This window comes from Dryobates pubescens, chromosome 15 (assembly GCF_014839835.1).
Source record: "Dryobates pubescens isolate bDryPub1 chromosome 15, bDryPub1.pri, whole genome shotgun sequence".
Lineage (NCBI taxonomy): Eukaryota > Metazoa > Chordata > Aves > Piciformes > Picidae > Dryobates > Dryobates pubescens.
In genome coordinates, this window is record NC_071626.1 from 15,177,788 (window position 1) to 15,286,241 (window position 108,454).

The 108,454-nt window shown below is 44.4% G+C and overlaps 2 protein-coding genes across 3 annotated transcripts; both read left to right on the forward strand.

The window, feature by feature from the left end:
* The first annotated feature begins 3,366 nt into the window (after positions 1–3,366).
* Positions 3,367–21,259, forward strand: LOC104302514 (single-stranded DNA-binding protein, mitochondrial). 2 transcript variants are annotated; one of them, XM_054168084.1, is made up of 16 exons: positions 3,367–3,699; positions 4,407–4,606; positions 5,798–5,846; positions 8,302–8,474; positions 9,123–9,244; positions 10,464–10,610; positions 11,338–11,439; positions 11,774–11,859; positions 12,639–12,809; positions 12,897–13,039; positions 15,579–15,615; positions 17,080–17,140; positions 18,042–18,182; positions 18,831–18,918; positions 19,145–19,233; positions 20,607–21,259. In XM_054168084.1, the coding sequence occupies exons 1-16, from the start codon at positions 3,367–3,369 to the stop codon at positions 20,651–20,653; spliced, it is 1,989 nt and encodes a 662-aa protein (XP_054024059.1). In that variant the 3' UTR covers positions 20,654–21,259. The 2 variants fall into 2 exon arrangements, with proteins under 2 accessions (XP_054024059.1, XP_054024060.1); XM_054168085.1 differs by lacking the exons at positions 3,367–3,699; positions 4,407–4,606; positions 5,798–5,846; ... (5 more) ...; positions 12,639–12,809; positions 12,897–13,039 and adding an exon at positions 15,421–15,480 and having other exon boundaries at positions 20,607–21,241.
* A 6,117-nt stretch (positions 21,260–27,376) lies between these two features.
* Positions 27,377–106,506, forward strand: CREB3L2 (cAMP responsive element binding protein 3 like 2). The gene is made up of 12 exons (XM_054167678.1): positions 27,377–27,690; positions 73,823–74,039; positions 89,037–89,203; positions 90,739–90,826; positions 92,620–92,801; positions 93,490–93,636; positions 94,535–94,593; positions 95,938–96,006; positions 102,912–103,011; positions 103,205–103,331; positions 103,980–104,205; positions 105,139–106,506. The coding sequence occupies exons 1-12, from the start codon at positions 27,583–27,585 to the stop codon at positions 105,212–105,214; spliced, it is 1,566 nt and encodes a 521-aa protein (XP_054023653.1). The 5' UTR covers positions 27,377–27,582; the 3' UTR covers positions 105,215–106,506.
* The last annotated feature ends 1,948 nt before the right edge of the window (positions 106,507–108,454 follow it).

Consider the following 108,454-nt stretch of genomic DNA (forward strand, 5'->3'; position numbering starts at 1 on the left):
CTGGGTGAGCCCTTGTGGTTGAGCAGAGCAGCCTCAGAAACAGGAATGGGGCAATCTCCCTCACCCCTAAACTAGTGCAGTGTAAGCTACAAGCCACAAAATGGAAAGAATCAGTGATATTGATCCAGCATACAGTGGTGTGCTATATGTGCTTCAGAAAGATGTTAAACAGTTTTCAGGCAGAATCAGGCTGAGATTGAAAGATGGAGACACAAGCATGACCAAGGCATCCACAGGCAGCCAACTTTTCTGTAATTACCATCCCTTCTGCTCTACCACTAATGCCATTAAGTGTCATTAGGTTCAGCTCAGTTCCCTGGGACTTTCTGATTAATTCGATTACCCAATTAAGCAGACCACAATTAAAGGGAAGATATTGTCATAAAAGCCTTAATTGTCTAACTTTTCTCCTGTCGAGCAGCTCTGAGTGTTCAATACACCATTAAGAATCTCATCATCCAGTTTCCTCAACAGTGGGATTTGGTGTGGGTTTTTTTCCTCTCTTCCTTTTTGGGTAACATTAGCATCCCTTTGCTGTGAGCTTCATTGCAGACAGCTCCAGCACCGAGTGGGCATTTTGTTTCACAAAACCCATGCACAAGTTTACTTTGCAGAGCTATAAACTGCAATAGGTGGTGTTTAGCAGATGGAGTTTTTCATTGAAGGTGACTGATAGAGAAAAAAGAAACCCAACACAAATCCTGCACAATATTTTGTTACTGTATAAAGAAAAGCCAGATTCTGCAAATTCGTGGCCATATGCTTTGCTTTAACCATGTAGACAGTGGCAAGCTTCACTTTGATGAATATTTTTTTGCATGCTAAAGTGACAGCTCATTTCTCTCCTCTACTTCATTCCTACAGTGGTGCTGGTATGAATGTCAGCCCGTCCCCCAGTAATCCAAGCAGGGGAAACATATCCTGAGTTCCTCCATAACCCACACAGGCTCTTTGTAGTGCAGAGCCACTCCTGGTCCCCCGTGCTGTGTGGTCACGCAAGAGTCATCCCAGCATGAGAGAGGGGACACTATGGAGGGAGCAGCCAGTGACTGGGAACTGAGGCTGCCAGTGCTGACTCTGAGATAGACGAAATGTCATCACCCTTGTGGCTTTTGGGAAAAGCCCTTGTGGGGCAAGAGGGCTGTGTACACTGCTTTGGCCAGCAACCTGGGCCTGCAGAGGGCACGCCATTTGTTGGATACACACAACATGCAAATGCTACACTTTGTACTTCATTATTTCACAAAAACTGCAAAGAGCTAGACCAGGACAGAATATTGCCCTTTTAGGAGAAAAAAACCCATCTTTGAAGGAAGGGGGTAGGAAAACTGTTGTCAGATATTTGAGCAGTTCTCCAGTTAACCAAATATGGTGGCTTTCAGTTAGAAGATGCAACTTGGATAAGTTGAGCCTTCTTTACACAACAAGTGCAACTTTTCTCCTCTACCTTGGTTTAAATGGGATTGAAAACTGGTCTGAAGGACTTTCACTGCTGAGTTATTGGTAAAAATATGAGGATGCAAAGCGCTGTTTCTTCAGACAAAATAAAATATTCCTACCCAAGGCTGCAAGTACTGAACATCTGATTAATACAGTCAGATCATAGCAGTGCTGAACTGGTGCTGTCATAACACCTCAGCTGTCTAGATGCTGCAGAGTCAGCTTTTCATAGCAAAAAGCAGACAGCCCTGGCACTTCTAGGCTTTTGGACCTCACTCAAGGTAAGGGGCAGGGAGCTGCAGCAGCTGCATTGCAGAAGGAAGTCTTGCATGGCAGCATCAGGCTCGATGCCTGGAAGAAATGCTACAACATCTGAACCACATGCAGCAGTAAGAACAATACCAAGTTCCTGTCATGTCCTCCTAATACGGCTTTGGTGGCCTGACAAATTGCTAGTCACAGTCAACAGGCAACTTCAAAGGCTGTGTGGCCATACTTTTCCTCCCAAGAGGGCCAAGTGACCTCAGGTTGACAAGCCACTTTATTTTCTGGTGGGAATTCCTCTTGATGTGTGTGTAGGAAAGCACAGTTCTGACAAACCTCCATCCTGGAGCTGCAGATACTTCAATTTCTGCATGTCCTTCTAGCAGCTTTCCTCAGTGTGGTAGCAGGGCTGCTATAACCTTGTTCCCAGTTAAAAACTCACTCTAGTTCCTCTTTGGAACACTCATAAAGGTACAGAAATATCCTTGGTTTTTACAGAGAACAGTGAAGAGGAGACACTGACCTGCTCCCAGTGAGTGACCTTATCTTTGGGAATGCCTTCACTGATGCAGCCAGCTCCACCTTCCTTTCCCCTCAAACCTCAAGATGGGAGCCTATACAAGGACCTGGGTATGGTTCCTAACTCTCTCCTGAAGTCGAGCAGGTTATAAATTAGGCTGCTAACCTCTCCATGCAGGTTGCAATGCTTGTGCAAGACAATACACATCTAAATGCAGGAAGTGAAACTCAGACTTTAAGGAAGGAAGCACGAGGCCCCATTACCCCAAGACTCATCACTTATAGGAGTAAAGCCCACAAAGACTGCACCTCTGATGACATTAACATGGAGCAGATTGCCTGTCAGCAAACATCACCTCCTCATAGGCTTTGAGGAGCTGGAAGAGAAGAGAGTGTGCAGAAACAAGGAGACGATTCAGAGGGAAGCTGGACTCCCTGCAGAGCTGGTTGCAGGCAAAACAAATGTGCATTCACAGCAAAACCCTTTATCCCCCAGCTTTCCGAGGCACAGGCAATAGTGCACAGGTGATGCTAAGCTTCAGATGTTTCCCATCAGCAATAGCCCACGTGTGGGGTGGTTATAAAATGTGCCATGGCAAGAGAGGAGTTGTCTGTAGGCTCTCTGGTAACTGCTTGGGGCACCCTCTGCTCTTACAGGGTATGTACTGTGGGCTCTTTTTCTCTGCTTGAGAAATTTGAGGTAGAAAAGGGTAAGGGGAGAGCTGCTTTGTGTTTGGTTGGGTTTTTTTTTTTCTTTAGGATGTGATTGTTCTGTTTCTGTGTGTGATGAGGGTAATATGTGGAGCACTGGTGGGTGGAGAAGCTGCCTTAAAGGTTTATTAGGTGAGGCAATGGTTTCTGTGTTTTATCTGACTTGAACTAACAAAGTGAAAAGCAAAATCTGTTGCTGTTACATGAACAGTAAGTGAATGTATTTATGTTTGCTAATTACATGCCGTCAGATAATGCCTATGGTCAGTGGTTCTGAGATTGGGATGGGGAGAGTATGAGGTGAGCAGAACTAATGCCTTGGAAAGGATGGTTAATCTGCCTGTGTAAATAATGCTAGCTTCCTCTCTCTCTCCCCTTCTTCCAATAATGCAGGCCAGTATCAGCTCTACCTGGCCTGTTTCATATGGTGAAATGGATGACTGGGACAACAGTGATGAACTCATTCAGCGACTGGATTTTTCTAGTTGTGGTGAAGAGAGTGAGGGTAGAAGTGTGGATGAGGAGGATGCCCAGAGCTCAAGCCCTGCCAGGAGCTGTGAGTTCCGGCCTTGGCAAGGCAGCAGTCCTCTGCCACCAACCCCTCAGGGCAAGCTTAATGAGATTTTCCTGAAGAGTACAAAAGCCTGGATGAGTCCTACCCTGAGTGCTTCCCCAGCTATGAGCAAGAGACCAAGTAATGCTGAGACGCCACTACACATCACCTGGAAAAAGCTGCAGCTGTGTGACACTCCGCACACCCCCAAGGTAATGGCATGTATCAACTTTCTGTGAGCAGGAAAGGTCTGTGGACTCGCTGGGTAGCCTTTAGATCAAGACTGAGTGCTTCTCTGAATTTATGCTTCACTCAGGCCAAGGTTTTGAACAAGCAGGTAAAACCTAGTGGCCTGTTCCCTCTGGGAAGTGGAACTCTAGAATATCCAAAGGTTCCTTTGGGACTTCAGTTTCTGAAATGCTGGGGTTTGCTCTCAAGAACTGTTTTCTGGTCAATTTGTCAGTGGCCAAATAACTTCTGATTCAGAAGTTGAAAGAAATTTGTAACTTGGATGATGTTCTATCTCATTTCCTGACAAACCTGTCCTGACAGAAGTGATGCAACAGTCCATGGTTGGTGGAACTGGGTCTTCCATGTTAATGTAGTGTGGTGCAATTTCTGTGGCTCTGTAGGTGGGAAAGATGAGCAGCTGTTTCCTCTTAAAGACTATGCTTGTGAAATGGCTCTGCAGGCTTCACTCAGGTGAGCAGGGAATAGTCAGAAAGGGCTTAGTGAGGAAAATAGTTTTGTTCTCTTTCCACAAAGTATTAAGAGGACTAAACTGGAGATTCTTCCCCTGAGGAAGGAGCTGAACTCTTTGATTTGCAGGAGAGTAGAGATTTTATTCTGGCATTCCAGCAACAGAAACACTCTTCTGGATTATCTGCCACTTGTTTGTTTTTTCCCCTTCTCAATGCAGAGCCTGTTGTCAAAGGCAACTTCTTCTTCATCCGAGACAAAGGTCCCACCCAAAGGCTTCCGACATCTGAGATTTACTCCTGGTGCTGACTCTGATGACTCTGCCCAAGCTCCTCATGTCAACATTAATCCCTTTACCCCAGAGTCATATCGACAAATGCTCTTCCTTCCTAATGCCAAGGGGAAGACCGGAGGACAGCTGTAAGTGAGCTACACTTAGATAACAGGCTGGAACTAGACTGTTTAAAGGAGATAAGTAATGATGGAGATGTTTAGTACCTGGACTTACTTGCTAACAATGAATCATTTGCTTCTATAGTACTCATGGGTGCAGAGCAAACATTAGCAGGCATATGAGAGTAATAGAAATCTAAATATCTTTTCATTGGTTTGGAAATGTGAGACATCAGCAGGTCACCTCAGTGTTATGGCTGTCTGAAAAGATTGTACTTCTCTTTTTTGCAACCATGGGTAAGGTGGAGCTTGATTGTCATGCACACACCCACAACTTGCGAGAGATTTTGTACACGCTTGCATGTAATGCAGCTTTTAAGATGGATACAGGCTGTTGCTAACCTGTAGAAGTTCTGTGTTAGCCCAGACACAAACTTAGAATAGAACAGAATAAACCAGGTTGGAAGAGACCTTCAAGATCATCACATCCAACCTATCATCCAACACCACCTAATCAACTAAACCATGCAACCAAGCACCCCATCAAGTCTCCTCCTAAACACCTCCAATGATGGTGACTCCACCTCCATGGGCAGCACATTCCAATGGGCAATCACTCTCTGTGTAGAATTTCTTCCTAACATCCAGTCCAAACCTCCCCTGGTGCAGTTTGAGACTGTGTCCTCTTGTTCTGGTGCTGGTTGCCTGGGAGAAAAGACCAGCTCCTGCCTGGCTACAACCTCCCTTCAGGTAGTTTTAGAGAGCAATAAGGTCTCCCCTGAGTGTGCTGCGATGATGTACAGCTTTGTTCGTTGCCAAGCTGTAATAGATACTTAGCTGGGTATTCCCCTTGAAGGCACAGTGGGGCAGATGTGTCCTTCACTGGGAGCTTGCTGTGCAAGGTCATCTCCCACACAGTCTTGCCAGTGATAATGTGTCCAAGAGAGTGATGCCCCTGAAAACTGGTACTCTGTCCTTTGGGTGCTAATAAAGCTGGTACAGAGAAGCTTTCTAAATGGAAACAGAATTCCTAGCCTGGGCCTGAGTCTTTAAGGCTTTAACTAGGAACTCTTTTATTTATTTTAATTAAAGATGGATTTGGCAGAGTGCTAATACAGAAAAGTTTGGAGATTTGCTTTGAAAAGAGTTCATTTTAAGTCTCCGTTGGATTGTTGTACTGAAATGATACATCCAGAGTTTCTTAAACTTCTGTTACAGGAGGAATTCTGATCCAGGAAGCCAGAAGGAGCAGGAGCTTTCTGTAAAGGTGAGTGTCTGAGTATCCATGGGGAGGATAAGATGCTTGCAAATGTTTGGTAAAACTTATTCTGCTGTTGGAGTATATTTCATGGCATTGAGACAGAGGATGAATACCTATCACAGAGTAATTCCAAGATGAATATTTTATTGTTAACATTTGTTTGAGGCAACAAATTCTGAAACTATTCCAATCTCTAAATGAAACTTGTATTCATGCAGCTCTGACAAGTAAACCTAGGACTTGTTGATTTTAGTCAGGAGACTCTTTCTTTCTGGAAAATCTAATTTGGGTTCCTCAGGAGGAACTATATTACTATAGTATTAGTGTAAATATTGACTGTACCTTTGTGGGTTGGAAAAGCAGGTGTATTGCTCTTCCTACAAGTCAATGTTCTGACCATTACTGGATGTGAATGGATTCTCTATTGCAATAATAGATGGACCTGCACTTCAAAACCACAAAGCCTAAGCTGAAAGGCTTTGATGTGGTGAAGCACTCAGGGCAAAGTTTCAGTTGCAGCAGGCACAATGAAAAGCCTCTGAAGAAAATTCTGTGCTATCCTTTAGTAGGAAAATATCCATCTGGGGGTGCTCTGGGGTCCAAGGGAGGACCTTACCACAGCTTATAGCCCCAGGACAGCAAACACCATGGTGCAACAAGCAACCATGTTCTCTTGCTGTTGCCAATGTCTGTGCTTTGATGGCAAACCTTAGTGGCAGAGTGTTGGCCTGGCTGCATCAGGCAGGGTTCAAGGTCTTGTATGCCCCCAGCTGTGCTGGCAGAACTGGGCATTCTGTGTGGGAACCTGTGTTCCACAGCTTTCCTCCTCCATCCCAGCTGTATCTGGAGGAAACTACTCATCCAGATGGCTTCTGGAAAGCAAGCCAAGCCTGAATTAAATATCCACGTTCAGATGAGGTTAAAAAAAAAAAAGCTCAATTTTCCTGAGCAGCTCTTGTAGGGAATTACCTTATCTTGTGCAAGAGGCTGAATTGTTCATTGTCATGGATTTAATTAGTCTTATTGGAAGAGCAATGGCACCCTCTAGCCGAAGAGTCTGGTATTGCAGGAAAACTGCAGCTGCAGAGCCGAACTGCTGCCGGCTGACATCCGGGGCTATCACAGTTCCTGTTGTGCTTAGCCTCAAATAACTCGTGGCTCACAGAAATATTATTCTGCTCGAGTGCTGATTGAGTATGTAATATCGATATAAAATTATGTACTAGGAGGTATCATTATTCCCTGAGCTTTTTAAGGTACTGAAAAATATAGCTGCCATATGAAACCTGTTGTGAAGAGTTGCTGTTTCATAAGAGCCATACTGCTCTGACTGTGAGGACCATCTCTTTACCCTCAACCCTTTAAGGTCATATATCATACATAATAGCAATCACAGCAGTGGTTTCAGTGGAAACCATTGTGCAGCATGAGCCACTGCCCTTGTAAGGGAGGCAGGAGGGGAAAGAAAAATCATCTTGTTCACTTCATGCTCCACTGCCTACCTTTTTATAACTTCTCTTCCCTGCAAGCAGACATCGCTTTACAAGCACTGTCAGCAGCTCCTATTTCCCTAGTGGCCATTACTGTAGCAATAATGATGTTCCAGCTGTTCTGCAGGCTTTTAGTCCTTTGTGGAAAAAGGCTCCTTGTGAGAAATCATCAGGAAGACAAACAGATACACTGAGACCTGCTAACCTGCCCATTAGTCTACAGCTGATGCTTCAAACTTGGTGACAGCCTGAACTTATGCAGAATGTCTTAGCTGCAGGCAACCTCAGATGTTAGAGTAAAGCAGCTCTTATAGAGCTGAGGCCACATCATGCCAATGCACCAACCTTTTCTCCTGAGCTCAAAATCGCGATAGCTCTTCCTTTAAACACAAGTTCAGTACATGAGTGTGGCTAATTGAGGTACTAGACTTCTATCAAGAGTGGGAACAGGTTTTCTCAAGCTTGCAGTAGCAGGGCAAAAGGCAAGTGTTGCTTGCTGTTCATCCCCAACTCCATCAGCCATGGGTTGAGGAGCTGAGCAAGGGTGCAAAAGAGGAGGTGTGATGGTAGTAAACCAAGGAGGCTGAAGCACATACAGTTAACTAGACTACAGTTCCCCTTAGCTACAACTTCCACCTCTGTTGCTAGTAAGTCAGGTGTGAGGTTTTAATTTTTTTGGTTTTTTTAAGGCAAAGCAACCCCCCAGAATAACCTCTTGGTCAAACAAGGTTAAGATGACCTTCCTTAGGTGGTCAAGAAAACCCAACAAACCAACCACAATGTGCCTAAGCAAAATGTAGTATTTCAAGAATAACTGGTAGCACACCTGCATACATGCCTGGGTGAACATCCAGAATGGGAGTGGGAGAAGCATGGGTGCTCTGACAGCAAGTGCTAAATAGCTGTAGAAACAGGACAGATGTTATCTAGGTCTTTCAACTCATACTTGTCTTTGGTTTGTGACCTTGTAGAGATACCATCTGAAAGAGAGCAATATGGTTTCCCGCTACAAGAAGGAGTTCCTGGAACTGGAAAAAATTGGTGTGGGGGAATTTGGCTCTGTCTACAAGTGCATCAAACGCCTTGATGGATGTGTTTATGCCATCAAACGCTCCAAAAGGCCTCTGGCAGGATCCTCAGATGAGTGAGTGTGCTAACTGACAGCTGAAATGATGGACATGTTCTTGGGAGGGTGTGATAAGGAAGGAGGAAGTGTGGATCCAAAGGTATCTGAGGGGTGGCGTAAGCAAGAACTGGCTGCTGTTGCACTCCCAAGTAACAGTTGGGAGTGTGGGGGAAGCTGCTGCTTTAGGACTGTTGGATATAAATGCCTGAGAAAGGGAAGATGCTACATGCCTTGTAAAGTGAGACAACAGCTTACCTGAACTCCTCATGTTCATCTAGACATCCTCTTGAATAACTGTCAGATAAACAATTTGTGATGTCTCTGCCCTGCGGTTTGGCCAGCACTGCTTGAATGTGTACTGAACAGCTAGAATTGTCCTGCATGCTGAAGCAAAATTCTTGAAGCTGCCTTTGCTCCTTTAACAAAAAACTTTCTCAGTAATTTTCTTTCTTTAACTTTGTAAACAACTGCTCATCATGTTTGAGCAAGGACAGATTTTGCTGCAGCAGCTGTGAAAGCCAGTCTGTCTGCCAAAATCCAAGAGAAGATCTAAGCACCTTTGCTTTCCTCCTCTCAAGCTAGGCTGCAAACCAGGGTTCCTCTCATGGTCCCAAGCAGGACCCCAGCACTTTGTCATCTCTGCTTTTTCTGTGCACTCTTCTCTAGGCAGCTGGCACTGCGTGAGGTCTATGCCCACGCTGTCCTCGGACACCACCCCCATGTTGTGCGCTACTACTCGGCATGGGCAGAGGATGACCACATGATCATCCAAAATGAACACTGCAATGGTAAGAGCTGTGACATTGCTCAAGGCTGAGACCTTAGGATGGGTGCAGTTACCTTCTTTTGTACTTACAGATAAGATCCTTTGGCTTATGACAAAGCAAACCACAGTTCCATGAAGAATACAGTGAGGGCCCAATATTTAGACAAATCTCTGAATATTGCCAGTGTGTTACATGTAGCAAACAGCCTTTGATTTGAGAGGCTTTAAAACTGCTCAGCTGTGTTGGCTGCTTAGGAGCTGCATCGGGGACTGCCTAGGTAGAACTTTATATGAGTGACCCAAAAGCAGCTAACTTCAATGCCATATATCTTGGAAACAACTGTTCTCAATAAAGGCATAATGATTTGAAGAGTGGCTACCTGGTTGAGAAGGTGGCACCTTGTATCTTGGTTAGAAGAAAAGGCTCAACAGCTGCAGAGGAATGGTACTAAATAATGATGTAAACAGTACATAGGGTGCTGCAGGCTGGGTGGTGTGGTCTTATTTGAGTTTGCCCTTGGCCATGTCACTGTTTGGAAGAGACTCTTCTGGCTACAGGAGGATCTGAAGGCAAATAAGTAGTTCTCATCTTTTAACTGTTCCTGAGGTCTTGGGGCTTGATGAGTGATGACAGCTATTTGGAGTAGAATAGAATCAACCAGGTTGGAAAAGACCTTTGAGAGTAATGGTGGAAGTAAGTGAAATGTAGTGGTGGTTGCTGCAGCATTGATGCATTTCTTGCATTCTAGTGGATGAACGCCTGAGACTAAAGGAAAAATTAGTGAAAAGCAGGCTGGTGGAGAGAGAGACCATGGTGCTAGCTAGCCCTGAAATGAAGTGCTCTAATGGACACTCACAACTGTGTCAAATGTTTCATTCTTCAATCAAAAACCCCTTAATTTTCTTGCTCACCAAGAGCTTTTTGCCTGCTACCATGGCAAAGATATTTATTTTTCCACTGGTCTTTTGCAACAGCATCACTACCAAGTCAGGTCTTCTGGTGCTGTAGAACTGCAGGTGCTCAGCCATAGGCAAGCAGGAGGCAAGGATGCTTTCAGGCAATGGAGAGGCTGAAGCCAAATGGTGATGTCCAAGTTTGATTACTAAAACACATATTGCCAGTCTGCTTGGGATTTGTGACTAGCAAGCTTGCAGGTTCTCTAGGCAATGGTTTCAACTAAGTGATTTCAAACATGTAACTCCACAAAGTCTTTGTCAGATCTCTGACTGTTTTCACTTAGGTGGGAGTCTCCAAGATGCACTTCTGGAAAATGCAAAGCTTGGTCAGTATTTCCCAGAAGCAAAACTGAAAGAAATATTGCTGCAAGTCTCCATGGGGCTAAAATACATCCACAACTCTGGTCTTGTGCACCTGGATATCAAACCTAGTAAGTATAGTCTTCTCAGTCTTTGTGGGCCCTCCAGGGCACCTGTAATAAGACTTTGATGGAACTTGTTGCAGTGCTTCAGAGAAAGGAGGCTTGTGCCCTAAAATGTGAATGGCTTGTGGTTTGTGTGGCTTGTTTTTTCAATCTTGCCACTAAAGATGCTCCAAAGTGGGGCCTTCTCAGATAGTTGGCAGCATTTTACTTCTGTTCCGTGATCTTCATAATTCTGGCTCATGAGATTCGCTTTCATAGTGGTGGAGCAAGTAGGACTGCTAATGAAGATGAGGACTTCCTTATTTCCTGCTGTCTTATTGCCCAACACTTGACCTTTGTGTGGGAGAAATGGAGTGAGAAGTGAATGTTTATTATACTTACCCTGAGGGATTAAGTTCAGGCAAAAAATAGTAACAAGCTTTCATCTGTGCAGCTGAGGATGGGTAGCTCCAGGGCAATGCTCCCCTCCCCAGCTACATAGTTATGTCTTACAGTGGAGCAACTCTTCCCTGCTAAGACTATGCTTCTAGCTTGGGAGCAGAAAGAGAGGAAAAGCTGATTTCACTAGGGTATTTCATGAACAACATACAGTTGTATTGAGCTGGGCAGAATGCAGGTGGGAAGCATGTGCATAGCTCCTCTGGCTGCAGACCTTAAATAGCCTGACAGGTAGGATTTTTATGAAGTTGTCTGGCTACTGATAGCACCATTGATAAACTTCACTGCCTTGCAGGTAATATCTTCATCTGTCACAAACTGGCAGTCGAGAGCCCTGCTGGGCAGGAAGAGAGTGACAGTGAAGATGAACTCACACCTGGTGTGGTGTATAAAATTGGTAGGTTTCAGTGCACTTTACGACTGCCTTAAGATTAGAGTTGCTCATTACTGCTTGATTTTGTTCTGGCCTGCTGGCTGAGGACACTTGCATATAAAACTGATAGCATCATCCTGAAGGCCTCTGCTACTTGCCATAGCCAGTTCCTCTAAGGAGACAAGTCTTAAACTCATGCTTGTTTTCTAAGCCCAGATTCCTGAGTAGGAGCAAACTTGTTCTCTTATTCAGTATTTCCTGATTGCTCTGTTGCTGCCTATAAAATGCAGGGTTTATTTTTGTTGCTGGAGGAGTTCTACATCAGTTAACTCCATTAGTTGCTTATTCTTTGTTTCAGGTGACCTTGGCCATGTGACATCAATATCAAACCCCCAGGTGGAGGAAGGAGATAGAAGGTTCTTGGCCAACGAGATTTTGCAAGAGGTACAGCTGCTGGCAGGGTGGTGGGAAGAGGTCAACTGTTGTGGAATCATTAGCATATTCCTTGCCTTATCTTCCTGTGTCTGGTCTGGTCGTGAAAACAGCCAAATTAACAGCTTGTTAATGGGTCTTGACATGTAAACATTTAAAATACATACTTAGGATTGCAGCTATTCCACCTGTGAGGAGCAAACCCTTTATCACTTACCCAGCTGAGACTGAACTACTAGATGTGATTACTGAGGAACATATGCCCCCAAACAAGTGCCTTGTACAACAAGAACTGATCAGGTAACATGGAGAAGTGGGTCTTAGCTGACTGCAGTTTTGACACTGGCCAATCGAACAAAAAAGGGTATCGGTATGTAACAAGCAGCTTGGATGTGCTCATGGGCTCTGGTATTCAAGGACTGTATCTTTTTGTGCTGCAAGTGGATTTAGGAACTGAGGTCCACATTTTGCATGCAGTTGGTCATTTGAGTTGGGTATAGTTAGCTTTTTGCCTTTGAAAACTGGAGGTGTGCACTTGTTAGGATCTGCACAGAAAATCCCTAATGTGGAGTGCAAGCTTCTCATTACTGGGTAAAAGCTAGTGTGCTGTTTGACACCAGGTAGGACTGGTAAGTATGTCCTTATCCTAAAGAGGAGAAAACAGCTAACTGGGATGGTGAAGTGTCATATACACTTATTCAGCTGGTTGTTTTATTGAATTGGTATCTCAGCCCACCTTTGTTCAGCATAGCAAGAAATTCTCTTTCTAAAACTGCTTATCTTCTTCACAGGATTATTGCTATTTGCCAAAAGCAGACATCTTTGCCTTGGCACTCACAGTAGCTCTAGCAGCTGGCGCAGAACCACTGCCTCATAACGGGGATATGTGGCATCACATCCGCAAAGGCTATCTCCCACCAATCCCCCAGAAGCTTCCTCATCCCTTTTTTGAACTCCTTGAGGTGAGAAAGCAGCTTTGACAGAATGGAGGCTTTTCCAGTTGGAATGTGACAGAGCTTGTTAAAACCCTGAAATTCTTTGCCTTTTAGCTCATGATCCATCCTGACCCAGTGGAAAGACCTTCTGCCACAGCTCTTACTAAACATCCAGTGCTCTGTCCTTCACGTGGAAAAGCTGCAGAGCTCCAGAAGCAGCTAAATGTGGAGAAGTGCAAGATTGCCATGTTGGAAAGGTAGGGCTGGCCTGGGCACAAAAGGGATAAGACATGGGTGCATCAACTGCTGGCCTTCAATGTAGGGTGGTAGAGCTATGAGAGCCAACATGAAGAAATACCCAGTTGGCTCCTGTGCCTGAAGCTAGGAGACTGAGGGGGCTCTAACAGGGAGTTGTAGTACCCAAGGAGCTGGGGATCAATTCTGGGTTTGAGGAACTGGCTGAACTAGAGCAGTGAACTTGCACACTTACTACAACTGCTGGTGACAGAAAATACTGATACAGGATGCAGCCAGTGGGCAGATGAGGAATTGATGCTGCACTGAGAGAAAGTGGTCCAGGACAGAAGGAAGAAAGTGGTAGCAGGCATCTGCTTTCCCTTTTCTCCATCTTGCTGCTTTTGGAAATGATTTTATGTGGTGCTAGTATGTAAGAACTATGTGACCACCCCTTTTAGTGTACTAGTCAGCTAGGGAATACCTTTCTGTGTGGACAGGAAGGCATATGCCCTGGCTGCATACAAGCATTGGTGGATGGATGGTGACAGAAAAGAAGCATGTGCTTTCATTAGGGTGTTTGTGCTGTACAAGATGGCACTGATCTAAGCAGCAGCAGTCAAAATGACTGCAACAATGGGAGAAAAACCAAGCTAGGGACTCTAGATGCTAGTGCCAGTGTGTCTGACCTGATACAGAGTTTTCTTTGGTGTGGCTTCAAAGCTGTTCTGTTCTGAAGGAGAAACTCTGGAGTTACTCACAGGAATCTGTCACCCTCTCGGGTGAAAAGTTGCTGCTCTCCAGCAGTGCTGGAGTACTGCAGCAACCCTGCTGTGCAGGATTGGTCGTAGCTTTTTTTTCTGTAGCTAATGGGGATTCATGCATGACATGGTTTTCTTCCTCTCCTCTTCCTCCCATCTTCCCCATGCAGGGAACTTAAAGCAGCTCGCCTTGCCCAGACTCTCATGAAGGACCAGCCCTTAGGAAGTGCCAAGTTGCAAGACTTTGAAACTTCTAAGCAGAACAGCAAGCGTCTGGTGGGAGGGAAGAGTTGTCGCTCATTTAGCTTCACTTTGGGTTACTGAACTTTTTTGTGTTGTCCTAAAATGCTCTGGCTGCTGAATGGCCCTGTGAAAGCAGAGGGTCCCCACAGACCAATGCCCCGTATTAGCTCCCCCTGTTGTGTTTTTTTGGTTCCCTTGTTACTTATGAGATGTTGGCTGAGGCAAAAACGATTGTCTTGTAAATGTCAGATTGTGGGAATTAAGATTATTGTCCTCAGTTTTACCTGTTTAATTCCTTGTGTAACTGGTCTTGTCCTAAATTAGGAATGGTTTTGCCATGCAAGGGAAAGGATGGTGACTCTCTTACTTGTTTCCCTCTCTGTTTAGTTGGGCCTATTATTGATGTTTTTGTGGGTTTTAAAATTCTAGGCACCTGCATATCTTGAGAGGGGAGATTGATGCCATCTGCATACAGACTACAGCTGATCCTCAAAGTGAGGTGGTGAGGATCATGGTAGACTGTTCTAACTAAACTTCAGGAGAGAGAGACATACTAGTCTTGGATTCAGGATGCAATGGAGGGGCATTTCATTGAGGGGTACAAAGAGTAAAAGGGGGCTTTACTGGTGCAAGCTGAAGGAAAGCTTCCCCCCCTCAACTTTCTGGAACAAGCACAGTATCATGTGACTGGTTAAGCTGTTGTAGACTAGTCTGATGCCCGGCTTATTTAATGTCAATCGGCAAGGACTTTGCTTTAAGTGGGGGGAGTGACCGTGGTGTGCTGGTAGGTGGCTGCATTACTCATGTCCCTCAGTTTCCCATGTGGTGCAACTGTCTGCCTGCAAACGGCAGCCTTTCAGGAAAGCCTCTTCAGGCCTCCCGAGTTTCCTTGGAGTTGCCCATGTGTTTAATGTTTGCTACACCTCACCCCCGGCTTACTGCAGTGGAGTCCTTGTCGGCTGTATGTCTGGCATGTGAATTGTACTGTTACTAGGGAGAGCCTTACCTCGGGAACTCGGTTGTTTTACCCAAGTTTGTTCTCAAGTGTGGGCCAGTGTTGGCTTTTAAACTGATAGATTTATCCTTTAAGAAGCGAAACGTGCAAATAAAGATTTTAATCTTTTTACCTACGACGGAGTGATTGGTATTTTTTCTTTCACCTTTGGTATCCCCTCTATGGCGAGGGAAGGAGGCTCAAATCACCCATGACCGTGGGTGGCTGGGGACTGGGGCCGGTCCCTGCCGGCGGCGGGAGACCTCTGCTGCCCCGCAGGAGGACCCTCCGCGGCCGCCCCTTCCCGCGCGCGGCAAGACCTCGGCCCCCCCGCGGCGCGCTCTCCGCAGCGGGCCCACCCAGCCTGTGCCGGCGACGGGGTCGCGTTTCCACCCGGACTCTTTTTGGACAAGGCTTTGCGCTCCCTTTCCGTTTCCGGCTGTGTGCTGGTCCTGCGGCGGGAGAGGTGCAGGGGACGGAGGGGGCGGGCGGCGAGGGCAGGGGCATTTGCAGTGGGACGGGGCTGCCCCTGGTGCTTCATTAGCCGTGCTTTTCCCTCCGCAGGAGCGACGGCAGCATGCTGCGGCGACCGGCGTGGCAGGTAGGGCCGGGCGGAGGTGGGGTGGTGGGTTGGGGGCCTTTGAGCGAGCGACGCTCGGGACTGGCTCCCTTCAGGCCGTGGGGCCGGGCTGCGGCCCCCGGGGGAGTTCGGATCTGACCTTGGTGGCCGCAGCGCGGCGCCGCCTGGTGAGAGCCGCTCGCGGGCCGCGGCGGAAAGCGAGGGGAGGAGAAGCAGCTCCTGCCCCTTCTCAGCCCGCCGTGGGGCTCGTGATTTCCTCGTCACGGAAACGCGTTTTCAGTGCCGCCCCTTCGTTGCAGCATGGTAACGTGTGAGGACAGCGGAGGGGCCCGGAGCCGCGCCTCCAGCCAGGGAAGTCGCTCGCCTCCGCAGAGCGGGCTACGAGGGCTGAAGGAGTGCTCTGCAGCCGGGCCGGGCGTTCGCAGAGCCCCGGCTCGGCCCTGCGAGCCGCCTGCCTACGAGGACCGGCCGTTGCTGCTGGTGCTTTTACCGTAGCACTGAATATGCCCTTAATAAATAAATGTGAATCGTCCCATGGGCCTGTCAGTTCACAGGTGTTCTGTCATTTCTCAAAGTACGAGGAGAGAAGTTCTCTGTGTACTCCACAGGAATACAAATGCTGGACTTGAGTTACTCAACTATTAGAAGAGATGCATTAAAAGATCCTGCTTGTGCATGGGATGACTCTTCTGTGATTTGTGTACACATCAATGAGCCATACCAAAGAACTTCTGTCTTGCAAGTTGCATTTCCCCTGGTACAGCTCCTCTGTTCAACACAGGACTGTTAATCTTGCTTTCCTTTAAGTTGTGGGGGTTTTTTTTAAGCACTTGTTAAAGAGATGAACTTTTCTGCAGTTCTTGTTCACGAGCCTCTTACAGGGGCATTCTGGGCTTTTTTCCTCTCTTTTATTTTCTCTTTTTTCCAGGGTGTTATTTGCCAACAAGTAATTTCTTTTGCTACAGTTTAACCCAAGGAAGAACTACTGAGGTTTTTGTGGTCTTGATTTACTGTTTGCTTGGGAGTGAGGGGTTATCAGCATCATACTACTATGGCAATGGGTAGATGTACATTTTAGATGCATCTTGTTAGTCTCTGAAGTGAAACAGGAAGTTGTTGAAACCATCAAAACTCTTTTTTTTTTTCCAAAAACTGAAGTTAAGCTAATTAAACAACCCTTCCCTGTCCCCTGATGTGTTACAGAAAAATAGCAGTTGCTGTGTGTCCCCAAAACAATTGCTGCAGGTGTATTATCAGGCCATGATTTTTCTTAGGCGGTGTTTTTAACACCAGTTTAACTAGATACTCTTGGAATAATCCTGTTGGCTTTTTAGCTTAATGGATTTCTTCCCTCAGTTGCCACGTAAATCTCTGGAAAAGAATGTGCTTGCAAAACCTCTAAGTGTTCAGAAAACAAGGTTTAAAAGCCTGTGAATACTGTTTGTACCTTGTGTCTTGGAAACTAATGTGTGTCTGTTCCTTCAGGTGCTTCGTCAGTTTGTAAGGCATGATTCTGATACAGTTGGCTCATTGGTGCTTGAAAGATGTAAGTAGCTCCTGAGGTGAAACTTAGCCCTTGCTTTGAGTTTTAGTGTGTTTTAGAATGGCTGCAATATGTCATGAGAGAAATAGAATGGTAGCTCATGTTGTTTCAAACAGACTCTAGAGTAGCTTCTTATCTAGTCTTTGTCAAGTCTAGCTGCCTTTAAGGAGGGAAAGAGAAAAGCTCTGGTATGGACTACAGCTGTAAAAGGCAGGTGGTTGTGCTTTATCAATGGCAGTGCATCAGACATGCTGTTGTCACCATTGCTAATACTTGCTTTCAGGTGTCTCACATATTTGTTCCTCACACTCACATGTGCCTGGGGGACTTGTTTGGCTGCTATTGCCCCAGCTTGATTTGCTCCAGGTGTGCACTTCAGACTTCACCATTAAGTACACATGCTTCTTGTGCAAGAGTGATGCTTTCCTGATCTCCAGTTTTTCATGGAAAAGGAGAAGCAATTACTTGTGTCCAGCTAGTCCTGGTATCTGTGTAAAAGCTAGTAACCATCCAATTCAGAGGATGAGGTGTGATAATGCAGCTTTATTGTTTTAAAGACATTGCTTTAAGGACAAAACAATGTAATGCCATGGTTTTTAACATAATGAGAAAGTGCAAGTTGAGGCAAGTAGATGAAAACTAGTTTCAAGTGGTATATGCATGCATCTGTGAAAAATGCTAAAGTAAGAGAATAAAGAACCTTTAGCTTTCTAGATGAGTTTACTTAGCAGTGAATATGATATTACAGGCACAGTCAGCCAGCTGCAGGACCTAAAGCTAAAAGTCACAAGAACTTGAGAAATGTAGGAAGTCATTATTCCAGCCCTTTGCAAAAGCTGCCAGGTTATGACTTGCTGTGAGGCATCATAATTCATCTATATGTGTTTGCTTTCTGGTGTTTCAGCCATGAATCGTGTTCAGTTACTTGGTCGGGTTGGGCAGGACCCTATCATGAGGCAAGTGGATGGAAAGAATCCTGTTACCATATTTTCTCTTGCAACCAATGAGATGTGGCGAACAGGGGAAAGTGAGGTAAACCAGGGAGGTGAGTCTGCAATGAGCAGCATGCTTCTGCTGTGGTCTGAGCTCTTGTGTGCATGTTTGTAGCACCCTGCTGTGTCTTCAGGCTGCCATGTAAATCTGTTGGGTTCAGGGGAGCTCCTTTTGAGGTCAGCAGAGATACTGGTGCACTTGTGTGACTTAACTGATCCCCAGCAGTGTGTACTGAGTAGAGATCTTCATGTCAGCCTTCCTCTGGAGAAGGAGTGTTGAGTTGGCAGTTCTTACTGTTGGGGTTGCCAGAGGTGTATAGCAGGCTCCATATTCTTATTTGTGATTTAAGAAGGCAGGGGTTGGGTGGGATAGAAAAGATACACCATCAGTCTGCAGTTGCAGATGTTTTTTCTCTCTAATTTTTGTTCTATGCAGAGTATGTGAGGCAAAAAGGCTTCTAGTATGAGCACTGGCTTCCAGGAAAAGTGATCTCAGGGTTTGAACTGTACTGATACTTTAATTTGGATGCAGATGAGTAGAACGTTGAGTTCTAATGTGGAGTGGGAGATGAGCGCTACTAGAAGTCCATTTTCAGACCACTTCTCATAATTCAAGAACACCAGCATGTTGAAACTAATGTTTAAGGTTTGCCTCAGACAGCAGATTTGGCTTCTATCATTGTTATTTTCATGTACTATAGGTGATATCAGTCAGAAGACGACATGGCACAGGATCTCTGTCTTCAGGCCGGGCCTCAGGGATGTTACGTATCAGTATGTGAAGAAGGGGTAAGTGAATAACACGCGTGGCTGTGGATTTAATGCCTTACAAGCTGGTTGGTGTAATAGATATGGTGCTGAGGAGCTATGCTAAAACAGGAGTGCTGGGAAATAAGCCATCAGATCTGCTACAAACAGCTGATGCAAAAGACTGTACTCAGAATCAGGTATGGAGGAGAAAGCAGTAGTACAGGTCTCTGACCAGAACCAACTTCCTGTCTTGTTTGTCTTTCAGTTCTCGAATCTACGTTGAAGGGAAGATAGACTACGGTGAATACACAGATAAAAACAACGTGAGGCGGCAGGCCACAACCATTATAGCAGGTAAGGAGCGGCACACCGAGGCCTCTCTTGTGCTTCTAAAATGGAGAGGGGTTGGAAGACTTTTGGTTTGTCTTCATTCTCAATACCCATACTTGATGATTTTGAGAGAATCAGTAGGCTGGCCACTAGATGTCCTGCTTGTGAAGACACAGATGAGAGCATGTAATTGCAAACCGTTGCATCATTTGCTCACAAATCATTTGGTGCAGGAGGTTGAGACTCTGTTCCCTTGGTGTTGTCAGGGAATTTTTGCTTCCTGTTACAGACTAGAGGCTTCACCAACTTTAAGGATCTCTGTGAAGGATGCCTTATGTTGGGATAGCTTGATGGAGAATTTAGAAGGACCTGATTGGTAACCAGTAGTGATAAGAGCAGCACAGAATGGATAGGGAATAACTTAGCCCTTGGGTAGATGCAAAGAAGAGAACTGGGAAACTCAGCTTTTCACTTGAGCTTAAAGTACCCCGAGCATTCTGTATCTTTACTGTAAGTAGAGCCACTATCTTGTGGCTTTTGGGGAAGGGCTAGACCAGTTGGGTAGTAGAGGGAGGAAGCATATCTTAAAAGTAGCCAGAGAGGGAAAACAAAACCAGCCAACAAAACCCCACAACCCCCCCAAATAAACAAAACCCACAAACCCAACAACAAAAAAGGCAAAAACCCTTCCCAAACCAGCCAACAAAAACACAACCACCAAACAAAAAAACAGAAGCAGAAAAACAAACCAGAGCAAAACACCAACCACAAAAAACAAATTAGAAAAAGCCAATGAACAACCAAACCCAAAACAAAAGAACAAGCCAGCCACAGTTCTGGATGTTGCTGCTGTCCTGCCTCTTTAAGACAATAGTAATCCAGCTGTCACACTAACAGTTCAGCCTGCAGTACTGTTTATAAATAGCTGGAGGGGGGAAGCAAGACTTCAAAATTAGTATTAATCCTGAAGGTTTCCATTGTGCTCAGTGTCCCCATACTCAATTAGTGAGACTTGATGAGGTAGGAGCTTTGTATAGTCCTCCAGGCTGATGACGTGGTGGTGTATGCTAAGAATGACAAAAGGAAAAATCATCTCTAGCTGATACAGATCACAGCAAAGAATGAAACCATCCTTTTAAAATGTTTCAGGTGTCTGGCTGCTCAGCAACTCTTCATCAGGTTTAGCAGACTTGTTACACTGTGTATATGGCTGCTTTGAATTGGCAGCTTTCAGGGAACACAGGCCCAGAACCCTCTATCAGGCACCTTATTTTATGAACAGTTCTGCTCTGAAATACATATCTTTGCAGCTTCTTTTAACACCAGTGGGCTGTCTTTGTGGGTGCACAGGCTTGCAGCAGGGAAAAACAATCTAAATTTTCATTATTTCTTTGCAGATAATGTAATTTTTCTGAGTGATGGTGGTGTGAAAGAAAAGGTGTGAGGTCATTAGTGCTTGGATCCAGGCCATTTCATTCCTTTTGTTTTACAGTGCTTCATAATTCTGTGATCATGTATATTGCTGTAGCTTCTTCAAAGACCAAATAAAACGTTTGGTACCTATAGGGTATCTGTGTGTTTTGTTTTCTTAGTGCTTAGGGCATCATTATTACATGGATTGACACGATGGCTATGACACTTCTCGTCTCAGTACCTTGTCAGTGTGATGCCTATCGTTTGCCATCAGGAGGAGCTGGAGGAATTACTGCCTTGGCTTTCCTTCTGAGAGGCCTGCGATTGTGTGTGGAAAAACATTCCTGCTCCAGGCTTTTCACTGGATGTGGGAGTGGTGTGTTTTGCTGTACCATTGTTTTATTGTCAGATTGAGAATTACTAGTGTGGTTAGTAAAAGAATGCACAAGCGAAAGGTGTACCTTTGTTACGTGGAGAAGTGGTTAATTACTCACTAATGCGGTGTGAAGAGGGAAAGAAAATGTTAGAGGTGAGAATTTCCTGCATTCCAGGCTTGTGGGGTTCTGTATCTTCACTCTCTGAGCCCAGCAGGGAGCATCCTTAGCTTCTGCTCTTCTTCCCCTTACTGAATTATAATCTTGCTTATAATTCTCTATGACTACTCAGTGCTACCAAAAACTCCAGTTATTTCAGTGTTCACTTCTGATCGAGGTTAATGCTTTAACTAGTAGCCTAGCTCCTGGTCCTGGCTTAACAAGGTGTTAGATGGGCTAGAGATGCCTAGCTACTTAAATGGGTTGTCATCCACAGGAGGTTGTGATACATTCTTGAATAGGGAGTTCTGACTTTAATTCCTTTTACTACTTGTTCTATCTGAGCCTGTTGTAGTGTTGGAGAACTTTTAGGCTGGTGCACTTCCATAGTAGTGATTCAGTTTCCATTTTGGTCAACACACACTTCTCAGCTGGAAACTGGGGTTTGTCTTAAGGGTTGTTTGTTTTGTGTTTTTTATATCAAGAAGGCTTGTACTTAATGTCCTAAGCCTTTGTTCTTTCAGCAGATACCTCCTTTTTTGTGCTCTGCTGTGGTGGTCAAGTCCAACAGTTTATGGCAGTGTCTGCTTTGGAGCTTGGGAACTGGCTTCCTACTGCAAATTCAGAGCAGAAGTGGCAATGATGATTCACTTCACTGTTGCATGTGGAGTGGCTGGAACTCCATCTGGCAGTTGCTGAAGGACTTAGGCTAATCTCTGCCCCAGGCTCAGGATGGAGACAGAGCTAAGCTAGCACAAGGTGTAGGATTAGGTGCCAAGAGAAGAAAAATATTTGCTCAAGAACTCCAGCTTTACTTGCTTTTCCGGTTGTTCTATTTAAGGTTGCTAGTACACTTTAAAAGGTTGACCTGCTACAAAGGCAGCACAGACCAACCTTGAGAACACACTGGGAAGTGGTGCAGTACCTTGAGTCTTCATCACAATATTGCCTTGGGGTAGATTTTCACACATTGTTCTACCTTGGCAATAGACATAGTTACAGCAAACATGACCAGTGGCAAAGGTAGGCTGTGTGTTCGCTGCTTTGCTTTGCATGTCTGCTTTGCTGCCATGGGGTGAAGTTAATCTATAACCAAGTCATTGTGGTTCTGAGAAAACCAGGTGTGAAATGAGCATTCCTAGAGCTGGGTTGGGGGTTTTGTATGACTAGGTGGTACTTCTGTGAGAAAACTGAGTAAAACACAGGGATACTTGTTTATAACTGAAAAATGAGTGTTTTTCCATGTTGTCTCTTGGTAAATGGCATTCAGCTTTTGCTTCTTCATGTTAGCCTCTTGTGTAAACTGGATTAGGCAAACCCTGATTGCTTGCATCAACCCAGGACATCTAGAAGTGTTTGACCTGAACAAGGAATTTATTTTAGGAATTTATGGAGACAGATGGGAAAAGATAGAGATGATTTCTTTTTGAAATGACAGAGCCTTTTAACCAAGAATTTAGATCACTTCTTAAGAGCCCTGAGACAGCTCTTCTGGTTGGCAATGCAGCTCAGTGCCACTCAGTTATTTCTGTGAGTTTAGTGTAAGCTGTAGGAAACCCTTTTCTCGTGTTTGTTGCTGTGACTAGTGCTCTGGTTTGAGGAAGGCATCATTGGCATTGTGCCTGTGTCACCCAGCAAGTAATGTTTCAACTTTAAGTGAGGTGTGACTTGTATTTGGGAACACAGACAGAATTTTCCCTAACCCTGTGGGATGTGGAGGGTAATGAGAAGGCTGTTTCAATGGAGTGGGACACTGGCTGAAGCATCTTTTGTTTCTGTTTCAAGACCCACGATTTCTGCAGATGGACTAATAGGATGGACAAGGAATGGCTGAGGGCTTGGACTTGTATAGGATTACTAGAGCTATCTAAGCAGGTACCTGGCTTAGATTCTAACCCAGCCAAAAGACTTGCACCCAGGTGACTGCCCAATGTCCTGCATGTAGAGGATAGATGTTTGAACCCTGTCCTAGCTTTGCTGTGAAGACCAGCAGTGTCTGGGAGCCTGATAAAAGCCCATGTGGATAGGCCATGAGTTGCAAAGGCAAGAAAGCTGAATTAGTGCTTTGCAAAGTCCTTGGGTACAAGAGGTGGGTAAAAGGAACTGGGATATCTGTGGGTGTACCAATTATGTGGGCTCTCTCCAGTACTGGCAATCCCACTTCTTTCACAAGTAGTCATGTCAGAAAAAGAATATAATGCCAGGATTGTGGGAAGAAAACTTCAGTGTCTCAAACACTCCTGCTATTTATAACAAATTTCTGTGTTGGTAGCCTTTTTGCTAAGTAGTTGAGCATGTCTGTATGTACCTACATGGTGGCTGTTTTGTCTTGCTTCTCCATACAGCAATGTACACAAGACATTTGCTTTGTTAGTGTGTTACCAGGTACAGGGTAGTACAAGTACTGTTTGCACATGGCACACAAATCAACTTTCATGGGGTTTCTAGAGACATCCTCCTGTGGGAAATGCATGTTAATGTGTGACTTGGTTTCTTTCTTGTTGCTTTGTCCTGGATGAAGCTTGTTATCAGAACAATCTCCAGCAATCACTGTGATTATAAGTTGATCACTTGGTCATTCTTTGTGTTCTTAGTCCTGAAGTCTGTTTGCTGTACTCTTTAAGTAGTACAAAGTTTGTGGAAGAAGCCTTCTCTAACTATGACCATTTTCTATGGCTTTCAAGGGGTAAGATGTTTCATTTGTAGTTGATCAAAAAAACCTAGCAATTGTTATCCTACAGGCTTTGCTGATGTTTGTTCTGTTCTTGCTGGCTGACTTTTCAAACTTACTTGAACAGAATGTCTGTAGAAAACAGATGGCTATCTTGATCCTGGTTGCCATAAGTCAGAAAAATGTCACCTGTAAATATTTAATGAGCCTTTGTGCAACTGACCTGATCTAGGACTGAGTAATGATGCACTTGCAGGAGTTGCAGCTTTGGTAACCTGGATCTGCAAGGAAAGCTGAGCACCCTTCCTTTGCCAGGCTTTCTGTGACTTATTTGACTTCTGTTATTAATAGCTTTTTTTTTCTTTGATATTTAAAGTGGTGTTTGTTTGGAGCTTTGCCTTAATGTTCTCCTCTTTCTTAGTTTCTCTTTCTGTGTGGGTTTTCTGTTTGTTTGGGGGAGGATGTTTGGTTTTTTTTCCCTGTGGACTTTCTGTTCCTCACAGAAGGGGTCAGAATAGTCAGTAAAAGAAAACTGACCTCTCCTCAGCCTTATCTCCAGACAAACCCCCACCTTTTTATCTTGGAGATTAGTCTGTTTTATCACTGTACCCCTGTGCTGGAGAGTGACTACAAACACAGTTCAGAAGTCTGTGGTGAGGAAATGACCTTAAACAAAAGAAGAAATCAAAATGCTCTCAGATGTATTGGAACTTAAAAATGATACTACAACTGCTCTGAGTGGAAAGCTATGAAACAGAAAAAGAGCTTTTATTTTTAGCATTCCTTTATTGAAACCTATGGTTTAAAATCCTCCATGTAATACAGACAACTATCCTCCTTTTTCCTGTATCATGCTGTGGGTTTTGTGGTGCTCTCCGCAATGCCTGATTTCTGGTGTAGTGTCAGTTTGTGAGCAGCAATGCAGGAGATGTTAGACTGCTCTCCCATGTATTGTATCACACCACTGAATAATTAATATTCTTTGGAAAGTATTAATTTCCTCTACTTTTCTCTTCTTGGTGCTTTGTATGTGCTTGCTAATACAGGTCTCAGGAACCTGTGCTGCAGCACAGAAGTTTGTGTGTTCTGTATGCTGTTAGTTGCCACAGTACAGAGCAAACTATTTCCTTACAAAATCTCAAGGAATTGTTTTAGGAACATCAAAGCTCAAAAATGAGATGCAGCCTTGATCACTAATAGGGCAGGATCTGCTTAGGATGCCCAGTTACCAATATCATGTTTTATTTTGGTGAATAAGCCTGGAAGTTGATTATTTTGATACACAAAATTAATGAGTGGACAAAAAAGTCTTCTCAGATGCTTATGGATACTCAACAGTAGTGTGTGCCATAGGAACAGCTGTGCCTCAGTACCAATGTTGCAAGAGACCTGCTAGGCAAGTGCATAGGAGAGAGGGACACAATTTTATGAGATGCAGGAAGTGAGAAGCATTGGCAAAAGCAGTGCATTCTTTACCCAGGGTGCCTGATTTCCCATGAGCGCTTTACCCAAGGGGGAACTCCAGCAGTATACCCTGTGCAACTAGGTTCCTAAAGAAGTATTTCTTCAGAAATGTGCTGGGATAAGAAGGTTCATCTTGGTCAGATACCTGTCCTGAGGAGAACCTCATCCTCGGCATGTTCAGCAAATGAAGTTGCAGCCACCCAGTCACTGACATCTTTAAAGTGGCTTTTATTTTGTTGGCTTATGAGGCAAACATGGGTCACCCTCTGTTTTCTGCATGTGAGAAGCGGAATTTACTGCCCCAACCCAAAGACATTCTCTAGTCAGCAGTAATTGTAGAAGGATCTAATGTCCACCAACAGAACAGAGTGATGGAGAGCCTTTTGTTAAATGGATTATCACAAGCCATAAAGGCTTTGAAAGTAAGAACACAGCTAATGAAAATAGAGGTTTCTGGATAAGGAACTGACCTTTACAGGTTTCACCATCTGCATCTCTGGACCGGCACAATGCAATTGCTTTGACAACAGGGGCAGTGCCAGAACACGAGTTTGTACCTCCGGCTGGGCTTGACAAAGTGGTAGGTAACAATTTGGCCTCCAGTAACTTGGCTTTAGGTGTTTTCTGTGCTGCTGAGGGCATATATACTGAACTGGCTTGTTTCACAGTGACTTAGAATGGCTCCTCTTTGCAGGAGATCTGTGGTTGGGGCAGTTACAGATTGTCATATTTGCCTAACAATGTACTTTTTGTTCCACTCCATGATTTTTTTTCTTTAAAGATTGATTGCAGACAATTGTGACTCAATCACCATTAGTTTTTCTTTTCGTATTGTGACCGAGTGCTGGGAAGTCCTTACGAGTGTTTTCCTAGGAGGGCTAATCTGGGCTCTCCTTCAGTGAGGACTACATAGCTTAATGCTGCACCAGCATTTGCTCTGAGTGGAAGTGGTGTGCCACAAGAAATGAAGTCTGAGCAGGATGTTTAGAAGAGAGCAACTGTCTCAGGCAATGCTGTGATGACTCATGCACAACACGGTGTGGAGATGCCAATTAGTGCTGAACTGACCCACAGCAAAATGCCTTGACTGAGTTCCAGGAGCCGAAATGAAGCACCAAGAATGCCCAGTTCCTTGAATTGTGAGGATTGGACATCTTTCATTTCTAGGGAATTATTAAATGGCAGAGGTGTTTTGGCTCGGCATAAAAGCAACTCTTAAAAATATCAGAATTTCCTACTGCCTGGAATTATTTTTACTGCTGCGGGCTTTGCACTGGGTGAGAGCCACAGCAGTGCCTGCTAATCAAAGTGCAGTTCAGTGCAAAACTACTGCTTTTTACAAGGTACGTTCTGGCACAACTTTAATAAACAAGCACTACCATTGTCTCGGCGCTTTGTGATTTTCGTGTCGTCTTTCTAACGAAGCCGAAATATGAAGGGGCTGGTGCCTTCCTCCTTCCCCCTTGATGTTTATTTCGACTGCCAAGCACGGAAGGAGCAAGCCCGAGTGGGGCTGTCCATTGCTACTGCCGTCTGCCCGAACTCTCTTTCCCTGTGAGCGCTCCTCCGGTCACTGATGCAAGGCGGGCCTCATCCGCTTCTTCCTGCTCGCTCCCGCTGCCAGCGAACCGTTCGATCTGGCTTCAACCCCTTGCCTTGACCGTGGCAGGGGAGGTCGCTGGAGGCTCCGGCGAGGGTCACGCCGTCCCGGGCGGGCACGGCGGAGCCCCCTAGCTACGCCACCCCCTCCTCCCCCCCCGAAGGCCGCCAGGTGGCGCTGTGCTCCCGGTTCCCTGCCCCTCCGCCCTCACGCACCGGGGCGGGACGGCTGGCGGCGGCTGCAGTCTTGTCGCTGCCGCGTTGGCTGGCGCGCCCGTCGCTCCCGCCGCCCCCAGCGCTCGATTGGCCGCGCGGGGCACGGGGGTTTCCCCCCTCCCCGCCGTGACGCTCTGAGGGAGCTCCCGCCCACATTCCCCAGCTGGAGTCGTGCGGGGGCCGGTTGGGGTGCGGTCGCCGGCCGGCCGCTGTCCTCGCTCCAGATTGGTGGCCTCGGGTGCGAGGGCGGGGCGCGACTTGCAGCTGGCGGGGGCGACCCACCCGCCCCGGGACCCGCACAGTCCGAGTGGCGGTGGGGACGCGGCCTCAGCGCGGCGAAGGGCGAGAGAGGGAGCGGGCGGCTTCGCGGCCCATGGGAGCGGGCGGCGCGGCGTGAGCCGGCCGCCGCGAGTGTGCAGGGGCAGACAGGGGTGCGGTAGATCGGGCAGTGGGGGTGCCCCGTTGCTTGTTACCGCTATGGAGGTGTGCGAGAGCGGTGGGGAGCAGCCGCCGCTGCTGCACTGGGACCGCAAGCTGAGCGAGCTGTGCGAGCCCGCCGACCCCGATACCCTGCTGTGCCACACGGTGAGGAGCGGCGGGGGCGCAGCCGTGGAGGGGCTCCGCGGCCGCTGCTCGCCCGGAGCCCCCAAGAAGGCGCGGGGGGATGGGGGCAGGGAACGTATGAGATGCCTCTGTGGGCGGCCGTGTTTCTGGACGTAGTGGCAGGGGTTGTTCTGACACCCTCGGCCTCCCCTTAGGGAAGAGGTCGGTATTAGGGGATTGGAAGTGCCGTGGGCCTTTGGCCAGCAGTTGCTTGCCCATTGCCTTTCCCCGGGAGTCCTGCCTCGCTATCCTGGTCTCCCCGGGGATCCTGCTGCCCCTGGGCAGGCGTGGGGGCCGTGGTTCGCCTCATTTGCGCCGGAGCGTCACAACTTCCTCCCCTCCTCGGGCAGCCCACTTCCCGGCCGGGGTTCCCTATTTCCCTTCAGTGATACCAGCCTCTCCCCGGGGGATCCTAGCGAGACTGTCCCGGCGCCGTCCAGCTGCCCGGTGTACCCCAGCGCAGGAAGGAAGTGACAGAAGGTCCCGGGACGTTGTGAACCGTCACGCTCACCTTGGAGCCTAGTTGTGTATCGTGCCAATGTTGGGAAAGTTAACTGTCCCGGAGGCATGCTATGAGGAGTCTTTTAAAGATGTTGATTAAATTTTTGCTGTTCTTGATTATTTTTGTGGGTTTTGTTCGTTGGGGCTTGCTTTTTGTTTGGGGTGGTTTTTGTTTTAATAATTTCCTAGTTTTGCACAGTTAGGACAACCTCAGGGAAATGCATCTTGTTATCTCTGCTGTGTATTTTATCTGCTATCCTGGAGGCTTTTTGGAAGTGCAGATACACAACTTAATAAAGCTGTTCAGATGTAAATCCAAAGTGGAAGTGAGCTGGAGCATGTCAGGACAGTGTGCATGGAAGACTTCTCTAGTCCTCTTCACACAAAAGCAGAGGGTGGTCAAGTTTGGTGCAGATGTCGAGAATGTGTTCGGATGGAAACCTAGTGTAGCATGATTCTGTGAATCTGTGGTGGTGGTGACTAGCCTGTGCCAGCCCGCCTGCGGAAAGGTGCTTCACAGATGGTGGCCCATGCTCTGCATTTCTTTCTTGTACCTGAGAGAGCGGTGGACGAATACAGGCATCCCAGAGAGGGGCCGTCTCCCTGGGATCCATCAGTACGATGTGCAGCGAGGCAGCATGTTGCCACTGCATGGAGTTCATGGCGTTAGTCTTGAAAGACAAACAAGTCTTGTTTGTTCTATGTGGTACGCGGTGGCCTTTCCGATCCGGGATCGTATCCGTCACAAGCTCCAAACCGCGTTTCAGCAGGAAGCAAGCCTGCTGCAGGCGTGACTGTCCTTAAATACTGTTTGGCTTCTTTGTCTTTGAAAACTCTTGGGCTCTCTTGCGCAATGTGTATCTTCTGGTAGATCCGGGAAAAAGCAATCGTATGTTACGGTGGGTTGGCTTTTTAAAGAGCCAGCAGGAACACTTAACAATAGAAAGCTCTTCCTTCAAACAGCTGGGGTTTTTTGTTTGGTTGGTGTTTTTGTTTGTTTGCTTGTTTTTTCCTTCCTTACCAAGAGGAATGTTGTGAATGAAATGTAATGAAAGACTCTTTGAAAAGTGCTGCTGTTTGGATTTCACGGTTGTGCTGGAATAGTTCCTCCCGCTTTGTTTTGATCTTTGTGCTGAGAATGGAGTTGCCACTCTTTAACTTTTCTTTTCTTATTTAGTGTTCTCATAATTTTTTAATCAGTTCTCTGAAGGAGATCTTGCACTTGGGCTAGATCTTGTGGCTGCAGTGGCAGGGATCTGCTCTAATTCAAGGAACCTAGGATTTCATTTAAAGTGTAGCTTGTCAAACACAAACATCCTTGGCTGTCTGGTGGATAAAAACATGGTGCTTTTTCCTGTACTGTTTTCAAGCTTCATTGAGGATTTTAAGCTTTGAATGCTGTGACATGTGTCTTTTGCAGGAGGTGGTGTATAGCTGGATCTGCAAAAACTTGGGTGGTGACCTGCTTTGTTGAGAGTGACAGCCTACCGTTAATTTGTTTGTGTGGTCTTTTTCTTTGACTGCTTTTTTGTAAGAGTTTAAGATTTCTTGTAAGAGTTTAAGACCATCTTAAAGTCAAATGAAATGTGTAATCAATTTATTGTTTTGGAATTATTCTGAAAGAAGTTGCCAGTTAAATAAAAGCAACCAAATGCTGTGGGTGAAATTGGTGTAATGAAGTATTTGGATCTTTTGAGGGGAAGAAAGATAAACTTTCTGAAGTTAACATGGGGGAAAGCCCGTGTTTCTGCCTGTTGAACTTTTTCTTTTGCAATGTGAATCCTGCTGTGTGGAGCAAAATACTGTGCTTGATATCATGAAACACAAGTCCTCCATTTACCTCTGGCCAAAACTTCATAGAATCATGTGAAACCAAAACAACCAACCAGCCTCTTTAGATAAAACATCTACTCTTCTCCTGGCTTATGCTTAACATCTGGGAGGATGGGTTTGGCCCAGCTGCTTTTGCTGTGTTTGTAAACTTGTTGAAGGGTGTTTCTGAAAAGACTGAGGTGATGAGAAGACCCTCCTGTGCTCTCTTACTGTGAGTACTCACCACCTGGTTCTGTCATCCTCATGGCTGAGGAACGCATGCCTTTTGGTACCTTGTGGTCTTGACGCACTCCCATGGTGTCCCACAGCTGGATGTGCCAGTTAGGAAGACTTCTGAGTGGACTTAGGAAAGGTGCCTGCAATAGTCATGCAGCCTTTGGAGCATGAGCTGAACTGACAAGGCAGAGTAGGCAGAAGATGAGGATGACTGAGCGGAGAGCTCTCGAGCAGGAAGAAGGATCAGTGTCCTTTGGCAGTCAGACCCATGTATGCAGAGAGGTGAGGGTGGTAATTCTGTGCAAGCTTCTTTTTGTGTATTTTAACTTAAAAGTCAACCTTTTTACAACCACGAAGGCTGTTCATGGGTCTGTTGATTTGGAGCTAGTAGACAAGCATGAAAGTATGCATACACTTAAAAACTTGACCTCTGTTTTAAACTCTTCCAGCCTGTCTTAATTGTCAGAGCTGAAATCTAGCCTCCTGGGGATTTACATTTCTCTTTAACAGCTGATGATTTCACCAGTGCCTGAAGCAGTGTGAGGAGCAGTTTCCTCACTCCACCAGTGCTGTTGGTGATACCATCATCAGTGCTGGGAGAAAGTGGGACCTCGAGGAGCTCAGCTCTGGCATTAGAAGGCAGCAGTTCTTGAGGTGCCTCACTCATCAAAGTCTTCACAGTTTGTGCTAATCCCCTGGGTGGCAGATAGCTTTATTTATAGTGGCTCTATTTCTCAATTGGCTTCATTTCCCATCTAAGAGAAGGCTGCAAAGTATCCCAGAGGTGTGTTCATGGCATGTGAGGTGTTGGCACATATTATCTTTGTATGCCCTGTGGCTTGCTATGGTTGTGTGTTGGCAATGCGTACATTGGCATGCCTTTTCTTTTTCCTGGCAGTCAAGCATAAAGAAGCACAAAGTCTGCTGCTACCCAAAGGGAGCAGAAGCATGGCTGAGTTGCAAACTCCTCGCCTCTGTGCCACTGCAGTTACTTCCCCTATCACACAGGCAGGTTTGATCTGGGAGAGCTCTACTTGCAGTCATGGCTCTCTGTTGGGATTGATCTGTAGTGGTACCCAGCCTAGCTGAGATGGCATCTTCAGTGACAGATGCCAGATCTGATGCAGATGGATAAGTCTGTTGACAAACATGCTGTGAAATGCCAACTACCTGTCCCATTGCTGGATGAGAGATGAAAGGCAGATGGTTCTTAGGAGCCTTTGACATGTAAGAAGTCCTTATTTAATACTGAAGAGGCAGTCTTTTTTTGCCCCCCCATTTTCATGGTTATTTTAACACATTAGCTGCTGGCTGCTGCTTCCAGATGGTAGTAAAATACAGTTGAATCTAAGTATGACTGTGATCTTGGCACAACAGATGCAGAACTGCACCTACCCTACAGGTACATGGAGACAGTGGCTAGCTTAAATATTTAGGTCTAAATTCCCAGGTGTCATGTCCTGAGTGGTTAACTGGAAGATCCTTAAAATGTTAAGTAGCCCAAATTGCTTATTCCTTAAAGAGCTTGCCTGTTGAACTTGAAGCTCCTATGAAAAAAACTGAAACGCCTCAAGTGTTGCATTGGTGATGCAAATGTCTGAGTGGGTTTGAGCTCAGCAAGCCTGTTGCCATGTCAGTGGTGATGCTGTGGGCAGCTCGACGCTGGAATGTGGGTGCAATGTATATTACCCTGAGCGGAGGAGGGGGTGTTCCAGGACTTGGCTACCAAATTGCTGTCTCCCTGTGAGAGCAAAACCAAAGGGATCTGCCCCTGATGGTTAGTGTCCAGGGCTGCGATTGTTGTTTATGATGAGATAGGGACACTTTGAGCTGGCCTTCTTCCCTCAGATTAAAATCGCCTATTACAAGCCTCTGAACCTCACCAAGAGCTTGCTGTGATTCGTTTCCTGTGCCACATACATGATGGTTGCTGTTACTTTGTGTTCTGATGACTTCTACAGAAATGCTCCCTCCCAGGGGTTGCTTCTAGGTTTCTGTGTGCAGCAGTGGCAGTGGCTGGTTTAAATGGACGACAGTGCCTGGTTTCTACAATCTGTGTCTATTTAATTGAATGTTGTGGTTACCACAGCAGGTATGGATGTGGAGCTGGCTCTTATTTTGTGGTGGCTGCATGTAACTCTCTGTAAAATCTGGTGTCAATATAGTTTGAGAGGTTTGGTGGGGGTTTTTATTTTGATTTTCCTGGGGAGGAGGGCACTTCACTTGAAAGAGGAGTTTGACTGAAATCTTTCACACTTTCTTCTCTCTACACCTGCCTATGGAGAACCACACAGCTGACTTTAGGCAAAGTATTTGTAATGCCAGAACTTCCCGGGATTTTGCCAAAATCCTCTAGTAAAGAGGGAAAAAGTGAAAGTGGAGGGTTTAAAATGGTTGTATAGAGACTTCATAGTACTGTCAAATTTTGAGAATGACTTTCCATATTAAAATAAAAACCCCCAAGGTCACAGCTGCTGAACAGCTGAACTAGTTGTAGTCAGTGCCTTGCATCGAAAGCCATCAGCCCCCTCCCCTGCAAACACCCCCCTTTGTTTCCCTAACAAATTTACATAAGAAAACCGTTCCTGTTTGCCAAGGGACATGTCAGGTCCTCATAGTTAGTCTAAGAGATCTGCAGTTCCTCTAGAAGCTGATACTTTGAAACTTCACTCTCTGATTTTTCTGACAGTTAAAATTAGCAAAATCAGGGGATTGAGTTGCTGGCTGGTTTGGGCTGTAACTGTATAGTGAAGTGCTTCATCTGCAGGGAGGACGTGAGCTGGAAAAAATGTCAGTCTGTCCTGGGGCTGACTTTGAGGCACGGTAGATAAGAATGAGCCAACGTTTAATGTACAAACCCACTGTTTATTCTTTTCCCTGATGGACGTGACTGGTCTGCACTGTCTTCTGTAAATGTTTCCTTGCTGTGGAAAAGCAGTCGTTAAGCATGGAGCAGGTTCTGTGTTACCAGACAAGGTTTTCCTGTGTCTGGAGTTGTTGAACTTATCTACAGCTATGGGAGGAACCTCTGCTCTGTGCAGGTCTTTGTTTGCACTGTGAAGAGTCCTTTCTTTGGGGTCTTTCATAGCTGGGAATTAAGTAAGTTTTCACGATCCTCTTGGGGGTGACCAGTAATGATTAAAGCAGTTTCACTTTTTAGGCTCCTCTGTGTCTGTGGAGGGGAATGATATTGCTAGGTGCAGATCCCAAGTGGTGATGTGCAGTTTGATTTGATCTTTCTTTGTGTCCCTGTTGTTCTCTGATGCATTGACTTTAGTTGCAGCAGTTCATTTGTGCCTTATTTCTCCTCCCCTGCAAGTCTGCATTCATGCTTTTGCTTGTAGACTGTGAAATCGGATTGTATTCATGCCAGCTGTGACAAAATAAAGTAAAACTAATTTAAAAATAGATACAACACAAAGAGGCCTTTGACTTGTGTGCCACCAGCTCTGACTGTCTCTTAGCTTGTCTCTGCTTCATACCGTGTGGCTGTCTCCTATAGCACCACCTGGCAAAGCCACTTTACCTCCAAGCTGTCTGACAGATGCGAGAGACAAGTAATTACTGCAGAATAAAATTACTTCAGCACCTTAGGAGCCTCTCCAGGCAGCAATACCATCCTGTAGTGACACAAGATGGTGCCCCAGGGCTTGGGGGCTTGTAAGCCTCCTTTAATAGGCTTTTTTTACAGGGCTAAGCTAGAGTGGATGTGCTCAGCTTTGCTACAACAGGAGCAGGGAGATACCTGCCTCACGAGCTAGCACCTTGTTAGCAGTGCAGCTCCCAGGGCCCTGCTTGTACAGGGAATGAAGAGCTGCCTAGGGCTCTGAGGCACCTCACTTGTGCTGTGTCGTGCTAGCTACTCATCTTGTCAAAGACCTTTGCGCTCGGTGTCACTGGGCTCACTTTCTCTTGGTGCTTCAGCTACCAAGGCACTTCTTGTTCTTTGGAAATGAAGAGATGGTCCTTTCAAGTAGTCGTCTCTCTCTGACTGGGCAAGTCTTGTCTTTTCCCTTGCAGATAGGTGCTGCTTTTTTGTACTGTATCCAGTTATCAGGCCCTGCTCTCCTTAGTGCTGTCTGTTGGCCGTCCTCCCTGCAGTCTTTAAAAGCTGTTTTTCAGTCACTTTGTTACAGTTGATTTAAACATCCATCCTCTGTTTCCTCTGACTTGGGCTGTTTCTTTTGCTTCTGGAGAAGGATCATTTTGTGTGTGAGACTTCCAGCAATTATTGCTGGCCAGTCAGGTAGGATGACTAACCTAGCTTGGTGGTGTTTTTCATGGGCTACCTACTCTGAGTTTCTGAGGTCCTCCCTTTAACACCTCTGATTCCCTAGAGCCCTGCATCTGGTTTTTTTTCCAGGAGGGCACATTAATTTCTGCTGTTGCTTCTTATTAATCTCTCTGAATCATGGAGTTGGGAAATCACAACTATCTGGATGCCCTTTGGCTGTGTTTTTTCTGGGTGACAATACCTGGCAGTTCAGTTCTCCACCTGGATGTAACCGCAGGCTGTTGTTGCAGCTGCCTTAGAATTCATCCAGTTGTAAAATGACCTTTTTTGCAAGAAATTAGCTTTTGGGGGTGTCAGTTCCTTGATGCAGCTTACCCTGTGTCAGCCTAGGTGTTGGTACTGATGTGAAAGAACAGGTTTTGCCTGGGGAAGGGGTGGTGGAACTGCATTTTAGGCTAAAGGAATGTGCACTGGGAATAATATGGGTAGCTTTTAGAGTTGTTCTTAGATGTAATCCTGATGTGTGCAAATTTGTTTGATACCAGTGGACTATTATTTGTGTGTCACTGGAAAGAAAGGGGATTATGTGGAGGAAGCAGTTGTTCAAGCACCAGTAGGAAAAAGGGTTGTTTGAGTGTGCATTTGCAGCAGAGAAATGGACAGGTTCAAAGAAGCACTGGTGTTGGATCCAGTTAATTGTACTGCCACCTCTCCATGATGCTCACCCAGTGTTGGTGAACAGTGGAGGCTGTCTTGGGTGCTACATTGTCTTGTATGAAAGTGACCCAAGCAGCACATGAAAAATAAGCTTGGTTCAGGGCCATATTGTTACTGGCAAGTAGGTTACTCTTTCATCTTGCTTATGTGAGTAATAGGCAGTAGAGAAGACAGGTAAAAAAATGGTGAGGTTTGGTAAGATGTAGCAGAGGTGGGCACGGTGTCCAGTGTCTCTGTCCTGAGATGCTGAGCTCTTTACAGCAGGGACTGTCATTCTGTCTGTGAGCTGTCAATTGCAGCCTGCGACCATGGAAAAGAGACACTGAATTGAGTTATATCAGTGCTAAATGTGTGCAGGGAGGATATGAATGCTCTGTCAAATATAGAGTGCTGCCTCTGAGGAGGGTGAGTTGGAAAGCAAAGCAGGTAATGTGAGAAAATAAGGAAAGGCTGGTTAAATGGAATAGAGCTGAATTACTAGAGTTATCCCCTTAGCTGCCATCCATCCAAATGTAGAGCTTAATAGTGTCAGTGACCTCGCTGTGCCTTCACTGTGTCGTGGAAACTACTCACTTCATTTTTATTCCCCCCACCCCCCCATCTGCTGCTAACTTGCTTTCAATCTTCTGGATGTGATCTGGCTCTGCTTGGTGACAAGCAGAAATCTAATGGAAAAATGTGGCACCCACTTCATCTCTTTCCTCTCTGCCAAGGATAAACATTCCTCTGCAGCTGTGCTGGCTTTGTCCTTCCATGCAATCTGTTAGTCATATGGTGTGAGAAATAGAGACCAGGCTGCTCTGATAACCTCTTAAGGAGCTTTGGGAAGGTGCCTTAGGGAGCGTCATGTCTCCTTGCTTGCTAAGTCTGATGTGTCCTGAAAAGAGATGCGGGAGGGAAGTGAACTGGTGTTGGTGGAGGCTTCTTCCCTGTAATGTAGGGGCAAAGAACAATACTGCTGACAGGCTTTAGTGGCTGTACATGCTGGGACATGCCTTTGCTGACACCTGGGAGCATTCATCTCCCAGCTCTTGTTGAAGTTGCCTGCAGAGAGGTAAGATGTGTGCTTCCTTAAGCATGAGGGGCTAATCCCCAACAGAGATGGGGAAGATCACTTGCCCTTGTTCTGTGCTAAAGATGTTGAGTACTGCCCCCAGTTTTGGATGTAAGCAGGGTTTTCAGCTGTGGCTAAATGCTTTTAAGCATCTGATGGCTTGTGAAGGAAGGAAAGCATCTTTAAATTGCTGGTATTTGAATCATCCTGTTTCATTTGGATGCTGTGGTATGAAGAGCTGTGGAAGAAGAGCCAGACTCTTTACACCACTGCATTATGGGAGAATGAGAGAAAATGGACATCAGCTGAAGTGAGGGAGGTTCAGACAAGTAAGAAAGAATGGCTTTGCTGTGGCCATAGCTGACCACTGGAGCAGGCTGCCCAGATCAACTGCACTGTGCTCTTCCTTGGAAGTTTTAAAGACCCAACTGGATAAAACCCTGAGTAACTTAGTCTCAGCTTAGTGCTGACCTTGCTTGGGCTGGAGTCTGGGCTAGAGACCATCTGAGTTGCTTCAAACTGTGTCTCCTTCCACAGCAGTCCTGGACCCAAGGCACTTCCTTGCTCAAGTTTAAGTGTGGTCTTGCTAGGCAGTAGTCTGACCTCTGTGTTTTTCATGTCCCTGTTAAACTACTGAGTCACTACTTGAGGTCACTTTGTTTTGCTGACTTTTGTTAGTTTCTGATAATCACATGGAAGCAGTGATCTGGGGTGTTTTTGGGTTGTGGGGTGTTTGGTTGGTTGTTTTTTTTTTCCCAGTTCTGGTTTGAATTTACTGAAGCAGGGAGAAGGAAAACCAAACTCGAGTTCCAGCCATCCTGAACAAACACTTGTTTCTATGCACGTTTTCCTGCTTGCAGCACACCTGAGGTGCACAGTGGTATGTTGCATTTGTGGTGCATGATTTTGTTTAGAATTTTCCCAAATAAAATTCTGTCTGCCTGAGCTACTTACTCCTGCAATGCGCTACGACCGCAGCAGAACCTACACCATCTGTTTCAAGGCTGTTTGTCTACATGCACCTTCATACCCACAAGGTTTATCTACTACCTGTGTTATTTCCTTTGTATGGCTAACCTTGAAACTGTAGGTGTGGGAAGAGACCATCCTGTGTAGCAGCTTATGTGACTTGCTTGGAGGAGGTGTTGCAGGTTTAAAACCTGAAAAATGGCCAACAAGAAAAAAAACCTAAGCGAGCCCTAAATACCAAACAGATCTTTGTTCTTTCACCCCCGCAGTCCTGCAGCGAATTTTCTGCACAAGGGGAAGCTTATCCCAAGGCTACCTTCTCCCCAGTCTCCTACAGGTTCTTTTGTTGGCTTAAGTAATGTTTCAATCTTTGCAGTTTCAGTCTTTGTGTATGTTCTCATTTATGGAGCTTTTAGTACCCACTCACATACTTGTGTGAGCAGTAAGGAGCTGATCGCTCCTCCAGCCTTTCTTGCAGCAAAAGCAGCCATGTGACTGTTGCATTTGGGGAAGGTTTCTGGTATTACAGACAGGATGAGATTTTCAGGGGGAACCAAGACTTAGAAGGCTATTACTTCTTGCGGCCAGATACCTGTCTTTCTTGGATCTGTCCTGGCTAGCAGAGGATAAAGGCTGAGGAAAATTTGACGTCTACACTGTCTGTTTTCCTACCTCCTAATACGAGCCAGTGGCTGACTTTCTGCAAAACATCTGTCTTTCTCATCACGGGTGTAACTGGACTAGTCATCAGCACTGATGCTATGTCTTGCTTGAGATACTCAGTGCTGCAGCTCCCTTCCCCTCCTCCTCTCCACCATCCCCCTCGACACAGCTGTGTGTGCTATTCAGGGCTGGGGCTGGTGTGGCGTTTGAGGCAGGCTGGTAAGCTGTATTTTTCAGAGAGCAGGCATAAAGCATGAAGGTTTTCTCTAGAAAGGAAGACAAGAAAACCAAACAGACCCTGCCTACATGTGGCTCTCCGATGCCTCTTGTGCACCCTGGTGAAATGCGGCTGAGGGCTCTCTGGGGATCTGATTGTGGGCCATCTGCCCTTCCTCTCATCGGAAAGTGTTTCCCCTCCAGACCAGTGCCTGCATGTCTGTCTGCCTTCTTCCCTCCCAGTGCCTCTGAAGGAGCTGAAGTCGAGACTCCCTGGGAGGCTTCTGCCCACGGTTACCAAATCGATGACAACAGCCCTCCAATGAGACAGGGAGTGCTAAGCTGGTGACTGCAGAAGGGCTCCAAATGTGTGAGGATGGTGGGCTGTAGCCCAGCCCTTAAGGTGCCCAGCCTGACTGGCCCATAGGCAGCTGGAAGGCACTACTCAGGTGCAACTCCCTTGAAGAAACTGACATGGCAGAACTGAGCTGTGGCACTATTTTTAAGGCATGAGCTTTCTGAACCTGAAACTTGTCTCCTCCTTAAGCCTTGGTGCTTTCGCAGTTTTGTTTCTATTCGACTGATTTGCTCCTCCTGGCTTGCAGTGGATGTTGTCACTTATAAGAAGGACTAAAAGAAAGGAAATTCTTGCTTTTGTACTTGCTTGGGGTAATTTGTAGCTTTTCATTTGGGTGTAGTAATTCAGAGCAAAATTTTGGTGAATTCCTCATGACTATTACCAGTTTCTGCTGAAAAAGCAGCAGGGAGTCTGCTCTGGGGCTTGGGAATGTTTCTCTCTTGCTGCTGGTTGGTTGCTGGGTTGTAAGAAATATGTTACAAAACCACAGGGGAAAGATGGACTTAATTTATATTAGTGTTTTTGCTTAACTACAAACATGTCTGCAAGATCAAACCCAAGAAAGAAGTGGCATTGACCTTGAAAACTGTGCAGTTAATGTCTTTGTTTCTAAGACTGAAAACTAAGGCCTATCATGTCCAGAAAGTGTTATTTGGCTTTAATGGAAAAGATCTGGAAGAGAGGCATGCAGGCAGCCCTCTCCTTGGTACCTTTCTTGGAAATAATTTCTAGCAAGATGAGTTGGGGATGGAAAAACCTGCTTGGTTTTAAGATGTGGCTTCAGTGTTTTATAGGGAGTTCATGCGATACGGTACCTGGGATAGAGCTACAGGGAGCCGCTGGACTCGCTTGATTTTGTTCCAGATTTGCAGGTATTTGAAAGGAAAAAGGAGGTTGGAAATACAGCCAAGAAACAAGAATCTGCAAAAACTTGCATTGCTGAAGCAGTTATTAGTGCAGGAAGGTACAAAATCTGTGTGCCAAAGGAGCCAGGGTGGTGACCATGGATGGCAAATTAACTACGCTGCCGCCATGGTGCTGATTAAGGTATTGAAAAGTATGATTTGGGGAGATGCATGAGCCTGGGGGCTTGTGGGTGTCGGTATGCTAGAGTTTGGCTGTGGGCTTTTCAGTTCTTGACACCTGGATATCTGAAAGAGAGGCTAATTTGGGAGATTTTGAAGAACAATGAAAGTAAGGGGTTGGAGTAGCAAGTTTATGAGGAAATATTAAAAACATTGAATGTGTATTGCTTTGACAGGTGTTTCAAAGAGGATGTGGAAGTGATATGATCAGTTTGTTAAGCTGACATTAAAGCTATATATGAAACTTTCTCAGTTTCATATGATGTATTTAGTATAATTTTCAGTATCATCACCAGAATAGAGTCTGCAAGAACTTTGGTTACAGCTGTGGTTCTCGTAACACACAGATAATTAATATCCTTGTACTCACAGCAAGATCCCTTCAGGGCTTTGTGCTTGGAATAAAATTATCATTGTCATGAAGGGGATTGTGAATCTTAAGCTATCATGCCATTCCCTTTTAAAACTGCTTATGGCCTCTGAAAATACCTTTTCTCTTTTTGCCCCAAGTAGTGCTTGCAGGTTAAAGCAGCATGAAAAGAATCAACGTGAAGTAGAAAGGGGAGCTGCTGCTGATCAGCTAAGAATATACAAGGGGAAAAGACAGTGTCGGTAAGTGTAAGGGTAGAAAGAAGACTTCTTCATGGCATAGTATGAAAATGAACCATTAGCAGCAGTTGGGTTAGAAAACTTCTTAGAACCAACAAACGAGGATAACCGAAAATCCAGATGGGTGGAAAGGTCCCAGAGGAAAAGTTTGCCTTGTTGACATGGATTTTCATTGAGTCATGACTTCATGAGGAAATGTCTGAAAACATTAAGTTGACTAATGAAGAGTAAAGTAGAGGAAATAAAAGCTCTGCACTGGAGATCTTGGTACCAAATGTGTTTTAAAATGCAGAAAAGCTCTTGTAGGATTCTGTAGTCAGACAAAGCTGATTTCACTCTTGGAGGTGAAAAATAAATAACTGAAAGTAAATGGAGACAGCTTCTAAGTGATTGGGTGTTTGTTTAATTGTATGAATGAAAAAAATTAGTACTACAAAATGTGTGAAAATTCAAGATTGACTCAAAGCTGTTGCTGATGGACAGTTGGTGTCAGGATGGATTTCTTGGACCCTGCAAAAAGGCTGCTTAGCGATTTCATCCATGATCCAGAAGCAAAGTTATTTGTCTAGGAGCAAAAGATGTGTCTCTACCTATGGGACAGGTGAATGTGGACTGGAAATTGGGACTTGCAAGATGGTCTGGAGTTCAGAGTATACAGGCAATGCCATGTGCTCTGCTAAGGTGATTCTGAAGAACAAAGATTGGTTTATTTTAAATACAAAATCCATGTTTCTCAAAACAGTTTCTCAATTTAACTCCACTATAGAGTGTTGGTGAAACCAGTTCTACCACACAGTGTCCAGTTCCTCAAGTTCAAGTCTTAAGAAGCATACTAAGTAAGTGGAAAATGTAATGAAAAAGGAAAGGGAAAAAAAGCTGAAAATATGCTTGAGCTGGGGAAAAATGACTTATTTCTCAATCTTTGTAGCATACCTATGTTCTTTTCTGGCAGTTATATTTCAACAAGGGACAAAGTATCAGACCCTATTAAAGGGTACCTCAGGGAAGCATGGAGGATTTGGACATGTGAAAAGGTCGGAGTAGGAAGGTTTCGTAGTCCGTTCTAGCTTTAAATGCTGTAAGACTTTATTGCTGCGCTGTTGAGTCTCTGCAAGGCAGAACATAAAGCAGCACCCTATGTGACTCTAAACTGTCCAAATGCATCACAGCTTTTGGTCTTTCTCCTAAACTGCACTGATAGCAGTGGAGTTTAAGTAAATGCCTTCATCTCTTCAAGCTATTTTGAACTGCTTGTGTTTATCATGACAGCTCTCAGTGCGTATAAAAGGGGACAGCATGCAAGGCGTGTGGGAAAGGGTTTGATTTCTGGTAGAAAAAGGCATTTGTCCCAAAATAAAAGGCCACCTTTAAGTATGTTCCTTCTTGGAGTCGAGTACCAAAGGTGGCCTTGTATTCTCTGTCTTGGACAGACTGTCTAAAACATAGCTGAGCAGTGGCAGTTGTCCAGGATCTTCATCACTAGCAGGTGAGAGAAGACAGAGAAAAGGAAAACAAAGCAGTTAGGATGCGGTATGAGTTAAAAAGCAATGGGCTGGACATATGAGGAGGTGGGATGAATGCCTAGGCAAAAAGGAAAGTTTCTTAACTTTCCTTTTAAAGGTAGAGGTAGTTAAAGGTGGCAGCTGGTCTGATTCCAGCTGTACCAATGGTACTAACTTCTACCCTAGATTTTGTCAGTGGTAGGTTGTTGTTAGCTCTCTGCCTTTTCTGTCACAATACCATAAGTATGTGCTTTTCTGCAACCACTAGCTGAAGGAAACTTAAAATTCATTGCCTATGGCAGGCCTTAACTTATTAATGGCTATCCAGAACTTCTGCAGCATTTTAATGAGCCTGGTAGTTTGTACGTGATGCAGGGTCAGTCCCTCATACTTTACAGGAGTCTTGTGGTTAATTTTGGCGCACAAGTGGAGACAGGAGGAGGAGAGTACCTGGGATGTTTGGGAAGGATGAGTAATTTTTCTTCCTTGACGTACTCAGTATTAGGTAGCCAGTAGACAGAAGATGCTGCCTTAAACTGCTTTCATGGTATGGAACCTTCTCTAGTGGTAGTGCTGGTTTGGTTTTTATTTGGAATGTGCTAGAGGGAAAAATATTTTATTCCAGTGTAGCATGGACAGCAGATGTGGCTTGAGAATGTCTACAAGCTGTGTTGCAAACGGAGCAATCGCCACAGAGTGCTCAGCTTCTCTAAAGCAGTGTTGCTGTCCTTTTGGCATGGAGTTCCCAGCATGCCTGGGATACATCTGGTGTGGCAGGGAGCTGCTGTGCTCATGAAACGGCCTCCTTCTGACCTGCTGCTCAGTATTTGGTGTCTCCTGGAGAAGCACTGACAGTGGGTCTTAATGGGAATGAAGCTGCTCAGCTTGATGATCCTGGCAGGCTCTACTGGGTTTGGTAGGAGAGGCTGAGGCTATGTGGGTGGCTGGGAGTCACTATTCACACCTGTCTGAAGACAGAATACGTGAGCAACCCTGCTGGAGCAGAGGACCACCTTTGCCATTCTGCTGTTGAAAGATGACCTGCAGTGGTGGAGCAACAGTGCAAGGTGGACAAGGTCTTAAACTGTTCTAGATGCCTAGGGCCTGGGTACATGCATAGCCTGCTCCTGGGTCTGACACACAGCAGGTTTATCTTCACAAAGCTGCCTTACCTCGTTTCTGCTTGGTGCATGTAGGGAAGCTGAGCTCCTCGCAACAGCAGACACTGCAGCATGCGATTAGCAGGCTAGGAGCAGATCTATGGGACCAGGTATGCCTTGTACAGAAACCACATGGAGGGGTGATTCTATTACTCTAGGCTGCTGCCCTCACCTCTAAAGCAGCCTCTGGGGAGTTGGACACTTGGGTTATAGCCAAGGCACAGAATAGAAAATACATGAATAAAAGCAGAACTGAGGTGTAAAACTCTTTTTTACCTTTTCTCCCACACCCCAGCCTATGAACAGGGAGTGAGATTTTGTGAAAGATCCTGACTTTTCAGAGTACTGCTAGGATGCCTTGGAGGAGACATTCTTAATTGGGCCCTTTTAAGGCACTTTCAGGCAGGTGTCCCAGAAATCTCAGTCCACACTTCTGTGTATATTGCCAACCAGAGGCCTGCTCTTTGAGCTAGGCAGGCTGTGCTCCATCAGTTTAGTCTAGCAGCAGGAAAGGAATGTGAGTCAAAGGCCTGAAGCCAGTGAGCAGATGCTGGAGAAAATCTGAACCAAGTAGGGGTGTGAAGAAACCTAGAAGCAAATGGGGCTAGGAAATGTACTTGTGCACAAACCAAGCCATGACTTCAGTGGTCTGCAGTAAGTACCAATGTCTTTTATGGCTGGGCAGGACTGGTGCCGGGAAGTGGCTGGTTCAAAGGCTTAGTCACCAACAGATGCTGCAGTGTCTGTCGGCTTTAAGGTAGCACTGTGGCTAGCTAAAATGTCTGTGCAATGCTTTGCTTCAGAGATCTTGCATGGAGATACTTGAAACATCTCAGACTGTAGTGAGTATTTGTGTGATAATTTGTACTCATTCAAGGGCTGATCACTTCCTCAAGGTTTTGGAAGGGAGAAGGGCCTCGTGTAGAAATAGCCCTGAGATTAGAAATAGCTTGGTGCAGTGTCTCATAGCAGCAGGGAGGAGATAGCCTTCATGGTTTTCTTGTCTTTAAACAGATGGTCAAGGATTTGTGTAAAGTACAAGGGCACAATCAGTGTAACCAAGGTTTTCAGTCTCCTTACTGCAGCTCTCCACAGTGCTGTATGTGACCCACAGACACCTAAGCCCCAGCCACCAGTAAAAATACAAAACTATGCTGGTCCAAAAAGTGCTGGTCCATACAATGCTACAGGCCTGGGGAAGAGTGGCTGGAAAGCTACCTAGTAGAGAATGACCTGGGGGTGTTAATCAGCACTCATCTGAACATGAACCAGCAATGTGCTCAGGTGGCCAAGAAGGCCAACAGCATCCTGGTCTGCAGCAGGAAAAGCATGACAAGAAGGACCAGGGAAGTGATTGTCCCCCTGTACTCAACACTGGTGAGGCCAGTTGGGGTACTGGAGTGGGTCCAGAGAAGGGCAACGAAGCTGGTGAAGGATCTGGAGAACAGGTCTTACCAGGAGTGGCTGAGGGAACTGGGATTCTTTAGTCTGGAGAAGAGGATGCTGAGGGGAGATCTCATTGATCTCTGCAACTACCTGAAAGGAGGTTGTAGTGAAGTGGGGGTTGGTCTCTGTCTCACTTGTTACTAGGGAGAAAAGAGAGGAAGTGGCCTCAAGTTGCAGAACAGGTGGTTTAGATCGGATATTCGAAGAAGCTCCTTCACTGAAAGGGTTATCAAGCACTGGAATAGGCTTCCCAGGGAGGTGGTTGAATCACCATCCCTGGAGGTGTTTAATCTGCTGCTAAGGGACACAGTTTAGCAGCACCAGACATGGTAGGGCTAGATAATGATTGGACTTGATAATCTTAGAGGTCTTTTTCAACCAAAACAATTCTGTGATTCTGTATTACTTTTCCTAGAGTGTGCTGCCAGTCAATTTAGCTGCAGAACCAGCAAAGACGTGATTCCTTCAGCACTGCCTATTTCTTCATGGCTTGATTGAGGGGAGAGTGCTTATGTTGCATCGCTTCTTCAAGCCTCTTGGAAGCTCTGTGCAACCCTGCCTGTTTCCAGTTAGTGATGCAGCATTTCAGGAGGTTGAGCCAAGCCAAACAGGGATGTTCCCACTTAGGGAGTGAACAGTGGAGCCTCTATACCAAGACCTTACGGGCAGTGTATGGACAGGCACTGTATCTAAGTGCTGAAGATCACTCTTAACTTCTCAGAGTCCCTTTAGCAAATAATCTTTCTGTCCTGGTGGTGTTGGGAGTGAAGGATGGAGAGCTTTTTCATTCTTCTCTGACAGTGGGGGAAAACAAGGTTGCAAAATGTTTTTCTTTATAATTTTATGTGAGGAGCAGCTCTTTTCTCTGCTGTTGTCTAGTGCACAGTCTCTCAAATTAGTGGACAGGCTCATGTGAAAATGCACAAGTTTAACAGCTCTGGGGAATAAAGAGCTTCTAGTATTTATTGGGAAAGGTCTATAGTCATAGGACTTGTTGAGGGAGTCCAGGGAAGGGTAGAAAGAAGTAGGAAAGCAACTGAGAAATGTGTGTTGTTTCAGCCAACTCCTGCCCTAGAAACTATGCAGTGCAGGAGGGTGCTCGGGGCTGCTGCAGAAGGGTGTCATTTATGCATCCTACCTTTCTGGTAGACCATGGCTGTCTTGTGGAGCATATGTTGTTAAGTTTTCATGTATCTGACCCAGGCCTACCTGTAGTTGACAAATAAGTTTAAATATGAGAACCTCCTCCATTTCTGAATTGCAGTGTGGAGTGCTCTTCAAGGGATTCAAACTGAGGGACAGCAGCAGTGCAAAGACTACACAACAGTCAGTTTGCCTGAATTCAGGGGAAAAAATAAGGAGGACTCACTGCTTAAGGAAGAGGTTTAAGAAAGTAGAAACTGTCTGCAATCTCACTTAAAACAGGAATTATCAGTAAAGGAGGCTGGATTTCTCTGATTCCATAGTTCTACTGCATGTGTGTGGAACCTGAGACTTAGAAACAGAATCTGTATGTACAAATGGTGTTTGCTTTTATCTTTCTCTGGCAGACACCATGCATTGGTGTGTATTGATGCCACTTCAGAAAGCTGGGCCTCCTCGTCAGAGGCACCTCTAGGAGGTCTGCATTGCTTGCATTGGTCAAAAGCTGTCTCGTGAAGTATAGAGCAAGCTGATTCAGCCCCTTTAGCTTAGATTCTGGCTGGGTTTATAGGAGTCAAGAGTATTAAAGGAGAGAAGGGAAAAATAAAATAACAGATCAAGTGATGCAAAACCTCAGAAGATCCAAATATGTTTCCCTCTCCACCTGTGGAAGGAGTGTACTCACAATCCTGAAACCCGTTCGTAGTTTTTGTTGGAGGTGTGTAGCATTTTGGAGACAGTTTGTGTCATTTTGTGACAGGGTGGGAGTGCACAGTCCAAAGCAGAATAGATCAGAAGGCTGGTTAATATTGTGGCACTGTGCTAGCTGGAAGTATATGTGAAGAAGAAAACGTGGAAGCATGAAATATTTGGCAATCTACTCCTGTATATGCCCTGCTTAAATGTGACTTAATAACTTTATTTATTAAAATAAAACAATCCATTTTATGATAATTTTGTTGTGGCTGGCCAGCTCTGATCCTGCAGGGTGATCAAACGACACAGGAAGTACACAGGAGAGGCAGATTTGGTATCTTGTGTGAGGGCTGCAGCAGTGGCATCCCAGCTTGTTGTGCTGTGTAAATGGGGAGGGAGTGATTTGTAACTGCTGAGTACATCTGTGGTGTAGGTAGGCAGTTACAGACTCGGCTGGCTACAGGAGGGCAGCTGAGTGAATATTTTACTTCAGTTGTCACAACTATATATGGAAGACTAGAAAAAAAAACCCACTGCAGTGGTCAGGCTGCTTACCAAAAGGACTTCATCTGACTTTTCTTTTCCAAGTGCTTCTGCATGTCTGGAGTGTTTCTGTAGTAAGAAGCAAGTTGAGTACTTTGTGTGTCTGATGGACGGTAATCGTCTGGAGATGAGTAGACACTTAGTTTGAGGCTGCCAATGGTGATCATAAATGATCACAATGTACTTTGCTACCTAGTGTAGGTTTTGTTTGTTTGTTTGTGTTTTGTTCTGTTTTGTTTGTTTTTATTTAGGAACATCATATGCCAGAAACAGATGTTCCTTTCAGTATGAACACTTGAATAGTTGTGTATTTGCATCCCCCAACACACGTGTGCATACTCTGGAGGAAGCAACATTGCCAGTACCCTCCCAGGGCTGACTGTGGCAGTCTTGTAAGCACAGCCTGCAGGATTGATTCAGCTGGTTTATGGTAGTTCAGACAGCTGCACCCATTAGGGATTTCAGGGTTGTGGTAAGTAGCCTGCAAAATCCTACTAGGCAGTTAAATGCTGTTGAAACATTGTGAGAGACAGTATGTCCTGATCAAGATGCGCTGTAGCCTGAGACGAGCTGACCTGTGATCGTTTCATGCTGATCCATGATCTCATAAGAATGTGGAACCAGGCAATCTTCTCTGTGGAAGAGCAGTTAATCCTGGAGGTGTTACAACTGTGCAATGCAGACTCAAATAAGATGCCCAAGTCAGTCTGTGTTCTCTCCTCATATGATCATGGGATGACAGTTTAGTGAAATTGGTCTTCGAAGTGCAATTTCACACACAGAAAAATTGTGAAGTGTTTGACAGAGCTTATTTTTTTCATCCTATGAATGTAAGAAGAATTTATTAATTGCATGGAACCTTTAAAGACATCTATTCTCTGTACTAGTTTTGTTTTTCCTTGGGGCCGAAGATGGAGCATCTGTGTTCCAGCATTATACATACAGATAAACAGATTTACATATCCCAATGCACAGAGAAGTTCTTACATTTCCAGTTCCAGCTGCTGCTTTGTCTTCTTAATGGAAGTGCATTTTCCACTCTGGTTCAGTGAAGTTCTGTGGACTTGACCTCACTGAGAATGAGCTAATTGTTGCAGTTCAATCACAAAGTATGTCATTTATAATACCTGTAACGGGAGCAGTGCTCAGTGCAAGGTAATGCTGTTTGTAGGGAACAGCAGCTACAAGGACATCTATGAAGTTCTTCCTATCCACTGATCTGACTTTTGCTTCAGGAAGAAAACTCCTTTTGATTAATGGTACTTCTGTTAGGAAGGTCTCCTAATTGGTTTGCCTTGGTGACAACCAAAGCCTGAGCAAGACAGAGGCAGCCCCGTGCATGAAATCTGGTCTCTTCTGGTAGCAGCATTGGCACAGAAGTAGGCTCGTGTAGGTGGCAGGTTTGTAAGCAGATGTGAGCAAACATCTCTCTAGGGCAAGCCATGCAGGATTAGACTTAGCCCCAGTGTCCATGTTTGTACTACTTCCCGTGAAGCAGAATGACATCTTCTTTGGCATCTTTTGGATTTGGTGACTTTATAAAGAAGGAATCCTGGAACAATCAGATTTGTTAGAGTGTGGCAGGGGGAAGAAAGACCTTGGATGCAGCACAGTCTAAGATGCAGTTCTCTGTGAGGCAGGCTGCTGCTTTAAGCAATGCAGTTTTGAGAGGTGTCAAGAAAAAAATGCCATCTTCCCTGGGAAAGCCTCTGTTGTTCACAGTTCCATGCTTGGGCTGCTGATGTGCAACTGTTACAAAGCTGTGGAGCCTAGCTGGCCCTTTGGATGAGGGTTATCCTGATTTGCCAGACAAGTCAAAATTAAGATGGGAAAACAAGAAATTAACAAGTGACTTTGGTTTTGGCTAGGTGTGCTCTGATGACAACCCTGTCTGGCCCCTTTAGATCTGCCAGTATAACTGAACCTGATGTAGTTCCCTTGTACTGCCCTGCCAAGGTGTTCTGTGTTATCTTGAACGGCAGACTTAAAATTCATCTTGATAGAACTGAATTGGAGCCAGAGATGTGGAGATAAAACTGTCCTCTCTGAGGGAACAATGACCTCTGGGAAAGATGGTGCCTTCTCTTGAGCATGAGTAATAATCCAGCACAGTTTGTGGCAGAAAGGCAATATTTCTCTGCAGGTTATGCCCGTTAAACATTTCTATCTCAAAATTCTCAATGACCCGGCAGCAGCAGGATCTTCTGGGTGATGGTCTTTTGTGTGGCATACTGATGTGTTGTGGGTTGCTGAGAAGAGGCTGAGACAGCTGAACCACACCTTTTGGTGAAACAGATAGGATGGAAGGGCAGGGTGTAACTCCTTTTGCATTTGCAATCTGGTGTGATGGCTTCAAACTCAATTTTGCAGTTGGAACGTGCTTCTTTGTGGTGCTCAGTCTGATTTTTAATGATAGAGTTGGCAAATCTGTGTGGTTTGCATGTGATTTTGCCAGGACCTGCTCAGCTTTCAAGATGTGCTCTCATCCATTGCAGATGGGCAGCATTTCGCCTCTTGAGCCTTAAAAGAGATTGCCAAAGCATGTTTCATAGTTTGATAAGGTTGTAGCACTCATCCCTGCATGCTGAGTTTTCAGGCGCGTTGGAGTTTTCTGAAATGTGTTCCTTCATTTTGTTCACACTGGTTTGTGTCGTCTGAGAGCCCTACTTTCTCCACCACTGTCACCTGAGAAAACTGATGTCTCAGGGTTTGAGAAAGCCTAGGTGTTAGACAGAACTGAGGGTATGAATAAGGCTGTGGTCATCTGGCCTAGAGGGTTAGGCGGTTGAAGCCTAAGAGTGGACAGGGAAGCTATTTGAATCATAGAATCAATAAGGTTGGAAAAGACCTCAAAGATCATCAAGTCCAACCTGTCACCCAAGACCTCATGACTACTAAACCATGGCACTAAGTGCCATGTCCAGTCCCCTCCTGAACGCCTCCAGGGATGGTGACTCCACCACCTCCCTGGGCAGCACATTCCAATGGCTAACAACTCTGCCTGCGAAGAACTTTCTCCTCGCCCCGAGCCTAAACTTCCCCTGGTGCAGCTTGAGACTGTGTCCTCTAATAAATAACTCCCCTCACTCCTCTCCCCCAGACACTTAAAAGCAGAATGAAGGAAAGAAAACAGACCCGAAAAACCCCAACAAAAAAGAAACAACCTCAAAAAAATCCCCAGCCAGGACAGACTGAGACAGTGGAAACAGAAGCCTGCAATTAAAAAAAGCTGCATGCGCTCAGTCCCAGACATTCCTGCAGCAGCAGGCTCCCAGCACATTATCCAGGCGGGCTGGACCTTCGCCAGCCCCCGCCCCGGACAGGGGCTCTGCCGGGGAGCTGCTGACGGGTTGGGGTGGGCTGAGGTTATTGCTTTTTCTCTGCAGGGCAGTGAAAGGGACTTTGCAAGGTCCTGCTTCTGCTCAGAAATATCTCACTTTCTCTGTCTCTCTGAAGGAAGAGCGAGCCTCATAAACCTGTCTGAAAGGGAAATGGGGCGCAGCTCCCCTCCAGCGGGGATCCCACCACTGCTTCGTGCCCCATCTGCACAGTCCCTGCTCTGTGTGCCTACGGCGCAGCTATTATACAACAAACGCCTCTGTGTTTCATTTTGGGTTGGTGGGGAAGGAGCACCAGCAGTCGGGCTTTTGCGGCCCTGAGACCACTGAGCCTTGCATGTGTGTCTAACTTCTACCCAAAACTCACTGAATCCCTGTGGGTTTATTCTACCAAAGGGATGGTGCAAATCCAGGAGGGGTTTAACACATTGGTTACCCACAGTTAAACATAAAGTGTAACAGCAGGGCTGGGGCTCTGGTGGGGTGAATTGTGTGGATACCCTTGCCTCTTTTTGAGAAGCAACTCTGTGTCTGTGCTTTGGACCTGCAATAGTAGTCCTGAAGTCCCTGTGGGCACATACTTGGTCAGTCTTTAGTTGTTTCCAAAATGCAGGTTTTTCCAAGAGCAGTGTTGGGTAGAGAAAAGCTGTATTTACTTACTTTATTAAAATAAATGGCTTAGCAGCACAGCTGTTGGTGTGGCTCTGATGGCCAAGGAAAGGTGAACAGCTCTATCATCTGGGCACTACGAATTTTTTAATTTGAAATATGTGTTTTAAAGCATGCCCAGTGCCAGCTGTGGCAGGGAAACTGTGGTACAGCATTGCGTTCTCATGCTGCTCCCTCCTATTGTCCTTCTTGCATCTCTACTGGAGGCTGCCATGGGGAGGTACCCAGGCCCTCCAGACCACTGTTTTAGCTTACATCACTGAGGAAAGTGAGTTGGGTACCTTGTCCTCTCCTGTGAACAAAAATGGCTGGTGTGAAGGTCTGCTTCTCTCATCATGAGGCAGCCATAGTCCTGCAGGGAGCCAGAGGGCAATGTCATCTTAAACCAGGGCCATTTTTCTGGATTATTTTTTTTTCCAGAACTTGTTTAACTGAATTTTCAGGCAGAGGCTGAAGGTGCTCTGGCTGGCCCTTGGCAAAATGTCATCCCTTTCCCCACTGTCCCCAGGGCTCTTCCTATTGCAGGCAGCACGCTCGTGTGGCAGCAACAACAGAGTTCTGAATGAGGTGAATTACTGCAGGAATTTTTCCTGCTGTAGATTATTTTGCCAAGGATGAATCTTGGGTATTTCAGCAGAGGTGGCTTGCTTGTGGCTGTTCCTGCACTGGTTACTCCTGCTTTTGGAATAAGGGAAGAGTCATTGCCATGGGAAATTAAGTATTGGAAAGCAAGATAATGACATGTGTATGTTCCTCTCCTGCTCCCTAGTTCCTCTTTCCTGCCTGTCTCATCACTAAAGGCTTCAGCAGGTCAGTACAATGTTTCTTGTAAGGGAGCCTCTCTGTAGTCCTCCTTAGATGCTTGATTTCTTCCCTAAACAAGGCACCACCTTCAGAGCACACCAGGAAAACATCTGAATATGTGCATCCCTTAGCAATGAGAGATTTCACACTGTCTGTCTGGGCATAATGCCTATTTGCTGGTTACTGCTCTGATTGTCCCTCTTGGAGGTCGTGGTGTGTCCGTGTGTGTGGCCTCTTCCTTACCGACAAAACAGTCTTGAATACGAATTTCTACACATCAAAAAAGACTGCTTCTCAACATGCATTTCTATTTACTTCTTGAACTTTTATAAATGGATTTGCATCAGAAACATACAAATTACCTGCTTAAATAAAAATGACTGGAGTGTTAAACCTTTAAAAGCATATCAGATTGTCACTGGTTTTAATAGTTTCATTTTAAGTGGGGAATATGCGGTTTGAATTACTGTTAGCATGGGCATCTGGTCTAAATCAATTTACATGTTCTGTCCTGACCTTTCCTGACTGGCTTAACAAATTGTGTCAAAAGAGGAATAGTTTTAACTGCTGCTACGTGAGCCAGAGATGGGAGCAATGTCGACAGGATGGGGGAACTGGTGATCTGTGCCTTCTCCCCTTTCCCACTTGCCTGGCAACTGACAAAACAGCACATATAGTGGTTATACTGAAAGTTTAAATGGTCCATTTAAATGTCTATTATCTCCATCTGCTTGCAGGCTTTTCTGAGTGTGGTTGGCTGTCCCTATAATGCTCAAACTGGAATCATGTTTAACAGGATCCTTCTGTGGAACAGAGTTTATTAGGCCTTTCTGTACAATGGCGGAGCGGGCTCGTTTTACAAACTGCAGCTCTAGTGGACCTTTTGAAGTTTTATTAGCTGGCTTTTATTGCAATATTGGAAAAATTAAAATGACTGATAGTGAGGAAAAAACTGACAACTGCTCTTTCCAAAAGAAGAGTTGTTTCTCCTTGAAGTCCCAGTGTGTGTGTGCTAGCAACTTGCTGTCGTTACAGGACAGGTAGAATTGAGCTTATGGAAATCCCAGAAATGCTGTGTTCCCATTTGGCATTAGTGCCAACCTTGCTCATTTTATCTCTTGCTGAAGACCAGATCTCCTGAGCTGTCTGGAGCCACAACAGTTGGTAGAATCAGAGCATTATTTTTTTTTCAATCTCTTCTTGTTTTTGCACAGCTAACAATTTTCTGGGAAAGTGTGCAGTCCCTGCAAACAAACTTTCTTCACATTCTTTAGTTACCTTTGTTACCCTTTGCAGAGCTTGCAACCAGAAAACAAAGAAAGAAAGGAAAAGAAGAAAAGAGAGAGTGTGCTAAGCAATTCTGAAGAACTGACAGTTTTAATTTTGTCAAGTCTGAGTCTTTGTATTGGTTCTGCATAGGACAGGATCATTATGAGCCATGACTTACAAGATCTTCATAGAATTTTGATGTAACCTTTGGACAAGAATACAGGCAGTATCTCCATGTGTACATTATGAATATGAAGCCATTTTAGTCAGAAGGATGTCAGACTGCTTTACACATGAGCATTTGTTCTAGAATGCTAATGAATAAAAACTCACTGGGATTTTTATGAGCTTTTATCTGTATTTTTTTTTATGGAAGCTTAAGATATACTCAGTGGTAACCCCTAGAACATCAGGTACCACTTTCAATTCATTGGGGCACCACCAGTCGAAAGCTAGATCTTTTCCCATACTGATGCATGAGAACTTGGTTTTGTTTCTTTAAATGAAGATGAATTTCAGTGGCATGAGGTCAGTATTGTTGCCTGTAGCCAGCTCCAACCCCCACAGGAAGCAGCAGTTTCAGGATTCTTTCTCTTTTTTTGGTACATATATATGTTTTAATTCTTCAGGAGCCTTCCTGCTCTCACACATTTGTTGGTGTACCTTACGCAACAGTTTGCTGCGTAAAATCCACTGCAAGTTTCAAATTCCTCAAGAGTCCCCCAGCGTTTCGCTCTCCCTTCCTCCCAGTCCAGATGGTCTGTAGCAGATGCTCATCCGAACTGTTCTGCAGCCAACAGCACCGTACTAAAAAGCTGATCTATATTTAATACACACAGACACACAAGCATGCTCACACACATATAGATCTCTGTGCATGTATAGCCTTAGCTGGCTCTGGAGTTACGCATTGCTGATAAGCAGTACAAGGTTCCCCGGATTATTTTTCTGCCTGTGTACCTGTGTTTCCCTGGAGCTGCACAGACTCCTTTAGCTCTGGGAGAGTGTTTTTCCTCTCCTCACTGGCTACCTGCTTGCGGTGAGGGGGGACTGTGCTAGCTTGGAGCTTGGCAGCCAGGGTTTCACATGGTTTAGAGGCTGCACAGAAGAGATCAAGACACCTGAAGTATAAATGCAAATTGTGCTCTCTGAAGTCGCTCCTTCTAGGCCTTGGCACAGTGTCCAGCACTGTGCCCTGCAATAAGGGGCTCCCTCTACCTCCAGCTCTGGCGTTTTTATGATCCAAATAATTTTGGCACTGAACGTGACGCAGTCTTCCATGGTGTTGCCCTTGAAATCCCTTGTGACAGGAGGCTGTCACTTCATTACTGCCCTTCAGCACATGGAATGAAGAGGCAAAGGCTACCTTTGTGCCAGAGGCTGAGAGGCCCATGCTCACTTGGGCAGTGTGGGACAGCAGACAACGCCTTCAGCTTCTGACTGGCTCTCCAAAACCACAAAGCCATATTTCTTTCCTTGTTGTGATCTTGACAGCACCTGGAAAAAAACCACTCCCCCCCCACTTGTTTTAAACTCTGGGGTAATAGTTACAAAAGCAGGTCCGAGGGGCCCTCTCAGTGCTCATGCTAGCTAGGTGCTGGGACAGGCACACACCCCCCCACACTGGGCCTCTCCCTCCCTTCTCTGCCTGCTCTCTGGGCACTCTGTTGCCTCAGAATAGCTCTAGTAGATCTTGGCTGCAGCTCGCAGGGTTCTGAGTTAACGCTGGCTGGGGTAGCGCAAATGAGTGATTATGTGTGCTTGTGCTTATGCAATGTCTGAAATGTCCCTTGCCCAGCTCTATCCCCGGGATGCTGGCAAGCTTTTTTGGCAGTCATAGGAGAGTCTTCTGCACTGCACAGCAGTGCTGCTCAATATACCCAATTAATGAAATTGCAGTGCTGCAAGTGAAAGCAGCTTTGTTTGTGTATCGGTGTTGGAGGGATGGGAGCTGGGGAGATGCGCAGGAGTGCGTGTGTGTGCTGGCTGGAGGCATTGGCTAGAGCACCCTTCTGCTTTAGTGCCAGAAACTCACGTTGCCTGGTGGGGTTAATCTTGTAATTAATCTTTAAAATGTGATGAAACTTCTCCTTCCCTTTAAACACTCTCTCTCTTTCCTTTCTATCAGCTGCTTGCTTTTAATGATTTTCTATGTCAAGCTAAAAAAGAAATCAGGGAACTTTTTTTGAACTTAAGAGGCCTAATTACCTTGGTCTCTATGTGTTTGAGTGGGATTTCATGTTACATGTTTGTGTTTATGCTCTTTCTCAGTTTTAAGAATAAAGTAACTTTTTTTGGCATCTGTGCTATGGGCAGTCTTCTGCTGCTGCATACTTGGCATTTGGAAAGGATGATGGGCCATGGAGGAGATGCCCAGACATGTGCAGCTTTGCTAACTAAGAGACATTGTAAGAGACTTGGAAAAGAGCAACTGCTAAACAACTTCTTTTTAAGTCAGTGTCTCCATGTGGAAGCTTCCTTTTAATTCCCCCCCCCCACATGCTGGCATTCCCCTCACTTTGCCTGGGCTTGTGGGGAATCTTCTGTCTCCCATCACCTCTGAAATCAGCCATTTATTGGATGTGGTTTGTTTGGAAATGAAGCACGGACTCTGAAAATTATCACAACACTGTGTGCTTGTGAGGCCTTGCAGTATGTCATTGGGCACTTACTTGTGCTTTGTCATGACTGCAGTTGTCCCTCTATTCTTCAGGAGCAGATTACTATCAAAAGGATAGGGAATAGTTTGTACTCATGGGTGTTGCTGTGTGTCTTTTCAATGTCTTGAGTAAGAAACTCTGAAGTCCAGCGCAAGCCTGCCAAACTTCTCTGTCACCCTCTCCCAGCTCTCTATTGAGGTGCAGCTCTTGGGGTGAAGGCAAGTGGTAAAGGTTTCCTCTCCCAGCCAGTGTTAGCGTATCTGCAGCCTTTGCCAGCCCACCCTGGGCATGGGAGGGGAAGCTGACTCACTTGTGCAGTATGGCTTGAAAGCCCAGCCTTAAAAAAAGAAAAAAAACCATGAGAAAAGGGCAAATCCCAAAATACAAACAGCAAGGGAAGAGGCTTGCAGTGGGCTACTGCTGCAGGATGTGCCAATCACTTGAAGCTGAGAGGGAGCTGTGTTTGGAACTTGCTTGTGAGTGAGTGGGTTGTATCTAATGTGAACAACCTTTGGTCATAAACCTAGATTCTTGAACCATGTGTCCCTGGCTGCTTTCCTGATAAGGATATCTAGTTATCTGCAGTATAGGAATGCAAAGCAGCATCAGCAGGTTTCCCAGCCCTGAGTTTTTATTGAGTTCTCCAGAACATGCTCCTGCTCTAGTAAACAGCTTTGTTTTGCTAAAAGGTCAAAGAAAACAATTATTATCAATTAACTTAGCCTTATGTAAATCATGGACTATAAAGCTTCCCTGCATTGTTTCCTGTTTGAATTCCTGCATAGCTTTGTAGGGAAACCTCCACTTTTCAGGAAGAATGTCTTGGGTTGAAGAATTAATGATGTTCCTTCAATGAATGACTGGGTTTTTTGGGGGGTGTATGGATTTTTTTAAGACATATATATTGTGACCTTTTATAACCACAACGAATGGATTTGGCTTCAGTTTGTAAACTTAGCTGCAAGCTGATAGAGCTGTTCTCTGTCTTATTCCCTGTTTCAGTATTTAAAGAAAGTTCATGTTCTATATTCATTTCCTCTTTGATGAACTGAATACACTGGCTTATCTGCTTTTATTTTGAGGCAGAATTTCCAGCTTCACAGTGATTCTTGTGATTCTCTGAACTTTCTCCAGTTGTTAAATACACTTTTTTTTGAGGAATTTGGTGATACAGAATTGGAACCTGGCTCTGGCCAGTAGTAGCTGAAGAATATTAACTTCTGATTCACACCCTTCAGCTTTCTGAGGTCCTCAAGGCTATGTACTCCGAGGTGTTCAGGGGACACAGAGCTGTGCAGCAGGTTGTGCCATTGGTAAGATGCTGTAGTGCAAAATCTGTACCTGGGGGTTCAGCTTTACAGGGCACCTTTATTTTTTTTAAAATATGAAACCTCAATTAAGAAACAAACAAAACCAGAACATGAGCACACATAGGCAGTTACTGCCTTCCAGGCCATCAGTCACATGCCTAGTGCTTGCAGAACCGGTCACACAGATGCTGCTTCAGCCACTTCTCTCCCAGGGTCCCAAGTCATTTCTAAGATCTCTGCTTCTGATTGTCAGTCACCCGAGAGTTGTGTGGGGACTTCTGCTTGCAGCAGTAAGAATTATTATTTGTTTTGTTAACCTTCAGTCTTATTTAAAATGTGCCCCTTGTTTGTGGCTGTTTATCAGCTGCTCCATGTTTTGGTTTTGTGATCTGAGCTTTTTATTCCTTTGCTTGCTCCTGCTGAGCATGCATTATCTGCAAACTTCAGTGGTGATGACTTTTGTCTTCACAGTCATTGACAAAATAGATTCTGGGGCCAAAACCCCACTGAAAACCTGTGGTACAGTCAGCTGGTTTGTGTTTCACATACAGAGATTTACCTTGTTATCACACTGAATGTGGCTTGTTGACTTGGTATCAGTCTGGCTTTAATTTGTATAGCACCAAGTCAGTTGTTTTGTGAGAGTCAAGGTGTATTAAGCTTGTAATGTGATTAGGAAAAGAGATAAAATTTGAGAAGCTGGCTTGTCAGTTATTGTTCAATTGTACTTTTAACTTTTCTGTTCCCTTCTATGAGGAGAGGCTGAGGGAGCTGGGGTTGCTTAGCCTAGAGAAGAGGAGGCCCAGAGGAGACCTTATTGCTGTCTTCAACTACCTGAAGGGAGGTTGTAGCCGGGTGGGGGTTGGTCTCTTCTCCCAGGCAGCCAGCACCAGAACAAGAAGACTCAGTCTCAAGCTGCACCAGGGGAGGTTTAGGCTGGAATGTTAGGAGGAAGTTCTTCATAGAGAGAGTGATTTGCCATTGGAATGGGCTGCCCAGGGAGGTGGTGGAGTCACCATCACTGGAGGTGTTTAGGAAGAGACTGGATGGGGTGCTTGGTGCCATGGTTTAGTTGATTAGATGATGTTGGGTGATGGGTTGGACTTGATGATCTCAAAGGTCTTTTCCAACCTGGTTAATTCTATTCTATTCTATTCTATTCTATTCTATTCTATTCTATTCTATTCTATTCTATTCTATTCTATTCTATTCTATTCTCCAAACCTTCCTTTATTCAGAATGAACAATGACTAACTTAACTTGTTACTTTGATTGCCTTGTTTACACTTAAATATTTTGCTGTGATTTTTCACAGTCCATCAGTATTGTCTCATACTGAAAACAGTTTGTAGAGCTTCTCAGAAGCTCTGTTTAGTCTTTTCAGATGGAGGGTTTCTAGGTCTGCTGATTAAAATGGCCACCTTCAAGTAGCTGTTGTTTTTATATTCTCTTCTGTTATTGCTGGGATAAAAACCATTTCATTACCATCCTGTGGGATGGCTGTATCATCTGTTCTCATATAAAGAACAGTAATTCAGAACCACCCCCTCCCAGGAATATTCAATTAAACATTTTGATCTTCCTCCTTCTCCCACCAAAGACTGCAGCCAAGTGATGGCTTAATCTATAATTAACATTCTTCTGGGTCCTGACAAACTCAGAGGCAATCTTTTTTCCCTCTGAATTGTATTATCTCTTAACTCTTTCTTGTTTTCTAGGTTCTGATTTATGTTCTCATTAATTTTTCCTTTCTTCCAGCAGCCCAAACATGTAATACTTAGAAGTTTCCATGGTAAGCAGTGTTGTTTGCTCAGTGTGGCTTTCTCTTCAACTGCCATGGTTTAGTTTTTAGGGATGTGCTGAAATGTTCATAAATTATTTACAAGCAACATTAATGGTTTCTTGGTTAAAGGCCTTCTCTTAGGTTGTCTTCATGCTCTGTTTTATGGGGACAGCTCCAAGACCTCTACTCTCTTTCAGACTGCAGAGCATGAGCTAGAGGAAATGTTTGTTGTAGGAGAAGGGTAGGGCTGTCCTGCTTGATGGTGCACTGGCACTGCTCCTGCAGTAGTGTGCCTCCATCTTGCTAACTTGAAGACACAGGAATCTAGTGTGCTGGTTGCTACTGAGCCTCTTTTCCTGGAGTTTGCCTTTTGAGTGGGGAAGAATAAATGAGGATAAATCCATAGCAGCCACGAGAATGACCACAGAATGTTAGGGGTTGGAAGGGATCTCTAGAGATCATTGAATCCAACCCCTCTGATCAAGATCAGCTAGGGCAGGTCACACAGGAACACATTCAGACAGGTCATGAAAGTCTCTAGAGAAGGAACCCCACAATCTCTCTGGGCTGCCTGTTCCAGTGCTCCATCACTCTCACAATAGAGAAGATTCTCCTTGCGTTGAGGTGGGACTTCCTGTGTTATATCTTATACCCATTGTTTCTTGTCCTAACACTGGTCACCACTGAAGAGAAACTGTCACCTTCATGTTGATACCCACCCTTCAGATATTTATAGATATTAATAAGATCCTCTCTCAGTCTTTTTGAGACTAAACAGCCCTAGTTCTCCCAGTCTTTCTTCATAGGAGAGATGTTCAAGTTCCCAAATCATCCTTGCAGCTCCCTGTTGGACTCTTCCAGTAGATCCCTGTGTCTCTTGAACTGGGGAGCTCAAAACTGGATACAGTATTCCAGGTGGAGTCTCACCATGGCAGACTAGAGGGGGAGGAGACCCTCCGTAGACCTAGACTTGATGCACTCCAGGATATCATTTGCCCTGTTGGCCACAAGGGCACATTGCTGTCGCATGGATAACTTACTGTTCACTAGGACTCCAAGGTTTTTCACCATGAGCTGCTTTCCAGCAGGCCAACCCCTAGTCTGTACTGGTGCCTGGTGTTATTCCTCCCCAGATGCATGACACAACACTTGTCCTTATCTGAACTTCATGAGATTCCCCTTCGCCCAGCTCTCCAGCCTGTCCAGATCTCATTGAATGGCAGCAGTGCCAGATGGGCAGTTTTAAATGGCAAGGCATAAAAGCCAGTGACTCTTGGCAAAAATATGCAACTGGTGATGAAGGAAGTTCTTGCACAACCTTAATATGCTGCTTATCTAGCATAGGTTTATTTTATCCTTTCCCAAGCACTGTGACTTTCCCTACTCCTCCCACTGCTTGCTTTCTGCACCCTTGCTCTCTGGCTCTTGCTCCTTCAGGGTCTTCACCTGCAGCTTGTGACTTCCTTCTGAGGTCTGCTGATCTTCTTTATAGTCTGCAAGGTGATGAGTAGCTTAGGTCTCTCTTTCACCTGCTTGGGAACAAAGGCTTGAAAATGGAAGGTGCCGAGGTAGGTACAGATGAAGGATGGGGTGCTTAGTATGGGAGGCTGCTAGCAAAAGAAGCTGAGGTACCTGTTCATAGGCAAATGAAGGCAATACCAGTTTGAAAATTTCCCCTGTTATTACATAGACTCATGAAGGGAGAATGCCAGCACATGTTACTAAGTATGTTGTTCCACTAGTCCCTGTGTCTCTGGAAAGTAACATAGAGAAGAACTAAGCTCTAGTCTTAAGATACAAATGTTTCTATCTACTGCTATTTTGGGTCCTGAACCTTAATCCACTACCACTCCTACTTTATTTTTTGTCTGTAAAGTTGATTCCAGTAATGTTTTCTGACCCTGTGACAGAAGACTTGCCATAGGAAATTGGAATACTGCTTCTCAAGTATGGGGTATCTGAAAATAATTTGTCTAGACAAATGCTTTTCATACTTTTGAGTATGTGTTTGATCTTGTTCACATCCTGTCTCCTTGTTTCCTTTCTCTCTACAGCTTTCAGTAGAGCTTTAAAACAAATTGGTTTGCCTTTGGCATGAGTAACAACCAAGTGACCCCCACTGCTCGTGGTGACATACAATGAAGTGCATCTTTCCTCAGAAGGAGGATGCAAAATCACCAGTGCTGACGGGAGGTACTGGTCCATACAAAATGAGGTGCCAAAAGGATTTCTGTGGGCTCGTGTGTGAATTTCTGCAGAGTTAAGGCTGTACAAGTGCAATGTGGGTGTCTTGGTGTATCCATCTCATGGTATGGAGGACCACTGTAGGTGGCTTTGAAATGGGAGGCTTTTTTTGCTGTGTTTTGTTTGAGCAGGGTTGGCTTATCCAAAGCAGCTCTGTTATCAAGGCTTCAGATACAATGTTGAGACTTTTTTCCTTCTTGTTGTCATTGTCAAGTACTGTTGCTGTTCCTTAACTTCCTGGGCAGTAGCTGGTTTGACATGAAGCATGCTGGAAAGTTGCAGGCTGGAAACATTTTGACAGTTGTGGATGGGAAGTTTCTGATGATAATTACTGTTGGCAAGGTGTTTCTTCAGTATGCATCCAGTGTTTGGGCTTAGTGCAGGTTTTTGGGAAGGATGAAAGATGTGTCAGATCAATCCCCAGGATGTTTCTACTGAAAGCAAGGTATATACCTTATTTACTGCAAAGAGGTTCTTTAATGTACTTGTTTGTTCCACTATCTGCTGAGATCACATGCTGGAACAGGATATGAGATCAAACTGACTTTTCTAGTGCATGATACTTAATGTGTAACACTTAGTGACAACAGTACTGAACACAAAGTCCTGCCAGTATTAGTTGTCTTTCTGCCCTGATAGTAGATATCTGTGTGATAGAGGGGGCAGCAGTTTCTGCTGGGCAGGGTCTAAAACCCGTGGCAGCTAAGCTCATTGCTAGCCAAAGGCTGCTGATCCTTGACCTCTGAATCAGTCAGGGGAGTTATCTCTGAGGCAAGGTGATATGACCTGTGACTTTCTTCACATTTATTTTGCAAAACCACTTTTCTCCCACCCCTCCCCCCTTTATGTTCAAGCACCTGTCTCGGAAGTTCAAAAAAGGGTCATGCTTGTGGTGTTATTTTTTCCTTTGTAACACTTCACGTGGATCTGCAATTGTAACCATTATGTCTGTGAATATTAGACAGTATTTATAAAAGCTAATATTTTCCATAATCCAGTCTGCATTTAGGCACTCGAATAGACAGTCTGAGTCTTTATTAAGAGCACTTAAACATTTAGGAGTTTGTTATGTGTCCTTTCTCTTCAATCCACAGCTTCCATGCTTCTGCACTTAAACCCAAAATCCCAGCAGACGCCTCCTGGTACTAAAACTAAATCTGTAAAACAAAACCCTATTAATTCTGCAGTGAAACAAAATACCAAATCACTCCTTAAGCTGCCAATATTGATGGTAAAGCCTTTCTTATTTTATAATAACCAGACAGCTTTAATTAAAGAGCTGAATTTTGATGGGTGGGATATAGGTTTGCAGCCAGCATTAGGAAAAAAGAAGGAACAACTGCTACTACAAGTTGGAACCCTGCCATTTAAACTTTGCAGCTATTAAAGTGGTAACATTGTTGAAGAAGAGGATAGTAATTTTTATTTGAAATGTCAAGTGTTCAAGTCAGGAGTAACAACCCTAAGCATGTGGTTGTTCCTTGCCCAAACTGCTCAAAATTAATTAAGATCCTCCTTTGAAAGATACTGGTTTGGTCCTCAGGGAGGAGGCTGTTTCAAACCCTGAAAACACAAAACTGGTGAGCCTGAGAGTGTCTGCATTCTGCAGGAGGCCCCCTGCAGTAATGGGAACTTAGATGAGAAATTTCATTTTTTCTGGACTCCCCTAATGACATCCCAGCACAGCGTGCCCACTGGGATGGTTATGGTTCTGGGAGCTTGTGCCTATGGGCTGAGGCTGGCAGCTTCAAGCGTTGCTTAACATGTGGGAACTGTGGTGAGACCTTGCAGGGTGAGCAAAGGAGTGAACTGCAGGGCAGGTTGCAGCATCTCTGTTTTGAGTAAACATCTGTGAATTGGGTGGTGCTAGGAGAGAGGGTTTTGTCTCTCTGTAGGTCAGCTGGGCAATTCCTGTGACTTCTGACTTCTCTCACTGGTTATCCTTTCCTCCATCCTGCTACATCTGTGAAGTCAACTGGGAATTGGACTCGATGATCCTTATGGGTCACCTTCCTTGAGATACTATGTGATCCCTAATATAGATGCAAAAGTAGTGGATTCTGTTTAAAATACAGGAATTGTGCTGGCTGTGACCTTTGCAAATGCTTTATCTGTGCCCTTCAACGAGGGATGCTGTTACATGAGGGCTGAAGTGAATTTGCTTTGCTTTCTTCCCCTCCTATTTCCATGGTGAAGGAAGATGATAAAAGTTGCAAAATGCTGCTGTAAGGTAAAGATCTATCTTCAAGCATTCCAGAAGCAACTGGAATAACTGTTTGCTTTCAGAAGTGGCCCTAAGTCAAACCAGCTGTGCGGCAGCAAAATGTGTTATCCCTTGGGCAGCAAACAAAACCGTAAATGCCCACTGGTGAATTGTACAGTTTATACACAAAGATTTCAGTTTGTCTGAAAGCTTGCTTTCACTGCTTATTTTTTTGGCTAAACACTGGATATTTACCCAGAAGACACTGTCTGTATGTAAAACTTGTGGTAAATGCAGGTTCCTTCCAAAGAGCCCACAGGTGTGTCTGGGGTGCAACCCAGCAAATCAATATTATCTCACAGCAAAACCTTCTGACTGGCATTGCATGCCTGGAGCATAGCTGGGGAAAAAGCTCAAACAACTGCCTTTCTTTCTTCACTAGATAGTTTATAGTAACATAACTGGTCTCTTTAAGTGTCTTGCCTGGGTGCCAAAAATCATTCGAGACACCAATGAGTAAGTTTTGGAAGCTGAGCTACCCTCCTCTGTCTAAGGTGAGTCAGGCTAGCTGGAGGTGGCAGGGAGAGGCTTGCGCCTACTGTTTGTGGTTCATGAAAGGCAGACCTGTCAATCAGGCTTGTCTTGCAGCCTCTACAATCACTGGTGGTAAAGAATTGTGACCTTGCTTCTCATCAGATAAAGAGAAGGAAATGGGGAGAAGTAATGGAGAGTTTCGATTTTCTGTGGTTTTGTCACTCACCTGGCAGCCCAAGACAAATTATGTGCATACCAATGAGCCTGGTGTAAGAGACACACCAAAAAACAGCGGGGGGGGGGGGGGGGGGGGGGAGGAGGGAGAAGGGGAGAAAGTAGCTGAGACAAAGAATGGATGCATCTGACCTGAGACCATAATCCAGACACTTGCTTGCAGCACAGAATTGATAAAGTATTTTGAGGTCTCAGCCAGAGACCCAGATGGGGGGAACGTTGTTAAAGGGTTTCCAGCTCTCTGACTCACTGCTCTGGTGCTCTGGCCCTTGTGACTCATTCCTCTCTGACTTTGGCTCTTTTGGGAAGAGGGTGGGAAATACCAAAACATGAGCCCAGCCTAATGAAAAGTAAGACTACATCCAAGAACTATGCAGTGGGGGAAGGGCAGGGGAATGTGAGAAGGATTTTCCTATTTCGTATGGCTCCCAGGAGGCCTGGGCTAGGAATGAGCAACAGCATCCTTTTCTCTATTCTCAGGCAGTGGCTTAAGAGGCACTGAACTTCAGAGTTGCTTCTTACCCTTGTCTCAGCTGCACAAGGGCTTTGTTTTTTGGTTGTTGGTTTTTTTTCTTTCAACCCATATGTAGTTCTAGTTATTGTAGAATTTAGTTTTGGTTTTAATTCTCTTTTTAACTCCAAAATACTTTTTTTTGTGTTTTATTTTTGGCGGGGGGAAGTGTTATAGAAAGTGAAAGAATGTTTTGTAACTAGGAAAGGAAAAGGAGTAAACATGGCTGTTGAAAAATCCCCCTGATTAGTTAAATACATCTTTGCTGCTTGTGGGTTGGAATTACTTGAGTGTTTGCAGTGGAAGTGTGTGCATACATGTGTGCACAATGGGGTGGATTATAAGATTTACTCAGCATTAACTTCAGCATTTCCAAGGTGTAACCTGAGCAAGTTGGGAAGATGTGCACATTTAATTGCCCTGTAAATCTAGTCACTATGAATTTCCTGGCATTTGTTTTGCTGATGACACAACCTGAATGTTATTTGTATAGTGGATTTTTTTTCACTCTCTCCAATTTTTTATGTTTTTTTTTTTTAATGCTTAAAATGGAATAATTGCTGGTGTGAGACTCACAGTACCACAGTATCACCAAGGTTGGAAGAGACCTCAAAGACCATTGAGTCCAACCTGTCACAGACCTCATGACTAGACCATGGCACCAAGTGCCACATCCAATCCCCTCTTGAACCCCTCCAGGGATGGTGACTCCACCACCTCCCTGGGCAGCACATTCCAATGACGAATGACTCTCTCTGTGAAGAACTTTCTCCTCACCTCGAGCCTAAACTTCCCCTGTTGCAACTTGAGACTGTGTCCCCTTGTTCTGGTGCTGGTTGCTAGAGAGACCAACCCCTTCCTGGCTACAACCACCTTTCAGGTAGTTGTAGAGAGCAATGAGGTCACCCCTGAGCCTCCTCTTCTAAATGATCCTTTCTGCTGTGTTATGGTGGATCTCTCTGCTGTTTTCAAACAAATACAGGTTTCATGTTGCTCTTCATATCCTCCCACAAATGAGCTAATTTCAGTGTGGTTAATAATTAGACAGCAAAGGATTTTACAGTAGAGTAAAATAGTTGAACAACTATTTCTTTGCATCTTGGCTTTGATTAATTTTTAATTTTTACACTGCAGGACATAAACACCTAGAAATCTGAGGTTCCCTCTGTTTGCTCTTGGCAGATACATAAGCCAGGGTAGTATCTCTCTGTTGTGTTATCAACATGTTTGAGGCATGACTTAGGGGACTGTTTACAGTCCTCAGTCTTTCTGAAGTTCTCTGCTGCCTCTAAGACTTTTTTCCTACCATCAGAAAGCTCTTCCAGTTGTTTTGGTCCTTTATCAGGCTGAGAAGGAGGATCTCTGTATCCTAGTTGTGAGTAAGCAGTTGGATGTGGCTGCAGTTTCATGCTCAGTACTGTGGTCTGTCCAAGGGGTCCCTTGGTTAATCAGATTTCAGCTATTTCAGGTTGCAATCATTTTTTAAAATAGTTGCTGCAAAATATAGTTGTGTCCCCCCCTCCCCCCCATCAATGCAGGCTTAAGGTTTAAGTACCTTGGTGTATCAAACTGTATAGGGTGCAGCCTTCTGCACTCTTTCTCCCTGTGGGAATGTGGCCGTTTAGGCTGTGCCTTTAAGGGAGAACTGCAGAATTCTCTAGCTGAACAGTCGGGTGTAAAAAGGAAAACAAAGATTAATTCTAAACAAATTTCATTGGTCAGATGTGAGATGTACCATGGCAAGTATCTCTCACATTCCTTTCTCTCAGAGTCACTCCAGTTTCTGTCTTTCTCTTGGCATGCATGCTGTCCTGGACAGAGAGAAGCCGCTTATCAGCAAACGAGATAAGCAAAACTAACTTTCTTAATAACGCTTTGAGCAACTGAAATTCCCCTAACATCCCTTTTTCTCCTCTTCTCTTCTAATTAACAGAGGAAAAAGGGACGGGAGAGAGAGGTTAGGGGGAAGGGAGGTGGAATCCTCCTCCCAAGGAGGATCTCTGTGTTGTTTCTTTCCTGTAAATTCTTGTATGATATTGGAAATACTGTGTATTTTGTATATATTCATTGCATTCCATTATTGCTTCTCCCACTGGGCTCAGCTGAGCTTTTTGTTGGTGTGGGTGGGCTAAACCATCACACTACAACAGGGAATATTTGTGAATGACTCTTGTGGGGTTGGTCTTGTCTCTTTTTCAATTGCCATCTTTCAAATGGGTCTTATGGAAAAATACTGTATTGCTGCCAGGCTATCCTTCATTTTTCATCCTTGTAAGAGCGATCCATCAGGAGCTTGGATCTGTGCCTCACAACAGTGATCTATCATGATGTGCACCCCATGCCTGCAGTGGAGCTTTTCTGTTCCCTGCAGGGCAAGTGAACTGCAGAGATGAGGCCATAGGCGCTCCATCAGCAGGTCTTCTCACAGCTGACAAAGATGGGCACCAAGTGATGCAAACTGTGACAGAGTTTGGAGAAGAATGAGTCGTGTCCAGCTTCCCGGCTGCAAACATAAAGGATTTCTAGAAAGGAAAGAAACTGAGAGAAGTGATGTACCTAATAAGCTGCAGAATCTCTGTTTGAATCTCTAAAAATTAACTGACACCCAAGTGCCAGTGAGCACTGAGAACAGTTGTCTTGGTTGTTGGAAGCTGGTGCACAAGGACATCTCTTCCAACCTTGGTGATACTGTGATACCGTGATCTCTAGTCTGTCACCAGTGAACTTAAAATAGGAAAGTCAGCAGCACCACCAGCAATATAACTGGGAAGAAAACACTTGCCTTGAGGAAGTTTTCTAACCCCTGCCTTAGGGTTTAACCTTGGGGTTGGGCATGCAGAAGTCAAGAACTTCTCTTCTGCATTGGCATCATTGGTAGGCTTGTGTGTGCAGTCCTCCACAAGCAGTGTGTCTAGACGTGGCTCTTTAGCTAAAAAGGGCAAGGCTCTTGTCTAAGCACTTACATGTAGATGCTGCACTTCCAAACTCAGGTAGAGCTGGTAGCAGGGTGCTCTTCCTGTGCAGTCAAATCTAGAGCTGAACCCATGAAGGCTGAACACCATGTATGTGTCATCTTTAACAGCTGGTGCTTTGCCTAGGTGCCCCAAAGTTTGGCCTTTTGTTAGCAGCTGTGACTCTTGCTCAGATCTCCTCAGCTACCATATAAGTAGCTGCCAGATGTCTGTGAAATGTGTGCTTGGTCCCTTGAAGAAGAGATGGTATCTCCATGTAGCCACGCTTCTTGATCTGTTTGATGCTATTAACTGAAGTGTTGCTATCTTTTGTGATATTTTGCAGTTTGTTTCCAGCACAGCTTTGTTTATGCAAACCACAAAAGAGCAACTGAAGAAATAATTCCCTTTTTTCCCTGTTATCTTAATGTGAGAGGAAACTGAGGGGGGAAGGAGAGGCCAAATTAATGCCTGTGCTGCATGTTTTATCCCCACAATTATGGGTTGCTCTGTGGTCTCTTTCTCCATTCTTTCCTCATCTTCTCCAGGAGCACTGCTTTATACATTACATGCATGCTGATAAAGAAGTCCTTGCCCCACACCTCCCATTATTGCTGCATAAGACTTACAAGAGATAAGTATCAGGCAGTTTTGTACCTACTGGTAAATGTTGGACTTCGTTTTTATCCCATGAGTGCCTGTTGGGTAGAAGGAATGCCCCTGACCAAGCAGTTCCACTTGTGAAGGGGACATTGATCCTTCCAGGATGGGGAGACCTCAGGGCAAGCCAGAAGGGAGCCATTAACTCTTAGGAGGGGAATATCTTGAATTTGTGTATGATTCTCACCCCAGCACATTGCATGCAGGATGGCTTACTCTGGGCTGCTTGGAGAGCAGGGCACCTGCAAGGTGCCAGGGTGCTGCTGTTGCAGCTCCCTCATGGAGTGGCTCTTCCGGAAGGGGTGGATTGTGTTGCTGCAGTTGGTGTGTGGGACTTGCAGCTGACGCAGTGCATTTTCCAGGCTCAGCAAAGCCTGTCACTTCTTTAATAATTTAAATATAGATATGAAGTGTCATTTTGGGCTCCTGAGTTCATTTGTTTTTTAATGAGTTCTTAGAAAGTTAATTTAGTTAATTTTCTCAACATGACTGTTTCATTTTTACTCATAATGTCACATCTTTAGACAGCTAGGGCTGGTGTGACTTGTACGGCTTCTGGTCATCTGGTGGAGAAGTCAGCACAGCCATGCACCTAGCACAACTTGAGTTTTACTTCAGAGATACCATTTTGATCAGACAAGAAAGAAAAAAGCCTTCATTCCTTAAGCAGAGCTGGAGAAAGGGCCTTTGTCTGGCTGGAACAGGCAGATGCCGTGGAGACCTGCAGCCTGTGGCCCAGCTGGTCTGCAGCCAAATACTACTTTCAAAGAGCTATCCGAAACCCAGCACACATCAGGACAGAAGGGTTCTCCTCTGTTTGCATACTGTGGGGTGATGTCTGTAGGTGTGTTGTGTACCCCAGAGGCACCCTGGTCATAGGTGGGAGCCATTGTCCAACTAGATTGGTTATGACACTGTGTGGGGCTGCAGCTTACTTTCTCTCTGTAAGCAGGAGCACTGCTATTTTGTTTGTCTTCTCGAGGTTCTTGGGGAAAGGGAAGCAGAAGATAAGGTTACATCTGTCCTAAATCCATGACATTTTGCAGCGGTTAAAATCCCATCTGAACACATCTCTTTGCTATGTAGAGAGAATAGTTTGATAGTTCAAGCAGACTCCTTGTACCAACATGTCTGTGATTAGTGCTGTGTCTGCCAGTGGCATGTGAGGATAGCCGAATGATGGCGTCAGAGCTGTCTACAGAGGTGTTGAACACACACAAACAAAAGGAAACTAAGAGAAAAGGCACATTTTCAGGTCAAATGTTCTTTGGTTTTTTTAAAAAAGGAAAACTCTGTGGGTGAAAGGTGATGAGTTGAAAAGCACTGGGAGAGAATTTCTTTGGGAAGCAAATCTATTTTACAGTTTACAATGGTAAAATTGTCAGTTTCCTCTCTAAATTGCCTTTTCCTGGTCCTGAGTACAGAGGTGGTTGCTGCTGTATTAGAATTGAGGGTTAATTGAGGGTTCTGTGGCTCTCCAGCTCTTGAAGCAGCTGATGACCACTAAGGTGTGTGCAGAAACAGAGAGGGGAGCACAGAGACGGAGGAGGAGGATTGGCAGTGGGAGAACACACTTTGTAAAGACAGAGACAGCAGCTTAGGTGTAGGTGGAAGATTTGAGGAGCTGGAGGCATGACTGCTCCCAGTGGTTTCTCCTGTAGCTGCTGCTTAGATGGCTTTTTGTTCTTAATTCTCTAGGCAAATGGAGCTGCTCTCAATGGGAACATTTGCTTTCTTACAAAAAACCCAACCAACCAACCAAAAAAACCCCAAACAACCGAAAACCAATAAAAAGAGGCAAGCTAGCTTGAAGTGTTGACTGTAGTGGAGATGTGTATAATATATGAAAGAGTTCTCTAAACCAGCTGGTCATGCTTTTTGTGGCAACAGAGTGAGGAGAATTCCAGTTCCCTAAGTTGCCAGTTCCCTGAGTTCAGTGGCTGTATGGTCTGATCTGTGGCAATTGTTTGAGGCTTCTTTATTGGCTGGTATTCAAAGCTATAGCATAGCCTATTAAAATTAAGATTAAAAATGAGAATGAAATTGGTGACATTTAAAAACTGATTTTCTATTTATTTGCTATCAGATAATTCTGTTGTAAATGCAAAGTCTATTCTTCTTCTTCTTTGTGTGATAGGAGAAATCACAAATGTTGGTGAACCCATTGAACATCCTTCCTCACCCCAAGGTCCTGTTTCCCCCTGGTTTGAGGAAGTTCCATATTTATTTCCTTCTGTGCTTTTTCTGAAGCAGTTTTAGAAGATTCTCCAGTCAGAAAATAAAAATCTAATGTACCTAACTTTAACCAAATGGAAGAAGTAAGATAAGATTTAAAGCAGTGTATCAAAGCAGTAATAGAGAGAAAGCTAATGGAAATTTTTATGTGTGACTTTGCCAAAAATAGCCTGTGGTCATTTTGTCTTTCAGCTGAGTCTATTAAATTAGAATAGAATTAACCAGGTTGGAAGAGACCTGTGAGATCATTGAGTCCCAATCTATCATCCAACACTCTCTAATTAACTAAGCCATGGCACCAAGCACCCCATCCAGTCTCTTCCTAAACACCTCCAGTGATGTTGACTCCACCACCTCCTTGGGCAGCCCATTCCAGTGGGCATTCACTTTCTCTACGAAGAACTTCCTCCTAACATCCAGCCTAAACCTGCTGTGGTGCAGCTTGAAACTGTGTCATTTTGTTCTGGTGCTGGTTGCCTGGGAGAAGAGACCAAACCCCACCTGGCTACAACCTCCCTTCAGGTAGTTGTAGACAGCAATAAGTTCTGTCCTGAGCCTCCTCTTCTCTAGGCTAAGCAACCCCAGCTCCCTCAGCCTTTCCTCATAGGGCTTGTGCTCCAAACTCCTCATGAGCTTTGTTGCCTTTCTCTGGACACGTTCCAGCAGCTCAACATCTTTCCTAAACTGAGAGGCCCAGAACTGGACACAGTACTCAAGGTGTGGCCTAACCAGTGCTAGTGTCAGAGTGTCAACACTTTGATGATATTTTCAAGGATGACGTTGTTAGATTGGCTGGTGCTGGTGGTGCAGTAGCTGTAGGTAGAAGCCAGGATACAGATATTGTATCTTATTTCAGCATCTCCTGGTCATCTGTCAGAATGCAAAAATTAGAAAGAGAGAAATGCTCTATCCAGCTTTGGGAAAATATGCAAACAAATGTAATTGGCTCTCACCATTAGCCTTAATGAAAAAAAAAGTCTGTGGGGAAAAAAACACTTTAATATGGGTGCATCATTGACTTCTGTGCATCATTGACTTCTGTGCATCATTGACTTCTGCCACGGTTGGGAAGCTTTTCTGTCCCTCGTTTACACTTCAAAGGCTGCCTACCGTGTTCTACTCAGTGTCTTTATTGATGCACCAGGCTGTTCAACTAGACTTGACCATTGTTATTCTTTCTTCTTTGTACAGTGGGGAACTGTAGTTTATGCTTTTATCCTTGCAGATGTAAGAAGGTAGCTCTAGATGTGAAGTGCTGGTGAGCCTTTGTGTATCAAAATCAAGATAAACAAGGCTTTCTAAGGTGGTCATGACGCTCTCGCTGAATTATCTGAGTTTGCTTAGTACTGTTACCATTTACAGTAAGCAAATAATGAGGCAATGAATCTGTTTTGCCATTTGTAAAGGCTTTACTTTAGCTAGCTTGCTATTCTGGCACAGCAACTGTGGTCCTGTGTTTATAGCCTTCTGTTTAGCAAATATTTTCTTTTCCTCACAGTTGGTCAGAACTGACTGAATTCTTATTAATTTTGAAAGAAGGCACAGTTAGCATTCTTTAGCATCTTGGAAGAGGTGCTTGAACTTCCAGAGGACTCTGAGAGCTGGCTGTGCTCACTGTTTTCACAGAATCACAGAAACATTCAGGTTGGAAAAGACCCTCAGGATCACCAAGTCCAACCGATAACCCTACTCTGCAAGGTTCACCTCTAAACCATATCCCCAAGCACCACATCCAAACAACCTTTAAACACATCCAGGGTTGGTGACTCAACCACCTCCCTGGGCAGCTTATTCCAATGCCTGACCACTCTTTCCATGAAAATTTTTTTCCTAATGTCCAGTCTAAACCTACCCAGTTGCAGCTTGAGGCAGTTCCCTCTTGTTCTATCACTAATTATCTGGGAGAAGAGACCAGCACCAGCCTCTCTACAATGCCCTTTCAGGTAATTGTAGACAGTGATCAGGTCTCCCCTTAGCCTCCTGTTTGCAAACTAAGCAGCCCCAGCTCCTTCAGTTGCTCTTCATAAGATTTATTCTCCAGGCCCTTCACAGCTTCATTGCTTTCTCTGCACTTGCTCCAGCACCTCGACACCTCTCTTGTATTGAGGTGCCCAAAACTGGACACAATGCTCAAAGCGTGGCCTCACCAGAGCTGAGTACAAGGGAACAATCACCTCCTTACTGTTGGACACAGCATTTCTAATACAAGCCAGGATGCCATTGGCTTTCTTGGCCACCTGGGCACACTGCTTGCTCATATCATTGAGGTCTCTTCCAACCTTAGTTATACTGTGATACTGTGATATTCAGTTGCTTGTCAATTAGAATCCCCAGGTTCCTTTCTGCCAGACAGCTTTCCAGCCATACTTCCCCAGGCCTGTGGCGTTGCTTGGGGTTGTTGTGACCTAAGTGCAGGACCTTTAGCCTTGTTGAAGCTTGTGCCATTTTCCAGCATCAGGCTTCAAGGCCCCAGGTGCTGCTGGGGATGTGAAATATGCATGCATGGGGGTGTGAGCACACCACTTCCAACGTGGGTTTGTCCAATATTGACTTGTTTAAGTCTTAATTTAGCTTACAGGAAGATGGATCTGGAATTTCAGTGTTTGTTTCTGCAGGAGAGAGCAAGATGAAGAGCCAAGATCAATACTGTTTGCAAAAACAGAGCAAGCCAAACAGCCTTAAGACTTTTGTAGGATCATGCCCCAATTGACAATGACTCCTGTATGAGATGATGGATAATGCTTGATTGTTCAGAAAAGCTTGTTACAATTCATTGTACAAACATCTTTGTACAAAATTAGAATTCTTTGTGTGAGTGAGATGAACAGGAATAGTTTCTTGTAGTGTAGTTTCTTGGTCTGTCAAGGATGTAGCCTTGTGATACTGGAATCAAAACCAAGAAGAGATGCAGCATTTTTGGCTATTGATGGGAATCACATAGAAGTGTCAAGGATGATGAGGTTTAGTATGTGCTCATTTTTGAATAAGAAACACAGTTATCCTATGACATACAGGCACAAACTCTGCAGTGTAATGAAGTCACTGCCATAGATAAAGTGGTAGTTAGGTCTGGCTGTCAAGAGCTTTAACCTGGGGATATGAAGCTGGATATGAACTCTAGACTTCAGTAAAATGTGAATTCTAAAATAGATGCATAAATCACCCAGGAAACCTGTTCTGTAGCAAATGTGTTAATTGCTTGGCTGGGGACATGCAAGGACCCATTTTCCTAGAGCACACTGTATGTTCTGCACAGCTAAAGTAGTCATACATGGTGTTGAGTCTGTGTCTGAGTGTGTTTTCTTTTTCTTCTCTGCTTTAGTGAACGTCAAGCCAATATATTCTCTTCCACACAGAGAGTGTTCTGGTGATAAATCTCACAGGATCTTTCGTGCTGTCTGTATGAAATAGGCTTTCCCATTTTTGGTGGCATGCTGTAGTGAGTGCCCTTGCAGGAGGAGGGGAGGAGAGGCTGCTTCAGGACATGACTACCATGCTTCTCTTTCCCATTTTCATTGGAAGTTAGTCAGAGGCTCTTCTGTTGTACTTTATGCCTCCTGAGAGGACTTTTGTTTTAGCTGTGGCTCTTCAGCTTGAAGTAGTGATTGGAGGAGGAGATTGTTAGGCAAGGCTGGCAGATCCTGCTACTTGCTGGCACGGATGCCCAGTGCAGATGCTAGAGTTGTTCTGATCAACACTCACTCTTCTGTTGTTGGCATGACAGGGAAGGAGATAAATTTTTTCCTCCCATTTTATCTCCACAGCACTTCACAGAGTTCCTGGATGAGTTTTCACCTGATGTCCTAGGCCAGCTCTTGAATGATCCCTTCTTGTCTGAGAAGAATGAGATAATGGAGGTGGAATTGTCTCCAGCGTCCCCAGCACCTCTCATCCAGGCAGAACACAGCTACTCCCTCTGTGGGGACTCTCGACCCCAGTCTCCCCTGACTCACATCTCAGCTGAGGACAACTTTAATGAAGGTGGTGTGCACTGTTCATTTGTTGTGATGATGCAGAATGAAGTTTTCCTGTTGGGGTGATGATGCACTAAGGGTGCCTGTGAATGCTCTTTGATAATTGATCTACCTACAACAATTTGTTTCAGTCTGCAGGCATTGTGCATAAAGAAACTTGTCTGTAGACAGCGAAATTCTGCTCAACAGAAGTTACTAACTTTGTACTGTAAACATTTTTAATTATAACTAAAGTACCCATCAACAACAAATGGGTGGAAAGCCAGAAATACACTTGTTGCCATGTACCTGAATCCGTGTTCACTGGGGGTAAATGGAAGCTGTTAAACCGAATGAGTCAAATGAGGATCACCATGTAGTCTGAGTACTGTAGAATATGACATGGAAGGAAAGGGTGAAGTGGATATTTTCTTCTGGAGAAAAAGACATAGGAAAGCTGTCTATCTCTGTCTGGTGGAAGGGTGCAGAGAAGACAAAGCTGGACTCCTCTGGGATATATAGTGATAGCAGAAAAAATGATGGTTGCAAACCGCAGAAATTCTAGCTGGGTGTTAGCAAAATAATGTGACTGTGAGGGTGAGTCAGGCATTTGAGTAGGCATCCAGAGAGGCTGTGAAATCTTTGTGATCCAAATTGGCCTGAGGAGGCTGAATGAGGACTTAGCAAGACAGTCTCCAGAGGTCCCTTCAAAGCTGCATAGCTTCAGGTTTATTATAATCAAACCTTTTAAAATGCTGGTTTTCAGTAATGAGTACCTGGAGATTTCTGGTATCTCTGCATGTGTAGGAATGTAACCTCAGGTGCTGCCTCAGTCTTAAAACTTGTCTTGCTGAAGCCCTTGTTGTTGGGGGTTTTGTTTGGTTGGTTTTGGGTTTGTTTTGGTTTGTTTGTTTGTTGTTTTTTTGGTTTTTTGTTTAAATATTTTTTAGTAAAAAACCCCAAAGAAAACCAAACTGCAGTTTTCTAGATTCTGTGGCTGTGGGAAATGGCAATGCATAGACAATGATTAAAACCAGCAGCATTTTTTTTTAGCAATTATCTGTAATTCAGCAGTTACAGACAGCTGGAGGGGGGAAAAAAAGAAAAATGCAAGAATGGTGGGGAGAGGAGATCCAACCTGCCTGTTCCAGCATGAAGATGCCTGCTAGCGGGAAGGAGAGCTCGAAGTAAAAGCTGCTGATTGCTGGAGGAGCAAGGCCATGAATATCTAGTAACTATTAGGAATAATCACCATGTGTGGTGGGTTGAAGTTTCCCCCCAGCATTAACTTTGCCAGTTAGATGCAAATGAAGCTGTATTTACAAGCAAGAACTACACTCTACAATGGAATGCAATGAATACGTACAAACTGTACAGTATTTACAATATTATACAGATATTTACAATTAGCAAACAACACGACCCCCTTCCTGGTCAGAGACCAGGGAAGCTGTTCCACTGCCCTTCCCTACCTCCCTGTCCCAAGAGAGAAAGGAGTGGAGAGAAAAAGCAGTGAGCTAGACTTAGCCAAGGCCTGCCAACAAGCAGATTATCTCTCCTGAGCAAAGCAAAACCTGCTGGAGATCAGGAGAGAACTGTTATGGTGCAGTCCATCTTATTCTAGATATTTATCCAGTGAATTTGTTTAGAATAATCTTTTGCTTTCCTTTTTACACCCAGTAGTGATTTATTTACATTTTTCTACTTTTCTGCTCAAAATCTGTAACTAAATTTTAAAGGCATAGCCTAAAACCACCACACCACAGCAGACTCCTAATGATTGGTGTTTGTCTTCAACATTAGCTTTGTAGTGAAAAGCAGTACATTACTAAATTGCATCACAATAAAAGGGACACAGATCAGTGCTTATGTACCACAGTATCACCAAGGTTGGAAGAGACCTCAAAGATCATCAAGTCCAACCTGTCATCACAGACCTCATGACTAGACCATGGCACCAAGTGCCACGTCCAATCCCCTCTTGAACCCCTCCAGGGACGGTGACTCCACCACCTCCCTGGGCAGCACATTCCAATGGCAAATGACTCTCTCAGTGAAGAACTTTCTCCTCACCTCGAGGCTAAACTTCTTGTGGTGCAGCTTGAGACTGTGTCCTCATTAATCTAATCTAAGCAGTTTATGAAGATCCACCAGGACCTGAGTTTTCAAAGGCTGACAGTTCTGTAGCGCAAAGTGCTTTTTTAAAGTAAAATGTGATCTGTTGTGAGATTTCACAAGAGGACAAGGAATAACCCTCCCCGACAAGGCTTTTCAATGTAACACAGGGATTTTGGTGATGATCTGAAAACACATCTACATAAAGCCTTCCCATTTCATATTTCCTGGCTGTGTTATGTGAATATTTTTAAATTAATGCATACAGGAGGTATTAATTGTGGCAGGAGTAACAAGCACAAGAAACTCTGAAAATTAAGCTTCTCTGGAAGTTAACAGGGAAAAGCTTCAAACTAGGCTAAAAATGAGGGGTATCCTTTGGAGAAAAACACTGAAGAAATTCATGCTGCTGAGCCCACTGGGTAATTAATAGAGCTGTAGTCAAATGGTGTTTTAAAAAGCCAAGAAACATTAACAAGTGGGTTTAAAAATAGAAAATGAATGAAAAGCATTTAATTTTCTGTTCACTCTTCACTGTTTCATAAGAGAGGAGGAGGAGTTGTTCTTGGTGTTTTGGGATTGTATTTAATCTTAACCCTTGAATCATGCTCACAGACTTTCAATACCTATTGACTTCAGAACAGTGATTTTTTCAGTCCATGAGAGCAGAAGAGGGGGATTTTGTGGGTGACAGCACTGCAGGATTTGACCCTGGAGATCAAAAGCATCTCTGTTCTTAATGGAGGTACACAGTGCTCCTGATGGCTCTGGTGAATACCCTTTGGTGGAGTAAGGGGACAGATACTGAGAGCATCAGTGTCCTTCTGAGGAACAGGAAGTACAGAGTGTGGAGTGGGAGGTCCATTTGCTGCATGCAGCATGATCCCCTGCTGCTGGGGAACTGAGAGTGGTTTTGTGGAGTGGCAGGGGCTGAGAAATGAAGTTTGGCTGAAGGAGTTACATAAAGAACATACAACAGAATTTACATAGTCCATATAACCACCCTGCTGGGAAGATCGGTGAGCTTTTACAGCTGTTGTGTTTATGTGTTTTTTTCCATGGTAAGGCTCATGATTCTGCAGGACTCTGTGCTGCAGGACTGGAAGTAGGAGCTGCTAATGAAGAGGCTGTTGGGATTTAACCCTAGCAATTAAGCACCACACAGCAGCTCACTCCCTGCCCCAACCAGTGGCATGGGGGCAGAGAACTGGAGAGAGAAAAAAGTAAAACTTGTGGGTTGAGATAAAGACAGATTAATAGGATAGAAAATGAAGATAAAACAATAGTAGTAGAATAGGCAAAACAAGTGATGCACAATGCAGTTGCTTACCAGCCACTATGTGATGCTCAGCTAATCATGAAGTCATGGTGCCCCCCAGCCAACTCTCTCTGTTTAGTATACTGGACATGAGGGCATATGGTATGGAATATCCCTTTGGCTCATCTGAGTGAGCTGTCCTTGCTGTGTCCCCACACAGCTGCTTCTGCAGCCTCCAGCTGCATACAGCTGCGTACAGCCTCCAATGCCGGGGCAGTATGAGAATCTAAGAAGTCCTTAACAGTATAAACACTGCTTAGCAACAACTAAAACCACGAGTGTGATAGCAACATTACGCTCATCCAAAATCCAAAACACAGCACTTGACCAGCTGCTATGCAGAAAGTTAACTTTATTCCACCCAAAATCAGAACGGAGGCTCATGGATGACACTCGCATGCATGTGGACATACATACTGTGGCCCTGAGTTCAGCAGCAGTGCGAGGAGGGTAGCAAACAGCAGTTAAGCTGGATCTGGATACTGTTTCAGAACTTCACCTTTGCTATAGAGGACTGGGGACCTGATGTTGTGCCCCAAAAATGCAGCCAACAGGCTTTGCTCTAGCTTTGCAGTGAAGTCAGTAATGCAGTGTTTCTTTGTAAATCTCTCAGCAGTTGTCCTGGCAATGAGAGATGGTGGGTTGTTTCCCAGGGTAAGCAGAAATGCCATCCCCTCCTAGACCCAGGGGTGTTTATGGGCAAGCAGAGACAGGGGAAGAGTGAGGAAGACAAAAACCCAGGACTTTGTAGGGCCAAGTCCCTTAGCCCATATGGCTAGACAATGCGTACTTGGAAATGGCGGCTATTGCAGGCTGTCAAAGCAGCAGTTACTCTGTTGGTGTGACCTGGAGCTGCAAACTCTTTCAGCAAAGGCAACTTTTCAAGCACCTTGTGCTATTGAAATGCAACCTGGTTCCTTGTGTCACTTTAACTTGGTGCATGTTAATTGTGTAACACTAATCAGCTCAGCCCTTGGGTGCCATTCTGTGCCTGGAGTGTGCGGGTGGCTTCCAAGCCGTGTGCCAGCCTGGCCTGCCGATGAGTTGTGTGCTGTCAGGAGTTTGCTTGTGATGAGGGTGAGCAGGAGGTGGCTTGTACCACACAAGTATGGTGTTGGTGTACCTCTCTATTTTTAAAAACAGCCTTAAAAACTGAAGTTTACTTCCATGGTGACAAGCCTGTTGGAGAGGCAGGAGTGACACTTGGGGGCACATCGCCTATCCTGGAGCAGGGTCCTGCTGACCTTGTGTGCTGAGTGCTGCCACCAGGCTGACCCCACATTGTGTTGCTCTACTGCGTGCCTTTCTGTCTTCCTCTTTCAGTCTGTGCCTGCCTGTTGGAGGAGGGAATTGGATTTTAGGAGTCATCTCTGTCTGATTCAATAGCACCCAAATGTCTACAATGGCTTTCATCTACATATTCCCAAGTGTGCGGTCCAAGAGCCCCAGTTTACAGGGAGAGTAAGAAAAGGGCCTGTCTGGTTTGGCACATTGTCTTCAAGACAGGTTCAAGCCATTCAGTGTCTATTTCCATCTTCTTTTCCCTGCCAAAAACTTACTGAAAATGTACTTACTGTTATGGTGGAGCAAATGATCATTCTGACTCCATAAGCACCTTATTGCCAACACTTGCAGGGGAACAATTAAATTCTGCTCTAAACGGTTGTCATTGGCAACTACCTGGCCATTACCATGATTTCTACAACTGCTAAACTGACCTATTCCTGTAATTGTAACTCTTACATCTAAGTTTTTAAAAAATGTCCTTGAAGTGTAAAACCTGGCAAGCTTGTAAGCCTGGGTTAAATTCTCCTGAGGAGTCTTACTGACCTCGAAAGACCAAGGTCCCAGCATCGTATTTCCCCAGTTATCACTATTCTGACTTCACTGTATTAAGGGTATTTGGCCAGCTTTGTGCAGAAGAAGTTTTCTGTATACTTGCATGTTGTTGCTAATATAGGGTCTCTGAAGGTGTCAGTCCCTAAATCTCAAGCCTACAGAAGTGTTGGCAGGAGTACCTATTTTAAAAGCAGATGTAAGAAAGACATCTGGCATTTACTTGTTTGTTTGTTCCGTCACTGAGCATCTATTCTTATATTCAATTTTGCCTAAACTTTAGAGACTAAAGATAGTAGAGGGAGCAATTTACAGATTTGACCTGCTTGCTTTCAGCTGGCTGGCTGATCATGTGCTTTTGTTTGTCTGAACTGATGAATAAGGCACCTGGCCTGGAGAGGGCTCCAGGCTGTCACATGAAAAAGGAGGCTGCATCCTGGGTACTGATGAGCCACATCAGTTGTGTTGCCACTTCTCTCTCAGCAGGTTTTTGAGACAACTGCAGAGTAGCTGTGGAGAAGCGCAGTGCGTAGTTGTGAAGTGGAAAATGCTTCCTGGAAGGAAATGAAGAAGCTGGCAGGGGAGGCTGAGAAACAGGGCAGGTGGATAAAGGAGAGCTCTTGCTGCACATCAGGGCCTTTTGAGGCACAGGTTTGCTCCTGACAGTTGTAAATGGTTAGGGTGAAAAAGCTGTTTTGGGTGGTGCATGTCTGTCTTCAGTTTTCTAGTCTCTGCAGCCTTGTGGAAAGAGAGGACTGTGGGTCAGACAGGAGTGTGGCAAGAATTGAGTTTTAGCAGGGACTATGATTAGCTTCCTGTGTGACTTGAGATGTGAGTGTGGGGTCCTTCCTTGCCCTCTTATGCTTCATCTTGTCTAAAGTAGGCACAAACCTTAAGACAGCAGCTGCCCTTGGTTTGGATGTGTGAGATCTGTAAGTGATACTGGAGTAAAAGTGCAATGGGAATACAAAGGCTGCAGCATCCTCTGGGATCAGCTCAAGTGATAGGGGGTGGTTTGCAGTGGGCATGTGTTTGGGTTTTGTGTGTATTTTTTAGTTCATGAGCCTGTCAGGGCTCAGAGAGTGAAAAGCCAACTAGTCATTTGTATAGTTTCTGTCCTCAAATTATGGCCAGGTGGCTGCTGGCGTTCCTTTCCCAGTCCCCTAAGGGCTCTGCTCTCGAGAGTAGTTTTGGTCCCCACCTGCCCCTCCTGTTCGTGCTTTCCTGCTCAGGAATGCTTTGAAGTTGCTGTTGGATTTGAAGCAGCTTGTCTTGGCTAAAGGTTTGACAGGCTGATTTCAGAAATGGTATGTTTCTATTTTATGCTTAGTTGTGCCAAAACTGATGCTAGCCTCAGAATACAAGCTGTATTATTACTGGATTTTTTACTGCTGAGGATATGTTTTATTGTAATGTGTTTGCAACCCCCAAATTTACCTTTTAAGCTTCAACTCCATGGTTTGAGAAAGAAAAAACCTAACCAGACAAGAACCCCAAAACAAACAAAAGCCTAAAGATCACTGTATGTGGCTCCCACTTCTCTAGGTCAAATAGCCATTTAATAATAAATCTAGCCCTCATCTCAGGCAACATTTTGTACAGGAACATACTTGCTTATGTATGGAGTACATTAGCTGTAATTGGTGCCATGTGCTGTTTCTGTATGAAGACACCTGTGGGCTTGAGGCTCAGGTGGTCTTCATACAGTGTATACATAAGTCATAATATATTTATTTTTTATAGTAGGCTATATTGGATCCAAGCTAGAGGAGGGTAGATTTAGATCAGATGTTAGGAAGAAGTTCTTTACCATAAAGCTGGTGAGACACTGGAACAGGTTGCCCACAGTGGTGGTGGAAGCCACATCCCTGGATGTTTTTAAAGCCAGGCTGAATGTAGCAACCTGATCTAGTGGAGGGTGTCCCTGCCCGTGGCAGGGGGGTTGGAACTAGATGATCCTTGAGGTCCCTTCCAGTCCTGACGATTCTGTGATGCTGCATATGCTAATTTTATTTCTTTTAATATAGGCTCTGCACTGAGGGATGCATTGCCCTGCTTCTGCCTCCAAATCCTGAATCTATGAAATGTGAACAATGAAAAGAAAATCTCCTCTGCCCTAACTTTTAAAGAAATGGAACTGGAACAAAAAAAATTCACTTGTGTTTTGAAAAGATGCTGTCAAAGCCATACTGATATTTTTTGCAGCTTTTTTCCTATGGGTTTTATTTTTTTTTTTCTTTTCATGTATTCAGGAAATGAGGAGAAAGATATTTGGTGCTGATAGCCTGTATTTGGTGATTTAGATGTGGAAGGGTAGCAGTCAGTCCTTATTAGCATCTGCAGTTTTTAAAGGATGAGAAAACTTGTGAACTTCTTATATGTCCAAGGTCTAAATCAGTAGATCACTGTGAATCAATCCTGTAAGTTCTGCTTGGGCAGCAGTGTGTCTTAATATCAGTTTTGGTTTAGAGATGGGCATTTTGGTGCTTACTTACTATTACTGTTAATAATTAACAACTTTATATGCAGCCAGACCTCTTTTAGCTTCTGGTTTCTCACATCCTTATGGCCTTTTTTTCCACCTGGAGTGAAGAGCCACCTGCTCTTGGAAACCTCTTTCCCCAGGTGTTTGTAGGCTGTGGTCAAGTTCCCTCTTGATTCTTGCTTGGATACAGCTTAAAAGAACTGCACTTCCTAGGTGTTTCCCTGTAAGGGGGATCTTCTGAGCATTCAGCTATTGCAGTTCCTTTCTAAACAAAGGGACAGTTGCATTTCCTTTTTAAAACTGTCAAGTATCCACAGGAGCTGATTTCCCAGGAAGAATTTCCCTAAAGATGCATATTAGGGAATATTCCTCCCAGTTCCAGTTCCACTGTTTCTGAAACCAGTGCTCTTACTCTCTCTGTAGTGTTGCACTGGGAATTCATGCTCTCTTAGTTATGCACTGTGAGCATCAACTCCTTTAAATGTGTGTTGAGGCCTGGTTGCTGCCATAGTACATATATGCCTTCCCAACATCTGTGGGGGATGTGGGGATTAAAATTCAGATGGGTGATAGAGAATGGTTTTATTTGAACACAGTGGTTCTGTGGATAATTTTCACATATATTTAAAAAAACATCTGTCATTGACTCATAGAATTAATTGTCAGGGTTGGAAGGGACCTCAAGGATCATCTAGTTACAATTCCCCCTGCCATGGGCAGGGACACCTCACACTAGATCACATTGCTCAGAGCCACATCCAGCCTGGCCTTAAACACCTCCAAGGATGAGGCTTCTATCACCTCCCTGGGCAACCTGTTCCAGTGTCTCACCACTCTCATGGTGAAGAACTTCTTCCTGACAGCCAATCTGAATCTACCCATGTCTATTTTTGTTCCATTCCCCCTAGTCCTATCATTGCCTGACACCCCAGAAAGTCCCTCACCAGCTTTCACCAGGCCCTATTAAGATACTGGAAGGCCACAATTAGGTCACCTCGGAGCCTTCTCTTCTCCAGACTGAAGAGCCCCAACTCTCTCAGTCTGTCCTAGTAGGAGAGGTGCTCCAGCCCTCTGCTCATCCTTGTGGCCCTTCTCTGGGCATGCTCCAGCACATCCACATCCTTCCTGTAATAGGGGCTCCAGAACTGGACACAGTACTTCAGGTGGTGTCTCACCAGCACGGAGGGAGAGAATCACATCCCTCAACCTGCTGGCTGTGCGTCTCTTGATGTAGCCCAGGATGTGATTTGCTTTCTGGGATGCAGGTGCACACTGGTGGCTCATGCTGAGCTTCTCATTCCCCAGCACCCCCATGTCCTTCTCTTCAGGGCTGCTCTCAGGCCAGTCACTGCCCAGCCTGTATAAGTGCTTGGGATTGCCCCGACCCAGATGCAGGACCTGGCATTTGGTGTTGCTGAACCTCATGAGGCTGGCATGGGCTCTCCTCTCCAGCCTGTCAAGGTCATTCTGGATGGATCCCTTCCCTCCAGCATGTCTGCTGCACCACACAGCTTGGTTTTGTCAGCAAACTTGCTGAGGGTGCACTCAATGCCACTGTTCATAGTTCAATAATATCAAGCTTTAAGGCTGCAAGTCAAAGCTGCCACCTTGGTCTGTGCCTCACTCCCATGTATATAAACAGTGATGCTATAAAAAACATTTTTTACATCTAAGTGAGAATAAAAAAATTAAGGACTGTATCCCAGCTGACAGCTACTCTTGGTTAAAGGCTTAGTTTGAAGGGAGGTTGAAGCAGACCCTGTAACCGTCTCCTGGCTGGTCTAATATGACCAGATGATTCTTATTGAAAACTGTCGAATTCTCCACAGGAAAGAGGGTACTGACCCTGACTGTTTAGGTATATAAGGGACAATGTGTCCTTGTTTCTGTCTAAGAAACTTTGATAGCGATACAAATAATCCGTGGGACTTAGATGCACTCTGTGACTGCTCAGAGGTGAGATGCCAGTATGACTGGTGATCCTTTGTTAGGAGAAAGGCTGCTTCTGCTGTGTGTTGTGATTACTATGTATTGCTGCCATTCATCTTTGCCCATTTATTTAATTTTCTCTTCCTGGCACTGTAAAAAGGACCCCAATGTTTGGTAGTCAAACAGTATCTCCTTTGTCAAGGCTGTTTCGAGGGCTTCGGTTTCATTATTTGTGGTGGGAGTGTGTGCACACGCTGGGAGGGGGAAATGCCATCTGGAAAATCTGTAAGAGAAACTGTTTGTCGATGAATGTGGGCTCTCACCTCACAGAGGGGAGGAGGGGTAGCAGCAGTGGCGTTGGAGTTCAGTATTTCAGGCATGATGAACAAGGCTTGTGTCTATCAGGAGGTGTTACATGAGCCCAGAGCTGGGCACCGGGGGAAGACAAGGAAGCAATTATTCCTCTAGAAAGGTCCAACCTGCCTTTGGGAGGCTAGAAAGGCTCAGACTGCAGAGCTGGGGGTGCTGAACTTCCCTGCAAGCAGCATGTGCAGCAGCATGCCCAGAGTCTCTACATCAGCAGAGGCCTTTGTGGTGGGGTCTTTCTGTGGATAGAGAGCGAGCAGCCATTTCCCCCACAAACAAATTGTGAGCCTCTTCCAAGAGGTATTTTTTCTTTGCGGTTACCTGGCTCCTGGTTTGCAACTGTATTTCTGTGTTACACAGCTAGTGGGCATCCTTGGATCCCGCTGCTAGCTGTATAGGAGCAGCATCTTCAGAAGCAGGGTGCAGGCAAGGACTGAATGCTTGTCCAGACTACAGCTTTTGTGAATGTGGGCCCTTGGTGCAAGCTTAAGCACCCCCACTTTTGATCTTTTCCACTTCTCTTAAGCTTCTCATCATATTATATAGAACAAGGAAAGAAGTAAAGTGTTGCAGTTCTTCACAGAAGTATGAGTATCCTAGAAAACTGCACAGGGTGTTGTTAAGAGACTATATTTAATTTCTTTTTTCAATATCTCTGTATAAATACAGGTATATTCCAAAGCATTTTTAAACAATCACATAAGCAGTATGTATTACTTCTGCCATGTACAAACACAACCCTTCTCGGTTGTGTGTTTTTCACGTACGCCTAAATCACACATACCAGTTATTGCTACAGCTCTGCTGCTTAGAGGAACACTGAAATCCATTTCTGTTGAAAGCTACCATCATGATGTAAGTGGTGTGGATCATAGACATAAGTTAACCTGGGCATGTTGTGCACCCAAAGCCAAGCACTTGCGCCTAACTCGGTCATCATAATGGGTTTTAAAGATCTCTTGCCTTCATAGAATCAATAAGGTTGGAAAAGACCTCGAAGATCATCAAGTCCAACCAGTCACCCAAGACCTCATGACTACTAAACCATGGCACCTTTCATTGTGTGAAAGGTTACATGGCCTTTTTCCTTTTGGGTGTAGTGATCTGGAGAAAGAAAAGTGAAAAGGGAAAGCCCACTTGTGTTATGTTGAGTAGATCCTTCCAAGCATTGCCCATCTGAGCTGCAGATGATGGAACCTAGGGTGGGATTAGGGCCTCTAAAATCAAGACCGGGGACAGAAGGAGTTTGCTTCTTGGACACTTTACTGTAGTTGCAGTGCTTATGCTTGCAGTACTGAGGGAATTATCTCCTGTTTTGAGCCTTTTCCCTTGCATTATCACTTAGACAGCATCTTATAACATGTTGCATGTCAGATCTGGGATCAAGCTGGACTTGTGATGAGCGAGAGCGTGGCTCAGTACGTTGAATGACCTTACATTGGACCTTTAGGTGGCTCCTGTCTATTTTTTTTTTTTAAGAGGGGAAGTTGCATGCTAAACAAGAGTCTTCAGGGAAGGTGGGACAGGCTTCATGACAGAAACAGCACACCAAATGTTTTCAAAGAAATGTCATTTTAATCTAGGGTTGCTGTGATGAATGGGTTTTTTGGACACCTGATTTCAAACTCTGACATTTCAACTTGCAGTAATGGTAGGTGCTTACAGCTGCACCTCAAGACTCAATGCTTACTGTATTTTGATAAAAGAAAACAACAGTGCCAAATCATCTGGAAAATGCCATCCCAGTTGTCTCCAGCTGGCCATTTAAAACTACTAGATAATTTTTGGCCTTTATCTCTCCATGGCTTGTTTGAATTTTCAGGACAGCTGTGGAAATTAATGCAGGTTGCTGAAGCATTTTCCTAGGAAGGAATTAAAGAGCTCTGTGGGAACAGAATTTGAATTATATTTGGTAAAGGAGCAACAAAGCTGTGCATGAGGCCATGAGAATAACAAAAGCATAGATAACAAAACATGGAATAACTCCTCAGTTACAGAAGCATTCTGCTTATTAAGGCACAGGTTCTGTGGAGAAATTGTTGGATCACGCTATTAAAACATCTGTATTTTTTAGGTGTGTGTCATGTGCAAAAGTAGACCAAATTAAACTTTCATAGGTGTTTCTTAATACCTGGGTGCTCTGCAACCTTAATGCTGAGTAAACATTTTATGTGGAGTTTAGCCCAGTGCTGGTGTGTTGCACGTAGAAGCATTGACTGGGATTTTGCTACAAGTAGTGTGTCAAAAGAAAGTAACAACATTGATGATGAGGATAGTGAATGAGTAACAGGAGCTTGAAAAAGAGGGGAGTGTCAAGGTGGGATTTGACTAGTGTGTTGCTCCATGCTTTCCTTTCACGGGGTTGTTCATCTGGAATGACAGCTGTTACCATGCATCATAAGAGGCAATGTCAAAGAAGTGTTAGATGCAGTTCTTCAAAGTTATCTCAGTGTTAAATGCAGCGTGTTGCTGTTGCTAAAAATCATTCTGAACCCTACAAACTGGTTGGACTGGCTTTAAAGCCTAGAATAACTCCAATCAGTTTGTGCAGATCTAAGTGGTGGTGGCAGGGATGTCAGGTTCATAAGCAAAGTCAGATTCTTGAGGAGTAAAATGGCCAGCTGAAGGTCAGCATATCTTCTTGTCTTACAGCAGCTGAATCCTCCTGATGAGTCTGGGGATTACAGGTGATAAACATCACAAAGTGCAGCCTTAGAGGGCATGCCCTGTTTTGCTGGCCACCCATGGCTGCATTTCTCTTCTACTCGCATGATGATGCAAGTCTCAGAAAATTCAGGGTTAATTACTTGCTTCACTGTTGGGTCTCATGTATATTTAGCTTTTCTTCCTAAAGGGAGCCTCAAGTAGATTACAGCTCTGTAATTGCACTGTGTAGTTCAACCCAGAGGTGTGAGACGCAGCAAGCAGAGACTGCACAAGGTAATGTGGTGGAGGTTTTGCAGAATTTATCCAAACAAGCATTTGAAAGTTGCATTTGCCAAGGGATTCTGGATTTCCAGGCAAAGATACCACTTTAAGTCTCTTATCCAAACGATCACACACACTAAACTAGAGGGAGTCCTGGGATCCACTAAATATTTCATTGCAGTCAGCAGGGAGGGAGCTGCGTTCTTGTGTTTGAGTTGAGAACCTCAGGGAGGGTTAAAAGAGAGCAGTGTTCACTCTCCTGAGTTAGTATTTTTACAGTGCCATTTCTATTTATATATTTCTGCATTTCCCAGAAAGCTTTGGAAGTCAGCTCTCCAGAAACTTAAATATGGTGTTTAGCCCTTGCTGTACTGTTACTTCTCTTGGCAGAGCTGAGCTCGCTGTTCTTCAGCTTCTGATTACAGGATACTTATTTTTCATTTTTAATTCCTTGGTGTGTCTTTACTTAAATTATCTCCTTCCTTGCCAGTGGCAGAGGTTAGGTCCTACCACAAAGTAATTACTAGCATTGGAGATGTACATGCTCCTCCCTTCTTCTAGTCACCCAGCTTCTGCCCAGTGCCTCTGTGCACTGTGTGTGGTCTTACTAGCACGGGCAGACAGCACAAAGGCTGTACCTGCTCTTGGTGTTGTGAGCTGTTTGCAGCTGAGCTCTGTTGACATTTCACCAGCCTGGTATGCTCAGATGTGTAAGGGTCTTGTGTCAGCCTTGCAAACTGCTGGTGGCAGAGCCACAGCAGCATGGCTGCCTCCCGTGGTGCTGATGTAGCATGCAGTTAATTCAAAGCTCTATTGCTGTTCACTAGCCATATGGTGTATTTGCTTGTGCTCTGCTTCAGTTCTGTTTATGCAGTAAATAGTCTGTATGAAGGCAGGAGAAAGCTTTGAAAGATTCATCTTGCGTATATTTGGCCTTGGATTCCAACTGCTTGATATAATGGACGTGCTTCTCACAGCTGCTGACGAGTCGTGGCAGAGGACTGTGCTGTATGCTGTTGGGATGCAGTGTGTGCTCCTGCAAGAGAAAAGAACCTCTATGACTGAACACTAGCAGTAGGGATGGCAATTTTTTGAAGGAAGAATTGCAACTGACATGTATTTTTTTTGATCTATTATTTTTAAGCAGAGTTGTTAATAGCCTTATGGAATAGTTTTAAAGGTTGAGTCCTTCCAAGTTCTTGATTGTCTATCATACCTTAGACCTGGGAGAGTGAGTCCCTTCTCATCAAGCCAAACAGTGGCTGCTTCATGAACAAAAATGGAGAGCTAGCAACTTATCACACCAACATTCCAGTTCTTGACAGTGCAACCTTTTAGCTTCATCCAGTGAAAAGCTGCATAACTTTCTCCTGATAAGAGAGCTTGCAGTAATTTGGGCGAGGGGACATGTAACAACACATGATGCTTTCTTCATAGCTGCCAGTCTGTGCTGTCCAATTCCAGAGACTCTGAGGAGGAAATTATCCTGATCACCATGACACTGGTGGTCCTGTGAAGTCATCAAAGCCTTTATTCTCTTTTATACTTACTAAATGAATCCTTAGGGGGGGGAAATTTTGAAGTTGAGAGTGTGAAAAATCCTTTGTTCTTAAAAGTATAATATCACTACTCCAGCTCTTTGCTGATTGCAAGCAGCAGAAGGAGCAGAGGTCTACAAGGATGAATAAAACTGAGTTAGCAGGCATTAGTGTGTGTAGGGCATGGCTCCCTGGCTGCTTTACCCAATGGCTTGTTCAGTCTTGTTCTGCTATGAGTTAGCAGCTTTCGGCAATGTACAGTGATTAGTGCTCTGTGTCTTTCCTCGCTGCTATTCTGTGTATCCTGGGGCTAGGATTAGATTACAGCCCTGAAATGGCAGGCTTGTCTGCACTGACTGAGAGCTGAATAGTAAGGGCAGAGTTTTGTTGATAGACAGAAATGCCTTCTGTGTTTGTTTCCCTTCTCTGGAGGAGGGATGACATTATTTTCATTTGTAGTCTTTCTGTCTCTGACCTAAACATGTGGTGTCCAATTTCCTTCCCTGGCAGGTGACCTGGAAAATGAGGAATGGTGTCTGGGTACAGAGCTGACTCCAGCAACAATAAAGACTGAGCCAGCGTTGTGTGAGACATCAGGCCTGGCCCCCTCAGTCAGTCTCACTGTCACGGCCATGTCGCTGGACGAGGAACAACCTGAGCTACAGCCAGATGCCCTGGTACTTGCAGGTTTTCTGCCCTACTCTCTGCACAATTAGCTACAGATTCTCCTAAGGCTGCATACCAATGCAGCCTCCTTGGTGCCAAAGCTTGTCAGTTCAGGGTGCACAGTGCAGTCTGCTTTAATGGTTTTTAATGTTTGCTGCTGTAAGAGCTTGAGTTTCAAAACGCTCAGGTGCATCTCACGTTGTAATGGCTGGGTGCACAGCCTTCTCTGCTCTGCTAGCCCCAAAGCCTGGGGCTTATGTGTTTTTAAAAAATATTTAAACAGCTTCTAATGAACCAGTCCCTCTTGAACTGACTGTTGAGCCTGTAACGAGCTAGGTGTCTTCTATAATAACTTGCTTTATTGCTGCTGTGCCTTCCCCTAATCATAGCAAGACTCCTTGTTTGAAAGGACTGGAGAGTTTCCCTGTTTGCCTGCTAAGTCACTTTTGCCAGGGCTGTGCAGGTTTGACATTTGAGTTGCTGCTGCTTCCACACCAACTTGCCTTGTAAAGGTCATTTTTGATACCTTTCTGACCACAGCTGGAGCAGCTAGTGGGCATTCTCAAGGGCTTAATTTGGCTGTGGTTGAATTAAGGAGAATGAACTGCAACAGTTGATGGCTCACTAGGGTCCCCTGTCAGTGGAGGAAGAAGCATGAGTGTTCTCAGTCCCCAGGGAGAGATGCCAATCCAGGTGAGCCTGGCCTGCAAAACAAGTGTTTCCACTTGGATGTGGATCAGAAATTCATGCAACAGAAATTTTGTGAGAAACTGGAAAGAACAAAACAAGTTTGCCATCATCTTCTAGTCTGATTGTGCTGTCCCCTGCACATAGTCCTGTTGTAGCTTGGGATACCATGATTTGCAGAGTATATTGAGACTAGCTGATGGCTCATTACCATTGTATGGATTAGTTACACAGGTTATTCAGAGTGCTTTTGGCTGCATTGAGCAGGCTGCTGTGCCAGACTGACTTTCTCAAGCTTGAGACTGTGATATACAGGCAAGCTCTGGACAACAGCTTAGCATCCTGGTGCCCCAGGCCTGGAAACAGGGCAAGCCAGATGTTTTCCAAACTTTTGTCAGCCATGACTGCCTCCTTTCCAGTGTTCTCCACACTATGAAATGAACTGGCACCTTGCTCTTGCTCCTAGATGACAATGGTTTTTGAACAGGCTGTCCCCCACTGGCAGCAGTGTTTCTGGTTCTGCTCAAACAGACTGTGCAGTCCGGCAAATCCTAGCGGCAGCTCTGTTGCTAAGAGAAGTAATTTGAGTGGGTTGCATGCTAGCTTTCAGTCTGAAATGTCATCTTTGAGGTGTAATCTTTTATTTAGCTAAATATAGTAGTAAGAAAAGCCATAGTGGGAGTAGTCAGAGCAGTATTCTCTGTAGCCTGGTTTAGCAAATTGTGTGAAGGAGTTAAAGCTTTGCCTGTAGCAGAGCAAGAGGACAAGGAACCTCTCCATTTATGGAGAAGAGAATTCATCCATGTATCCTTCTATTAAGACTTTTGGGGGTTTCATGCTGTTAACTTCTCTTTTCTAGATGAAACCACTGAACCAGAAAGTTCTTCCAGAGATTAAATTGGAGCCCCATGAAGTGGACCAGTTCCTGAATCTCTCGTCTAAGGAAGGTCTGTTAATTACCAGTACAAAATGCAGGGAGAGATGACCAGAATTTACAATCAATGTACTTTACACTGATTAAGTATTTGGCTTCCTCATTCACTGTGTTAATCTTTAGGCTGAAGCTGTTGCCTTCTAGGGATTCAGCTGAGGCTGCTGGAGAGTCAGCCTCTCTCTGACCCATTTATGTGGTGGTTTTTTCCTTCCTTTTTTTGTTTTGTTTGTTGTTTGTTTTTTTTTTCCCCTTGCTTATCACAAAGAAAATTATCTCTTTTTTTGTCTGTAGCATAATAATAATGGTGCAGTTGCTGAAGGGAGCCTGAATCCTTAAAGTACAGGATTATTTATGGCAGAAGAGTAGTCAGTTTGAGAGGACTTAAGTAAAGTATAGAAAACATGAAGAATGTAAGTGGAAATTTTAGTACTTTAACCTTTGACATAAAAGCAAAGATGTGAGTTTAGATGAAGTTAGAAGTTTGGTGCATCTGTTTGTAATATATCAGTTAAAGATCCCTTTGCACTACTCTGTAAATGAGGAACGAGGTGCCCTTAAACATCGTTTTGTGGCACATAATCTGCTAAACCCAGAAAAATTAGGAGGAGCCAAATCTATGGGCTGAAATTTGAGCAGATAACTGCATCTCAGTCAGGAACACTTGATACTCTGTAGGTAAGTAGCTCTGTTCTAGAGAGAGAAACAAGTGATGTAGTAGGTGGGAAAAAGGAGGCTATATCTCAGCCCAGGGCACAGATTTGATTGCACAGTTTGTGGATTAAGGACCTTGCTGGTTTTCAAGAGTATGTCTTCTGCTGGCAACTGCTAGTGTTAAGATGCTAGACAGAAAACTAGACAGAAAGAGCTCGTGTCTGTCTTTTTTTTCCCTGTTGTTACTATTTTTCTTCCTTCATCCCCCACCTCCTATTTGATCTTTCAGCTGAAATGTGCAAAGTATAACAGGAGTGGGAGGTGGCAAATTCAGCCCTGTATCTTCCTACTCTAAATTTTCATTGCCATAAATTTATGACTTAGTTACAGCAGTTTTGGACATCTGCTAAATTGTCCATGTAATATAAGTAGGTGAGACATTGCCCGGTTTCTCTTGATCCAGACCCATTCGGTCATAAGCAGCACTTTGCTTGCCAATTCTAGCACAGGTTCTTTTGGTTACAAGTACAGCAGAAGTTAGATTATGGTCCTGGATAATAAAGTGTGACAGAGGTTCCTGTGGTGGGTGCCTATCTCCTGCTTCATCAGTACATTAAAGCCTTTGCTGTCACTAGGTTGTCACGTCTTCCCAATTGTGCCAAACCACATCTGCAGAGGGTAGATTATATGAACAGGCAGCAGAGAAATAATATCTTGGATGTGATCCTTTCTCTTGAAAAATACTGGTGATTTGTTTAAACCACAGCAAAGTCAGGAAAGATTGTTGTTTTTGGAGTGAAAGTCCTCTGGTTCAGAGCCCCTCTGTTAATGTGCTTTCCCAGGGATGGGGGACTTCTGCTGGAGGGTTATACTGAAGCATCAAAGCATTTGGAAAAATAGCTGAAGTATAGGTAGAAATAACTGGAGCATATGTGCAGAGCCCTGTTTTGTCTGTTGAATTTAAAGATAGCTGCTGTGTTAAATTCCTCCCTTGGAGACCTGCATGATCTGAAAGTCTTCCAACTTGCCTCTTTTAGCTGATCCATTTTTTAGCAGGCAGTCTTAGTCTTGGAAGCTGGGTGGTGGTGGTGGCTCTAGTGGAAATTTAAATTAGCACCTCAAAGCCTTGTGTTCTGTGTCTCTCTTGGCATTTAGCAATGGATCCCCTGCATTTGCCTCCAACCCCTCCCAGCAGCCATGGCAGTGACTCTGAAGGAGGGCAGAGCCCAGTTAGATCACTCCCTCCTTCAAGCCCAATCCAGCTGCAAGCCACAGCTAAAGTGACATCTCGCACAGCTTCAGCGCTCTCCAATTCCCCTCTGCTGACTGCACCACATGTAAGTTGGGCTAGCTTTTTCCAGCATCCATACATCTGTTTCCCTTCTTATAGATTTTAAATTAAAAAAATGAATAAATTATTTATTTACTATTTTTGCTGTGGATTTGTGACTTTCTGTTGTTCTTCAGATGAATCTATCTCTGGTCAAATCTGCAAATCCAGTCATTTTTCTCACTAGTCCGTTCTGTTCCCACAGAGAACATTGTGTTCCTCTCTTCTGAGTTGAGACCAGGTTCAGCAGTGTTACTAGGTTTCTTGTGCCATGGATTATGTTTTGCATTAGGGCTCCGCCCTCGTGGGTTAACCTGTCCCTAGTAGAACTGCATCTGTCCTTTTGATTTGTGGGAACCAAGCAGTGCTCTTTAGGGAGGGATTTTCAGTGGTGCTTGTCACTTGCCTCCTTCCCCATTTGAGCCATGGGAAGTTTTACTGTTAGCCTCATTGTGTACAGAGGTGGGCTAAGAACAACTGTTTTAAGAGAATCCTGTCTCAAAGGTTCAGTCTCAGAATGGAAGCTGTCTAAAAGGTCTTCCCCTTCCACACATTCCCAGTTGCAAGGGGCTGCCTTTTTAGTAGGCAGAGTCCTTTCTGAAGTGGGAGAACAGCTGCCTCTATGCCCTGACACCCTCTTCTCTAGAGCTGTGGGCACTTACTATTATATTATTTTGTTTCTATGACACCTGCAGAAATTGCAGGGGACTGGCCCACTCATCCTGACAGAAGAGGAGAAGAGAACACTGATAGCAGAGGGGTACCCAATCCCTACCAAACTACCCTTGACAAAGGCAGAGGAGAAAGTGCTGAAGAAAATCCGCAGGAAAATCAAGAACAAGGTAAATGTTAATTAGCTTTGCTGGGTAATGCCTACTCCTCCATTTAAAAAAGGCTGCAACAATTCTGCAGTAATGGTCTGTGGTACTGTTGAATGCTGTGAGATATCTTTTAATAAAGTATTTGTCTTTATTCCTAAATGCATCCATCAAATGTCACTGTGACAGTATGCCCCTGTCATACTGAAGACAGAAATAGGATTCCCTCTTTAGACTTCTCTTCTTAAATCTGAACAAACTTAGCTTTCTCTGTTTTTTCCTTATATGTCATGTGCTCTGACACATTTATTATAGCAGTGGCCCTCCTCTGACTTGCTTCTGTACATCCAAAGTATTTGTTTCAGAGTCACAAACTACACACTGTACTCAACTGCGGTCTTGCAGGGGCTGAATTGAGGGTGAGAACCACTTCTCTCGACCTGCTAGCTAAAATCTTGTTAATATAGGCCTGGATCTGGTAGTTTCCTCTACTACAGGAGCAACTAACTGACTTAACATTTGACTTGTTGTTCAGCAGGACATACCAAGTCTTTTTCTACTAAGCTGCTTTCTAGCACATGCACGAGGTTTTCCTCTCCCAGGTGCAGGCCATTGTCCTGGGATCAACTTTTTAGTATTTGTCCTAGGATATCCTCTCCAGATGCATCTGATTTACTTTTTAAGGTTAGTTCTGTAAGAGCAAGGAATGATCTTTTTCCTGTGACTTGAGAGGAGCAGTCTTGCTTCAGGATGTGGAAACAAATCAAGTCGGTACTTTGCTTACCAGGAATAGGAATGAGAACAGCTTGGAGGCTTGAATTTAATGTCAGGGCTTTTTATCAGTTTATTATTTCATTCCTGATCCTTTTATTAATTTTTTATTCTATGCAAATATTTGGTGTTTTTCTTGCTTTTTCCTTAGATCTCTGCCCAGGAAAGTAGAAGAAAAAAGAAAGAGTACATGGACAGTCTGGAAAAAAAGTAAGGCCAGCCTCCTTCCTGTTTCAAGTGGGCCAATAGCACGAGTTGCTGGACTGGGAAGGGATCCAGCTGTTGATGCTGGGACTGTTAGTGCACATAGTGCCAGCTGCCATCTTGTGGTTAGGACTTAGAAAAGTCCCTTCTGCCTTCTGCTCCTAGGAGCGCTGGGGTGCTGCAGTCCTAACTGTGCCTGCCAGCAACGTGTTGCTAACATGCCGACAAAGACATTAAACCTGAAATAAAGCAAGCCCCATCTGCTGTTGCTCTTCCCCTCATGCAAGTCTGTTGCCCTGGTAGGTAGACAGTGTCCAGAGAAAGGTGGATTCGTATGAATATATTGTGTCTCCTAGGGCAGATGAAGACAGAAATAGGAAGTGGGTGAGTCAGGACTGCCAGGGAAAGAAAATAAGCAGGACTCTGGAAAACAGCATGTGACCCATCGACTTCATGAGTGGGAAGGAGCCAAACCCCCAGTTAGTGATTTATATGCCCTGCAATCTTTCAGCAGACAAGTATTCTAGTATTTCTGTTTTGCACTTCACCAAAGAGATCTGTAAAACCCCTTGCACTGGCTTTGGTGAATATCATTGATGCAATTCCCTTTTGTTTTTTTCAACTATTTACCTCTTTATGGATGAGTCTTGCTTTTTCTGAGTTGCTTTTTGTACATACCGATATCAAAGCTATTTCCATTTACCTTTTTCCTTCTTGAAGCTATTCTGACTGGTCAATATTTATCTTTCATTGAGTCCCACCTTTTTACTTGGGTCTCTTGGCATGTCATATGATAATCAGCTTTCATTTAGGAGGCTTCCAGGAGCTGTGTGGAAATGAGCACTCTCTTGGGAATTAATCTGGTTTATTAGGCTCTGTAAACTTGAAATTCCAGGATCTGATTTCAGAAGTACAGCGCTGCCAAGGTGCTTGATGCCACACCCTGGCAATGAAACACACACTTGGAGCACCTTTGCACAACATACTTGCTAACAATACATAAATACATTCTGTGACTTTTAGAGTATCTATTGCTTGGCCTGCTGCACGGAGAAAGTCTGTGTGGGGTCTCTGCTGTGTCTGTTTCAGGAGGCAAAAAGTAGTTACAGCCCATCCTGAATGAGCCACATCTGCTGGGCTGTAGTTGAGCACTCTAAGCAGGTGCCTCACAGTTACTAGTATCTTTTGCAATGTCTTTTACACCATGAAGTATGATTAAAGATTGTGACTAAAATTCATTGGTGTAACTTTTCATTAAATGCAGCAAGATCCTAGAGCTCTTTGTGAAAGCAAGTTTAATAAATGACTGATTTTTTTACAACCCTGTTTCTTTCTTTGTGCTGTCTCCAGGGTTGAGACTTGCTCAAATGAAAACAGTGAGCTACGTAAGAAGGTTGAAGTCCTGGAGAATACCAACAGGTACGGTATGAAGGAAATAAAACAAAACCATAGCATGACATTGCAGTGGAAGGTGAAAATCTGGAAGGTAAGAGAGTTGAAATGTGAAGGGTAGCTCAATCTCGTCTGGTTAATGTCAAAGAAAGATGAGGAAGGCCTGTTATCCTGACTGCAGTGTGAGGTAAAGCCTGGAGACTTTAATGTCAGGTCTTAAACTGTCTCACTAGCCTGAGATGTGCTTGAGAAACCTTTTAGCACTCTTCTTTCAGTTCTTCCACTGCCCAAGGAAACATCATTAGTGATACATAACAAGCAAAAAAACTACAGTCCAACTCTCCAAGTGGTCTTTATTTAGTGACAGACTGTCTTGAGAGGAGGCTTGGATGTGGAGTGTGACACTTCCAGAAATTACAGTACTGAAGCTTAAGAGTCATTATTAGTTCCTTCTGCACTACTAGATGTACTTGCATTTATTGTGGACCCTTGTAACCATGTCCCATTCCAGAATTTCCTTGCTTTGAAGAAGGAAAATAAACTTGTTACATCATTTCTGAAGAAAAAGGTGACTCAGAAGCAGCTTTGTCAAAGGACACATGGCAGAAAATGTTGAATAGATGAGCTTTTAATTGGATGTAAGCTAGGAGTGGGGTGTCAGTTGTGGCATAAGCTAGGTAATTTCTCAAATGAGAGCAAATTCCAATGGGCAGGTACTAGATAAGCACACTGTTAACCCCTTCTAGTATTTGTAGTGATGATTGAATATTGCTGTTGAAAAAGATAGTAGCACTGAAGTGTGGGAGGAGGCTGGGTTTTCAAGATAAGACCCACCATGGTGGAAAATGGCCCTAGAACTTGTCTGGCAGCCAGTGTATTGCTAACTGAGTGGCATGTGTTGTTTCTAAACTCCGGATCCAATCTCCAATTTCATGGAGCCAGACCCTGCAGCACTGTAATTTGCTGGAGAGTGTCTCCCACACACTGCTCATGCATAAAGACATCTGCTGCTTGTTTGAAGAGAGCCAAGCCATTTCTGTGCCTGTTGTATTTTCCTCCAGGGTTTTACATAAAAGAACCCCGAGTTGTTCTTTAGATGTGGAGAAGGATTTTCTCTCCCAGGATCGGTCCCAAAAGGTGCTGGAGTCAACTGCTCTAAGGAAATGTGCAGCTGTGGGTGAACCATTAGGGGCAACATGCAATCAAGCCCAGAGCTGTTCTCTCCAGCTGAATTTGGCCACATGTTTCCATGTTGTTGTGGATTCAGTCAAAAGAGTATCTTTTTAGACAGGATCCTTTTAGACAGGACCTTTAGCATCTTTGCTATTTGATGACCTTAATTCTCTCATGCTAAATGCTCTGAAAATATTCAGCTAAGTGATATTATCTCCAAATCCTTTATACTTAGGGCATTTGGGATGAGTTTTCTTTCCTTCACAACAGCATCAACATTGATTTGTAATCTCCTGCAGAGAAGCAGATGTTCCTGACCCTCTGCACAGAAATCCTTTAATTCATGGTGATGCTGTTTTGCCTGTTTAGATACAAACTGTATCTAAAATCTGTTAAGGATTCAAATTGAAGTACTGAGAAATTTGTAAAAGTGCCTTCATTCATCAAGTCTGAATTGAGTAACATACCACTTTATGTTTGGACCTTAAGTCCAAAGAGCCAGTTTTCTTATTTCAGGTATAATTATGCAACTCTCTTGCTGAAAGAATGGTTCCAGGCCCTTGTTTAGTGTACACTATCTACTTCCTAGAGTGAATTGAAAATGTCTGGTTTCCTCATTTGCTCAGAGCCTTGGTTTAGCATCCAGAAACTGTTCATATGTTTCAGAACTTGTCTTCACAGCATCCTATATCTGACACTTTCATCTCCTATGTACAGCCAGGAGTCAAAGTTCAAAGCAGTGATGGTCAGAATTACGCAGTATCACTTTATTCTCGGATGCCCCATTTTATATGGTTAGGGCTTCATTTCCTAGAGTACCTAGCACACAGTCACAAACACATGTATCTTATTCAAAAGGCCCAAACTGGAGCCCAAGGTTCTTTTATTTGTATTCCATACAGTGAAAAATGAAGACATTTTTGAATGCATCACCTAAAAGTAGATCTGCAAACATTACAGATGCTCTTTTATGAACAAGTGGAAGAAAGATAAGAAGACAGTAAGAGCTGTGGAATGTTCATACGTTCAAGTGTAGATGAAGACAAAGTTGGAGTTTTGCCTTGTAAAAAAATTGGCTTTTGCTGCTTGCCTAGAAGTTCATGCACATGTGTGTGCTGTCAGTCAGTCTCATATTTTTGTAGTCTGGCTGGAGTTGATAGGGACTGGAGGGCAATTTCCAAAATGTACAACTGTTGAACAGCAGTTTCCTTTCAGTATGTGCAATTAGTATTTAGAGCATGTTGCTCCGTATATAGAACATGTTTGCACAGATAGATACCTAAGACTTCAGGGAAGCCCTGCTTGCATTTCAAAATCTGGCTCCAAACCATGGAAACACTAGAATTTCTTCTGGTAAAAATGTTCCTACATTACTCTGAGAAAGAAGGAAAAAATTAGAAGAATCTTGCCCGAGAGCCTACCTTGGCCTGACATTCTGGATCTGAAAAGTCATAATGGGCTGCCCATGGAGGTGGTGGAGTTACCATCCCTGGAGGTGTTCAAGAGGGGAGTGGACGTGGCACTTGGTGCCATGGTCTAGTCATGAGGTCTGTGGTGACAGGTTGGACTCAATGATCCTTGAGGTCTCTTCCAACCTTAGTGATACTGTGATAACGTAAAAGGTGCAAGCGTGGTCAAAAAATTTGTCTCCAGAAGCTTCTTCCTGGACATTTATCCATCTTAAAAGGCAAGGCAGGAGGCTGGGGATCAAGATGCAGAGGAGTTCTTAATTCTCATTACTCTGAGTGGGTGACTGCAGCAGTTTTGCCATCGTTAGTATTAGAACACTAGCATATGTTTCCTCTCTTAATTTATGCAACTCAGTCTCTTAAAAGAAACCCATCCAAATTCCTTTCTAGGCAGTTTTCTCAAAACCAAGGCAGCACATTATTACTTGCATATCTGTTCTGTCTGGTAGCCACAAGCAGGCAGGGTTCTCATTGGTTTCAATAGCATCTGGATGTGTGAGGCACTGCAGTCTTTGAAAGCAAAGCGAGTGAGAAGAAGTTGGCATCAGGAGTTGAAGTAACTTCTGCCTTTCACTGAGAAGGCCTCATCCACTCATAGTTTGGCACTGGGACCAAAGGTAGAAACTGCCAGTGATCTGAGAGGTTAAATACAGTCTCTGACATCAGCATTGTCTAGATGGGAGACACTGCTAGTTGAGCTATTGAAACATTTGGTACTGTGTATAACATACCAGAAGTACCTCTACTTTGCAGTTTTGTTGAGTCTGTATTTATAAATATAGTGATCACTTTTTCTGGAGAAGTGATAGACAAAGGTTCCAGTTAGCATATGGTTGAGAATGTCACAAATGGACAATACATAGAAATAGCTGTTAGTGCTGCACACATGAAAAAATGATCTCCACTCTGACAGGCACCTAAAAGGCCATTTGGATGTTCATTCCATTTCTCATTCATCCACTCAAGATATTGTTGCAGGCTAACCCAACAAGAGTTTATCAGCATCAAGGCTGCCAGACCACCATGGCAGCCTTGGAGTGGCTCCTTGTTTTCATTGCAGCAGAACAGTGGGTTTTGTGCTGGATTTTTCCTTTGTAATTCAAATGAAGAAAAAAAACTGTGGATTTTCTTTTTTTCTCCTTTGGGGTAGTTCGGTATTACAGTGAAAGCCTTGCACTGGGATTTCCTCCTCTTCCTACAGATTACACAGGCAGAGAAGGAATCTGTGTGTAGAGCTGGAAGAGAGAATGGTTTTTTTTCTCTCTCTTTATCGAAGTTTGGTTTTGTTCCTCACAGAGTAGATAAATTCTCTGGAAAATCTTGATCAAAATAAACAGTGTTTGGTGTCCCCTGGAAAGTGTCTTTTGTTTTGTTTAAATCAATGTTGCATTTTAAACATGAACATTGAACTGAGGAAGCCTCCCAGGTGGCTAGGTCCTGGAGTGAATAATTTTTTCTCCTTAATCAAAGTGTCACTGGAAGCAAAGGGGAAGCCTTGACTTGTTCTTTACTTTGGTAGTGAAGGCAGCTTTTCTGAGGATGACTATGTGAATGCACACGAAAGCAAGACATCACAGGCAGAGTGAATTTGCTGGCAGCATGGGGAAGGGAGAGCAGGAGTCTTCAGTCACTTTACAGCTTTCTTATGAGGTGCTTCCCATGGCAGCAAAAAGCGTGAAAGCTCGTTCACACTTCCTACAGAGGTGACCCTCTAATTGAATATCACTGGGAAATGTGTCAGACACAGTGAAAATAATCCCTGTGAGTGCAAATCCTTTTATGCACACTGCCTTGGGATTGCATTTTCTCTTGTTAGGGTTTAGCCATAGGCAGTGTGTTTCACTAAAAACATTTGTGGCCTTCCTGCTGCTATTTGGAGGGAGCATCTTAGTTCAACCTATGTCTCTGTTCTCCAGAGCAGAGTGCTGCTCCTTTTCCTTCTCTTAGTCCAGGTAATCCTTACAGCTATCCAATAACAACGAAGGCAGCTTTTGCATGTGAAAGAAGATCTTTTGACCTCAGAATCCAGTCTTCCACCATTCCAGATTGAAACAGAGAATAAAAGCATCAAGGAGTGCCCCCTTTTGGTGAAGGCAGGGTAAACTGGTGTCATCTTTGAACAAACTTGTTTCTTGCTCATGCCATGGCTCTTGCTCTCAGTTTGAAAATGCACCTGTAGCCTGTCAGTTGCCAACACTGAGTCCTTGTCTGTTGAGACATCAGTATCTGTACTCAAATAGATAAGTGACTTGAAAGAGAAAGACTTTTTATGTGAAGATAGTGGGTAAATAAGATGGGGAATAAATCTTCCTCTCTGTATAGAAGTCTTCAGAATACCTGCCTAACTACACCTTCCAAAAAGAGAGTGTTTTGGAATCAGTTCCCTGGGCCCACTCTGCCCAGCATGTATTTTAAATTGGACACAAAAAGGCAGAGGTGAGCAAAATGAAGAGATCTGCCTCTTACCTGTTGATTTCCTCACCACCCATTAGCTGTTTTCTCTCTGACAGCTCCACAAAAAGTGGCAAGACTGGTCAGCTGGGGGAGGAGGAGAAGGGCTTCTTCCTCCTTGCTCTGCAGAGATGTTCTGTGTCAAGCCCAGTGACTCAGGCCTGAAACAGGGGAAAGATTTAGTCTTCTATAATAGCACAGATATTATAGGGTTAAAAAGACATTGCTGTATAACACAGCTGGTTGCATATGGTGAAAATACTGCATCCAGCATGTTCTCTGCTGAAAATGTACCATGTATGCAAGTTTTTGTGTAACCTATGCTATGTAGTAGATGTCAGGAGGAACTGGGGAGAGATACAGAGGGGAGCAGGGAATTAGGATGGTTTCATTTATGTGGTGGACAGTGTTTTCATCTCTTACTTTGCCTATGATATCTCTGGAGAATAAAGGACTGAATTAGATGAATTCACTTTCTTTTTTAAACTCTTGAGCTGCAGAATAAACCATGCTCTCAAGAGCATGCAAGATATCCTTCCTTAATAAGTTGAGAAGGATCTGCTGGCCCAAATAAATCTGTGCTATGAGAATGCCTTGTGCTCATTTCAGAATGCATTCCTGAAGTCCTTGAATTCATTAAACCCTAATTAGCAGTGAGCATTGATGATTAAAAAAATCTATAATAATAGGCAGACCTGTGTATATTGAGCTGTGAAGGCACCTCTGGGTCTGTCCTACAATTAGCTTTTAGCCAGTTTGATCTTAAAATAATCCTTCTATTTTCTCTGACATCCTGACCTTGCCTCTTGCTTTAGCATTTGACGTCACAGCCTCCAAAGCTATTTCCTGGAGTTTTGTGGCCGTTATCCTCTGCAATAGGATTGTGAGACTTACAGGAGAAGTGTAAAGTTGGAAACAAACAGCAAATTTGACATCTTGGTACAAAATTATGCTCTCTTTTTGTTGAGGACAGCCTTAATGAAAACAAAATGGAAACTACTGTGAAGCTTTGAAAATACTGTATTCAGCATACTTTGAGATGATTTTCCATTTAAATGACTAATGTCCTGTCTGATGTAACTGATGATACAGCCAGAAAGAGGAATAATACCCTTCTAGTCTAGGACTGTCAACTCAAACCACAAGAGAATTGCTGTTGTGGGTGGGAACTCAGACAGACACAGAGCAGCCACTTAAAGCATCTGTGATTTTTGACAACTCCTGGAAGATTTTGCAGTAAAGTGCTTTCTTTAATAAATTAATTAGAGAAATGGAATCTGTGCCTGACTTTAAGGCCTTCTCTTTGAAAGTAGTCCAGCATATGGTCCCAGCCCCTGTACATCAGGCTTTCAGAAAAAGGAGGTGGCTGGGTAGCTCTACCACCAGTTAGAGCAGTTACAAGCTTGCCTCTGCTCCTTCTCAAGTAATGCTGAGACTCCTGCTATGTTCGTGACAGTGAATCAGGTTGTATGTGCATCCAGTCACTTGCATGTAGAGCACTTTCAGTTGTTTGTACACTTACCAGAATCACTTCTTGTAGAAAAACTGAAAACACAATTTTTCTTTGTGAGCTTTCTTGAAAAGTGCTTAAGGACATGAAAAGTGTTTAGGGACATGAGTGAGGGAAAGGCATAGCTCTTTTTGAAAGTTCCAATGTTAATACATGCAAAAACTTTGTAAAATTCAAAATATTCTTTGCTATTAACTTCACGGAGAGAACTATCTGTGCCTTTTCATAAATGCTGTATTATTGCCAGGTGTAGAATTTGAAGCAAAAAGCTATTTGACCAGCAAGTAGATCAGCGTGTGTGATGCTTGTCTGTTGTCTTTGCTTTCCAGAACACTTCTGCAGCAGTTGCAGAGACTCCAAGCCATGGTTGCTGGGAGGGTGTCCCGTTCATGTAAGGCAGCTAGCACACAGACAGGGACCTGTCTTATGGTGAGTGTCCCTAAAACTGGGAATTGTAGGGAAATGAGAATCTCTTTCCACTGCTCAAAGGCACATCCCTTGTCCTTCAAAGCCCCTCTCTTGCAAATTCTCAGCTTGGAAAACTTGTTGATTCTCAGTGTTAATGTGTGCATGTGGGCCAAGAGTTATTGCACTTACCCCTTCTGCATCATCTTTTTGGCAGATGGTGGTGCTGTGCTTTGCAGTAGTTTTTGGCAGCTTCTCTCAAACCTATGGGCCATATCCTTCAGCTACAAAGATGGTGTTGCCCAGGCAACATTCCTCGCCAGAGTCCTACACAGACTCCATTGGTAAGTGACAACTGCCCCAGTCTTGCTCCCATCTTGGTTGTACTTCAGCACTTGTTTTCCACTCCCATCCTTAGCCATCTCCTAAAGCACCTCTTGCTTTTGGGCCATTCCTTGATACACATTTGTCTTTCAAAGGATGGCTTGGCAAGCAGTTCTGATGGCAGAAGACTTCACAGACATGGGCAAAGCCTTTCCCCATTAGTGTGTTCAGAACTTCTGTTTAAAGCAGATTTTTTTACTGTTTGTGAAACTAAAGCTTGTGGTCTGTAAAAGGCAGAAGGATTTCTACTTGGCAGTAAATGATCATACTGTTAGAAACACAGAACTAATATCAGCTTGTGCATCCCTTGCCAGCATGGGGAAAGCATCCAAGGACTGGGTGGAAAGTGTTATATACCTGCAATGAACCAGATGCCTTCAGTGTGTATTGTCAAAGGGATTGTTTCATTTGGGTCTTGTTCTGTGAGTAATTCAGAGCTGGACCATTGCTGTGATATGTTTCCTCAGGTATCAGATTAGCAATTAATCACTATGAAAAGGCTTTTGCAGCTTTATTTCTGCTCTGGTAGTTTCCATTTCCTGAAATAACCAGGACTGTTCTGTGAGATGCCTGTTTCTCATCTCTTTGCCCTCTCTCTTTGTGTGCAGTGAGGTCAAGGAGTCTGCTAATATATGAAGAGCCTCACCAACTAGAGGAGTCGTCAAGCCCGATCTCCTTTGCAGATCGCAATGACAGGCAAGCAGACTCCTCAAAATACACAGCACTCTCCCTGGAAGCCATGCCTGGGACACAGCAGGATGATATCATGCAGTTCACAATAGCCAATGAGACGATGCTAGAGAAATCAGTGTTGCTGGGCCTGCAGCAGCACAGGTGAGTGCATGGTGGGCTGCTTGTCATATGGGTGTTCAGTGTCACTGTCATTTGTGTCTGGAGGCCAGCAGTAACTCTATGGGCTCATCTATGGTATTCATGCAACACATAAATTACGAGTTTGGTGGCTCTCTGGAGAGCTTGTAGGTAAAGTTATTGTTATTCTGGAGAAGTGACTGCAACAATATTGCAGTAGTATGGCTACCGAGCTCAGTGGTTCTGCCAGAAACCTAACCCCTGTAAGCCCTTTAGTTGTGCCTATCCACTTTAAGCACTTACTTCTGTGTCTCCTAAAGGAATTAGCTTTTGCCAGTTGAGTGGATGTATAAGGCTGTGACTCACTGGGATTTGTATGAGGTTAGGGTGTGAAGAGCTAGAGCTTCTCACAGCACTGATCATACCAGTGCATTAGTGTGAAAAGTTTGCAAGACTCAGTCTTAAGAGACAGACCTGTAAAGTTATCTGAACTACTTAACACAGAGCTCCTTCACAATGTTGACTTATTTATTGGCCAGGATAATGTGTGGTTTGGGAGCCTCTGCAAAGAGAAAGGTTAACTGGTTTAAATGTGCGTCTAGAGTTTTCTTTCCACTTTGTACTTTTTGTTGTCCTGCCACTATTCTGTTGGCCCCAGCCTTATCTCTGCTAAAAAGCAGTAGAAAGTACAGCAAAGAGTGGAGAGAGGGATTTGTTTTGGTAGCATGCTCTTCTGAGGGCTAGGATGAGCCATGTCACCTCAGGCATGCCTTCTGAGTTCAGTTATACCTAGAGCCAAAGAGATGACCAGTTCAGTGTGTTGCTGTACTTAACTGACAGGCACCTGGTAAATGCTGAGCACCTTTTCAGCGTTAGGCAGTTCACACAGAATGTGTGTCTTTTAAAATGACTGTTAGCATTAACCTTTGTTGTTTTGGTTTTTTTTGTTCCCTGCAGAGTCAACTCCGAGCTAGAAGGAAATGAAACACTGAAGATAATTGAAATAGATAGAAGAGTCAATGCCACCTCTTAAAAATAAAAAAGCCTGTTATTTTGACTACCCTCTTTCCCACATATTTTCAACCAAAGTCCCCTTGGCTTGTCATCCCCGGTGAACCAAAGCACAAAAGAGAGGGAGTACAACTTCTTCATTGACTAGTGAGGCTGTGACTGCAGCTGGGATCTCTTGTCTTTGTAACTCCCTTCCTCACTTCACACACAGTCGTTGTCTTTGCTTTTGTTCCTCTCCTGGCTGTAATACTGTAAGGGCAGGATTGAATTATAATGGCAGATGATGCCAGCAGTGTGCCGGTGACTGGTGGGTGGGTGTGTGCCTGCAGCCACACATCCTAATCTGAGCACAAAGACATTCTGTAAAAGAGTGAAATACCAAAACTGATGGGAGCATGTGGGTGACAGGCTTCCTGGGAGAAGGTAACTGAAAGAAAGAGGAGATGCAGTGTGATTGTGCCCGTAATTTAGACACAGCTCCGTGCCTGCTGTTCAACAGCACTTGAACCTTTTGTGGGGACTGAGAAGCATGAAGCCCTCTACTGAAGGGACAAGAAAGGACCCTGATACTGCTGAGTTAGCAGCACAGGCACAAGAGGAGTGAGCAATGATGCTGCTGAGTTGTTCTCCCCTAGCTCTTTCTCTTCTCCCTTCCAGCCTTTTTATGCTCCCACCCTCGTGGAATTCAAGCAAAGATCAGTTGCTGTCATGTCACACTTCGTGTGGGAAAATTACAGTAGTTTAACTAAATCTGTTTAGAAAGCAGGTTTTGTTAAATTTATGCAATGCTTTGGATGGATGTCTTGTAGTCTGCTTAGGGCTAATTTGTTTAGCTGAAATCAGTTCCTTCCCAACAAACTAAATCAGTGTAAGGCTCAAACCAGAAGTGCCTCTTGAGAGGACCATATGGATTTAATTTATTGGCTTCCAGATGCATTGATAGAATTTCTCATGCAGACCTGGTCTCAGATTGTTTTATGTTTTATTTTCCTTGACATCTTCCTGTTACTGTTGTAAATAGTATTTATTAGCTTTGCAAAATTTTATTCAGCCAGTCACAATGAAGAGAACTGAGCTTCCCTAACCCTGCAAATGGTCTGGACAGACTCTGAAATCAGACACACATGTATCACCAAATACCCACTTCCTCCCCAAGACTTGAATTGCCCTGAAATAAAGCCATGTGTCTTACCTTTTCCTTACCTCCTTTTCCAGAGATGTGTTATTAGACCAACTGCTTAGCTGAGAAGATAAGGGATATAGGTAGCCCCAGCTAGGCACAGTTCAGGCCTGGAGGTGGTAGATACTGCATTAAATGTAACAGCCTCTGACATGAGGGACTGGTAGGTGGGAAACAAGGCAAAAGAGGGACAAGACTGGCACATAGGGAGCTGAAGTGACTGACCCAAGTTCAGTGGAAAAGCCAAGATCAGGTCTGATCCTGGTCCAGTACTCTTCTCTGTGCTTTGTTTCCTCTCTGTCCTGTGTAGCTGTTGCTTTTAAGGCACTCCCTTTCAGTGCCCTGGACATGTCTTTGCAGGAGCTGTGCTTGCAGTTTGCCCTTGCAGTGGCACAATTGAACGTACTCCAGGATTTGAGCAAGGCTTTATCTGGTCACCACAGAATGGCATTCATACTCCATTGAGGATGGAGCTAATGTGAAAACCCAAATTCAGCAGGCTAGTATAGCTGCTTTACCAGAAGTAGATTTAAGAAAATAATAAAGAATTTGGAAGCTCTTTTTAACTTTTTTTCCTAATGATAAATAAGGGGGGAACTAACTTAGCCTTACAAGTAGTTTTTTTTACCATGTACAGTAGATATTTCCTGCAAGTATTCTATTTTGTAAAATATTGGATTTGTATTTTATTGCAGGGGCTGCCACACCAGCTCCTTTCTTCTTGTTCTTTCCCATTAGACTTTCTTCCTTCAGCATCCTATCCACCACCCTCAGGCCTGACTCAAAACTCAGTGAAATGAATGGCAAGAATCGGATGAATTACAGGGGGCTGTGGATCAGTCCCTACTGTGCCATTTTAAGAAGGTGTTTCACATGTGCCTGACTCCATGAGTTAGTAATGAGTTTTGGTGTACAGACATGCTTTCTAGGTAATGCTCTTTTCCTCTACTCAAGTGCCTTTTTATTATTTAGTCTTTGGTGGCAATGAGAGGAGAGATGTTGTGTAGTCTATTCTGTGAGTGTTCCCTTCTTCTTAGCATGGATCGGCCTCTTTCTCTTCACAGTGATCCTGCTGAGTCCTCTGAATCATTCCAGTATCTGTATGAGTTTATGATGATGATGATGATTTTTTTATATTTAATGCTTCACATGATGGACACTGGTGGCTGCTGCAAGGGATGGCTGCATTGCTTAGCCACATGAGGTCAGCAAAGTGACAAGAGAAAGATGGGACTGACCTCTCCATTACCATATGGCTGGTCACTGTAATTGGGAAAGGTCACATTTCTCAAAATTCCTTAAATGGTCTTGTTTATTAAAGCAGCTGATGAGGGCAACTGAATGGCTAAGTCTTCTGCAAGAGAGGCCTCAAGCCATCAAGCACAACATTGCTGTTATTAGTCTTGCTGTTTGCACTGTGCTTAAGTAGGAGGCCACTCTGCCTGAGCTCATGCCCATTAAGATGATGCATTCTGGTCAATCAACTCCCATTGCAGATGCAGCTGACTTCACTGTGTTAAAACCAAAATTGGATTATTTCTAACTACTTAAGGGACAGATGAGATTGCAAAACCCAAACAACCTCCCCTTTCTCCAAACCCTATAGCACTAGTCACCATTAAAACTTTGCCCTCTTATTTGTTTGATTTGGACGTGGTAGTTCAAATCTGACTGGGAGATACTTGTGTTTTCATTTGGAGCATTTTAAACTGGCCACAGGCCTCTGAACTAAACTCCCCCAAGCCAGTACAGCTGCACCAATTTTCTTGTAACTGTTTGGTAATCTATTTCTGTAGTCTTAATTTGTGTAATCCTTTAAATTATTTTTAGGTACTCTTTAGGGGAATCTCTTGACCTAGCATGCACATTGCTTAGAAATTTATTATATCAAATATTACTTTTTATAGTAATGAAAAACTTCGCTTCACTTTGGTATGCTTGTGATCATTTTTCTTCAGGGGCCTTAATATAACAGGTTTCTCTGCTAGATCCTAGGGGCCAAAGAATCTCCTGCCATCACTGCTCCCCCAGGCTGTTAAGCAACAAGCACCTCACTGTCTCCAGAGGTAGTTTATGCCAGTG

Bases quoted from the DNA above. Each gene is read 5' to 3' on its own strand.
- LOC104302514 (XM_054168084.1), top strand. From the start codon at position 3,367: ATGGATGACTGGGACAACAGTGATGAACTCATTCAGCGACTGGATTTT. The intron at 11,860-12,638 runs GTACAGCTGCTG...TCTTCTTCACAG, and splicing joins CCAACGAGATTTTGCAAGAG to GATTATTGCTATTTGCCAAA. The intron at 18,183-18,830 runs GTGAGTCTGCAA...CATGTACTATAG, and splicing joins AAGTGAGGTAAACCAGGGAG to GTGATATCAGTCAGAAGACG.
- CREB3L2 (XM_054167678.1), top strand. From the start codon at position 27,583: ATGGAGGTGTGCGAGAGCGGTGGGGAGCAGCCGCCGCTGCTGCACTGG. The intron at 89,204-90,738 runs GTACTTGCAGGT...TCTCTTTTCTAG, and splicing joins AGCTACAGCCAGATGCCCTG to ATGAAACCACTGAACCAGAA. The intron at 92,802-93,489 runs GTAAGTTGGGCT...TGACACCTGCAG, and splicing joins CTCTGCTGACTGCACCACAT to AAATTGCAGGGGACTGGCCC.